The following is a 144,179-nucleotide window of genomic DNA, read 5'->3' on the forward strand; positions in this document are numbered from 1 at the left end:
TAGCAATTTCACGCACCTCAGTGGGCAGTTTATACGTGGCAGCACGCGGTGTCTTTACAGCACTGAGGACGCACTCCTTGGTTTTTACCTGGTGTAGAAACCCATTTTTATTTCAAGAGCGCAGTTATATTCTAAACCAACGACACAAACAGGTCCAGGCATTTCTTTAAGCTGGCAGAGCTGTTTCTATGTTACAATACCGCTTAATGATTCTCACTGTCCCTACAACTCGCAGTGATTGCCACAGAACCCCGAATTATCATCGCCATTACTAAAATCAGGAGCTTGAGGTTGCAAACAACAAATTTCATCTTTTTAAATACAACACACAATACATTTTGAAATGCAAAAACAAAAGAGGGGCTCCAGGGGACCTCCCTGTGGAGATGTTTGAACATCCATAGGCACCCGCACGTAGTTGTTACTGCAATTTTATTCGACAACCATTGTTCGCTGTTCGCACTCCTCTTCTTCCCATGACGTAACTCCGATATTACAGGGCATCAGTAATATTGCAGCAGGTGCAGAGGCAGCGTAGGAACACTTCGGTTGCTTATCGCTTCAGGCCACTAGAACCAAATAATTTATGAGTGGAGGTTGAGAACAATGACTGTAAATAAGTAGCAAGAGTTATAGAAAACTTTTAGAGAAATTGCGTAAACACGGCACAACACTGTGCAAAAACGTACCGGAGCGCTTGCCTTCAGAGGACAACCGTAAGTGACTGTTGCATATCCAGAGTAGCTTCAAAGGAAGCAGCAATAAGATAACAGACGAGAGAACATAAAAACACAGACACAGTCGGACACATATATTGAGCGGGACCGTCAAGATAGGCAATATTTTACTACAATACAAAAGGTTAGTGACAAATCGACAAGATTGTATGACAATACAAAAAGGTTGCAGTATGCTTTTTATGAGACAGGGGTGGTTTTTATAAAAACAAGCTCCTTTGTAGGTCAACATAAAGCACAGAGAGGGCACAGTGCAGGGTGCATCACAAAACGAGAATCTCTAAAGAATATTCTGGACGAACGCATAGCATGTACACACGAACTTGAGTAATGCGAGCGTGTAAACTTGAATCGCGGCTTTAGGTTCTTACGGTCACGAAACGCCACGAGTTGAAACTCAATGTGGAGACCTAAAGTAGGCTGAAACGGTCGTGCAGAAAGCTGGAAGAAAGCCATCAGTATACGTATTATGAATAAAAATAAATCTCAAATTACTGCAGAAATGTTTCCATAAAACCTACTCTGCAAAAATGTTTGGAACCTGCAGTTAGAAGAGGCAGAGTGGGAATTAACCTCCGTTCCAATACTAAAGATTCATCTCCATCTGAATACCATATTCATCATTATCATGACCATCCTTATCACTTTCGTGATATTCACGCGCCGCGTCGTTGACCGTGTTCGTGACATTCTTACGTCCGCTAACCGCAATCGTCAACGTGGCAGTACCACCGCTTCCGGGTCCGCATTCACCCGATTAGTTGTGCGGACCGTTCTCTTTGCTGATGAACTAGGAGAACCCCCCGGCTCTTCGGTACAACGTCCCCTTACGCGCATGGAAATGCAAAACGCCGTCATTGAGGCACAGTGCTTATGTAGTAAAATAACAACGTGCTAGAATCGCGACAAAAACTACAGCTGCAGCTGCTCTATTAAACAGAACGATTGCGCAAGGATGGAATCAACTGAAAATCTGAAAAGGCCGCGAAATCCTAAGTATAAAATTGTCTGTACTTAAGGCTCCTGGCTACTCTATCTCTATCTCTCTCTCGCGCGCTCACTACAAGCACCGCCGACTAGTGCACTTTAAAAGTGAATTTACGTGTTTGGTATATTCACACCGCGCATAAAGAAGCGTAACTTAGTTTCTTCCGCCATGCAAGGGTCAGCACGCCTGAAACGTCTCTTCATATATTCGGCAAACACAACAACGCTTTCGTTGGGGCGTTGTGTCCGCGTTTTCAGCAAGACTTCGGCCGGCTCTTTTCACACAACCGTGGTGAAAGTCGTTAAAAATTCCGTTCTGAAGTCGCTCGAAGTCTCTAGGAAGCTCTCATGGTTTTCGAACCAGTTACGTGCTGAGTTCTCAGGGTAGAAGAACACATGTCTCAGTGTCTCCGTGTCGTCCCATCTGTTAAACAGCCTGACCCGTTCGACTTGTTTCAACCAGTCTTCGGGATCTTCCGAAGGAGACCCATGGAAGGATATTGGCTCTCTTGGTTGCTGAAGAACGATGGCAAGATTGAAAGCGCTGGTCGTTGTGCCTGCGTTGATCATGGTGGTTTTCACGGCGTCTTTGTTCTGTACGTTATTACTAAGCAGTCCAAACTCTGGCTGTATACCTTTCTGTCATCGACTGACACGAGTTGTTCTCGCTTGTCTGCTTGGCGATTTCTTACGGTGCATGTACCCAGCACCATACCAGATGTCACAAAGCCAAATACGACGGGTGTGCCACTTCAGGCCGGCTAGCATAGTGTCCATGACTCTTTGAAACGTTGCTGGTGCCGTGCATATCCCGAAAGGCTTTAGCTTTAACTCGTAAAAACCGTCCGGGATTATGAATTCCATCTTCTCTCTGTCTCTCTCGTCCACTTCTATTTGCCAGTAGCAGGTATTTAGATCCATCGATGAGAAGTACTTCGCTTGGCAGAGGTGGTTGAGGGCGTCGTCGATTCGTGGCAGGGGGGTAGACATCCTTTTTGATGATTTTCTTCAGTCGCCGGTAGTCAACGCAAAACTATAATGTGCCGTATTTGTTCTTCACCACTACGACCGGCGCAGCCCGGGCCTTTTTGATGGCTGTATAATGTTGTCGCTGAGCATGTCTTTCACTTGTGGCCGGATGCCTTCCCTCTCGTTTCAAGACACGCGGTACGGTGACTGTCGGGTAGGTCGGGCTCCATCTTCGGTTATTATTCGGTGCTTCGCTAAAAGTATCTGACGTAATTTTGAGTTCGAGGAAAAACACTCGCTGTAGCGACGCAGGAAAGCCAATAATTTGTTCCGTTTTGACTGCGGTAGCGCTGGATTCACGTCGAAGGGGTGCGGAAGCTCGACGGTATCCTTGGATGCGCGTTGAAAGTCAGCGACCGCGAACACTTTACTTCCTTCTTGCGTTTATTCTAGGAACGCAATTGCAGCGCCCTTGTTTAAATGCTGGTACTCCTCAGTTAAATTCGTGACCAAAACGTGGGATTGGCTTTGCTAAAGCGCGGATTGCCTCTTGCGATGGAGACACTGCGGTCGAGAAGCAACCTTTGGTCACTCTCTACGATATCGTCGACGTCAGGAGCAGCATCTTTACAGTAGACCGTCATTATCAAGCTTACGCGGGGTGGCCGGGTGTCATGATCATCAGCGATCCTTAAAGCAGCACAGTATTCGGGGTTCGGTTCCAGCGTCATGGAGTGATCGTGAAAAATTTATTGACTTGGTCTGCAGATGTATTATTCCACCGTTATCCGTCAAAATGTCATTTACCAAGAATTACGTCGCGGGAGCAGTTAGGAAAAATAACAAACGCAGCAGGGTACGTCATGCCATCTATGGTGACGCGTGATGTGCACGTTCCAGTTAGCGTTACGAGATGGCCTCCTGCTGTGCGTAAGTGCGGACCGCCCCATCTGGTCGTAACTTTCTTCAGCTTAGATGCAAATGATTCGCTCATCTCCGAGTAGTCCGCTCCCGTGTCGATGACGGCGACTACTTCATACCCCTCGATGGACAAGTGGACGTCGGACGCCGCCTTCCTCGAGTTCTGGTTGCGTACAGGCGTCGCATCTCGGCTTGTGAATCTTGACCGTTGAGCACTATGCGTCGTCGTTGTCGTCGTCTTCTCTGCGGCCGGCGTGGTCATATCGGGTATGCGTCGTGCCGTGTCGTTGTCATCGTGCGCGGGAGTCCCGTTCGGGTCAGATCAGGTTGTCGCTGTTAGGGTATGTCGTGACTCATGGTCTTCGGCGACTCACTGGAGGATTTTTATTTTTCCGCCGTTGTGCAACTTCACCTCCAGAAGGTGCTGTTTTTAGTTTCTCCCGCGTGGGCTTTAGGACCTTCCACGTGCAAACTCAGCATTGCTACGGTGGTTTGGCGTCCGGTAGGGGTAGGACGGCGGCGAACGGTTGAAACTGGCTGGTCCACGGCTGGTGTTGCAAACGTAATCTTCGATTTCAGTAGGGCACTGGCCGGGTCGGGGGCGGGGTTAGTAGACGGAGAACTCCCGCAAAGCGAGCCTCTTGTAAGGGCAGCGACGGGAGAAGTGGTCGGCCTCTCCGCATGGTAGCACAGCAGACGATTTTCGGGCGTTCGCCATACTTCGGTCTTCCTTGGAACGGGGGTTGTACCGCAGGTCGTCGAACCGGCGACAGGGGTCGACTGTACGGAGCGTCGTGACGATAGGGCGTAGGTGGGCGAGGCCGACATACAGCAGCCGCGTTGGCCATGGCTTGCGGCTCGCGGGGTGCTTCTGGCGTCGTTGAAGTTCCCAGCGCTTGCTGCACTTCATCTCTAATGACGTCGGCAAGGGAAGCGACCTGTGGTTGCGGCGACATTGGAAGACGTTTCCGCAGCTTCTTCCTCACTATTTGGCGGATAGTCTCGCGTAGGCTGTCTGCGGGAATACGCATGCTGTCGACGCAGTTCAATTTGGCCGTGCCAACAAAGTTGCGGTCATACTGCTTAGCACGCATCTCGAGGGCTTTCTGAATGGTGCTGGCTTCGGTTACGAATTCGGCGATGGTTTTGGGCAGATTGCGCACAAGTCCAGCAAACAGTACCTCCTTCACACCGCGCATAAAGAAGCGTAACTTATGTTTTCCCCTATGCAAGGGTCAGCACGCCTGAAAAGCCTCTTCATATTTTCGGCAAACAGAACGACGCTTTCGTTACGGTGTTGTGTCCGCATTTTCAGCCACACCTCGGCCGGTCTTTTGGCACAACCGTGGTGAGTTAAAGTCGTTAAAAATTGCGTTCTGAAGTCGTTCCAAGTCTCTAGGCAGCTCTCATGGGTTTTGAACCAGTGACGTGCTGAGTCCTCAAGGTAGAAGAACACATGCCTCAGTGTCTCCGCGACGTCCCATCGGTTAAATGAATTAAAACAATTACCAATTGTTGACCCCATAGCCTTCGACAATTTAGTAATGAATCACGACTGGCATAACTTTATAATGACTGTTCCTCCAGGTGACGCTTATGACATCTTTGTAACGCTGTTCAATAATTCCCGACTTGGGGCTACGCGGGTGTATAAAATAAAACAACGTAATTTGGACCGAAAATGGATGTCGACAGAAATACTTGCGGCAATAAAAGCGAAAGACTTGTTATGGAGGCAATCAAAGCGAAGTCCTAATTGTACTGCTTTGCGGCTTCGGTTCAAAGAGGCTCGAAATAAGGTCAATGCTATGATTCGTCTTGCAAAACGTAATAACATACGAGCAAAATTCACGAATGCTCGTTTCGACATCAGAAAAACATGGTCCCTAATTAACAATATCAGAGGTGCTGATGTAAACGTTAATCGCCCTGATAAATTGTTGTCTCGTTTTTCTTCAAATGGTCATACCACCGCTAATGACTTTAACTCGTTTTTTTCAAAAGTGTCTGGTATAGCGAGACCTCATCTGAATATTTGCACCTTGTACACAAGCATCCCAGAATCCGCCTTTCTCCCTCTGCTTTCGGAACACGACCTTAAATTGCTCCTTTTCAGTCTCAAACCTAATGAGTCCCCAGGAATTGACGGTATTTCAATATTAGAGCTGTGGCGAACTTTCGAAGCAATAAAAGATGTGCTACTACTCATTATAAACAATATTATTACCACTGGAATCATTCCGGATAATCTGAAAAATGCACTGGTAATTCCCCTTTTTAAAAGTGGCGCGCGCAACAAAATAGAAAATTACCGGCCTATTTCAATCCTGTCATGCATTGGGCAGATACTTGAAAAACATCTGCACTTGACAATAAGCAGCTTTTTAAACAAGCACAACGTGCTATCTCCTAGCCAGTATGGGTTTGTGCCGAATCGGGGCACACAGATGCTGCTTGAAGATTTTTCCGATAACCTGAACTCTGCATTCGAACACAATCAGATTGCGTGTGCACTGTTCCTCGATGTCCGCAAAGCATTTGACAGCGTCAGTCATAGTATTATACTAACGAAACTTGCAATGCTAGGCTTTCGTGGTGCGTTTTTGCGGCTTTTGAAAAATTTCTTGCGTCATAGGCACCAACTTGTGTCTATTGGAAAGTTTCGTAGCAACTTAACTGAAATTAAAGCTGGCGTCCCTCAAGGTTCAATTTTAAGTCTGTTACTATTTAATTTATACTTCAACGATTTATCTAATGTTGTGAATGTTGTGAACGTCACATTATATCAATGGCTTAACCGATGCGCAAACAAACGAGGACGAAGAAAGAACCAACACGGACAAGCGCACTCCGTGTTGGTTTGCGCATCGTTTATTTGCGCATCGGTTAAGCCATGGATAGATTCCAACTAGGCCGACTCACGGTGTTACTACAATATATCAGTATGCTGATGACACGGTCCTTGTTTCATACGCTCGAAGTTATACCGACGTCATCTCTCTTTTACAAACAGCAGCAATAAAAGTGATGGACTGGTTTCAGAATAACGTAGTCGATATCAATGCTTCCAAAACCCAACTTATCTGTTTCCATAACCCTTTGAAGCAAGTAACTTTATCGTCCCCTTTATATTTGCACGCATCATGCTGCAATCCCGGTTCGTGTAACCCTGTGCAGTACACTCGTTCAATTAAATACCTTGGTGTCTTTTTCGACTGCGATTTATCTTGGAATTCTCATTTTGCACATATTTGTCAAAAACTTCGAGCAGTGTCTTGTGTTTTATATAATATTAAATTTTACATGCCATTGTCTGTCCGAAAGCTCGTAGTACATGCCCTGTGTTACAGTGTAATCCGGTATGGAATATCTATTTATGGTCATGGCGCTCAACATTTGGTAAACCGGGTCAATTCTATTCTTCGAGGTATTCTGAAGAATGTTGCATATGATCTTACCCCTCACTCTGATGTTTTCAAATCCTTGTCATTACCTGATTTCAATTCTCTGCTGTTGGAAACGGTTGTCTTGAAACATTTTTGGACAAGCCAGTATAAAATTCCGTATGTGCCTGCTCGTTGTCTGAGACCAAAGAATCCCTATGTTACACCCCGTTGTAATACAAGATACGGTCGAAGACTCCGTAAATATTATGTCCCTGAAATATTCAATTCACTTCCGCGGTGCTTAAATGATGTTAAAACGAAAGGTAGCCTGAAAAAAGGTCTTAGACGCATTAGTCTGTGACCGGAACCCTGTCATGTGTTTTGTGTTTTTCGTGGTGCGTTCTCACTCGCTTTTCTTCTCACTACTGTTTTCAAGTGAATTATCTGTTATTGATGGCTCTGTCGCTGTCTGCCAGGCACTGCCGTTCAAGCCCACTGCGGCTTTGGCAGGCCCGTTCCTTGTTTTGTATTTACTCGTGTCATCAATAAAGTATTATTATGATTATTAAACAGCCTGACCCGTTTGACTTGCTCCAACCAGTCTTCGGGATCGTCCGATGGGGAACCATAGGAGGATGGTGGCTCCCTTAGTTGCTGAACAAAGAGGGCAGGATTGGAAGCGCTGGTTATTGTGCCTGCGTTGATCATGGTGGTTTTCACGACGTCTTCTTTCTTCAGGTTATCCGGAAGCAGTCCAAACTCTGGCTGAAGACCTTGCTGTCGGCGACTGACCCGAGTTGGGCTCGCTTGTCTGCTTGACGATGGCTTAGGGTGCATGTACCCAGCACTTTCACCAGATGTCACGAAGCCAACGACGATGGAGTTGTCTTCAAGGAAAATAAGTTGATTGGAGCGAAATTGCGCTCCCCTAACAACTAAAAGAATATATTGGGGGCGAAGCAGCAATCAACAAAGTGGCGTGCACTTATGAGCGTCGGTCGTTCTGCGCTCCCTTCATTCCGGCAGTTTCCGCGAACATCACACAGCCACATCAACCGTCTGTCAACCGTTTGTGTTGCCACATATTTTTCCCTCCTTTCGAAGCGCTCCTTAAAATTCTTCTGTGCCCCCGCCTGCCATGTCGGTGGTTTTCCCGTATTTGAGAAGAGCCTGCGGGTGAAATATTTCCAACGTCTGGTCAGGTCCGCCAGTCCGCGAGATCGGTTCCGGACTTCTTTTCTCGTTCTGCCCTCAGGTCAGGGTGCAGATACGTTAGCGTAGATAAGCAACGGGGAAAATGGAAAAAAGCACGAGCCCTTTCATCTTTCACCCAGCTAAATGGCGAGAAAGTATGCTAAATCAAAAAGTAGAAATGAATGTGTTTTTTGTGCGCTCTGTTGTCTTCGCCCATCTCTGCAAGTCAACCAGCTTCCAAGAATGAAAGAAGACCAATTTTTTAGTCGGCCTATAGACCGTGCCCGAACAATAAGCACACACGTTCTCAAACCGCATTTTAACAATGAAAATACCTTAACACGGATGCTTTCTTGGTAACAAAGAAAACCGTAGTGTATTCATGGCATGAAGAATGTAAACGCCTTGAAGAAACAATAAAAAAGAAACCACTTATGACTGTTTTTTGGGTGAAGGGGGAAATATGTAGTAGCCCTACTCTTTGTCTTTTAAGAAAGATTCGAATGCTTTGAAACCGCTGAAGATACGTATGTAATACCCTCCCAAGGTTTCGAATGTCGTGAAGTGTTGCGGAAAGGTGTATTAGGCGCTTGCAGTAAAGTATGGGTATGAAGGGTTCAGTGGTATCCTAAGCGTCGCAGCCATGTGCTAGAACCCTACCACTGCATGCTGTGACTAATGCAATTTACACGTACCTGTTTCCCCGATTATTGAAGCCAAAATCCGCAGTTTTCCCGCATTGTAATCTTTCTAATTGAGACGCCAAAGTGCGCACTCTTCACGTTACGATGGAACTATAAAACAATCATTTTTTACATGATTTGTCATGATTTAGTATGCTGCTGTCATGTAAGAAAAGATTGAACACATGAATCCTTACTGACAGAAAGGGGATTATGGCGCAGCTATAGTAAAAAAAGTCACCGCATGAAATAAACGGATCTTTGGCGGTTGCTCTACTGATATATGCGACAAAATGTCTGGGAAAACTGTCTTTTTTTCTCTTCCTTGAAGTGTGAACTTTTAAAAACACAGATATTAACCCAGCTAAGAGTACTCATTCAGAAAAAAAGTTTTCCTAAAAGAAAAAAAAATTGCAGATAACTCTTAGACGCAGAAATAGTGTACTAATGCAAACATTTGAAGCCCGTGCTGTTTCCACTAACAAAATACTTACTCACGCAAAAAGTGCGCAAAGCTTTCAGAAAATAGAGAAACATTTCATTAACTTTAAAACTCTCTCACAATTTTTGACACTCATGTACAAAGTAATATTGCTTTTTTTAAAACGCTGCCGCAACTGTGAACCCCCATTCCGTGTTTAGCGAAGAAAGTTCAGTGAACTGGGCATGTTGTAGCTAGTAATCCATCCCCTGCCATTACTGTGCAGGTGGGAGTATGATCATGTTGCATGATAATTCTGTTGGTAGGGCAGTGTTGTTAACACTAGACGCTGCGCCCTAATATGTGGGTTCTAATAAATTCCCTTTTCACACATTGAAAAAGTTGGTTTCATTGATTGGTTGGTTTCACGCTGGTGCATTTCAGAAAACACTGGAGTTCTCTTCCCGCACACTTCCTTTTTACCGCACCGTTCTGTAATGGGGGTAGGGCTACTAGCAACAGCGTTATTGTCTAGGAGACACACAGAACCGTGATCTGAATGAAATGAAAAATTTAAGTAAGAAACATTGATTTCAAAGTGTGGTACAACATTTTTAAAAATCATTTTTTCGCTACGCGTTCCTATTGGCAATTAAACTGCAGAGTTTGTCCGAATTTGGCTCATTTAAAAGCAGTAATCACGCTTTGCACTGATAATTTTTTATTACTACAACAAGATGTCTTTTGTTGTCGGATCACAAGTGAGTAGAATGTTTTGCTGAGCGCCGTAGAAAAATTATACACTAAGAGCGCATTAATTCCAACTCGGTTATTTCCAACTTATAGAACCGCCGTGGGGACCCTTCAAGACGGTTTCTTTCAGGGTTTAGATTAATAGTTATTACGGCCTCCCGAAATTCTGATCGCGTATATCGAAGTAGCTTTCCCTGGTTTATATCTCTCCCCGTACAGAGGAACAGGCCCATAGTGGAAACGATGTGTTGAAATATCAAATGAAGTTTACTGGAGATGAAAAACACTTAAACAGAGCGAGAAGTGAAATTCACTTCATAACTAGCGCACGCTGCGGCGCGATCATTCAGGTGCATGTCGGAGGAGGTTGCGCGTACACAGAGGGCGCAGCTTCTATCGCAAATGTTGCAGCCGAAGTTGTTCTTTGTTTTTGTAGTGTCTTGTATATATATTAAGCACTAATGAGTAATCCTGGAATTTTAGCACCGATCCGCTAATTCGAAGTGGACTTACTTCGACCTAATTTGTGCTCGTCTTCAATTCGGAATACTGAGGTATTACAATCGTTATTACTCTCGCAAGCTGTTAATGTCTTACAAGTGCTTTGGTAAGATAAGTGGACAAGACAATGCCCTCAACTAACGCAAACGTGGGTGACGGAAGAGTTAATTGGTTGTAAATACAGGCGATAGGCTCCGCCAGCGTCTCTTTGGTTTAAAGAGGAGTGTTTGTGACATTTACCAATTCAATTTTCGGTGCAACTTTTCAGGACTTCATACCCATCCACATAACATAGAAAATGAAGGAAGAAACTTAACATTTAGAACTCATTTGAAGGAATGGCGTAATGGCGTTGGCTCTGCGCTTTGGCTCAATGTTTGCAATTTATACCTTAAAACAGCAGTAGCAATAACTAGGTCTCCCATGCAGTTGCCTCTAAAAAATACCGATAATGCAAATAAAACGCCTAGTCAAATTACTGTGGCGAGTCTCTGCAAAGTATGGTCCCTGTCCAGCGGTCCCCATCTTTTAGCCCAGGGAACCAGCCAGCACTATGTGTTGAATAAAGTATATCAAATTGAATTGAATGTATTGCGGCAGGAACCAACGGTTTTCAGTGTTTAAATTAGGCTGCGTTCGTCTGATATCGAGAGAGCTAGATAGTACACGCTATTTAAAAGAATGTGTGCGGCACAATATGATCAAGATCTTAGAAATACCATGCCTTAGTTGTTGAAAGTGATAAATAAGACTCTGTTTATAGCGAGGACGCAGTAGGAGCTAGCGAATATAACAAAAAAAATGTGGTTGATGCCTCTTCATAGGAATCGGTAAAGCACGAGAGAAAAACTTCACCCGGAATTTTTTGTGCATCTATATCAACTCGCCCAACGCCATATATTACTTCGGCGTTGCCCCGTTAAACACATAAACGTTAGACACTCGATTGCATGCACCGGAACATTGCGAAAATTCGACTGAAACTGCCACCCTTTGAAAACCCTGCGAACGAAACTGAACCAAAACCGAACCCGAAAGCAGTATGTGGCGGAGGGTGCCTCTATTCACCCGCGATCCCGACCACGAAGACGCTGGAATCCAGCCGCCAATTGTCGGCGCTCATTAGTGTCGTGATCAACTACTTCGTTCGCTTCTCATAGACGGCAGCATCTCCTAGACAGCACCTGAATGAAGAAAGTAGTAGGAAGGATATAAGGCGCGTTCGTAGACCCCCTTGCACTTTAATTCGTAGCGCAGTGGGCAGAGCGCTGTGTACAAACCCTTGCGGCGAGAGAGTTCGTGGCGCGAATCCTGGCAGAGCCGCATCAATGAAACGTTTTCTGGCGACGTCATTTCCGTGACGCATATGACGCCGCTCAGATCTTGGTGTACCGGGAATAAAACACTTTCGTGTTAACAAACGCACTTCCCCAACAGACGTGCCGCACAAACATGGGCCATGGACGTGAAGTGAAAAAATGAAGGGATTTGCGGCGACACCCTTGCACTTTTTCGGTTCACCGTCAGCTCTTTTGTCTATATATATCAGGGTTTTGAACCGGAAGTGAACCCGAACCAGAACTGAACCGAAAAATGAAATAACGGTTACCGGTTTCATAGCGAAACGGTTCGGCCCCCTCCATTGTTGATATTCCACAGTCAATGCAATTCAGGATTTCTTTTCTTTAAGTAACATCAACTTCGTACCCGCTCGCGCACTTTCCCCTCCAGACAATTGAACACTATCATGCTCCATATAACACAAGTGGAAATCAACGAGCACCAATGTAGCAATGGTCTGTTGCTGCTGGAAGCGCGATTGTAGTGGAAGCTGACCAAACAAAATTTCATTCTCGGCAGCTTGCAGGAGATATAAAACGACTTTGCCCTTCCCTAGCTGCGACTTTATTGGAGCAATCAGGCTGCAGGCGAGCAACTACGCAACAGCGAAAGCCCACACCCGATGTGTGCGCAAACATTTTGCATTTCACTATTTGTTTAAAAGGTGCGACACTTGCAAATTGTTAATACTTGGCAATTGTGTCCGCAGGAGTTGCTCAGTGGTTAATAAGCTGTTTGCTGCTGACCGCAAGTGGCCTCGATGTCCGTTCTCGACGACCGTTTTTCAGAAGTAGATGGAAATCGTTAACGTCCGTGTATCGAGATTTTGATCCGTAGTTAATATCACCAGCTAGTTGAAATAAGTCTGCCAGCCTGCCACAGCAGCTGCGCCTCGGAGCCAAGAGCACGGGGCTTTCTCGGTCTTCCCAGCTCCCGACTAAAGTGTGGTGCGTCTTCAGCCATAGCGGTGTCAATTAAATGTATGAGCCAACGAGGGACTTACACTGTCCCCCTGCAGAACGTTCTAAACCCCAGCCCTGCACTGCTGTTTCTCTTTCCCGAACGCTCTCCCATTTTCTGTGCGACTATGTGTTTCTCACAAATTTTTTTTAGATTTATCTGTACATTACTAGGTGAACGCACTGAACGAAAGCTTTCGCTTCGAATCAGTTTTGTCACTACAGTGTGTACGGAGTAGAAGTACTGAGGTCTAGCGGCACTACTGGAGTGAGCAGCGCTACAACGGATGCGACGTCACAATTAGAATACCCCATACCACCTCGCTGCGCAACTACCCAGTATCACCGCAGCACTGCCTTGCGAAATTGTGAAAAAATCATAATAACTTAATATACATATAAGATAATAATACTCTTATTACTCATTTATGGTACATGAATGAACCATACCCGAGAAATAATTTAATTAATACGTAATTTTTAGTTATTTAATTGTCAGTTTTTATGCGGCTTTTGCACTTCGTGCGCAAAATGACAGACACGCGGGATGGTGAAAGAGGTCAAATGGCGGTGTTTTTTAACGCGCTTCTGTTAACGCATCCCTAACAGCGGATCCCTAATTCATTGATACTCGCGGCATTTTCGGTAGCCCCTCATGGTAAATTGCAGCGATGGTAAACTCATATTTGGCAGATATACTGTTGAAAAGGAGGCACCGTGGTTGAGTCTGAAAGAAAACAAACTTTTGATTCGACGCAAAAAAATGAGATAAAGCGCGATGGCGCCCATGTTTCTATTGACAGCCTGCCCTTCGTCCTCGTATTTGCGGTAGGAGGATGGAAAGTACATAGTTCTTGGAATTCCACATTATGAATCCTCTCTCGCAATTATCGTCAACAAACTCCACGCCAAAAGCTCCTTGACGTTTAAGAAATTGCACGCAGGTGCGTATGTGTATGGGTATGGGGTGGAATTGGAGCTCTTCCTAAGATAAAAGGAACTGCAGCCCACTCTCCTGCCTCTCGGTGCGGACGCCTATGGTTGTACCCGTGCTTTAGCTTTGTGTTTTGTGGTCATGTTGGTGCTTGAAGGTCGTTCAGACCCCCTTGGCTTTTGTGATGCCATGCATGCTTGATCGCGCTGCATTGGAAAAAAAGCGTCTGGCGAGATACGACAGTTTTACTGTAGGATTGTACAGTGCCGTTATTTGCGTCTGCTAATACAAAACTCCGTCGTGCAAAAAACACCGTGCGCACATTCCTGCTACAGTTTTCTTTCAATTCTGATTGACGAAATTTTCGGAACTGCAGCCAAAATTATCGACCCTCTTTTCACTTGCTCGAAGGGAACAATACAGACAAGAATTCCTCGTAAACAAACACAAGTCCTGTCAGCAGACTTGAATTCATGAATCTTTAGGTAATACATGTGATCTTGCTACATCAAGGCAGCCTCACTGAAACACTGCACATATTATTGTCGGATGTCTTAAGGGTAGAGCCAAAAGAAAAAAATTTGGGAAGCACGTCGGCGGAATTTTTTTTAAAACCGTGAAATCGGCTGTTTCTCGTTACTGCGGTTGTAAAATTTTTATTGTGTGGTGAAGCGCTCTTTGAGCAGAATACGCACACTTGTGATTAAGCACCTGTTAAGACTATGTCTTATAACCATACAGGTTAAAATATACGACAATTGAATACAAAGCCACGCGCATTTATCGGCCGTCAATATACGTTTTTCAACGTCAGAATAAGCTCCTTCAAGAGAACGCCGTATCTAAGCTCTGTATAAATAAACGTGAAAAACAGTAATGTCGTCAATATAAGTTCCAGCAAATTATTTGCAACAAAATTTAATATATTGTTACGCACACCATCAGTGCCGTATATTCGCGGATGCGTTTATGACATTTAAACGGTCAACCATCTGAGCAAGCTGATTGGAAGAAGAGGAGAACGAGGTTGCACTCCGGCTTGGCACCATCATTCACGGACCGCTCTACCATCTGCGCTCGTCCTACACCGTCCGACCTCACTGTAAATAAATCCATCTCACAACAGTTTGGTGGAGGTGCGGTGTACGCCACGTCGGGCCTCCAGGATTTCCGCCGCAGCCGACGTGTCGCGGGTCTGCCACCGCTGTCTCCTACGATGCCTCAAGGTGGGAACACTGCACCGGCCCCCACGCCTGGCTGGCATCCCCCGCGAGAGCCCCGAATGTTTACTGGGAACGCCGATGAGGACGTTGAGGAATGGCTGACGCATTATCGGCGAGTGAGCCGGTATAACCGCTGGGATACCGCTGCACAACTCGCGAACGTCGTGTTCTCGCTAGATGAGACTGCCCTGACCTGGTTTGAGAACAACGAAAGCAAGCTCACAACCTGGGACCGTTTCGTCGAAGAAATTTCAGCCCGCTTTGGCGACTCCGTCGGAAAGAAGAAGCAGGCTGAACAGACGTTGCTGCGTCGCGCCCAAGGCCCAGGTGGGACATGCACCACCTACATTGAAGAGGTGCTAAAGCTCTGCAGACTCGTCGACCCGCAAATGTCTGAGGACGATAAAGTGGGTCACTTATTAAAGGGGATCGCTGAAGACGTCTACAACTTTTTGATAGGGCGTGAAAAGATGGAATCCGCGTCAGACGTTGTCCAGCACTGTCGAATCTTCGAGGCGTTGAAGAAGCGTCGTATTACGCCAAAGTTCGTTCGCTTGGCTAATGTAACTACTGTGGCAAGCGTTGATGTGACCCCACCACCGGACTTCGCTGAAACTATCCGGCGCATCGTCCGCGAGGAGTTGCTGCGACACCAAGAGCCTCGGCGCTATACTGACGGCTTGCACGTTCACGAAAGTTATGTGCTGCAAGATGTACAGGCCAATAGCCTCTCGCCTTCGAGTGCTCAGTTCCGTGATCCGAGCTATACGCCTCGCAATGAAAGCCCGCAGCGCCTCGACAATTGGGATTCACCACGCTACAGCCACGATGTCCAGCAGTTCTCTCGGCGCCCTCAACGTCCAACTTACGACCAGCGTCCTCAGCGCCCGGCTTATGATCGCCGTTTTGATGGCGTCTACGAGAGATTCTTCCCTCCCCGTGAGCGTGACCTTCCCGTCTGCTACAACTGTGGTTTTGAGGGCCACATTTCTCTCTACTGCCGCCGTCGCCGGCAAGCGCCACGGTACCAGCAAACTCCCATGTGTAACCGCCCGAACGCCCGAAATGCCCGCTACGACACTCGCCTGGCAACAGCTTTGTTCTCCGAGGCACCACCGCGCCGCGATTCACCGGCTTCTGACCGGAGCTTGACCCCACCCGCTTCACGACAGCGGCGTTCACCATCACCCCGGCGTCGGTCACCACCGCCGGAAAACTAGCCAGCACGGCCAATGGAGGTGAGGCCGCGGCACAACTGTCACGTGAAATGCCTCTTACCGGACAGCCTAACTGGGAACTACCTTCGCCTGTATCAATGCTAAAAAACACAGTGGAAGTATTAGTCGATGGCACCAGAACGATGGCTTTGATTGATACGGGCGCAACAGTGTCGGTAATGAGTTCTGCGTTTAAATGCCGTCTTGGCCGCAAAGTAATGTTTCACTGGGACAAAATGGTAACATTTCAAGGTGTCGGTGGTGAGTCCCTATGCCCACTTGGAATCTGCTCAGTGACTGTTTCGTTTGGAGGCCACACATTCAGGGCGGAGTTTGCAGTATTGCCGCGGTCAACTCACGATGTGATTTTAGGTCTAGACTTCTTGAAGCAGTGTGGTGCCACAGTTGACTGTCGTAATGGGGAGATATATGTGAAAGGGACCGCCCTATCTGCCCTTGTAGAAGATTCTTCTCCCGATACCACCCGCACAATCTGCGTATTGAGCGACACCATCATGCCGGCGCGGTCAGCCGCATTCGTGTCAGTCCTTTGCACGGGAACTGATCTGGATAAATTTGAAGCTTTGCTGGAGCCGATTCCCCTAAACTGAGCAAAGAAAAATGTATTGGTGCCTCGATCGGTTGTTACGGTAAACAGGGGACAAACCTCTGTGTGGACTATCAACTCTTCGCCCGAACCCCCTCTACTTCCACGCGGGCTGAAACTTGCCGAAGCGATCGAATATGTTTCAACTTCAGTAGGAGTTTTGTCCGAAGCCATAAATCCGTCCACTGATCCTTCCCCGGTGGACCCTGCCAAATTGCAAAGTATGATCGACGAATCCCTTGAACCAGACAAACGCCATGCGTTGGTTGCCGTGCTTGCACAATACTCACGCGTATTTGACTTCGGGCGAACACATCGATGCTCGTCAATACCGCCCACACGGACCCACCATTCAATACATACTGGGGAAGCCCGGCCCATTCGACAAAAGCCGTACCGCGTTTCACCATCCGAGCGCAAGATTATCAATGAACAAGTACGAGACATGTTGCAGACTGGCGTGATTCAAGAGTCTTCATGTCCCTGGGCAGCTCCGGTGATATTGGTCAGAAAGAAAGACGGGTCATGGCGCTTCTGTGTTGACTATCGGCGCCTCAATGAAATTACTAAAAAAGACATCTACCCTCTTCCCCGCATAGATGATGCAATAGATTGTCTTCATTCGGCTTCGTACTTCTCTTCAGTTGACTTGCGATCAGGCTACTGGCAAATTCCCGTGAACCCCGACCATAAAGAAAAAACAGCGTTTATCACACCCGATGGACTATTTGAATTTAATGTTATGCCCTTTGGACTCTGTAACGCCCCTGCTACGTTTGAGCGTTTCATCGATACGGTACTTCGGGGCCTCAAGTGGGAAGTGTGCATGTGCTACCTCGACGATATCGTCATTTTTGGTCGCACATTTCGGGAACACAACACGCGCTTGGCCACTGTTTTGGACTGTTTAGAAAAGGCTGGTCTCATCTTGAAGTCAAAAAAATGTCGATTCGGAGAGCGGCAAACTCTTGTCTTAGGCCGCGTTGTCGACAAACATGGCGTCAGACCCGATCCACACAAGATACGAGCCGTTAGCTGCTTTAAAGAACCCACCTCTGCGAAGGAACTTCGCAGCTTCTTGGGACTTTGCTCCTATTTTCGTCGTTTTATGCCTGGCTTTCCTGACATAGCCCATCCTCTGACATGTCTTCTGCGGAAAAACGTTCCATTCAAATGGAGTACCGACTGTGCCGTCGCTTTTCGTCACTTGAAACATCTTCTGACGTCCGGACCGATTCTCCGCCATTTTGATGCCCAGGCGCCTACTGAAGTTCACACCGATGCCAGTGGGGTTGGAGTTGGGGCCGTGCTTGTTCAGCGCCACAGTGATAATGAGCATGTTATTGCTTACGCCAGCCGCACTCTCAGCAAGTCGGAGCGGAATTATACTGTCACGGAGCAGGAGTGTCTGGCAGTAATTTTTGCCACACAGCAATTTCGCTCCTATCTCTATGGGCATTCTTTTACCATCGTCACAGACCACCACTCACTCTGCTGGCTCGTCAACCTTCGTGATCCTTGTGGGCGGCTGGCACGCTGGGCTCTCCGTCTGCAGGAGTATGATTTTACCGTATCATACAAAAGCGGCCGCAAGCATGCTGACGCTGACTGCCTCTCCCGGCTGCCACTGGAATCAGTGGCCTCTGACGAAGACAACTTTGACCAGTATCTCGCCTCTATTTCGACATCTTTCCCTGAGCCGGCCGTTTTCAAAAGGGAGCAGTGCAACGACAAAACTTTGGACTCGCTTTTCGCTTTAGCTGATGAATCGAAGCCTACTAGCCGTTTCTGCGTGCGAAACGAAATACTTTACAAAAAGAACTATTCGGCTGTCGGACCTCGTCTCCTACTTGTTGTGCCAAAAAGCCTCCGTAGCGCTGTTCTACGTTTTGTGCATGACGACGTCACATCGGGTCACATGGGGCTCGCGCGCACTCTGCACCGCGCTCAACAACGGTTTTACTGGCCGAACATGCGCAAGACTATTGAGCGCTATGTCGCCACTTGTACCCAATGCCAGCGGTACAAAAATTCAACAACTGCTCCAGCAGGGCGACTGCACCCTGTTGACCCGCCAAGTCGTCCTTTCCAACAAGTTGGGATGGACTTGTTAGGGCCTTTCCCCCGCTCATCGCATGGACATCGCTGGATCATTGTATGTGTGGATTACCTCTCCCGCTATGCTGAGACGGCTGCTCTACAGTCTGCCACTGCTACAGAGATCGCCGTCTTTTTGCTTCGCTACATTTTGTTACGCCATGGACCACCCCAAGTCATAATCAGTGACCGTGGACATCAGTTTACTGCAAATGTCGTTGAAGAGTTGCTCCGCCTTTGTTCCGTCCAATTTCGCCATGCTACGCCGTACCACCCTCAAACAAATGGACTGACGGAACGTACCAACCGCACGTTAGCGAGCATGTTATCTATGTATGTCAGCTCGGACCACAAGAACTGGGACGATCTGCTACCATTTATCACATACGCGTACAATACTGGGAAGCACGAAACAACGGGCTACAGCCCCTTCTTCGTCCTTTATGCCCGGCAGCCCGGTAGCTGTCTCGACACGATTTTCCCTTTCTCCAACCATGACGATCCTTCCTTAGCTAGGACGCTCTGCCTTGCCGAAGAAGCACGTCGGCTTGCCCGCCTGCGAATCCTGGCCTCCCAGAAGCGCTCTAAGCAGCGTTACGACAGTCGTCGGCGTGATGTAACATACACACCGGGTGATTTAGTGTGGCTTTGGACACCACTGCGTAAGCGCGGCTTGTGTGAGAAGTTCCTGCCTCATTACGTGGGTCCGTTTGTTGTGCTACAACGTCTCAGCGATGTCACATACGTCGTCTCGCGATTGACTTCGACTGGCAGACAGAGCAAAATAACGCAAGTAGTCCATGTTGCCCGGCTCAAACGCTGTGAAGAACGCTCCACAAGCTGACTCGCCCTGGGGGCTTCGTCTGCGACGGGGGAAATGTTACGCACACCATCAGTGCCGTATATTCGCGGATGCGTTTATGACATTTCAACGGTCAACCATCTGAGCAAGCTGATTGGAAGAAGAGGAGAACGAGGTTGCACTCCGGCTTGGCACCATCATTCACGGACCGCTCTACCATCTGCGTTCGTCCTACACCGTCCGACCTCACTGTAAATAAATCCATCTCATAACAATATATAGGCCCCTGATCATTAGAAAAGTCGTCCCGGAGACATTGTAAAATATCCTGTTATAACATATTGAAGGGACACCAAGAAAACCAATACGCAAGACAGGAAACTGACAGGACGTGTGCTTTATTCTCAAAAACAAATCCGAAGCCCATCTGATCTCCCACCGGCGACGTCGTTATCAAAAGCTCGTACAAATACCACATAATCACTACGAGTTGTAAAAACACATAGTACTAGTTCATGGAGTGATAACGCCGCTCATCCCACCAAAGGAATTACGTATATATTCGATTCCCGGCCGCGGCGGCCGCTTTTCTGATGGAGGCGAAAAGCAATAACGCCCGTGTGTACGAGATTTCGGCGCACGTTAAAGATCCCCAGGTGGTCGAAATTAATCCGGAGCCCTCCACTACGGCGCGCCTCATCGCCTGCGTTGCGTTGGCGCGTTAAACCCTACAATCAATCAATCAATTATGTATATGTTTACTCCAGTTAATTTTACCGCGAAATAACCGTAGGCTCAAATTATATTTCGTCCGTAGCTGGTGGTAGGTTCTCTGTGCTATAATTTCCTGCCCGCTTTACCCTTCACCAACCGTGCAAGTTCGGTTCACTTACCTCTACCTGTTTTTACGTTGCTTTCTCACTGTTGAGTTTACCCCGGCAGTGGCCATGGCGGGAAATACCGCGCGCTCTAACAAGTACACAAGAAGAGGACGACGAAGCGGGCGGGCAGAGGGGTTCAAGCGTGAGCTCGCAATAAAACAAGCAGACGTCGTTGGATCTCGAAGTAAGGGTGTCGGCCTCTTCACGGCCTCTACATTCACCACTGTCTATATATTGCCGCGAACCATACATTGGGTTTGTTTATTTGTGTTTTGCTTTTACCGCCCGGCTGTGCCGGTCTGTGTTATCTCTGCGCCAAGGAAAGCGCGTGTTCAATTCTTTCTTTCTGTGCCGCATGTGTTATCATTTGTGATAGGGAGAGCATTCCGATCTAACGTGAACAGCCCAGAATAATCTTCTTGGGTCTACTATGTTCTCGATGCGAATCGACGTTTCGAGAACCACGCGCGCCAAAAGATAAAAAGCCTGCAGTGCGGACGCCGGGGCATTCGATTCTGCGACGCTCGCTGACGCAAGTCACTTTGTTGACCGCTGCTTCGCCGCCTCTGTATTCTTTTAAGTTGTTAGGGGAGCACAAGTTCGCTCCAATAAACTTGTTTCTCCTGCAAGACAACTGCGTCGTCCTTGGCTTCGTGACATCTGGTGGAGGTGCTGGGTACGCACCCTTCATGCCCACTACAACCTCGAGAAGCCGCCAAGCCAGTCCAACAAGAGCCAGCCCCCGCCTGCAAGATTTACCACCCGAGTTCGGTTTGATGCCAGAAGGGCCCAAGAAAAAGAACGCTGCAACCAACACCATGGTGCAAGAAACAACATCGCCAATCGTCCTGCAGCAGCCCCGGGAACCGCCATCGTTCCGGCGAGCCCCCGCTGAAGACCCCGAAGAATGGCTGGAGAAGCTGGAGCGCGTCCGCATCTTCAACAGGTGGGACGACGAAGAAACTTTCCGGCATGTCTTCTTTTACTTAGAAGATGCTGCTCGAACTTGGTTCGAGAACCATGAGAGTTCTTTGACCGACTGGACTCACTTCAAAAGGGAGTTCCTGAAGACATTCACTACTGTTGTGAGAAAAGAGCGAGCTGCGCTTTTGCTTGAAACTCGGACACAACACCCCAACGAAGGGGTCGTGATCTTCGTTGAGGAGATGAAGCAATTATTTCGCCGCGCGGACCCTGAAATGACGGAAGAAAAGAAGTTACGCTTCTTGATGCGCGGTGTGAAGGAGGAGCTGTTTGCTGGACTTGTCCGCAACCCGCCCAAAACCATCGCTGAATTCGTGACCGAAGCCAGCACGATTGAGAAGGCTCTCGAAATGCGTGCTAAGCAGTATGACCGGAACTTTGTTGGCGCGGCCAGTGCGAACTACATCGACAACATGCGGGTTCCGGCTGATAGCCTACGCGAGGCTATCCGCGAAATAGTGAGGGAGGAGCTGCGGAAACTGCTCCCGACGACGCCGCAACCACAAGTCGCTTCTCTTACCGACGTCATTAGAGAAGAAGTGCAGCAAGCGCTGGGAACTTCAACGACGCCAGTAGCACCTCGCGAGCCGCAAGCCATGACCTACGCGGCTGCTGTACATCGCCCTCGCCCACCTGCACCCTATCGTCACGAGGCTCCGTACCGTCGTCCCCTCTCGCCGGCCCGACCACCTGCGGCGCAACCCCCTGCCCCAAGGAAGACCGACGTGTGGCGAACGTCCGACAATCGTCCGCTGTGCTACCACTGCGGAGAAGCCGACCATGTCTACCGTCGCTGCCCCTACAGGAGGCTCGGTTTGCGAGGGTTCTCCGTCGACGCACCCCGCCCCCGAACTGGTCAGCACCCATCGGAGATCGAAGAGTACCTGTCCAACACCAGCCGTCGACCAGCCCGTTTCAACCGTTCGCCGTCACCCTACCCATACCAGTCACCGAACCGCCGTAGCAATGCTGAGTTCTCACGTGGAAGGTCCCCCAGCCCACGCGGGGGAAACTAAAAGCAGCAACTTCTGGAGGTAAAGTTGCACGATCGCGGAAAAATGAAAACCCTCCAACGACGCAACGACTCGCGGAAGACAGTGACTCACAACATGCCCTCATCCCGACGACCCGACCCAGACCTGACGAGACTCCCGTACACGACGAGACGTCCGCTGAGAAGACGATGACAACGACGACGCACAGTGCCCGACCGTCAACACGCACAAGCCGAGATGCGACGCCCCGACGCACCCGGAACTCGAGGAAGGCGGCATCCGACGTCAAGGTGTCCATCGACGGCTTTGACGTAGTCGCCCTCGTAGACACGGGAGCCGACTATTCGGTAATGAGCGGACCATTTGCGTCTAAACTGAAGAAAGTTATGACCAGATGGGACGGTCCGCACATACGCACAGCAGGAGGCCACCTCGTGACGCCAAGTGGAATGTGCACATCGCGCGTCACCATAGACGGCACAACGTACCCTGCGGCGTTCGTCGTTCTGCCTAACTGCTCCCGCGACGTGATTCTCGGAATTGACTTTTTGACGGACAACGGCGCAATAATTGATCTGCAGACCAAGTCGATAACATTTTCCTCCGATCACTCCACGACGCCGCAACCGAACCCCGATCACCGTGCTGCTGTCAGGATCGCCGACGATCACATCACCCTGCCACCCCGCGCAAGCTTGATGATCGCCGTCTACTGTGAGGATGCTGCTTCTGACATCGACGCTATCGTAGAGAGTGATCGAAGGTTGCTTCTCGACCGCGGCGTCTCCGTCGCAAGAGGCATTGCGCACTTTAAGCAACGCCAATCTCACGTTTTGGTCACTAATTTCACCGAAGAGTACCAGCATTTAAACAAGGGAGCTGCAATTGCGTTCCTCGAAGAAACGCAAGAAGCAAGTGATGTGATCGCAGTCGCCGACTTTGAACGCACACCCGTAGAAACCTTCAAGCTCCCGCAGCCATTCGACGTGAATCCGGCGCTACCGCAAGAACAACGGAAAAAATTATTGGCCTTGCTGCGTCGCTACAGCGAATGTTTTTCGTCGAGCGCAAAACTACGTCAGACCCCTCTAGCAAAGCACCGAATAATAACCGAAGATGGAGCCCGACCTACCCGACAGTCACCGTACCGCGTCTCTTCACACGAACGGGAAGCCATCCGGACTCAAGTCGACGACATGCTCAGCGACGACATTATACAGCCATCGAAAAGCCCCTGGGCTGCGCCCGTCGTACTCGTAAAGAAAAAAGACGGCACATTAAGGTTTTGTGTTGACTACCGGCGACTGAACAAAATCACGAAAAAGGACGTGTACCCCCTCCCCCGAATCGACGACGCCCTCGACCACCTCTGCCACGCGAAGTACTTCTCATCGATGGACCTGAAGACCGGCTACTGGCAAATTGAAGTGGACGAGAGAGACCGAGAGAAGACTGCATTTATAACCCCAGACGGCCTATACGAGTTCAAGGTGATGCCGTTTGGGCTGTGCACAGCACCAGCGACGTTTCAAAGAGTCATGGACACTGTGCTAGCTGGCCTTAAGTGGCACACCTGCCTCGTATACCTCGACGACGTAGTGGTATTCGCCCGGACTTTCGACGAACACCTTGCAAGGTTGGAGTCTGTACTCGAGGCCATTCGTACGTCGGGGTTGACGCTGAAGCCTGAAAAGTGCCGTTTCGCATGCGAGGAACTCAAGTTCTTGGGCCACGTCGTCAACGCCGCGGGAGTCCTACCTGACCCGGCAAAAACTTCAGCTATCGCGAACTTCCCTAGGCCGAAAGACAAGAAGGGCGTGCGAAGATTTCTCGGGCTGTGCGCATACTACCGGCGCTTCGTCGCAAACTTCGCACGCATTGCAGAGCCACTCACGCGCTTGACAAAAGACAGCACCCATTTCAGCTGGGAAAACGACCAAGAAAAAGCATTCTGCGAGCTGCAAAAACGCCTGCAAAGCCCGCCCGTGCTCGCTCGTTTCGACGAAAATGCCGAAACGGAAATGCACACGGACGCCAGTGATATAGGCTTGGGTGCCGTCCTTGTCCAAAAGCAAAGCGGCTGCGAAAGGGTAATCGCCTATGCCAGCCGTGGTCTGTCGAAGGAGGAGAAAAACTATTCTGCCTCTGAGAAAGAGTGCCTGGCTATTATATGGGCGATTTCAAAATTTCGCCCATACGTGTATGGAAGGCCATTCAAGGTTGTAACGGACCACCATGCGCTGTGTTGGCTCGCCAATTTGAAGGACCCCTCTGGCCGTCTTGGGCGGTGGAGCTTGCGTTTGCAGGAGTTCGACGTTACCGTCGTTTATAAATCCGGCAGGAAACACTCCGACGCCGACTGCCTGTCCCGCGCCCCCGTCGACCCACCACAAGACTCTGATGAAGACAGCGCGTTCTTCGGGATCGTGACGGAGAGCGACCTAGCCGCCCAGCAGCGTGCCGACCCCGACTTACGCGTCATAATCGAGTACCTCGAGGGATGCAACGTTGCCGTTCCTAGGACCTTCAAACGCAGCTTACCAGCATTCAGCCTGAGAAACTCCGTCCTTGTGAAGAAGAATTTCTGCCCCGGAACAAGAGCGAATTACCTCCTCGTCATCCCCGCGGACCTTCGTGACGAAATTTTGGAAGCGTGCCACGACGACCCGTCTTCCGGACATCTGGGCACAGCCCGCACTATTGGAAAAATCAAGGCGAGGTACTACTGGCCCGGCCTTACCTCTGACGTCACCCACTACGTCCGGAGCTGCCGTGACTGCCAGCGACGAAAAACGCCGCCGACAAGACCCGCCGGACTTCTGCAACCGATCGCCGTCCCATCGAGACCATTTCAACAGATTGGAATGGACCTTTTAGGCCCGTTCCCTACGTCACGATCACACAACAAGTGGATTGTCGTAGCGACAGACTACATGACGCGCTACGCAGAGACCGCCGCTCTTCCGAGGGGGACTGCACAAGAAGTAGCGAAGTTCTTTATAAGCCAAGTTGTGCTATGACATGGAGCCCCGGAAGTCCTAATCACAGACCGCGGAACGGCATTTACTGCAGAGCTGATGCAAGGAGTATTACGCTACAGCAACACGGATCACCGAAGAACGACCGCGTACCACCCCCAAACGAACGGACTAACAGAACGTCTGAACAAGACAATCGCAGATATGCTGTCAATGTACGTTGACGTTGAACATAAGACTTGGGACGAAGTTCTCCCGTATGTCACGTTTGCGTACAACACGGCTATCCAGGAGACGACGCAGCTGACGCCGTTCGAGCTTGTCTACGGTAGAAGGCCGACTACGATGCTCGACGCCATGCTTCCGCACGTAGAAGACGACGACCTCAACGCCGACGTCCACGGATATCTTCAACGTGCGGAGGAGGCCCGCCAGCTCGCTCGAGTTCGTATAAGGGACCAGCAGCTGGTGGATGCCGGCCGCTACAACCTCCGACGCCGAGACGCCGAGTACCAACCAGGGGATCGTGTGTGGGTTTGGACTCCCGTCCGACGACGCGGACTCAGTGAGAAGCTCCTGCGACGGTATTTCGGACCCTACCAGATTCTACGACGTGTTGGCCAACTTACCTACGAAGTGATCCCCGATGTTGACTCCGGCACATCACGACGACGCACGCGGCCTGAAGTCGTCCACGTGGTTCGCTTAAAACCTTTCTACGAACGATGACGAACTTTTATTTTCATTTGTTCGGACTGTCGCTTATGTTAGCATCGGGTCGATGCACTCTTAGAGGGGGGGTAATGCCGCGAACCATACATTGGGTTTGTTTATTTGTGTTTTGCTTTTACCGCCCGGCTGTGCCGGTCTGTGTTATCTCTGCGCCAAGGAAAGCGCGTGTTCAATTCTTTCTTTCTGTGCCGCATGTGTTATCTGTTGTGATAGGGAGAGCATTCCGATCTAACGTGAACAGCCCAGAATAATCTTCTTGGGTCTACTATGTTCTCGATGCGAATCGACGTTTCGAGAACCACGCGCGCCAAAAGATAAAAAGCCTGCAGTGCGGACGCCGGGGCATTCGATTCTGCGACGCTCGCTGACGCAAGTCACTTTGTTGACCGCTGCTTCGCCGCCTCTGTATTCTTTTAAGTTGTTAGGGGAGCACAAGTTCGCTCCAATAAACTTGTTTCTCCTGCAAGACAACTGCGTCGTCCTTGGCTTCGTGACAATATACTAGTGCTTCTGGGAGGCCAGTATTTCTCTCGTATGCATTTGGACGTACAGACCGTTTAGTGTGCAGCGCCGTGGGCGCTGCACATAACATAATATAACTTTGGCCAACGTTATATTTATTCCGCATGGCTCTGTCCTTTAGAACGCTCTTCTCTCCATGGCCTTCGCTAGTGGAGGGGCGCATCGGCGACTTCCGGCGCGGTTCGACAGGTGATTTTGGCAATTTTTAAAGGTTGCTATGAAAGAAGTCTTATTGTTCAACTAGGTAAGGTGTGCTGAAGCATACCCTTCATTTATGGAAGAGGTTCAGAGATTACGCCGTCACAAAAATTCCCACAGTAAGGTTCTTTGAGCGCTGTTTTCGTTAGCATTCTTCGCCTAGTTTCCGGTTTATTAGTTTTGCCTAAATAAAGCTGTCCTCTGTCTATAGTTTTTTTAATCATTTTTACGCATTTTCTTAGCTTGTTGAAATAAAATCATAAGTGCTGCAACATCGTGTAAGAATTGTTAATTCGGCAAACAATAATAACATTTGAAGTTTGATGAGAATGTTGTGTTTATCGGCTTAACTTAAAATTATTGAGCGTAGACTTTGTTTTAAAAAATACGAAAAACAACAAGAAAGCCACCCAATGACATGTAGAATACGTCGAAATTGAAGTGAATATCAATAAATATCATCCAGCATAAGGGCAAAAATTAGAAATTATTTTTTTACGCTTCATGTTTGGACTTGCGATGAAAAAAATCCTCCGTCGCATGCCCCCGCGCGAGGGACACGAGTAAATGCAGAGTATTGGGGTCGTTTACGTGGCGTAGGGTTGGTGGTGGTGGTGGTGGTAGTTGTTGGTGGTAGTTGTTGGTGGTGTAGTTGGGTTTGAGAGAGAGAGAGAGAGAGAGGAGGGAGACGTAAGTAGGTAACGTCAACTTGTTATTTATTGCCATCACTTGCACCCCCGCCCCCCACCGCCCCCCCCCCTCAATCGGTGGGATCTTTATTGTTTAGCTATCACGCCGCAAACACGCCGCTGAGTCGCCAACGCACGCCGCTGACGACGTAGTTTGAATGAGTCAAGGATATAAGGCGCGTTCGTAGCCTTTGATTCTGTGTCGTTTTGTGGAGCACCATGTACCTTGCGTTCCGCCCGCAGGGTCGTGGGATCGAAACCAGGCGCCGGTAACTGTTAGTTCTTTTTCTTTTTATAGTGTAGGGGGAGGCTGGCTGCTGCGGACGCCGACGCACGGGTGACATCGTGAGTTATACAAATGCTCTGCATTTAAAAGTTGCATCGCTCAGCATTATAATTGTTAGCGTGTGTATAGCTGACCCGGTCTGCACTGTATATCTGTTCCGCATCAGCACTTGTGGTCGTTTCGGTAGGTGCTAACTTGCGGCTATGGAAACAAACAAGCTAAAAATTCCATATGGCACGTACAATGGACGGATAAAATCGTGTATCCGTGACTATTAACGTCCGTCGCGCTCTCGCGCAAATTGGGAACTTATACTTTGCGCTTAAATGAAATCTATAAATGCTCATACCGGGGGCCACGCTTTGTTAACACCTACAAATATTTCCCTAGTTGGCCCACAATGCTGTGGATGTGAGCATTTTTTGTGTTTTGATGTTAAGCATTGCATAATTGGTTGTGCAGTATTTGGCACATGAGAATTTTTCGATATATCCTTAGCTTTAAATTTCCGTGCGTTAGTATTCGTGCTTCTCTCTCTGTCAGATTGACTGCAGGAAGTATCATTTATTGGTAACGTAACAGTGCCCATATATGCAGCCGAATGGAACCCTACATAGGCTTTAATTGCAGAGGGTTGAAGTGGCGCAATATCATTTCGTGCAGCATCAGTTGTGGTTCTGCATCAAAGTACGCTGGAAATGTGTCATTAGAATAGTCTACTTCCACGACTCGTCCAGCGAAATGTATCGTTCCAGGTTTCACAGATACAGGTGTCCTCCAGAGGGCCCTTCGCAAGATAACTTATGCTCTGTCAGGGCGCAGAATTAGCCAAAGTTCCGCTCCACAGCTTTATTCGATAACAATTTTTACTGCTGAGAAGTACATTTCTACCCCCCCCCCCCCCCCCCCCAGGTTCCGTTCCAGTGAAGCCGTTTTACTCAGCTCCGCTCGGGGCCGCCTCCTCGAAACCGCCTACCAGTCGTTCACAACTATATTCCCGTTGCCACCATTGATACATCTTTCACAAGCTCCGCAATCGGCTGGTAAAATGACCGCGAAGAATCTGCACAAGCGCGACTGGGGGTAAAAACTACTGAAGGCCGCCGCTGCAGAACATGTAGCCGCCGCTGTTGCCACCTAAAAGTCCCCTTCACCGATTAGGTGCAGGGTCCCTTTCAGTTCAAGACGAACGTGCCCGCCGGAGTTTGCCCATAATTCTTCTGCAATCTGGCCGGCATTTCCTGCGACATTACTCTTGGTGTATGGCACATTTGATTATGTGCTCATCACCGGTTGCCGGTTTATGCGGACACAGCTTGGGGGTTCAGAGCAGCCCGGTGCATGCACAGCAGGACTTCAAACTGCTACCAATTGTATGCCCGTTGTGCTGGTGGGAGATTTAAAAGTAAAACCCTCATGCTTTAATACACCCTGTCAGCTGTCCTCCGAAATAGAGCGATTTGGGCCTGGGTTGGTATCTTACAGTGTTACGAAAGGAAGGTGACACCGGCCGCTGAATGCGTGTACAGATTCAGGGAAGAGCCGACGAGCGTACCACCATTGGTCCGAGTAATGGCCGGACGAAGCACCCCGCATTCCGGCCGAGATCGAGGCGACCGCACCACGGCCTCCCTCGTGGCCCTCGTATGTAGAACAGTCAGCCCGCAGCAGCACTTTGAGTTCGCCCCCATATCTCTGAAGCCTGCGTTGATATAACGCTCCCCTGAACAGCAGTCCCGACTTTCCCGTGCGAACAGAGCAAACACACCCAGTGCACCCCGGCTCCACAACGACAGGTACCGTCCCCAAGATCCTGCGCTGGCCGCCTTCCGGACCCGCTCCTAAAAGTCACGGCATCTCGCCCGGTGAGCGCGTCGGCTACAACCAAAATTATTTCGACAGCCAAGCCTGTCTTGCTTCTCGTCTCTTCAACTCTGTGTGGATTCATTAAGTTAGTAGCGTGACGCTATTCCCCTTTCGGAGTGTCACACACAAACATTAAGATGCCCACGACGGTGGAGGGAAACCGACAGCCACATGTTTGTCCGCTAGAATAAAGCTTAAGGCCTTCCAGGTTTATACCACCGTAAGGCGGACGCATGTCTTTCGCATGGAGGAATAAACGCGGAAATCGAAGAAGCGTCGGCCCGAAGAGACACGGGAAAACAGTGAAAAGGCGCAGCTATCGCCGTTGCGCCGCAAGTTCAACATGAAAGAGTAGCTGCTATCCTCCCGGATGAACAGGAACGTGCAAGATTGGAACGCTGATGTGTACCAATATTACTTATTAAGCTTCGCGCGCATTCAAAGCGATATTTTCGACGGTGTGTTTCACTTCTAAGCCCACGGACGTAACCGGTTTGCGGTGTTTGTATGGAAGGGTTAGAGCGGAAAGTAGATGGGGCGTGCACGCGCAGCTACAGGGTTCATGACAGGTGTCAGGGGTTGGGAAGTTTGCATGCCTGCAGTACTTAGTTTTAGTTCACGAAGAATATTGCTGCTCGGGTGTTTCGTCCTAAATAGGCTTCAAAAATGTAATTGCAGAACGAGAATGCAAGAAACTGGACTAATAAACAGGCTCCGAAAATAATTGCTCAAGAAAGTGTCTCGAGGATGTGCGTGGTGTATAAAAATATTTCATCCTTCCTTCTGTTTTCTTTCTTGAAGGGTTAACGCTTCGCTTGCTCTATATACGGGCTTTCCTAATAAACAAAACCCTCAAGCCCTCAAGGTTATTTGATGGAAACAGCAGATAATGAGGCACTAGTGATCTCAACTTCCTTAGAAACCACTAAAAGCGTGGCCGCTCCGTCTACGCTTGTATATTCGCTGAAGAGGAAGAATAAACATTGGGACGGCCGCTCGCGTCTCTCCTTGCAGTTTACTTTAAATAAGTCTTGACATTTTCCGTCTCTCCTTGCAGTTTACTTTAAATAAGTCTTGACATTTTCCGATTCGAATTTGGTACGTCCCATCAGCCCAGGTCAGGCTTACCACGAATGGTGGAGTCCCGCCGAGGCTGGCGCCGGCCTCGCCTCCTAGAAAACTGCCGGCTGCACCGTCTGGATGTCACCTGTCTGGCCTCGTCCTGGCGGCTGGAAGCAATCACTTGGCGAGGAACCCTTGTCATCAAACAAACTCGAAAAGAGCGCCTGACCACGCTTCTAATGCCTCTGAAGACGGTCATAACGCCTCCTCTATGTAGTCGGAGCCGATAACAGCTGGTCAGGCAAGTCTACTTACATCCCGTTGTCCTTCTGACCAACCGCTGCCGGACGATGAAGACGACTTCTGAAATGTGTCAGATACAACTTTTGCCACAATTATTTATGTTCAAGCCAACTCGAAGAACACGTACGGACAAATATATGTCCCGACCGCGATGCCTTATAAACGGCTACGTGGTTCTAAGAGACAGTATATGGCTATCAGAAGCCAGCCTATAATGCAATTTCTGAAGCATCGGCGCATCTCAATTCATGAAACCAGCAAAGGTGGAGAGCGTCATAAACCGTTTCAACCCGCTCGGTTTGATACGTGGCCTTGAGTCAGTGGCTCCAGATGGAGTCCTTTAGGTAACGCTAAACTATCTACTGAACCTCCTTCCAGTGGACATGCGCAACACTGACGCAACTGCACGTGTCCTGAAAATAAAAACCCTTGAGCGTAGCACTGTACACACTTAAGAGCATCGCTCGAGCCAGTGCGGAGCGGGAGTGAACACGGACGATCCAGTTGATCTGCCTGACCCTGAAATCCTCGTTGCTCTGCTTTATAATACACCAGTCAAATCTGTTCGTCGGCTTGACAAATTATCCAAGAGCATGCGGATTATATTTGCCTCTGACACAGCACCTGAGCATGTTTTCCTACGATACACGAGTTACCGCGTATATCTTTATGTTCACACACCAACGCAATGCAGCAAGTGCCACTTGCCACGAAGCAGATATGGGTAGACTTGCGAGTTTGGGTGCTGGGTGTGGTGGCTGTCAGGAAAATTCGGTGTGCGACGCTGATAATTGTCGATGCCCGAACCATGGGAACAGTCACGAGACGACGTTTGTGCAATGTCCGGTCCTTCGGAGAGAAAAGTATATGCACTAGCTTAAAGGACGACAGAAAGAGTTGCTACAAGTCAGCGAAGGTTATCCTGCATGAATGACAAGGCAAAGGTGCTGCTTGGAATAGTCGCCTTCTGAACCTGGAAAGGCCACCAAAAAGCAAGCGCCAGCTTAGTACACTTCACATGCAAGCTGCGACGAAGACTTCCCACTTCTAATTGCTCCGGACCCGCGGAATCTGCGGCGCCTAGCACTGCGACACCAACGCCATCATGTCAGTCGACATCCACAACGACGCCTGTGTCGTGGCATGCACCTGCAGCTGAGTCATCATGCATGACAGCGCCTGCAGTATCGTCATCGAGTGGGACAGTGCCTGCGGGTATCCTGGTTAGCAGGAAAAAGAGAACAAGCCGTGCGGCTCAAAGTTAGACTAACCAAAACCATTCACGAGGATTTGGAGCTTAGTACGTATCTTTTAGGCACAGCCTACTGCGCTGCACCCTTTCTACCTCTTTGCTCTGCGAGAGAACCGCTGTGACCAAGACGTTGCCGCCTTCTCGGCTCTGTGTTGCTGTGACCTAAAGTTGCCGCCTTGTCGGCTCCAGTCTTACCTGCCTATCTGATAGCTGCCTCTTTGCCTTCTGGAAATGTGACCATCACAGACAAGCATTTAGAATGGCAGAACTAGTTGCCGCCTTGGCTTCCGTAAACATGGCTTCTGCATCTGGTCCAGATGGCATCAGATATGCTGCTCTGTTGCACCTTGGAAATAAAGTTAAGAGCTTCCTTCGCGGCATAGGCAACCTTCGCCAGGAAACGGGCCGCCTTGCACCGGGATGGAAGCGCGGTTGCCGTGTTCCTGTAGTCGAACACGGCAAAATCGCTACGAGAATTTAGTGTTACCGGCGTATTGCACTCCTGTACTGCGTGGGGACGGTGTTGGAGAACATGGTCCCCTTGCCCGCCTAGACTGGAACATTACAAACCGGAACGTGCATGACCCACAGATCACTGGAATCAGCCTCGCAGCAGCATGGACAGCGTGCTTGCCCTTGTGAACGATATAAAGTACACAAAAGCCCAGTCTCGCATCACTCTAGCAGTGCTTATTGAAACTCAAGCAGCCTTTGACTTCGTGGCACATGAAGCGATAAGATCTGCAACGGAATCGGTTTGCATCGGAAGTCGAACCTGAACATGGATATCCGATTAAATCTCCTACAGATATGCCTTTATGTCTACGAAGGACAGCGAAACAGCCTCTCACAGTTTGACCCTATGTGCGCAATATGGCGTTATTTTAACTTAAGTAACATAGAAAACCGGGCTAGTTGGTACAGATTCATCTTCACAGCCCACAAATAACGGGAGAAAGAGGAGAAAATCAGCGCTTGTCCAGTGTTTTCTTCCGCTTTGTCGCGTTATTTTTGCGCTGTGAAGATGGATCGTTATTTTAAATCCAACGCTGGTTGTTATCACCCTCATCGAAATTCAGAAGTTCATGCCAGGCAACGCTGAAATATTGCTCTATGCTGATAATATCTCCGTCTGACGCTCTGGCCGCAAGAGGCCTGTTTTATGAGCTCCCCTTCAAAAAGCCATCAATGCGATAGCGTACCTTTTATCCAGACGCGGCCTAGAAATCTTGGCTAGGAAATGTGTAGCAACCGTCGTGATGTCTCCCGCTATTATCTTTTAGCGGTAGGGGTCCCCATACCCTTGTGGAATCACACTTATTCCTGGGTGTAAAACTTAACAGGTCGATGACATGGTCTTCACATGTACATCTCCTGAAGGGAGAAGCTGGGCTGCGTTGCTCAGGTGCTACTCCTGCTAACCAGAATCTCAGGAAGCTTTTCTGTTGGGCCCCTCCTTCGTAGCTACACAGCACTCGGCGAAGTACTGCTCCGATACAGCCTCCGAGCAATTTGCTCCTTTTCCAAGACCAACGAAAGGCTGTTAGAAAGTATGTAGGCCCGCGCTCTCCGGTTTTGTCTTCGCCTTCCCAAGACACCTTGTACGCTGGAGGCCATACAAGAATCTAGGCGCGTCTCACCCAGTGTACTAATTAGAGAACCAGCTTCACACACATCTGCGGCTTGCGTCTAGGGCTTCTGGTCAACCGTTGAGTTCTAGATCCGCCTTAGATGTACAAGACAATCTACCCCCCTTGCGTCAGAAGTAGCCTGCGGCACTTCATCACCCACCCCGGATGTACTCCCCTTGCGTATTGTGACCCAATACCAAGCATCTGCACTAAATCCAGTATGTCATATCCAGCCCTAAAGTACTTTTTCTATAGCACATTTGGAATTCGTACCTTACCTTCAAGCATATTTACACCTATGCATCGGTGACGACCACCTCATGTTCGAGCGGAATCTGGGTTCTATCGACGTGGACCAAAACTGCGGCCATTGTAAGCCACAAATAACGACGACGACCTCAGAATTTGTTTCTTTGCGCTCTGCGTTGCTGTACATTCTTGAGAATGAAGCTTCTCTGTGGGTGATTTTCACAGATGTACGGGCTCCGCATGAACAACTATCCTCAATTCCAATTACAACTGGCCCACGAAATGCTCAATCTTCCCACACACGCTGCCAGCTTGCTTCGTGACGTCGTGTTGAAGTGTCTACCTGGGCATTGAAACAGCTTTCGCGGCTCATCAACCATCTAGCGTTATCACTCCGATTCATTTCTCCCGACGTGACGCCACGACACTTGCGTATTCTGTGTCGCGGCGTTCGCAAATCTCTTTATGGAAGGATGGATCGAACAATTATCAGCTATTGCAGAGAATTGATCCCGTCTGCACTTTCCGAATGCCAAGTGGCCAGGGAAAGTGCGATGAATCAGTTATTCGCCGATTTCCTCTCAACGTCGCTTTTAGCGGCCGCTACTTGCGAAAGACGCCCGAGTTGCCTTCTCTCACTGTCAATCCTACAGTGTTCATGAGGTTATTGAACATGTACTGTGGGTGTGTCCCCGCTATGACACCCCACGGATAACCGTCAAAAACACTTTATGGACTGCGTGTTGATGCACCACTAAACCTTTACGACATCATCGGTCCACGGCTCCACACTGCTGCGGCAATTCTTAGTACAAGGGCCTTGGTGTCATTTCTCCGCGACTCCGGTCTGCACGAAACCCCGTGAACGTTTGCTTTAACTTCGCTACTTTGCGTGTGCTCAATGCGTGATCCAGAGATTGTCAGTTCCGTGTGCTTTGTAGTGTTTTTATGAGTATTTGTTTCTTCGCTTCCTTCGCTCAATTTCGCCCCTTTCATAGGTCATAACAGCTAGCCAATCTTGCTGCTAGGCTGACTTCTCTTCATCCTTAATGAAATCCCTCCTCAGCTCCCCGTGATTTAAAATTGGCCTGTGGACAGAGGGAAACCCATTTAAAGTCATCATTTCCACAAGGGGTGATTCATAATGCAATATGTAAGGCCTCTGTGCTGCGTCCACTGCAATATACCGTACGCTGCAATACGTGCTGGTTAGATTACAACGTACGGTGGCCTAAATATCCATAAGCACGGGCTTACCTTTCAACTATAGTCGAGCTACATTGCATACTGAACTTTATAGCAAGGAAGGACAATAAATCATAACCTTCGTAGAGCTCAGTGGGTCTGCAGTTCTTTATGCGAAAATAACTAATGCGGTATTTGCCCGATTAAGCCGGAAAGCGCTGCAGAATTCGGGGCGCAAGGTTGCGTTTTTTTTTTATTCTGCGATACTCTGCAGCGCAAATGTATTTGGCCCCATAATTCCGGAAGATATTTTTTTCTTTTAGGTGCGTTTCAGCAGTACGTTCGCCCAACTACAAAGCGCCGTAATTGCAAAATAGAATTACAGGGCACATTATTCATGTACTACTGCATGAATAAAAGAAAGGAAATGTCAGCAAACATTTTCGCTTTCGATCCGTGGACAAAGCGACAGAAGAACACATAACCATCGAGAGATAGCGAAGAAGAATGACGTCAAACCCAGTCCCGAGCTGACGGCGTCTTTTGATTTTGAGGCGGTGACGCTTCGCGCGCTGCCTGGTACGCCGTTGTCCGACTTCGTGACGTCTCGCGACAGCACTGCTGCGTGTCCTAAAATGGAGTGGCAAGTGAGTGCAGCGCCGTGTAGTAGTCAAATAGGATGCACTAACAATGCGGCAACGAAATGCTGACACTGGTGCGCAACTGAAGAAGTGACTAGCTGCAGTGCCGATGCTAAAGCCGGCAAACGTCACCGCTGAGATGGTTGCAACGTAGGACACGGTTGGCACAGTTTGAGGGAGGCGTGCGAGAAAAACCATGTTGTTAGGCTTTTTCAGACATAGCAATGCGTCCGCATCGGGCTGTCCGCCTCAAGAGCGCGAGGGTGAGAGAAGAGATATCTGCATATATATTTATAGACTTTTGCAATGCAATTAGATATAACCCCGGGTAACTTTGGGCAGCATCTTCGCAGTGTCTGTTGGACAGCAGTCACCGTACTCGTCAAAAAAATACTCCATGGGAGAAATCGAAAACTTGGTCTGACCGCCACCCGCTTGCAATATGGCATAGATCATGCTGCAGGTAGTATAACATTTGCAAACTGTTCCCCTTTTGTACGTAAATCAACTGTTTTTTGTTACATACAGAGTGTCCTATCTATCGTGGACAAAGAATTTAAAAGAGAGAAATGACATTACTCGAAGAAAGCCTAGTGCATAATGTTCCCAGTGTACTGCAGTAGCAGCGAGCAATTTTATCGCTATCGAGTTTAATTGGGTAATTTTAATTATTGGAGAAAACCTGAGTAACCTCAGATTTTATGATGACGTTGCCTTGCTAAGTAACCTGGGGGACGAATTGCAAAGCGTGCTTACCGCACTGGACAAACAGAGTAGAACCGTGAGTAGTTGAGAAGCACTGGCCCAATCAATAAAGTGTCAATGAGAAACTTGTAGGTATACCAAAGGCATCTAATTCTGGTGTTTGTAGCGACGAGCCAGTTCCGTATTCAGTTATTTTTACTCACGGAGAAACCGCGCGAAATATAAAAAAATATCATCTGAAGTCGCTCCCACACGCATCTTAAAGCACCGCCCTCAAATAAGCTGATGGAAAGAAACTGATTTGCCTGTAACCCGCCCTAAGAGAGAGAACGTCACCTTGATAGTGGCATATATGGAAGGAGCAGCAACCACAGGTTTCGCGGGGCACGTGTGGCAGATATTACAAAAAATCGGTCGCGATTTTAATTTTTCTTCTTTTCGTTATTTTATTCCGGCTTACTCAGAAGGAGCCTGTCCGAGTTCGCTGTATGAGGCGAGCGGGACCGCAGTCACGTGGTATTTCTTATATTTCGCGGGGTTTGTTTATCAGTCAGGAGAAATAAGAACGCACTTACTTTGCACTTGAAAATACCAAAGTTAGATGTGCCTCGTGGGTACCTTTAAGTGCCTTATTGACACTTGAGTGATTACGGACAGTACTTCTCTAGTTAAAAAGTAAAAAAAAATTACCCAATTAACTTTAATTACCGAAACAAATTACTACGTTTTCCTTCAGTAACGACATTGCTCTTTAAAATCTTGGTTTATGATAGCTGGGTCACCCTCTATAGAAATAGCATGCTGAAACCGATGGACCTCAAAAATTTCTGTTCTTCAGTGTGTCATCAAAGAAGAGCAATAAGATATTTCGTTGTCAGGACCCAGAATATTGCTTTTTTGGGGAGATGCAAACACTCATTCATGACTGGAAGCAATGACAGTTTCTCCAACGCTTACTTTCCAAAGGCGCAATCCAGGACTCTCATGTTTTTGAAACACACGTGGGAAGTTAGGAAACACTAGACATCGATATTCCGGGTGATAACGCGACACTAACAGGGCTTTCTTGGAGGTTCTGCGGGGTACGGTCGATAGCTCCCAATAGTTGTCCCAGACGGATGCGTCGGGGTAGTTGTTACTGAATTGCCTTTGATTTGTGTAGTCTTGTCGCTGGCATTACAGTGCGGGGACTCCGCATGGTCGGCTCTTAAGTCGCGTAATTTAGGTCTGGAGGCGCGTTTTTTCTGTGCCGTTCAGGTCATCGGGTGTGTGTAGTGCTGCCGATACAGAGACGGTATTAGTTTTTGGTTCTGGTTTGTGTCCTTTGTGTTTTAGAGATTCAGTCCTTCTACAGGCAACTGCATCCAAACGGCTTCTACCGCAGCTCTTCATCTTTTTCTTCCTCCTCTTCTCCGCAGGCCCTGTGTCGGACTTACCACCATCCAACGGCACCGACGGCATGTTCCAACAATAGCCCACTATATGATCGCAAGTACCTCAAGAGTTCACTTAACTAAGATCAATTCTATTCAAGAGAGGGGAAGACCAACCAAATGTGTTTTTTGTGTTTTCTAGCGCAGTCATAAGTAGAATGCACTGATTTTCGATCCTCGAGGAATAGGTTAGTAACCGCCATTTTACACCAAAAGGTAATAAATGACACAAATTTCCCTAAATTCCACAAATTTCCAAACATTTACAACGCACCACACACCGTTACGCATACTGCCTGCATATGCACAAAAATGACAGATATGGTAGACGTCACGAGAACTGAAGACCTTACATATCTCCTTATCTTTATGTTTTATTTGATTCCGACTTATTGTAACAGATGATATGGTAAATTCCTACCGTAAATGATGTCCGCATTTCAGATATTTTGAGTAGGTGTCGTATTTGTCATTTTTGCGGTTGTGCGTAATTCAGTGTAATCACTTTTTCAATGTACACGTTAAGTTTCCAGCCTGTCGTTGCATTTTCGGCGAATGGTGCTCTTTCAAGCTGCATGTCTGCAGCTGCTTTATCCTCCGCTTTCTTCGTAACCTCCGTAGCAAAAGTGCTGGAAATAAAACATCAAGCTTGAAAGTTTTCCTCCTCCCCCTTTTTATATACACTTACGGTAATATCAGGCCGAGAACAATAGCGAAAATAAAGACTGCTATAATTCGTCGTGTGGAAGAGGTGCCTTTTTTAACACCTCACAATACACAATATTCTATGTAGGACTGGGGAAAGGTCCACGCTGGGGCACTGTCTAAGCAAGGAGGGGTGTTCGCTGGTCAAGGGAGTCTTGCCTCCACGGAGAAGACTGGGTTAACAATGAGCTCCGTGCACTGCAGATGTCTGCCGCAGCAGCAGCGCATCATGCTGCAAGAAACCCTGTGCGAAAAGCGCGCCACGCACTTAAAAGATCTCAATTACGTCTTTCTGAATTTCCGATGACCCCACCGTTCCCTTTTTAGCTTCGCAAGGACTCTTCGAAGTCTTTTCGATGTTTTCAAATGTTTTGTAGTCATCGATTTCGAAAGTAACACACCTGCACATCGACGGGATGCGAAGCAAAATAAACTTCTCTAAGAAGAACAAAACGAGTGTCCTTTCCGGGAGGCGATAAAAAAGAAATTAGAGGATTCACGAAAAAGTCGAAGCTGCAAGCGAAAGGGCAACAGAGTAAAGGCAACGAAGAAACTGTAATATACAGTAGACTTCGGTTAGGGCGAACTCGAAGGGACCGTAAACGTTTGTTCATATTATCAGAAATTGGTCGTAAGCGGAGGTTTTTTTCATTGTGCACGTTACAAGATAGCGAAATGCTCTTTGTCTAACCATAGTATTTTTCCAACCCAGTTCGTCTTAACGGGAGCCCAATGATTTAAGTTTCCTTTGTCCGTGGATGCACACCAGACGTGAGTAATGAAAAGTCCCAACGAGAGGAAGTTCAGATGTGGAAATTGAACAGTAACAAAGACAGTGGAAAGGAGCGGAAATCGGGACAGCTCATTTCCCTGTACCTGTCTAAATCGCGCAAACAACAAAATCAAGGCAGAAAGAAACACAAACTATTTCTTTCTCCTGGTTGCTGTTTGTCTGGAAGAAGCAAAGCATGCGATCTTTTCATTTAGATGACACCCACGTTATAGCAGCAGCACCTCTTAAAAAGTGCAGACAAGCTAAGGGTAAATGGTGGCCACACAGTGCTTTGTACCATACTCAAAGCAAGCTGTAAATCTATGCCCTGGGCACATCATGAATGCTCCATTAGGGATAAACTTCTACTGTAAATGTGTGACCGACAAGTTACAAATCCTAGAACTTGTCTCACACAGCTCTCATCCATTTTTTCAATCTCTATAATATCACATGAATTCCGGCGAAGATTATTCAGCAAGTCTTCCAGTTGCCACATTTTATAATCAACGTATCTCACACTCGTACATCCGGAAACGTAAGAAAATCCGGACGTGTTTCCGTTTTGTTCGTTCAAGCTTGTAATAAGTAGCTTATACGTCGCGAGTGTGTGGACATTACGAAAACAACGGGGAATGTTCTACGACAATCGCAAGACAAGGAACTAAATGCAAGGTCTGCTAGAAGTTGCGACTTTTGGTAACACGGGCGCACTCAACTGCGCAGTTTGGACAAATGCGGCGTACCATTTTAGCCGATTTCGAACGCCCAATGTTTTTCTATAAATGTAGAATTAAATTTGCGTGCACGTTACAATGAGGATCACAACCGAAATGGGCTTTTAATGTTAGACGCTTGCGATTTATTACTCGGAGGTGATGGATACGCTAGTTGTGGAAGCGCAAGGAATTTTAATGCCACAGCGGCGTACATCCAATAAAATGACTTCTGAGAAGTACGTGCTGTGGTATTTTTTACATGAGCGCGGTAGCATGAGCGCCAAGTCATATTTTTTTATATTGAACCTACGTTTCGCATTACAATCGGGGGCGCGTTGGAATGGTGCAAATACGGTAGTTTTCGCAATTTGAAACATTTCTGCTACGTGAAAGTAGAAGGCACTATTCTTTTTTCGTGATGCAGAAGCATCATAACTGAATTTACGTTCATAAAGTCATATTCAGAAAGTCATATTTATACGAACCTTAAGTAAACTTAACGGTGGCCACTTCAGCTGTCAGACTATCGCAGATGGGTGACCTCACTTTTAACGTGTCAGCAAAAACGCGGAAGCTCCCCGGACGAAAACGGCAGCTCGGTGGGCTGGGAACGCAATATTTCCCGATGATGGAGATTCGAGGCACTCCCTTTGTATCTGGGCATCAATTGCAAGCAACCTACTTTCTTTTTGTATTCCATTTATTTGCCCTCCCATTAGTAAACCTAATGCACATGCCTTCCTTCTATGTCCCTTTAGCCCCATCCACCCCGTCTTCCAATTCCCATCCATTGCTTTTCCGTTTTCCTGCGCTGGCACAATAGTTTATTTCCACCCCCTGCTGTTATAACTCCTCATCCATTGGATTACTCTTGGAGATGATGGTGGATAAACGAAGACGGGCTGCATGGCCACAGAAGCACGGGGATACCTCGTGCCTGTAGTTTGGGGGCCGTCGGGTGAGCATATCCCAGCGAACGGGGAGCCAGCGATCTGGGTCCCTGTCCTGCGTCGCTTTCCTCGATATTCCTTTGTGGCTAAACATAGAGACTCAGGCCATGAACTGACTTCACCTGATGAAGCGCTGACTTCGAGGATGCTATGCATTGGATTCCTTTGAAGTTACCCGATTCTGCGGGATTCGTCATGAAATGCTGTCCACCGTTCGTGGTCGTGCTGAAGACACCCAGTAACCTGCCTCCGAGCCGTCTGCTATAGAGGAGCTAAGCCGCCACCGTGACATTGGGAGAGAAGCCATTACAAGCGGCGTACCTATTATTCGGTCACTGCTGCAGTGTCCACTCACGTCAACCGGCCAGATCCCCTCGCACCTGCGCACCGTCAACAGCAGGTGTGAGGAGTTGAACATTTTCGATAAGCCCATCTACCAATCCAGTGATTTGGACGAACTAGAGGCCGATAATTTCGAGAGCTATGAGTATGATGAGAAGGTTGTCCAGATCCGAACGCGGATCTGCTTCACCAAGCACTACGCGGTTCCTTCGCCAGTTGCTGCGGGGAGCACCAGAGCGGGAAAACTTTATTCGAGCACGGCAAGACTAAGACTGCGGGGCCCTCCGGTGAGAGCAGAATAGCCATGGAGGCTGACAAGGTGGCGAACACGCCCGCTGCGTGCGAGCCGTGTGTTCTGACCGTCCAAGCGTCCTCACAGCTGCCAACAAGTCTGACCGCCTAGAAAAACCAGCGTAGAGCCAGAATCGAGTAGCCAGCAGCGGGTATAGCGGAAACTGTGCCATCGTCCAGGTCGCCCCGGAATCGACCTCTCCAAGGACCCCGGGAGCACGATCTACAATGATGCTGCCGTTCCGGACCCGTACAGCGTGGTGTTCTGAGACACTTCTAACGTTGCTGCCGCACGTGGGGGTCCTTGCTGAGAAAGCACGTGGTTGTTGTGTGTCGCGAGCGGGCAGCATTCCCACGTGTACGACGGTGGCCGTGTTGCTCCCACCGATGGCGTCTTCGTTCCCATCCTCGCGTAGTCAGCGCTTCATGGTATCACCGACTCTCATCGGCGCACCGGCGTTCCGGGTTGGAACACACGAACTCCCACGTGAACGTGGTTGCGGCGAACTAGTCAACGGCAACCGGAAAGCGCCAACTGCCACGCTTGGCGACCTCCTAGGATAATCCCGAAAGCGGCACATCCGCTTGTACGGTCACCCTACGACCAGCTACGAGCCATGCCGCCCTGCAATAGCTGGCTCCTGGCGGCTTAGGTGGACCGGGATGCGACGAGGACGGCGACAGAGGCACCGGGTACCATCGTCCTACCAGCCATGACCAGAAGTACCTGCTTGCTCACCAGGGCAAATTTGTGATCAGCCGCACACAGATATTCAATTATTACGGCGAGATGGAGTCGGAAGCGGCAAAGGAAGCTTTAAAGAGCAAGCTATAACAAGTGTGCAAGATTCCGCTGGCGGGACTACTTCGGTGTATAGCTGATGTGATTGCATAGACCTCGTCTTCGAGATAAAAAACCGCAAACCTTAGTCGAACGAAATCGGCTGCAAGCTCCCAGGCGAGTGATCTTCATATGCGGCTTCCTGGCCATTTTACACACACTCTGGAATCCGGGTGCGTGAACACCTCAATGAGCAAGTGTCTTTAATCATGGTTTGGATGCAATATTTTCGCGGAGTTGAGAACATCTAATGTGACCGTGGTGAAACAGCAAATCCGAAGACTCTATTACATGGCCTGAAACGGAGGCGAATGGACGAGTATCTTTCTATAAGCATAATGCTATCGATGTCCGCAGTGTCTTAGTTGAACAACAGGCCATCGTCTAGTGTGCGAAACGCCATCATCCTCGATATCTCGCACGTCTTGTCGCTAAGGATACTCTAACCTGGCTTTCATAAGAACATTCTACCTGCTTCTTTCACCTGGGCTTTGTCAACTGTGTTAGTAGACTCAGTGTGTGCGACGATGTAATAACGTTGATGCCTTTTCTTCTTGATTTGGCTGCAACACCTCCGTCGCCGTGCTCTGCTTGAAATTTGAATACGTAGTGCTGCCTTTGACCACCTGTTTGGATCAACGCACTTGGGTGCATTTGTGCTTGCTCGTAGCTTCACATTTGTTGTCCTGGTGGATGGGCCTGCGCACGTTGTGAGCCAGGCGAGTGTGATGAGGATGATAGTGCATAAAAGAAGTAGTGCTGAATGGGCACAGGAGCACGAGCATATCTCGTCATCGCACTCCGGGAAGTTGGGCGAGATAATCCCAGTGAACGGGCCACCTACTGCTTGGCTCCATTCTTGCGTCGCATCTACGACATTCACTCACAAAACATACCCATCTCGTACCTACTATTCCTCCACCACCATTCCAGCCGCTTCTTCTCCACTTCTATGGCACAGAAGTTGAGGCTCTCCCGTATCCCTCATCATCCGTGAACGTCGTTTTCCTATCGCCCGCGGTGTTGGAATCTCTACGCAATCCGTAAGAGTTAGCTCTATGGTTTGCCGTTCCCCGTCGCAGCATACACAGGTTTCATGCTGTTGCCTGTAAATACCGCGCATGGGCCCGTGTTCTCAGATATCCCGCTCATATTTTAAAGAGCAATGCGGCTCACTGCAGTACCAGGTATATCTCGCCGGACCATCTTGCACTCAATATTTGGTCCCAGGTTGTGTATGCAATGTGTATCAGTACTCCCGAATTAGGCAAGATGCGTTATCTTTTTGTTGTGCTTGGTAACAATGTAAAATATTTCAATGAAATCGAAACTAAAAAAAGTATACCGCTTATACTGGGGGATCTCTTTTATTTTGTTTGCGAACTGAGGTTTGCCGCCTTGGCAAGCACAAGAGATGCATATTTTACATTACATTTCCCTGCCTCAGCGCTTTAAGAAAACAAAGCTCAGGCAACCTACACTAAACCCGTTTCAGCATGCATTCGCGATTCATGATGTCCCAAACAGTAGTACGGGAAAATAAATGGAACATCGATATCTGCTTTCACGCTTTCGGCATTTTCTCTGTTTATTAACAGCTGTTGCTACTGCCAATGGTGTGGTTGTATTCACGAGCCTCTAACCTGCTGATATATGCCAGCTAGAGCACAGAGTGTCGGCGTTAACGGACATCCCCTTTTTGTTTCGAAGTACTAGTGCACTAACAAGCGCTAGTACGGATAGTAGAAACTGCGAGAACTCCACCATTTCTACAACTTGTTGCTTTAACCACCCACACCCAAGACTCATTCGAGCCACTTATATAGGCCGACAGCAAACACACTATGTCGTGCACTCACCTGTGAGGGCCGGCCACGCTGTCAGCAATGTGGTAGTCCCAGCAACCTTCGGAATTCGCGTCGGTCGACTCCTTACGCCACACGACACAGCCCCTGCCCAGTCACCTTACCCCATGTCCCCTATCTGTCAAAAAGATTGGCCGACCCTTTCTGCTACCCCAGAAGCGGGGCAACATATACTTTTTGTGTTAACCTGGAGCCTTCATCATCACTCACCAGTGGTGACCATGCATGGCCTATCCCGGAAGAGGGCTGGGCAGAGACACTTAAAAATGTATCCTGGAATACAACTATCGCGATACATGCTTTAGGCGCCTAATATACACATACTAAGAAACACTTGTGTTTGACGTAATGGGATATTTCAGAGATGTTTTTCTATTCACCGAGAAAATAGATTCTGTATTACAGCCAAAGATGTCGATATAGATACGCAAATGCTTTTTGTTTATCTCGAAGACGTCATGTGAAACCGCATTTTTATGAAACGTTAGGTATTTCAAAGTCAATATTGCATGCACAAAATTCAATTCCTAACGCGAATATTGACGAGAATTACATACCTGCAGGTACCACACGAGAAAACTAGGTTAGTTGCAATTCAGCAAAGACACCTTAGCAAACTAGCTCTCTTCCAGACAACATCATATTTGGTTTGCGAACAAGGCTGGCAAATGAGAAACGTTTCTCTACAGCTGCTGGAGACCTCAGTATGTGTTGTAACAAACACCGACTTGATACATGGAACGTCCAGCAGCATGGCAAAATCATTCTTCTGGTCGTCAAGGTATCGAAGGACTTCCGCTCGAGCATGGCTCTGCTCTGACCACTGTGATGTCGAGAAGTGTTTATCTTCAGAGTCGCCGAAGCAGTGGTTCGCCGTAGCTGATGACACCTCGTGACGTGATCCGTTATGGTGCTGCCTATAGTTTCTGTATTCATTCAGAGCAACCTTTCGAAACGACGACCTGCAACTTCGTTCGAGGCCTACCGCATTTTGAAGTATGGGTACGAGAACGATGCCATTACATCCTTTTATTTTCCCTCCTTAAAACCAAGAAAACCTCGTCTGCAAGCCCGAGAGGAGTAGGAGGAACAGGTTTACAGACACGATTTACAGGATTTACAGGTTTACAGGCTTAATACAGACACGACCGTGCTGTCTCAGCCCTGAACCCCAGGAATTGCTGGGCATATAAGCCGGCGCAGGTCTTCAGGTTTCCCCAAAGGCCAGGGAGGGGAAGGGAAGTCAGTACTGACTGATACGACTGATCGCTTCAAGTATCTCCTCCACTGGAGTCTCAAGTGGAGGAAGGGTTCAGAGTACCCGGATAAGTCTGTTTGCTGCATGAATCGTGCTGATCTGCCGTGGAACTGATTCGCTCGGCACATTCTCCGCAGGCAGTTGTCCTATTCCCGTACACACTCAAATGGGATTTTTATTCACTTCTACAGTAATGTTCATTATCTGTATCAGAGGACGCCTACTACAGAAACAAGATACATTTTCCCAAAGCGAGCAATCGCGATTTGGCTTTGAAAATTGGAAAGCCCTTTGCTATTTACTCAAAGGTAAAAGCTCGTGAAAACCAGTATCCCCCAAAACCTAATACCGCCAACCATATTAAATTGCCAGGTCACTACCGCACCGAAGAAAATTTAATTTCGCCTCTTTTTATGAAGTCACATTTGAGCTAGTGTTAAGAACGGAATGTTGCCTGGGGTGGGGCCTAACCTGAGACCTCTTGATTGCGAAGAAGATGCCTTAGCGGCTGTTGTAGGCCGAATGGTTGTTCTCCATACGCCACGGAGGAGACGTGACATCGCCACGTAGCTACAGGCGCTGCCGCCGCCTCACCTCGTGCGCAACGATGCCCGCTTTAGTATGGGCAAAATTATCACTATCATCATCATCATTACCATATCTACGCCCACTGCAGGGCAAAGTCCTCTCCCAATAATCTCGAACTACCCCAGTCCCGCGTTAACTGCGACCAATCTATCCCTGCAGACTTCTTGATCTCATCTACCCACCTAACTTTCTGCCGCCCCCTGCTACGCTTGCCTTCTCTTAGGATCTACTCTGTTACCCTTAATGACCAACGGTTATCTTGCCTTCGCATTACATGCCCTGCCCACGTCCATTTCTTCTTCTTAATTTCAATTAATATTCCCTTAACACGCGTTTGTTCCGTACCCAGTCCGCTCTCTTCTTGTCCCTTAATGTTACACCTATCAGCTTCCGTTCCATCGCCCGCCGAGTCATTATCAATTTAAGTTTCACCCTCTCAGTGAGCCCCGAAGTTTCTGCCGCGTAGGTGAGTACCGGTAAGATGCAGCTGTCATACACTTTCTTCTTCAAGGAGAATGGTAGGCTGCCATTCATTGTCAGAGAATATCTGCCGTATGCACTCCACCCCATTCTTATCCTTGTAATTATCTCTGCCTCATTGTTAGGATCACGCGTCACCGCTTGGCCTAAGTAAATATATTCGCTTACCACTTCCACTGCCTCATCACCTATCTCAAACCACTGTGCTGACCCCAGGGTATTGATCATTACTTTGGATTTCTGCATATTAATTTTCAGGCCCACAGTTTTACTCTGCCCAGTGCGGAAAGCATGGTTTGCAATTCGTCCCCCGAGTTACTTAGCAAGGCAACGTCATCAGCAAATGTAAGGTTACTGAGATATTCTCCATTAACCCTTACTCCCAGCTATTACCAATCCTATGTTCTTAATACTTCTTGTAAACATGCTGTGAATAACATTGGACAGATTGTGCCTCCTTGTCTGACGCCTTTCCTTATAGGTATTTTACTGCTCGCCTTATGGAGGATGATGGTAGCTGTGCACACATTGTAAATATCCTCTAGTGTTCTTACATAATGCTCGTATCCACCCGGGTTCCGTAATACCTGAATGACAGCTGAGGTTTCGACCGAGTCAAGTGCTTTCTCATAGTCTATGAAAGCAATATATAGGAGTTCAGTATACTCGGCACACTTCTCTATCACCTGATTGATCGTATAAATTTGGTTCATTGTTGAATAGCCTCTACGGAATCCTTCTTTTTCTTTAGGCTGGCGGAAATTTATGGTTGCAGAAATTCTGTTAGCGATTACCTTGGTAAGTACATTGTAGACAGTTAGCTGATCGGCCTGTTTATTCAAATCCTTCATGTCACCTTTCTTATGGATTAGGATGATGTCCGCGTTCTTCCAAGATTCCGGTACACTTGCAGTCATTAGGCATTGCGTATACAGGTTTGTCAGTTTATAAAGTACAATTTCTCCGGTATCCTTCAAGAGGTCTCCAGGTATCTTATGCTTACCAGGTGCTTTGCCCCCTTTCATTTCCCACAAAGCCTTCCTTAGTTCTTCTGTTGTTACTGGCGGGATGTCTGTCTCCACTGTACAGGTCTGAACAGGTCTTCCACTGTACAGGTCTTTATACCGTGTGGGGCCTGACAAGATGTTCTTTGGCACATCAAACGAATCCCAGCCCCTCATTATGCGAAATCTTCTTTATGTTGCATGTGCGTGTACCAGCAGTAAAAACTAGAATCACTGAGAAAGGTTTATTTGTACCTGCCGACCCTGCCTGCTTTTACTGCGAAAAGCCAGATATCATCGAAAACGGGTTCATCGATTGTTGGTACGGGGTATTCCTATATGACGTGTTACAGCATACTTTAGAGAAAGATTTTCCCGTGGAATGTGATGGAATTAGGTATTTATCCAAAAAAATGAAGTGGTTCTACCGTACGACTTCGTAATGTTACTGGCCCTACACGGTATACGGATGTCTCGCATGGCCTGTCGGTACATTGATGTAGGTGCGAGGCCAGGGAGACTTGTTTTGTGAGAATGTCTGTGACATAGTAGAGGTGTTGAGACAGATTATAGTCCACCTGAGTGGGTGACTGGGGTCCAGACTGTGGCGAGCCTACCGCCTTTTTAAGCCTGACACACTAGCAAGATAAATGATAGTGCCTTTCCATGTGGTGAAATTTTGTTGATGATTTGTATGTATGTATTTACCCAAACCAGGCAATAAAAATGAGTGGTGCATCGGATAGACGTTGGCTTCATAATGCGAGAGACCCAGGTTCGAAGGCTACCACGTGATGCGTTACTTTTTTGCCGAGGCACTTTACATGTCATCCTCAACGTAGTCGTCATGTGCCCTTTGTGGCAACACACTGTGTAGGGTTCGTTTTTTTCTTGAGTGGGATTGGGTGGTAAGATGTACAGCACAACAGAGCCACAGAAGCTTCGCTTTAAATACTGGAATCCAAAGCAAAAAAAGCGTGTGGCCAAACGTCTCGGCTGCTATTTATCCTGTTTTCCTCTGCCCCGTCTTTCACCACCGAAATTTCGTGCCGCCAGTGCAGGGCCGCAACGCGGCTGTACGCCTAATTGACTACGTAGCCTTTCCATTCGCTTTACCCTCTTCCCGGCGTGGCATACATATTGACTAATTCGTTCTCTCCCAGAACGCAAAGCATTATCATCGACTCCTGACAAGAGCAGCTGTTTTTCTTATGGAGGCGAGAAAGTAAAATTGTATACCGAGATGCTCAAGCTTTCACCGCGTTCCCATCATCCCCAGGTAGAGGTAAATGATACGTAGCCCTCGAATATAGCGTACACCTAAATTTATGCCTAAAATTTGAAAGTTTACAATGCAGTTCGAATGACTGACAAAATGACACACTCATGATTTAATACCCCACTCTTCGTTGAGCCAAAACATCTACAATATTTCTTGGGATTTTTCGAAAATCGCCCTACATTGATGCCTAGGATTTTCTGCGCACCACAGCAATGTGGCCGTCTTTTTTTTTGGTGCAATTACCTGCGAGCTCATCCAACAAACGCTTTTCGAGAAGGCTCAGAGCAGCAGTGAACGATTTCTCTGATTTCATTTTCTTTCATAATCTTTCATTGATGAACCGCAAACAGGGACAGCCTGAGCACTTCCATAAATGATGAACATTTGATGAATACTACCTAAACCTTGACTCGCACTGCATAGATGGAGAATCGGAGGATCGCCATATCAGACCCCTTCTCTACCGACTTGCCCAAAACAAAATTTGTATCAGCATCGGCGACTCCACCATAAATTTCCGTCAAATTCACTGAGCCGCCAGAGAACCTTGTTTATTGTATTGGCAGTCGCCGGTATGGGCCATTACCACGTAGTCAGACTAGTCAATTGTAATGTCTTTTGAGTCACCGCTGCATCATTTGTTTTCTTTGTAACCTTAAACATTTTCTTATTTTGCGAAAAAATAGTATAATAGTATAAAAGTATAATAACCAGGACATTTCAGTCTCTTGAATTAACCGAAGTAGCATTTTGCTTTATAACCGTCCACCTTTGTAAGCTTCGGGGTATTCGTGTTTCCTTATCATTCGCCCGTTCGGGAGGCGATAGAAACTAAAAAAAAGTATATCAGTTCCATTCAACCTGAAAGCTGCCGGATCTGCGGGACAGTTATTTGCGGTAATGGTTGTGCCGCCGTTCTTCGCTTCTTGCTACAACCCCTGATGCACTTCCCCTCTCTGTCTCACTGTTCTCTTGATGCGCTGAATCGAGCTTTCTTCAGTAAAATACGATTTCTGCGCCTTCGCAGTTCCCCGCGCTTAGTTTTGGGACAGCTCGCATCCTTCTCTATATCTTTTGCTTCTGTACTACCTGGAGCAGAAAGAGCGGATTTTTTTCTGCTTTCATCTTGCACGTGCCTTTCGATGGTATGTAGAGCGCATTTTCTTTTCGGCGACCTCTTAATTTCCCTTACTATTGTAAAAACAAACAAGATGAGCATTCCTAACTAAATTTAGACGGGAACTGCCAGCTATTAGGTGGAAAGAACTTTACGGGCCCGACCTGTCGTACAAGGTCGTTCAATGTCACGTTATCTAGCCACCGTAATCATCCGGCGTCACAAACACAAACAGGGTCACACGGCGTTACGCATCTAAACAAAGGCTTTTGAAAGATACCCACTGGTTGCTGAGTTCAGCTGACAGTGAAGAGGATACTCAATAAGCGGTTTGTATCGTAATAACCGTGAGAAGCTCCTGAGCCGCTGCCACGGACCGCACATGTCCCCGTGACTTAGCTCAAAGAAAACTGAAGGTACATTTGAAGCAAAGTATATGTTCCTTAACAGCAGTTCCTGCGTTCATTCAGCTAGGAACGCTCTTTGTTTCGTTGTAACGATAGTAAACGGAAATAGTGGCCGCTTAATGTGGAAGCTGTCGAAAGTGCAGAGCAGTGATTCGCCATAATGGGCTGTACCGCCATTATCCACGTACTCCTACCACCCCATGAAGTTCAAATTATTGGCCTTCGCAATGCTCGCGTGCCCCCTACCTGAAACTGCGCCAGCGGGAGTTGTGTTCTGCTTGTGCTTTCTCCCTGCACGTGCCGGCGTTGCACTGCCACATTTTACGTCCACTATCGTAAAACCCAACCTAACGGGCGTCCTAAACTAAAGGAACGCGGGCGGTGCCGGTTAATTACGTATATTTTTCCTCAAATGTACCAATACTTTTTTTTGCACTAAACAACGCGAAGATGTATGACAAGCGTCATCTTTTCACGAGTTTCGAATGCTTATGACTATATAAACCGTTTGGCTTTCGAAGCTTCTGTCGTACTCCGCGAACAACAGCGTTACCCCGGGACGCCTCCTTGGCGCTCTATATAGTTGGGTCGAGCTAGCGAGCTAGGACGACAAGGCGAACGCCTAAAGTGCTCTACACCTAATATATGGTGCGTTCGAAACTGTGTAGTAAAGCGCCGGAAAGTGCGAGATGAAATCGCACACGAAAACCACAGAACTCCCGCTGGTGCTGTTCCAGGCGGAGGACGCGCTACCACTGCGATGGCGGGAAATTTGAATTGCAATTGACAAAACCTCTATTCACTTCAAGTGAAGAGGAAAACAAGGATGGGGAGAGCATGAGCGGTGGTAAAAATGACAGGATAAGGGCACCACGGCTCCTGCGGAAGATTAATCATTGCTCTGCACTTCCGACCGCTTCAGGTTGTGTGGAACAGGTGCAATTTTTTTGTTTAATTTTGATTGAAATTAACTTGCAGTTTACTTTGCGCTAAATAATGTGGAAATGTATTATCAGTGCCAAAGGATTCAGAAGTTTTGAGTGGCCCTGTCTAAGTAAACGTATTGTTCAAGTATCGTCTTCACTTTTGGCCAGACACCTTTATCGGGAGACAAGCGGGGAACTTTTGAAGCCTCTGTTGGGGTGCCTGAACCCGGGGGTTCTGTTTGTGCGCGTAACACCACCTGCCTCTCGAGGCTAGATTGCGTGACGGCGGACGAGCTATCACAAAAAACCGGGCCCCAATTGTCTTGTGCACTCAAAAATCGTATGCGTGTCAACCGTAATCATTAGGAGACAATGCAAGATGTCTAGTTAAGATGCCCTAAATTGTCTATACAACAGCAACTAGAGCGATCAACAGTCCGGTATTGACAGTGCAGTATCCCATAGGTACTGTCGCGTGGCTGGTGCCACGCGAGCGTGCGGGAGCACGAGCGGCCCCATCCCGAAGAGCCGATGCGTAGGACAGCTGCTACGCTGACAAAAGGAAACCCACACTTTATTGGGAGCAGAATATATACAAGATAACTGGTGCCACAAACTAGTGGAAGCCTCAATAAATGGCTGAAAGGTGGCGACCTCTACATCTCCCCCTTGAAGACCAGACGGAAGATGGAGGACGCCAGACACTTCACATCACAAGTTCAGGTGGTTCGGAGGTTTCGGGTGTGCGCTATGGCTCTTGCTCCTCGGACGGCGGTAGTTCCACCCTTGGCGCAGGAGGTGCAAAAGGCACTACGTGAGGCCGGTTGCGTTGTAGGACACCACCCTGCTCCGTTTCCACGACATAGCTTCGTGGTCGCCGTGCAGGGCTCAGCACTGTAGCCTTGACCTGGTCTGGTCGCACCCAGACACACTCGCCTGTTCGGAGCGATGGCAGATCTCGACCTGTGTGATGCATGCTAATGTAAGCAGCCTGTTTGCGCTTGTAGGCTGCGTCTTTACTCCTCACGTCTTTCTTAAATGGCCACTGAGGACGTAACTGGGAATCCTGTTTCGGAACATTGGTTCGGAAATGTCGTCCAATCCAGAGCTGGGCCGGGCTGAAGCCATCCACTCCTGAGGTGTCCCGGTAGCTGAGCAAGGCCAGATGAGGATCTGTTGCTTTGCGGAACAACTGTTTGATGGTCCTGACCATTCTCTCCGCCTCTCTAATCGATTTTGCATAGTGCGGGCTACTGGTGACGTGGTCAAAGCCATAAGATGCCGCAAACGCTGCAAACTCGTGCGAAGAGAATGGTGGACCGTTGTCCGATCTGACCTTTCGCGGAATCCCATTGCGGGCAAAGATGCTTTGGAGGACGTCAATGACTGCCTGAGCCGTTGTGCTCCTCTAGGTTACAACTTCAGGGTACCTGAAGTGGTAGTCCACCACCAAGATGAATGTCTGGCTGTGGAGGTGGAACAGGTCCATGCCGACAAGTTCCCATGTACGTCGAGGTAGCACCGTGGAGACGAGGGGCTCTGCAAGGTTCACCCGAGTGGAGGCACACTACTTCCAGTTGGTTACCAAATAAGTTATGTCTGCTGAACTTCCAGGCCAACAAATGGACTCTCGAGCAAGAGCTTTTGTCCTCTTGATGCTATGGTGTCCTTCGTGCAACAGCGTCAAGACAGCCGGCCGAAGGGAATGCGGGATGACACTCCGGGCACCTTTCAGTAGAGCACAGTCGCAGACAGAGAGCCCATCTGCTGCTGAGGCATACTGGGGGAGTTGCAGTGGCAGCTTGGACTCCTGCGGCCAACCATTTTCGCAGAAGAAGGTGAGGGCTCTACATTCGCCATCTGATTCTTGTGCCTGTCGCACGTCCTGTGGGCTTATGGCCAAGACTTATGACATGCCGCTGACCACTTAAGCTGCAAACAATTCCACGGTGTCCAGGGTTAGAGACGCCTTTTAGGTGATGTCTGACAAGGTACTTGCAATTGCTAGCAGCTTTCCTGGCACGCGCAGCATCCGGAACTGGTATCGCATGGTCTTTAACCGGAGCCTCGGTATGCGAGGCTCCGAGCTTCATGTGCAGCTTCATGTTGCCGAAGACTGAAACGAGTGCTAGGTCATCTGTCTCGACATGAAAGGTGATGCCGTGGACGAATTCGTCAAACCGTTGGATAGCCCATGTTGTTACCAAAGCTTCTTTTCAGTCTTCCTGTACCGCGGCTCTGTGTCGGTCATTGACCTGGAAGCAAACGCAACTGGGCGGCGCTCTCCAGGGGGCTATGTCTGCACCAAGACCGCACAGAGTCCAAACGAGTTTGCGTCAGCCGAAACTAGTGGTTTATGACGTATGGTAATTGGCCATGCAACGGTCTGATGTAAGGAGTTTCTTGATTTTCTCGAATGCAGCATTGTGTTCATGCTGCCACACCTAACCCGCAGACTTGCTTAGAAGTGCTCTGATGGAATCTGTGACCTCCGAGATGCGAGGCAAAAACCGGGCAAGTTGGTTCACCATACGGAACAGTCGTCGGACACCTGGGATGTCGGTTGGAGCCTCCATGGCTTTGACTCCTTCGACCTTGCTTGGACTTGGCCTTATGTCTTGTGCTGAAACGATGACTCCTAGGAAGGAGACTTCATAGACATCAAAACGACACTTGTCTTGGTTCAGTGTGATGCCTGCTTTTGCAAGGCGAGACAGCACCTGGCTGAGTCTGGCGTCATGCTCCTCGCGGGTGCGCCCAAAGACCAGAATGTGGTCTTTCATACTGGCGACTCTTTCCTGGCCCTCCAGGATCCTGGCCCTCTGTTTTGGGGAGTACTCCGGTGCGGAGGTGATGCCAAAGGGGAACAGGCAGAAGCAGTATCGGCCAAATGGGGTGATGAACGTTGTGAGCTCTTGAGAGTCTGCACAGAATTTTACCTGTTGAAAGCTGGCTGTTGCATCCAGCTTTGAGAAAACTGTTGCGTCGCCAAGGACTTGCTCTACAGTTGGTAGAATGTGGCGTTCACGAAGGGCAACCTTGTTTAGCTGAGTCAAGTCAACGCACAGCCGGTAGGAACCGTCCGCTTTCCGGACTACCACGAGACCAGAGCACCACGGCGTTGGATTGTGGACCCTGCGAATCACAACTCCTTCCTCCAGTTTGTCAAGCTCGTGGCAGACGACCTCGAGCAGCGGGATGGGAATCCTACGAGGTACACTTAGGGAGAAGGGTAAGGCATCTGGTCTGAGGAGGATAGTTTACTCATCCTTGAGGGTGCCTAATCCCTGGAAGAGCTCAGCGCACAGTGTTCCCTTCGAAGTATGGAGGTGATCGAGAAACTCTACAACTTTAAGGGCTTGAAGCGCCGGCAGTCCAAGAAAAGGTACTTTGAGACACTGAATCACGTACAAGCGCTGAGAGGTCATTTTCCCATGCTACCGAAGTCTTGCATTGTACGAACCTAGCACATGCAGTGGCTGACCGCCGGGTCCAGTGAGCAGGGTATTGACGTGGTCGCCCTGGGCCGTCAACGCAGGGAAGTCGCTCGGAACGCCAGAAGCCTCGGCTCCAGAATCGACCTTAAACTCCGCGGGGTAGTTGTTAACGGTGACATCGACGAACTTTGCGGCGGCGGGCGTCCCAACAGCGTGTCTCTGAATAGAACAGAGTTGTGTTTACACTTCCTAGCGTGGCGGAGTTTCGTGCAGGGCAGTTCGAACGTGGATGTGGCCCACGGCCGCAGAATTCACATGGTGACAGCTGGCAGGAGCGCTATGCTTTCCGCGGTGGTGAAGGCGGCTTATCGTAGCTGCGGCGGCGAGAGGCGAACTGGTAATCGCGTACGGAGTCGAGGTGTAGCTTGCGGGAGTGCTCTGAGCGGTTTTGGGGCAACGTTTTTTCTTTGTCGGCGTCTTCTGATTCACGGGCCTGCATCCATGCTTCTTTGAGCGTCAACTTCACGTTCCGGCAGAGCTGGCACGGAAGACGCGATTCGCGGAGGCCGACGGCGAATATATCGCGCACAAGCCTTTTCTCCACTCCATCTGACGGATAGTTGCACTGCTTCACCATTTTACACAGTTCGGCGTAGTACGCGTCGATGCTTTCGTCGGGCAACTGAACACGACGGTGAAAACGTGACTACTCGTTTAGCTCGTTCGGCGGTGCACAAAGTGGTCGGTGAAGCGGGCGACAACCGCTTGAAATCAGGCGAGTGACTCGGCGGCGAGCGAGAACGTCTCGAGCAGTGGGCGGGCCTCCAGCCCCATGCAGTACAACAACGAGCGTACCTGTATGTCGCCGGACGCTTGAGTCATGCCCGAAACGACAGCGTAGTCCTCGTAGCGGCTGAGCCATGCTGTCCAAGTTCCGGGGTTCGTGAAGTCGAACGGTGCGGGTGGCTGGAGGTTGAGGCCAAACATTGTCGGAGGCGCTTCGTCCTTGAGGGCCATCGTCGTGCGGTCGGGGTGAGTGCAGGATGAGCGGGCGTCACGACGCCACTTCTGACACCATGTCGCGTGGCCGGTGCCCCGCGACCATGCGGGAGCACGAGCTGCCTGACCCCGCAGAAAGAGCCGATGTGCACGACAGCTGCTCAGCTGACAAAAGAAGTCCCACACTTTATTGGGGGCCGAATATATACAAGATAAGTGGTACCACACACTAGTAGCAGCCTAACAAAATTGCTGAAAGGTGGCGACCTCTACAGGTACATCGAAGGCAGAGCTTACGCTAAAAACCAGACTCCCTTATAAATAGCCACAACACACCAATGCCCTCGAAGCCTAATTTAACGTTACGACCAGTCTTCTTTTCGCTACAAGGGTAACCTTGGGCCGAATTATTGGACCAGAAAGAGCCGCACATAGTGCGAAAATGCCGCCATACCTGTGCTGAATCTAAACGTGACCAGCAGTTGCATAAACCAAGTGTTGCGTCCGAATTTGGAGATTGTCTTTTTAAAGGAGGCGTCCAGACATCGCCCGGGTTTGATCATTCAAAGGACTGCTTTTTCCCGATAACAGGGACAATATTTTATCGCAGACTTCACACAGGTAATAAAGAGAACACAGGAAGGAGTGGTGACTTCCCACGCATTTTCTGGGGACGTCTCTAGCACGTCACTAAATCTTGAATTCGCGATAAGCGGCAGCCAACGATTATCACCACTCACAAGCATGATTAGGTGATTCTAGTGGGGCCTCTCTTTTTATTTTCAGCACATCAGTCGATTTCTAATGCGCAGTTAACACTATGATAACTGTTTGATTAGTGCTGGCCACTTTATTGTCACTTCTGCTCTGCACAGTAAATTTTGGAAGTGTATAAATATTTCTTCACCTTTTTTTGTCAAAAACCGTATCCGTGGCTGGAATGGCGCTTAGGGAATTACTGAAGACTAGTTCTTTCAAAGTCAACAAAAGTTGGCTTGGTGTCAGTGACCCGTTCGGAAGCAATTGCAACACAAAAAGAAAATTCGCTTGACACACCCGTGAGCCTGCGGTCCTACGAGAGATGAATGGATTACACGAAAAATAAATTGTATACGGACTGTAAGAACATTGTTTAAAATCACATGTAAAGTGCTAACCTACCTTGCAGCAAATAAAAATAATTAATATAATAAATCGAGTAGCGGAAAAATAAATACTAGCAAAATTAAACATGGGCCGAAAACTTCAGGCCTGGAGAGACAAGCGTTATTCGAGACGGTGGATATTCACAAAAAAGTTCGTTTGAAAGACAATGACGGAGGAACAAGGCCTAGCAAAACAGTACTTCCTTTGGAAGCTGCTCACACCCTGAGCCTCCCTTTTGTGGTTACGCTCAGCAAAGATGACAAATAAAGTTATATGTTTCTCTTGCTCGCTCTCCTTGGCAAGGTCCCTACGAAACAAAAAAACACATGAAATGGGAAAGGAAAAAAGAAAAATAAAGGCCCTCTGGATTTTTCAAAGTTTCCAGCGGCCGCCCCAATCAAGCGTACACATACAAAGCCTGTATGGCACACCGTGTCAGTTCTGCGCTTTGAAGGATAAGGGCCGCGCACTCGCTGCGTCACCAAACTTTCTCGATTTCGCTTAAAACTGTGTAGGACACGCTCTCTGTTAAGCTGATTACCCCACCGCATGACCTTCCACATTATTCTTTGTACGTTACGCATTGTTGTAACGTTGTTGTAATGTTGTAACGTTATTCCGGTAAGGTGACTGCGAATCCCACCAAAAAGAATGGTAAGCAAAGTATTTTTTTTTCACTTCATGAAAGCTGGTTCCGAGATCAACCTTGATATTCTAGTACAATTACAAATAATATAGCTGCCACGGTTGCCAGCTACTAAGGAAACTTCGCCAGGAAACTGCCGATATTAGCCGAAAAAGTCACCACCTTAAAGTGAATGTTTCAAGGAGTAGAAAAGTCGTCATTTCACCATGGCGCTGCTAGTAAGTACGTTTCGATTGCCTACGCAGAAAAATATGCATCAATAAACAGAAACCGAAAACCGTGTAAGAACTTTTTTTTGGTGTGGGGAGAGAAAGCGACAGCTGTTGACTGCTGTCTACAAAAGAGTAAGAATATGCAAATTTAATTAAAGCATTCGAAGAATAAGAGTGCGGTATTATGATCAAGCGTGCCCACCAATATTTCTTATTCCCTATGATTTCCACGTTTCACCCCATATCTAACCTCCACCTTGGCAAACAAAACGCGACCACAGGAACCACGCAAAACTGATCGCACACCATTTTACACGGACTGTCCGATTCAATATTGTCACGTGGATATTTGTCAAGCCGCGATGCCCTGCTTGCGATGTGTGCGATCGCCGTGCAAAGTTCAATCCCCAGTTAGTGCTACGTTCCGTGCTTCTTGGCCAACCAGGTTTTAAGTGCGAATGCACTTCTTAAGCGAGCCTGAATCGTCCGCCGCCGTAGTCCGCATAGCAACAGCTGCGGGTGCGCGCGCTCCTCGTCTTCCCTAGCAACGGCGGGAGATGGGCGCGCGCTGCCTGGCCGCTGACATGGCACATACCCACGTGGGGGATTGGCCAGGAATCGGGCGTGAGAAGGGCTAATGCACCCGCTTAAAGGAGTACTGACACGAAATTTCAAAGCTGAGATCCGCTCTAGCAATCAAGTACAACGACAACACAAATAGGTGTCTGTGAATAAATGCATTTTTCTTTCTTTGTAGTTGTGTGTGTGTGTGATCACTCTTTCGCGAACATTACCGAACCGCGGAAATTCAACTCGTGCATTCGCACTTTCACATTCTTCCCCTCGGGGAAATGCGGTGAATTTTTTGAAGACGACGACATAAATGTGTGGGTCTACCGCTCGCGGGCCAGACTGATTCAGCCATCTTCGCTGAGCCTCGCCGTGCTGCCTCTACTCTTCGGTGTAGCGCTACGCCTAATAAATAGGTACATCGCCATCCTGCTATCTACACCTCCGTCTACCAAGACGCAACACTGGTGGAGGAGCCGGGTTTTCTTATGCCTGGATCCCTGTCTGGCGCCAGCTCAGAAAGGCCGTGTCTCATCAACACGCCGGTCCATCGGAGCAGTCGGCGCAAGCTCGGTCTCTCTCCTGAATTACCGGGTCTTTCCAACGTCCGCACCCGTAAGACCCCGCAAGCTCCCATTATGGCCACACCATAGGTGGTAATTCACCAGCCTCGCGAACCCAATAAATTCCACGGGGATGCCCTCGAGGACGTGGAAGACTGGGTTGCTCACTTCGAGCGTGTTGCCACATTTATTCAGTGGGACGATGCGCACAAACTGCGGCAGGTGTACTACTCGTTGGAAGACGGCGCTCGTATTTGGTACGAGTACCATGAGGCTACATTGACGTCTTGGACCGACTTTCGCCAGGAGCTTCAGGAAGCCTTTTCCGACCCGGATCGTCCTGAGAACGCGCTGCGGTGCCTGGAATCGAGAATCCAGAAACCTAACGAAAGTGTCACCATGTTTGCCGAGGACATGGCACGCCTTTTTCGCCGCGCTGATCCTGCCATGTCGGACGCGAAGAAACTTCGCTACCTTATGCACGGCGTCAAGGAGCAGCTTTTTGCCGGCCTTGTCCGAAACCCGCCACGCACTGTGCAAGAGTTCATCAGGGAGGCCACGGCTATCGAGCGGGCTGTGCAGGAGCGCAGTCGTCAGTATTCTCGGAGGTCCGCCAACGCTCGCGGAACCGCTGCCAGCCTGACGAGCGATGACAGCTCTTTGCGGGAACTGATCAGGTCGGTCTTGCGTGAAGAGCTAGGCAACCTTAGAATTGCGACTCCACAGCCGACGCCCTCCGTGGCCAGGATTGTGCACGAAGAGCTCCGCCAAGCATTCTCACCTCCCGACCCGCCCGTGCAAGAGAGCCCCGCAAGCTGCGCAGCAGCAATGCGTCAGCAGCCTCCAAACATGCCAACTGTCCCTTTCCGTCAGCCACCCCCGCCTGTGCAGTCGTGGCCCACTTCGCAGCCGAAATTCCCACCGACCCGGGTTCGCAAAACGGATTTGTGGCGCACAGCTGACTGGCAACCCCTGTGCTATCACTGTGGTGAGCCCGGCCACGTCTACAGACGGTGCCCCTACCGCGAGATCGGACTACGTGGCTTCTCTCCGGCTGCTCCTCCTCCCCGTCTTGGCCAGCGGCTGACCGAAGTCGCCGACTACCTCACTGCACGCAACACCACGTCGCCTATTCGTCGATCCCGCTCACCGTCTCCAGCACCGCACCTCCCGGCGACCCGTCGCGCCCCTCGAGACGGCCCCGACGTCCGGTTTTCCAGCCCCCGGCGGGGAAACTAGACGAAGCGACCTGGGGAGGCAAGGTTGCTGATTGCAGAAGCTCAGAAGACCTTCCATCGCCGCCGACGTCAACCAACGGATGTTCCGCTACCACTCGACGGGAACAAAGCGCCCATACAGTATTGCCGCAGTGTAAACACACAACGACGACGACCCTTAACGCCGACGAAGGAGCTAGTGCTGAACTCAGGGTTTCTATCGACGGGCATGAGGTGAACGCTTTGCTGGACACCGGAGCAGATTACTCCATCGTGAGCCAGCAATTTCCCGAGCGCTTGCGCAAGGTAAAGACTGCGTGGGACGGGCCTCAGTTTCGGTCCTCTGGAGGCCACCTCATGACACCAGTCGGGAAATGCACGGCTAGGATTCGTCTAGGAGGCTCCGACTTTGTCGGCACGTTCGTCATTCTACCTCGGTGCTGCAAAGACGTAATCTTCGGCATGGATTTCTTGCGCGAATACGACGCCGTTATAGACATCGGTGAGGGCAGGGTGAGCCTTTCGACGAACCTGCCTCCAGTACAGCCTACCGAGCACCGACGTCTCCCGCTGCGTATCGCTGCTGACGACGTAAGTGTGCCGCCACGATCATGCGCGTTCGTCGCAGTAGCGTGCGACGATCCTTGCACTGCCGACGGCGTTGCCGAGCTGCACACATCGCTCTTCCTCGACCATGGTTTTGCCATCGCGAGAGGCCTGGTGCACCTGTCCTGTGGCCGCGGAAATCTCCTGCTCACCAATTTCACAAATGAACGCCAGCACATCCTGAAAGGGACTACTGTAGCCTTCTTCGAAGCTGTCGACGACACAGAGGGCTGTTACGTGCTCCAAACTGGTGCCACCACAACAGCGAGCGCCAAACTCGCAATAGACGTCAGCACCAACCTGTCGTCCGAAAAACGCCGAGCGCTCCTCGACCTACTGGAACAATATGCGGACTGTTTTTCGTCCACGGCAGGTGTCCGCCAGACGCATCTGACAAAGCACAGAATAATTACCGAAGAAACAACAAGGCCCATCCGTCAGAACCCATACGTGTGGCCCCCAAGGAGCGCGATGCAATACGGCGGCAAGTACAGCAAATGCTCGAAGACGACGTCATCGCACCGTCGAATAGTCCCTGGGCGTCGCCCGTAGTCTTAGTGAAAAAGAAAGATGGGACATTACGGTTTTGTGTGGACTACCGCAAACTCAACGAGGTCACCAAAAAAGATGTCTACCCGTTGCCTCGCATTGACGACTCCCTCGACAGACTACGACATGCCCGCTATTTTTCGTCTATGGATCTAAAAAGCGGGTATTGGCAGATCGAGGTCGATGAACGAGACCGCGAGAAAACCGCTTTTCTGACGCCTGATGGACTGTACGAATTTAAAGTGTTGCCGTTCGGGTTGTGTTCCGCTCCAGCCACTTTTCAACGACTGATGGACACCGTGCTGTCGGGCCTAAAGTGGCAAACTTGCTTGGTGTATCTGGACGACGTGATCGTGTTTTCCACCACGTTAGAAGAACACCTCGAACGTCTCACGTCCGTCCTCGAGGCAATACGATCCGCCGGACTTACACTAAAGCCTGAAAAGTGTCATTTTGGGTACGAGGAACTCCTGTTCCTCGGCCATGTGGTTAGCAGTGCCGGAGTTCGACCTGATCCTGCTAAGACTGAAGCGGTATCTCAGTTTCCCCTGCCAACCAACAAGAAAGCCGTGAGGCGCTTTTTGGGGCTATGCTCCTATTACCGACGATTTATACAGGACTTCGCCCACATTGCAGCTCCGCTGACCATCCTTACAAGGGATGATGTCGTGTTCCTTTGGAATGACGAGCAACAGAGGGCGTTCGACGAGCTGCGCCAACGGTTGCAAACACCTCCGGTCTTGGCCCATTTCGACGAGAACGTCACCACCATGCTTCACACCGACGCCAGTAGCGTTGGACTCGGAGCGGTTCTTCTGCAATGGCAAGACGGCGCCGAAAGGGTGATAGCGTACGCCAGTCGAACGTTGTCCTCTTCGGAAGCCAACTACTCGGCCACCGAAAAGGAGTGCCTCGCCGTCGTTTGGGCAGTACTTAAATTTCGACCATACCTTATGGCCGTCCATTTACAGTGGTCAGTGATGAACGTTGTGAGCTCTTGATGATGAACGTTGTGGGGTGATGAACGTTGTGAGCTCTTGAGAGTCTGCACAGAATTTTACCTGTTGAAAGCTGGCTGTTGCATCCAGCTTTGAGAAAACTGTTGCGTCGCCAAGGACTTGCTCTACAGTTGGTAGAATGTGGCGTTCACGAAGGGCAACCTTGTTTAGCTGAGTCAAGTCAACGCACAGCCGGTAGGAACCGTCCGCTTTCCGGACTACCACGAGACCAGAGCACCACGGCGTTGGATTGTGGACCCTGCGAATCACAACTTCTTCCTCCAGTTTGTCAAGCTCGTGGCAGACGACCTCGAGCAGCGGGATGGGAATCCTACGAGGTACACTTAGGGAGAAGGGTAAGGCATCTGGTCTGAGGAGGATAGTTTACTCATCCTTGAGGGTGCCTAATCCCTGGAAGAGCTCAGCGCACAGTGTTCCCTTCGAAGTCTGGAGGTGATCGAGAAACTCTACAACTTTAAGGGCTTGAAGCGCCGGCAGTCCAAGAAAAGGTACTTTGAGACACTGAATCACGTACAAGCGCTGAGAGGTCATTTTCCCATGCTACCGAAGTCTTGCATTGTACGAACCTAGCACATGCAGTGGCTGACCGCCGGGTCCAGTGAGCAGGGTATTGACGTGGTCGCCCTGGGCCGTCAACGCAGGGAAGTCGCTCGGAACGCCAGAAGCCTCGGCTCCAGAATCGACCTTAAACTCCGCGGGGTAGTTGTTAACGGTGACATCGACGAACTTTGCGGCGGCGGGCGTCCCAACAGCGTGTCTCTGAATAGAACAGAGTTGTGTTTACACTTCCTAGCGTGGCGGAGTTTCGTGCAGGGCAGTTCGAACGTGGATGTGGCCCACGGCCGTAGAATTCACATGGTGACAGCTGGCAGGAGCGCTATGCTTTCCGCGGTGGTGAAGGCGGCTTATCGTAGCTGCGGCGGCGAGAGGCGAACTGGTAATCGCGTACGGAGTCGAGGTGTAGCTTGCGGGAGTGCTCTGAGCGGTTTTGGGGCAACGTTTTTTCTTTGTCGGCGTCTTCTGATTCACGGGCCTGCATCCATGCTTCTTTTAACGTCAACTTCACGTTCCGGCAGAGCTGGCACGGAAGACGGGATTCGCGGAGGCCGACGGCGAATATATCGCGCACAAGCCTTTTCTCCACTCCATCTGACGGATAGTTGCACTGCTTCACCATTTTACACAGTTCGGCGTAGTACGCGTCGATGCTTTCGTCGGGCAACTGAACACGACGGTGAAAACGTGACTACTCGTTTAGCTCGTTCGGCGGTGCACAAAGTGGTCGGTGAAGCGGGCGACAACCGCTTGAAATCAGGCGAGTGACTCGGCGGCGAGCGAGAACGTCTCGAGCAGTGGGCGGGCCTCCAGCCCCATGCAGTACAACAACGAGCGTACCTGTATGTCGCCGGACGCTTGAGTCATGCCCGAAACGACAGCGTAGTCCTCGTAGCGGCTGAGCCATGCTGTCCAAGTTCCGGGGTTCGTGAAGTCGAACGGTGCGGGTGGCTGGAGGTTGAGGCCAAACATTGTCGGAGGCGCTTCGTCCTTGAGGGCCATCGTCGTGCGGTCGGGGTGAGTGCAGGATGAGCGGGCGTCACGACGCCACTTCTGACACCATGTCGCGTGGCCGGTGCCCCGCGACCATGCGGGAGCACGAGCTGCCTGACCCCGCAGAAAGAGCCGATGTGCACGACAGCTGCTCAGCTGACAAAAGAAGTCCCACACTTTATTGGGGGCCGAATATATACAAGATAAGTGGTACCACACACTAGTAGCAGCCTAACAAAATTGCTGAAAGGTGGCGACCTCTACAGGTACATCGAAGGCAGAGCTTACGATAAAAACCAGACTCCCTTATAAATAGCCACAACACACCAATGCCCTCGAAGCCTAATTTAACGTTACGACCAGTCTTCTTTTCGCTACAAGGGTAACCTTGGGCCGAATTATTGGACCAGAAAGAGCCGCACATAGTGCGAAAATGCCGCCATACCTGTGCTGAATCTAAACGTGACCAGCAGTTGCATAAACCAAGTGTTGCGTCCGAATTTGGAGATTGTCTTTTTAAAGGAGGCGTCCAGACATCGCCCGGGTTTGATCATTCAAAGGACTGCTTTTTCCCGATAACAGGGATAATATTTTATCGCAGACTTCACACAGGTAATAAAGAGAACACAGGAAGGAGTGGTGACTTCCCACGCATTTTCTGGGGACGTCTCTAGCACGTCACTAAATCTTGAATTCGCGATAAGCGGCAGCCAACGATTATCACCACTCACAAGCATGATTAGGTGATTCTAGTGGGGCCTCTCTTTTTATTTTCAGCACATCAGTCGATTTCTAATGCGCAGTTAACACTATGATAACTGTTTGATTAGTGCTGGCCACTTTATTGTCACTTCTGCTCTGCACAGTAAATTTCGGAAGTGTATAAATATTTCTTCACCTTTTTTTGTCAAAAACCGTATCCGTGGCTGGAATGGCGCTTAGGGAATTACTGAAGACTAGTTCTTTCAAAGTCAACAAAAGTTGGCTTGGTGTCAGTGACCCGTTCGGAAGCAATTGCAACACAAAAAGAAAATTCGCTTGACACACCCGTGAGCCTGCGGTCCTACGAGAGATGAATGGATTACACGAAAAATAAATTGTATACGGACTGTAAGAACATTGTTTAAAATCACATGTAAAGTGCTAACCTACCTTGCAGCAAATAAAAATAATTAATATAATAAATCGAGTAGCGGAAAAATAAATACTAGCAAAATTAAACATGGGCCGAAAACTTCAGGCCTGGAGAGACAAGCGTTATTCGAGACGGTGGATATTCACAAAAAAGTTCGTTTGAAAGACTATGACGGAGGAACAAGGCCTAGCAAAACAGTACTTCCTTTGGAAGCTGCTCACACCCTGAGCCTCCCTTTTGTGGTTACGCTCAGCAAAGATGACAAATAAAGTTATATGTTTCTCTTGCTCGCTCTCCTTGGCAAGGTCCCTACGAAACAAAAAAACACATGAAATGGGAAAGGAAAAAGAAAAATAAAGGCCCTCTGGATTTTTCAAAGTTTCCAGCGGCCGCCCCAATCAAGCGTACACATACAAAGCCTGTATGGCACACCGTGTCAGTTCTGCGCTTTGAAGGATAAGGGCCGCGCACTCGCTGCGTCACCAAACTTTCTCGATTTCGCTTAAAACTGTGTAGGACACGCTCTCTGTTAAGCTGATTACCCCACCGCATGACCTTCCACATTATTCTTTGTACGTTACGCCTTGTTTTTGGATCATTCAGTTGCAATGTTGTAACGTTATTCCGGTAAGGTGACTGCGAATCCCACCAAAAAGAATGGTAAGCAAAGTATTTTTTTTTCACTTCATGAAAGCTGGTTCCGAGATCAACCTTGATATTCTAGTACAATTACAAATAATATAGCTGCCACGGTTGCCAGCTACTAAGGAAACTTCGCCAGGAAACTGCCGATATTAGCCGAAAAAGTCACCACCTTAAAGTGAATGTTTCAAGGAGTAGAAAAGTCGTCATTTCACCATGGCGCTGCTAGTAAGTACGTTTCGATTGCCTACGCAGAAAAATATGCATCAATAAACAGAAACCGAAAACCGTGTAAGAACTTTTTTTTGGTGTGGGGAGAGAAAGCGACAGCTGTTGACTGCTGTCTACAAAAGAGTAAGAATATGCAAATTTAATTAAAGCATTCGAAGAATAAGAGTGCGGTATTCTGATCAAGCGTGCCCACCAATATTTCTTATTCCCTATGATTTCCACGTTTCACCCCATATCTAACCTCCACCTTGGCAAACAAAACGCGACCACAGGAACCACGCAAAACTGATCGCACACCATTTTACACGGACTGTCCGATTCAATATTGTCACGTGGATATTTGTCAAGCCGCGATGCCCTGCTTGCGATGTGTGCGATCGCCGTGCAAAGTTCAATCCCCAGTTAGTGCTACGTTCCGTGCTTCTTGGCCAACCAGGTTTTAAGTGCGAATGCACTTCTTAAGCGAGCCTGAATCGTCCGCCGCCGTAGTCCGCATAGCAACAGCTGCGGGTGCGCGCGCTCCTCGTCTTCCCTAGCAACGGCGGGAGATGGGCGCGCGCTGCCTGGCCGCTGACATGGCACATACCCACGTGGGGGATTGGCCAGGAATCGGGCGTGAGAAGGGCTAATGCACCCGCTTAAAGGAGTACTGACACGAAATTTCAAAGCTGAGATCCGCTCTAGCAATCAAGTACAACGACAACACAAATAGGTGTCTGTGAATAAATGCATTTTTCTTTCTTTGTAGTTGTGTGTGTGTGTGATCACTCTTTCGCGAACATTACCGAACCGCGGAAATTCAACTCGTGCATTCGCACTTTCACATTCTTCCCCTCGGGGAAATGCGGTGAATTTTTTGAAGACGACGACATAAATGTGTGGGTCTACCGCTCGCGGGCCAGACTGATTCAGCCATCTTCGCTGAGCCTCGCCGTGCTGCCTCTACTCTTCGGTGTAGCGCTACGCCTAATAAATAGGTACATCGCCATCCTGCTATCTACACCTCCGTCTACCAAGACGCAACACTGGTGGAGGAGCCGGGTTTTCTTATGCCTGGATCCCTGTCTGGCGCCAGCTCAGAAAGGCCGTGTCTCATCAACACGCCGGTCCATCGGAGCAGTCGGCGCAAGCTCGGTCTCTCTCCTGAATTACCGGGTCTTTCCAACGTCCGCACCCGTAAGACCCCGCAAGCTCCCATTATGGCCACACCATAGGTGGTAATTCACCAGCCTCGCGAACCCAATAAATTCCACGGGGATGCCCTCGAGGACGTGGAAGACTGGGTTGCTCACTTCGAGCGTGTTGCCACATTTATTCAGTGGGACGATGCGCACAAACTGCGGCAGGTGTACTACTCGTTGGAAGACGGCGCTCGTATTTGGTACGAGTACCATGAGGCTACATTGACGTCTTGGACCGACTTTCGCCAGGAGCTTCAGGAAGCCTTTTCCGACCCGGATCGTCCTGAGAACGCGCTGCGGTGCCTGGAATCGAGAATCCAGAAACCTAACGAAAGTGTCACCATGTTTGCCGAGGACATGGCACGCCTTTTTCGCCGCGCTGATCCTGCCATGTCGGACGCGAAGAAACTTCGCTACGTTATGCACGGCGTCAAGGAGCAGCTTTTTGCCGGCCTTGTCCGAAACCCGCCACGCACTGTGCAAGAGTTCATCAGGGAGGCCACGGCTATCGAGCGGGCTGTGCAGGAGCGCAGTCGTCAGTATTCTCGGAGGTCCGCCAACGCTCGCGGAACCGCTGCCAGCCTGACGAGCGATGACAGCTCTTTGCGGGAACTGATCAGGTCGGTCTTGCGTGAAGAGCTAGGCAACCTTAGAATTGCGACTCCACAGCCGACGCCCTCCGTGGCCAGGATTGTGCACGAAGAGCTCCGCCAAGCATTCTCACCTCCCGACCCGCCCGTGCAAGAGAGCCCCGCAAGCTGCGCAGCAGCAATGCGTCAGCAGCCTCCAAACATGCCAACTGTCCCTTTCCGTCAGCCACCCCCGCCTGTGCAGTCGTGGCCCACTTCGCAGCCGAAATTCCCACCGACCCGGGTTCGCAAAACGGATTTGTGGCGCACAGCTGACTGGCAACCCCTGTGCTATCACTGTGGTGAGCCCGGCCACGTCTACAGACGGTGCCCCTACCGCGAGATCGGACTACGTGGCTTCTCTCCGGCTGCTCCTCCTCCCCGTCTTGGCCAGCGGCTGACCGAAGTCGCCGACTACCTCACTGCACGCAACACCACGTCGCCTATTCGTCGATCCCGCTCACCGTCTCCAGCACCGCACCTCCCGGCGACCCGTCGCGCCCCTCGAGACGGCCCCGACGTCCGGTTTTCCAGCCCCCGGCGGGGAAACTAGACGAAGCGACCTGGGGAGGCAAGGTTGCTGATTGCAGAAGCTCAGAAGACCTTCCATCGCCGCCGACGTCAACCAACGGATGTTCCGCTACCACTCGACGGGAACAAAGCGCCCATACAGTATTGCCGCAGTGTAAACACACAACGACGACGACCCTTAACGCCGACGAAGGAGCTAGTGCTGAACTCAGGGTTTCTATCGACGGGCATGAGGTGAACGCTTTGCTGGACACCGGAGCAGATTACTCCATCGTGAGCCAGCAATTTCCCGAGCGCTTGCGCAAGGTAAAGACTGCGTGGGACGGGCCTCAGTTTCGGTCCTCTGGAGGCCACCTCATGACACCAGTCGGGAAATGCACGGCTAGGATTCGTCTAGGAGGCTCCGACTTTGTCGGCACGTTCGTCATTCTACCTCGGTGCTGCAAAGACGTAATCTTCGGCATGGATTTCTTGCGCGAATACGACGCCGTTATAGACATCGGTGAGGGCAGGGTGAGCCTTTCGACGAACCTGCCTCCAGTACAGCCTACCGAGCACCGACGTCTCCCGCTGCGTATCGCTGCTGACGACGTAAGTGTGCCGCCACGATCATGCGCGTTCGTCGCAGTAGCGTGCGACGATCCTTGCACTGCCGACGGCGTTGCCGAGCTGCACACATCGCTCTTCCTCGACCATGGTTTTGCCATCGCGAGAGGCCTGGTGCACCTGTCCTGTGGCCGCGGAAATCTCCTGCTCACCAATTTCACAAATGAACGCCAGCACATCCTGAAAGGGACTACTGTAGCCTTCTTCGAAGCTGTCGACGACACAGAGGGCTGTTACGTGCTCCAAACTGGTGCCACCACAACAGCGAGCGCCAAACTCGCAATAGACGTCAGCACCAACCTGTCGTCCGAAAAACGCCGAGCGCTCCTCGACCTACTGGAACAATATGCGGACTGTTTTTCGTCCACGGCAGGTGTCCGCCAGACGCATCTGACAAAGCACAGAATAATTACCGAAGAAACAACAAGGCCCATCCGTCAGAACCCATACGTGTGGCCCCCAAGGAGCGCGATGCAATACGGCGGCAAGTACAGCAAATGCTCGAAGACGACGTCATCGCACCGTCGAATAGTCCCTGGGCGTCGCCCGTAGTCTTAGTGAAAAAGAAAGATGGGACATTACGGTTTTGTGTGGACTACCGCAAACTCAACGAGGTCACCAAAAAAGATGTCTACCCGTTGCCTCGCATTGACGACTCCCTCGACAGACTACGACATGCCCGCTATTTTTCGTCTATGGATCTAAAAAGCGGGTATTGGCAGATCGAGGTCGATGAACGAGACCGCGAGAAAACCGCTTTTCTGACGCCTGATGGACTGTACGAATTTAAAGTGTTGCCGTTCGGGTTGTGTTCCGCTCCAGCCACTTTTCAACGACTGATGGACACCGTGCTGTCGGGCCTAAAGTGGCAAACTTGCTTGGTGTATCTGGACGACGTGATCGTGTTTTCCACCACGTTAGAAGAACACCTCGAACGTCTCACGTCCGTCCTCGAGGCAATACGATCCGCCGGACTTACACTAAAGCCTGAAAAGTGTCATTTTGGGTACGAGGAACTCCTGTTCCTCGGCCATGTGGTTAGCAGTGCCGGAGTTCGACCTGATCCTGCTAAGACTGAAGCGGTATCTCAGTTTCCCCTGCCAACCAACAAGAAAGCCGTGAGGCGCTTTTTGGGGCTATGCTCCTATTACCGACGATTTATACAGGACTTCGCCCACATTGCAGCTCCGCTGACCATCCTTACAAGGGATGATGTCGTGTTCCTTTGGAATGACGAGCAACAGAGGGCGTTCGACGAGCTGCGCCAACGGTTGCAAACACCTCCGGTCTTGGCCCATTTCGACGAGAACGTCACCACCATGCTTCACACCGACGCCAGTAGCGTTGGACTCGGAGCGGTTCTTCTGCAATGGCAAGACGGCGCCGAAAGGGTGATAGCGTACGCCAGTCGAACGTTGTCCTCTTCGGAAGCCAACTACTCGGCCACCGAAAAGGAGTGCCTCGCCGTCGTTTGGGCAGTACTTAAATTTCGACCATACCTTATGGCCGTCCATTTACAGTGGTCAGTGATGAACGTTGTGAGCTCTTGATGATGAACGTTGTGGGGTGATGAACGTTGTGAGCTCTTGAGAGTCTGCACAGAATTTTACCTGTTGAAAGCTGGCTGTTGCATCCAGCTTTGAGAAAACTGTTGCGTCGCCAAGGACTTGCTCTACAGTTGGTAGAATGTGGCGTTCACGAAGGGCAACCTTGTTTAGCTGAGTCAAATCAACGCACAGCCGGTAGGAACCGTCCGCTTTCCGGACTACCACGAGACCAGAGCACCACGGCGTTGGATTGTGGACCCTGCGAATCACAACTCCTTCCTCCAGTTTGTCAAGCTCGTGGCAGACGACCTCGAGCAGCGGGATGGGAATCCTACGAGGTACACTTAGGGAGAAGGGTAAGGCATCTGGTCTGAGGAGGATAGTTTACTCATCCTTGAGGGTGCCTAATCCCTGGAAGAGCTCAGCGCACAGTGTTCCCTTCGAAGTCTGGAGGTGATCGAGAAACTCTACAACTTTAAGGGCTTGAAGCGCCGGCAGTCCAAGAAAAGGTACTTTGAGACACTGAATCACGTACAAGCGCTGAGAGGTCATTTTCCCATGCTACCGAAGTCTTGCATTGTACGAACCTAGCACATGCAGTGGCTGACCGCCGGGTCCAGTGAGCAGGGTATTGACGTGGTCGCCCTGGGCCGTCAACGCAGGGAAGTCGCTCGGAACGCCAGAAGCCTCGGCTCCAGAATCGACCTTAAACTCCGCGGGGTAGTTGTTAACGGTGACATCGACGAACTTTGCGGCGGCGGGCGTCCCAACAGCGTGTCTCTGAATAGAACAGAGTTGTGTTTACACTTCCTAGCGTGGCGGAGTTTCGTGCAGGGCAGTTCGAACGTGGATGTGGCCCACGGCCGTAGAATTCACATGGTGACAGCTGGCAGGAGCGCTATGCTTTCCGCGGTGGTGAAGGCGGCTTATCGTAGCTGCGGCGGCGAGAGGCGAACTGGTAATCGCGTACGGAGTCGAGGTGTAGCTTGCGGGAGTGCTCTGAGCGGTTTTGGGGCAACGTTTTTTCTTTGTCGGCGTCTTCTGATTCACGGGCCTGCATCCATGCTTCTTTGAGCGTCAACTTCACGTTCCGGCAGAGCTGGCACGGAAGACGCGATTCGCGGAGGCCGACGGCGAATATATCGCGCACAAGCCTTTTCTCCACTCCATCTGACGGATAGTTGCACTGCTTCACCATTTTACACAGTTCGGCGTAGTACGCGTCGATGCTTTCGTCGGGCAACTGAACACGACGGTGAAAACGTGACTACTCGTTTAGCTCGTTCGGCGGTGCACAAAGTGGTCGGTGAAGCGGGCGACAACCGCTTGAAATCAGGCGAGTGACTCGGCGGCGAGCGAGAACGTCTCGAGCAGTGGGCGGGCCTCCAGCCCCATGCAGTACAACAACGAGCGTACCTGTATGTCGCCGGACGCTTGAGTCATGCCCGAAACGACAGCGTAGTCCTCGTAGCGGCTGAGCAATGCTGTCCAAGTTCCGGGGTTCGTGAAGTCGAACGGTGCGGGTGGCTGGAGGTTGAGGCCAAACATTGTCTGAGGCGCTTCGTCCTTGAGGGCCATCGTCGTGCGGTCGGGGTGAGTGCAGGATGAGCGGGCGTCACGACGCCACTTCTGACACCATGTCGCGTGGCCGGTGCCCCGCGACCATGCGGGAGCACGAGCTGCCTGACCCCGCAGAAAGAGCCGATGTGCACGACAGCTGCTCAGCTGACAAAAGAAGTCCCACACTTTATTGGGGGCCGAATATATACAAGATAAGTGGTACCACACACTAGTAGCAGCCTAACAAAATTGCTGAAAGGTGGCGACCTCTACAGGTACATCGAAGGCAGAGCTTACGATAAAAACCAGACTCCCTTATAAATAGCCACAACACACCAATGCCCTCGAAGCCTAATTTAACGTTACGACCAGTCTTCTTTTCGCTACAAGGGTAACCTTGGGCCGAATTATTGGACCAGAAAGAGCCGCACATAGTGCGAAAATGCCGCCATACCTGTGCTGAATCTAAACGTGACCAGCAGTTGCATAAACCAAGTGTTGCGTCCGAATTTGGAGATTGTCTTTTTAAAGGAGGCGTCCAGACATCGCCCGGGTTTGATCATTCAAAGGACTGCTTTTTCCCGATAACAGGGATAATATTTTATCGCAGACTTCACACAGGTAATAAAGAGAACACAGGAAGGAGTGGTGACTTCCCACGCATTTTCTGGGGACGTCTCTAGCACGTCACTAAATCTTGAATTCGCGATAAGCGGCAGCCAACGATTATCACCACTCACAAGCATGATTAGGTGATTCTAGTGGGGCCTCTCTTTTTATTTTCAGCACATCAGTCGATTTCTAATGCGCAGTTAACACTATGATAACTGTTTGATTAGTGCTGGCCACTTTATTGTCACTTCTGCTCTGCACAGTAAATTTTGGAAGTGTATAAATATTTCTTCACCTTTTTTTGTCAAAAACCGTATCCGTGGCTGGAATGGCGCTTAGGGAATTACTGAAGACTAGTTCTTTCAAAGTCAACAAAAGTTGGCTTGGTGTCAGTGACCCGTTCGGAAGCAATTGCAACACAAAAAGAAAATTCGCTTGACACACCCGTGAGCCTGCGGTCCTACGAGAGATGAATGGATTACACGAAAAATAAATTGTATACGGACTGTAAGAACATTGTTTAAATTCACATGTAAAGTACTAACCTACCTTGCAGCAAATAAAAATAATTAATATAATAAATCGAGTAGCGGAAAAATAAATACTAGCAAAATTAAACATGGGCCGAAAACTTCAGGCCTGGAGAGACAAGCGTTATTCGAGACGGTGGATATTCACAAAAAAGTTCGTTTGAAAGACTATGACGGAGGAACAAGGCCTAGCAAAACAGTACTTCCTTTGGAAGCTGCTCACACCCTGAGCCTCCCTTTTGTGGTTACGCTCAGCAAAGATGACAAATAAAGTTATATGTTTCTCTTGCTCGCTCTCCTTGGCAAGGTCCCTACGAAACAAAAAAACACATGAAATGGGAAAGGAAAAAGAAAAATAAAGGCCCTCTGGATTTTTCAAAGTTTCCAGCGGCCGCCCCAATCAAGCGTACACATACAAAGCCTGTATGGCACACCGTGTCAGTTCTGCGCTTTGAAGGATAAGGGCCGCGCACTCGCTGCGTCACCAAACTTTCTCGATTTCGCTTAAAACTGTGTAGGACACGCTCTCTGTTAAGCTGATTACCCCACCGCATGACCTTCCACATTATTCTTTGTACGTTACGCATTGTTTTTGGATCATTCAGTTGCAATGTTGTAACGTTATTCCGGTAAGGTGACTGCGAATCCCACCAAAAAGAATGGTAAGCAAAGTATTTTTTTTTCACTTCATGAAAGCTGGTTCCGAGATCAACCTTGATATTCTAGTACAATTACAAATAATATAGCTGCCACGGTTGCCAGCTACTAAGGAAACTTCGCCAGGAAACTGCCGATATTAGCCGAAAAAGTCACCACCTTAAAGTGAATGTTTCAAGGAGTAGAAAAGTCGTCATTTCACCATGGCGCTGCTAGTAAGTACGTTTCGATTGCCTACGCAGAAAAATATGCATCAATAAACAGAAACCGAAAACCGTGTAAGAACTTTTTTTTGGTGTGGGGAGAGAAAGCGACAGCTGTTGACTGCTGTCTACAAAAGAGTAAGAATATGCAAATTTAATTAAAGCATTCGAAGAATAAGAGTGCGGTATTATGATCAAGCGTGCCCACCAATATTTCTTATTCCCTATGATTTCCACGTTTCACCCCATATCTAACCTCCACCTTGGCAAACAAAACGCGACCACAGGAACCACGCAAAACTGATCGCACACCATTTTACACGGACTGTCCGATTCAATATTGTCACGTGGATATTTGTCAAGCCGCGATGCCCTGCTTGCGATGTGTGCGATCGCCGTGCAAAGTTCAATCCCCAGTTAGTGCTACGTTCCGTGCTTCTTGGCCAACCAGGTTTTAAGTGCGAATGCACTTCTTAAGCGAGCCTGAATCGTCCGCCGCCGTAGTCCGCATAACAACAGCTGCGGGTGCGCGCGCTCCTCGTCTTCCCTAGCAACGGCGGGAGATGGGCGCGCGCTGCCTGGCCGCTGACATGGCACATACCCACGTGGGGGATTGGCCAGGAAATAGGCGTGAGAAGGGCTAATGCACCCGCTTAAAGGAGTACTGACACGAAATTTCAAAGCTGAGATGCGCTCTAGCAATCAAGTACAACGACAACACAAATAGGTGTCTGTGAATAAATGCATTTTTCTTTCTTTGTAGTTGTGTGTGTGTGTGATCACTCTTTCGCGAACATTACCGAACCGCGGAAATTCAACTCGTGCATTCGCACTTTCACATTCTTCCCCTCGGGGAAATGCGGTGAATTTTTTGAAGACGACGACATAAATGTGTGGGTCTACCACTCGCGGGCCAGACTGATTCAGCCATCTTCGCTGAGCCTCGCCGTGCTGCCTCTACTCTTCGGTGTAGCGCTACGCCTAATAAATAGGTACATCGCCATCCTGCTATCTACACCTCCGTCTACCAAGACGCAACACTGGTGGAGGAGCCGGGTTTTCTTATGCCTGGATCCCTGTCTGGCGCCAGCTCAGAAAGGCCGTGTCTCATCAACACGCCGGTCCATCGGAGCAGTCGGCGCAAGCTCGGTCTCTCTCCTGAATTACCGGGTCTTTCCAACGTCCGCACCCGTAAGACCCCGCAAGCTCCCATTATGGCCACACCATAGGTGGTAATTCACCAGCCTCGCGAACCCAATAAATTCCACGGGGATGCCCTCGAGGACGCGGAAGACTGGGTTGCTCACTTCGAGCGTGTTGCCACATTTATTCAGTGGGACGATGCGCACAAACTGCGGCAGGTGTACTACTCGTTGGAAGACGGCGCTCGTATTTGGTACGAGTACCATGAGGCTACATTCACGTCTTGGACCGACTTCCGCCAGGAGCTTCAGGAAGCCTTTTCCGACCCGGATCGTCCTGAGAACGCGCTGCGGTGCCTGGAATCGAGAATCCAGAAACCTAACGAAAGTGTCACCATGTTTGCCGAGGACATGGCACGCCTTTTTCGCCGCGCTGATCCTGCCATGTCGGACGCGAAGAAACTTCGCTACGTTATGCACGGCGTCAAGGAGCAGCTTTTTGCCGGCCTTGTCCGAAACCCGCCACGCACTGTGCAAGAGTTCATCAGGGAGGCCACGGCTATCGAGCGGGCTGTGCAGGAGCGCAGTCGTCAGTATTCTCGGAGGTCCGCCAACGCTCGCGGAACCGCTGCCAGCCTGACGAGCGATGACAGCTCTTTGCGGGAACTGATCAGGTCGGTCTTGCGTGAAGAGCTAGGCAACCTTAGAATTGCGACTCCACAGCCGACGCCCTCCGTGGCCAGGATTGTGCACGAAGAGCTCCGCCAAGCATTCTCACCTCCCGACCCGCCCGTGCAAGAGAGCCCCGCAAGCTGCGCAGCAGCAATGCGTCAGCAGCCTCCAAACATGCCAACTGTCCCTTTCCGTCAGCCACCCCCGCCTGTGCAGTCGTGGCCCACTTCGCAGCCGAAATTCCCACCGACCCGGGTTCGCAAAACGGATTTGTGGCGCACAGCTGACTGGCAACCCCTGTGCTATCACTGTGGTGAGCCCGGCCACGTCTACAGACGGTGCCCCTACCGCGAGATCGGACTACGTGGCTTCTCTCCGGCTGCTCCTCCTCCCCGTCTTGGCCAGCGGCTGACCGAAGTCGCCGACTACCTCACTGCACGCAACACCACGTCGCCTATTCGTCGATCCCGCTCACCGTCTCCAGCACCGCACCTCCCGGCGACCCGTCGCGCCCCTCGAGACGGCCCCGACGTCCGGTTTTCCAGCCCCCGGCGGGGAAACTAGACGAAGCGACCTGGGGAGGCAAGGTTGCTGATTGCAGAAGCTCAGAAGACCTTCCATCGCCGCCGACGTCAACCAACGGATGTTCCGCTACCACTCGACGGGAACAAAGCGCCCATACAGTATTGCCGCAGTGTAAACACACAACGACGACGACCCTTAACGCCGACGAAGGAGCTAGTGCTGAACTCAGGGTTTCTATCGACGGGCATGAGGTGAACGCTTTGCTGGACACCGGAGCAGATTACTCCATCGTGAGCCAGCAATTTCCCGAGCGCTTGCGCAAGGTAAAGACTGCGTGGGACGGGCCTCAGTTTCGGTCCTCTGGAGGCCACCTCATGACACCAGTCGGGAAATGCACGGCTAGGATTCGTCTAGGAGGCTCCAACTTTGTCGGCACGTTCGTCATTCTACCTCGGTGCTGCAAAGACGTAATCTTCGGCATGGATTTCTTGCGCGAATACGACGCCGTTATAGACATCGGTGAGGGCAGGGTGAGCCTTTCGACGAACCTGCCTCCAGTACAGCCTACCGAGCACCGACGTCTCCCGCTGCGTATCGCTGCTGACGACGTAAGTGTGCCGCCACGATCATGCGCGTTCGTCGCAGTAGCGTGCGACGATCCTTGCACTGCCGACGGCGTTGCCGAGCTGCACACATCGCTCTTCCTCGACCATGGTTTTGCCATCGCGAGAGGTCTGGTGCACCTGTCCTGTGGCCGCGGAAATCTCCTGCTCACCAATTTCACAAATGAACGCCAGCACATCCTGAAAGGGACTACTGTAGCCTTCTTCGAAGCTGTCGACGACACAGAGGGCTGTTACGTGCTCCAAACTGGTGCCACCACAACAGCGAGCGCCAAACTCGCAATAGACGTCAGCACCAACCTGTCGTCCGAAAAACGCCGAGCGCTCCTCGACCTACTGGAACAATATGCAGACTGTTTTTCGTCCACGGCAGGTGTCCGCCAGACGCATCTGACAAAGCACAGAATAATTACCGAAGAAACAACAAGGCCCATCCGTCAGAACCCATACGTGTGGCCCCGAAGGAGCGCGATGCAATACGGCGGCAAGTACAGCAAATGCTCGAAGACGACGTCATCGCACCGTCGAATAGTCCCTGGGCGTCGCCCGTAGTCTTAGTGAAAAAGAAAGATGGGACATTACGGTTTTGTGTGGACTACCGCAAACTCAACGAGGTCACCAAAAAAGATGTCTACCCGTTGCCTCGCATTGACGACTCCCTCGACAGACTACGACATGCCCGCTATTTTTCGTCTATGGATCTAAAAAGCGGGTATTGGCAGATCGAGGTCGATGAACGAGACCGCGAGAAAACCGCTTTTCTGACGCCTGATGGACTGTACGAATTTAAAGTGTTGCCGTTCGGGTTGTGTTCCGCTCCAGCCACTTTTCAACGACTGATGGACACCGTGCTGTCGGGCCTAAAGTGGCAAACTTGCTTGGTGTATCTGGACGACGTGATCGTGTTTTCCACCACGTTAGAAGAACACCTCGAACGTCTCACGTCCGTCCTCGAGGCAATACGATCCGCCGGACTTACACTAAAGCCTGAAAAGTGTCATTTTGGGTACGAGGAACTCCTGTTCCTCGGCCATGTGGTTAGCAGTGCCGGAGTTCGACCTGATCCTGCTAAGACTGAAGCGGTATCTCAGTTTCCCGTGCCAACCAACAAGAAAGCCGTGAGGCGCTTTTTGGGGCTATGCTCCTATTACCGACGATTTATACAGGACTTCGCCCACATTGCAGCTCCGCTGACCATCCTTACAAGGGATGATGTCGTGTTCCTTTGGAATGACGAGCAACAGAGGGCGTTCGACGAGCTGCGCCAACGGTTGCAAACACCTCCGGTCTTGGCCCATTTCGACGAGAACGTCACCACCATGCTTCACACCGACGCCAGTAGCGTTGGACTCGGAGCGGTTCTTCTGCAATGGCAAGACGGCGCCGAAAGGGTGATAGCGTACGCCAGTCGAACGTTGTCCTCTTCGGAAGCCAACTACTCGGCCACCGAAAAGGAGTGCCTCGCCGTCGTTTGGGCAGTACTTAAATTTCGACCATACCTTATGGCCGTCCATTTACAGTGGTCAGTGACCATCACTCGCTCTGCTGGTTGATGAGCCTAAAAGACCCGTCTGGACGATTAGCTCGGTGGAGCCTTCGGCTTCAAGAATTTGACGTCAAAGTCGTTTACAACTCCGGCCAAGAGCATGCCGACGCCGATTGTCTCTCCCGAGCACCAGCTGCCCCTGCGTCGGCGAATGACTGCACCGATGACGACGCTTTTCTTGGCGTGCTGGACACATCCTCCGTGTCGGGACAGCAACGGGGGGACTCCGAGTTACGGCCGCTGATTGACTTCTTGGAGGGACGTTCGCCCACTGTGCCGCGGGTGTTTTCAAGAGCGCTGTCATCCTTCAGTCTCCGCGGTGGTGTCCTGTATAAAGCGAACTTTTCTCCGCGTGGCCGAAGCTACCTGCTTGTTCTTCCCGCAATACTTCGTAACGAGGTTCTGCGGGCTTGCCACGATGAGCCGACGGCGGGTCACCTCGGCTTCACCCGTACCCTGACTAGGATCCAGCAGTCATACTACTGGCCAAAGCTTTCTGCAGCCGTGCGGCATTACGTGCGCACGTGGCGCGAATGTCAACGACGGAAAGCTCCACCACTCCGGCCAGCGGGCCTCCTGCACCCCGTCCAAATCCCCGAGAAGCCGTTTGAACTGGTCGGGATGGACCTGTTGGGACCATTTCCGACGTCGTCCGCGGGGAACAAGTGGATTGTAGTCGCCACCGACTACCTCACTCGGTATGCAGAAACAAAAGCCCTCCAAAGAGGAACTGCATTCGAGGTTGCCAAGTTTTTTATTGACAACATTGTTCTCCGGCACGGTGCCCCGGCCATTGTAATTACGGAAAGAGGCAAAGCGTTTACTGCTGGGCTTGTCGACGCAGTGATGCAACTCAGCGGTACAGCACATCGGACCTCAACAGCGTACCACCCGCAGACAAACGGGTTGACTGAGCGGCTCAACAAAACAATAGCGGATATCCTGAGTATGTACACCGACGCCGAGGACAAGACTTGGGACGCCGTATTGCCATACGTGACATTCGCTTACAATACGGCTCAACAAGACACGACCCGGATGACGCCGTTCTTCCTGCTTTACGGCCGTCCCGTGACCACTATGTTGGACGCAATGCTGCCTCACGACACCAGCAACGACAACATGCAGCTACATGAGTTTACGGAACGAGCGGAAGAGGCGCGTCAACTGGCGCGCTTACGAACAAGGCAGCAACAGCGCTATGACACGCACCGTTACAACCTCCGTCACAGGACTGCCGTTTTCAAACCCGGCGAACGAGTCTGGATATGGGCTCCTGTTCGACGTCGAGGACTCTCTGAAAAGCTCCTAAAACGCTACTTTGGTCCTTATAGAGTTTTGCGCCAACTTAGCGACGTAACCTACGAGGTTGTGGACGACGGAATTGTTTCTCAACGCCGGCGTAACCGCCGCCCTGACGTCGTTCATGTCATGCGTATGACGCCCTATCTCACACGTTGAGGGACAAGGCCGCAAGCGCATCCATTTCTTTTTTTCCAGGAGCTTTGCACGCATCGGGACGATGCTGTCTCGACGAGGGGGCAAATGTCACGTGGATATTTGTCAAGCCGCGATGCCCTGCTTGCGATGTGTGCGATCGCCGTGCAAAGTTCAATCCCCAGTTAGTGCTACGTTCCGTGCTTCTTGGCCAACCAGGTTTTTGAAGACGACGACATAAATGTGTGGGTCCACCGCTCGCGGCCAGACTGATTCAGCCATCTTCGCTGAGCCTCGCCTTGCTGCCTCTACTCATCGGTGTAGCGCTACGCCTAATAAATAGGTACATCGCCATCCTGCTATCTACACCTCCGTCTACCAAGACGCAACAATAATATTTCATTTTATTAGAGTGACCTTGAAGAAGTACAACTATGCTCATAAATGACCGTGTATCTCCCGTTACTAACCAACATGCTGCTTTTATTAATTCCACAGGGTGTCTGGCCTTCCTTCAACAAGGTGTGACAACCACAACAAAATTTCTTTCCATTAACTTCAGCATCACAGGATTTGCTGAAGGAGGACAGCGGGGACCTTCTACACCACAAAAATATCGACCAGCCACGCGGGCAATCGATTCGTCACCGCCAAAGTCTTCCGTTTTCGGAACCAATGAGGAGCTCCATGCAAAGAATGCGATGCTACTTCTGCCTACAACAACCACCGCGCTACAACTACACTCTCGGAAACAGGAGAGAGAGATCGTGTTTTGGTCGCTGTCGTAACGCTGGGTCGAGAGTATAATGCCGAGCGAAGTTCAGCGCCATTTCTGACAGCGCTTCACGTCTCGTCACGTTCCTCCGCTTCGCAACGACGGAGCATTTGGCCAATGGCCAGCCGCCAACTTTAGAGCGCAATTTCGACGAATTCTTAGCGCAAAGAACGAAGACAACAAAGAGGACACACAAAACTGCGAAACAGAACACACCGCTGTGTTGTGTGTCCTCTTTCTTGTCCTGGTTCTTTGCGCTATGAATTCACCAAAATCGTCTCACCAAGTTGCCCAAGAATCCGTACTCGTGAACTTTATTTGGACTGAAAGTCCGAGATGGTATCTCGTCAAGGTTCTCCGAAAATAGACTTTCCGCGATACGACCTTGTACACGACGCCAAACATGCGTGCGTGCGGCTGACTTTGTGTGTACAGAAAGTCGAAAAGAGCCCGTAAGGGGATACCGCACGTTCCCCGTTTCCACCAACTCCTCCTTTCCAGGTTGCTTTCAACCCTTTTCCCCGTACGCCACGCAACAAAACTCCTCTTCCGCGCTTGTCAAACACGCCTGGGAAGAAAAAAGCTTTCAGCGCGATTACGCTCAGGCGTTACTCGTGTGCCATTGGGTGTGAAGAACTGTCAATGAGATCAAAGAGAGAGTAAACAAAAAAGATGCAACCGGCAAAAGGAAATGGCGAGCATTAGCGTTGACGTGATCAATTTCTCCGCATCGCTCGATTGCGAGTGCTCCGGCGTCGGGAGGGATGCCATGGAAATGCCATGTTTATTGAGCTTACACATCCACTGTGTACAACATGTGAAGGAAGTACAACACCAAATAAAGTTCTGCTTGTATGATGACGCGGCTTTTAAAGATTCTTCGTTCAGATACCTAAATGTGAAAAAAAAAATCCCCCCGGCACCGATGAGTGTGTTGCGAGTAATGGCGTAATTAATGACGAGAGTGTGAACGTAATCATTTATTCATCAGCACCTGTTCGTGTTATCGTTGTACCTGACGGCCACAATCACTGCTTGCGTCGGTGTAAATATCAATTTCGTGGGTGCGTTTACAGTTATGGAGGGCATTCAGCGTGGGCACGAACGGGGTGGCCGTAACGCGGTAAGGGATGGGTGGTCGTAGAGTCTGTGACAGAAGGGCAGTTCCAGGGGCAAAAGGAAAACAATATTATTTTAAAAGTTTACAGAAGTGAAGCCTCATAATATTTGTTTTTTGCGAATATTTTAGAAGCTTCATCTTATAGGGAAAAAATGTTACTCTTTGGTTTTGAATTTGCTTTCAAGAGCGAAAACAAGCCCTGCGGCAACCCAGGCCAAGAGGTGAAGGACGGGTTCTGGGTACTATTGGTGCGCCCATGACTGCACGCGATTTTAGCAGCATATTTTTCTATTGTATACTTATTAGTATGAAAAGAACGCATACGCTTCGAGCCATGGTTCCCTGCATAAACGCAGGCGGCTTGGAGAATAAAGGACAGATGGCAAGAAAGCTACACCCAGGAAATGTCACGCAGGATTTGCGCCGCACCTCCCCCTATCGAAGCAATCCGTGCCCGTTCGAGCATGAACTCGGTGTCTGTTTCCCGAGCATGTTTCTGTCCGACAGTGAACGGTTCCCTTTTTGACGCGTTCATCCTTGGCTTCGAGCAAGCGCCGTCGTTTCCACGTGTCGCCACTTTGCCATCCAACGAATCGAAAAAAAAACAAGCGACCAAACAACGAAGATTACATGACGAGGCTTAGTGTGCCGGTCTGAATGGAAGAAAAACAAGACAAGATTGGACAACCTCTCAAAATCGCTTTATTATTATACACGAGTGCCGTCCCGCTGAGTGCCTGAATTTGTTGCCGAGCTTTCTGTCTGCGAGGCGGACGGCCGCGACGGTAGCCGTCGTCCTCATGAGCAAAACAGCCGTGAGGCGCACTGAAGGGAATTAACGGAGTGTCGCGTAGGGGGCGGCGGGTCACGATGGCCTGCGTGGCGTCAGCCCATAGAGGAATTCTTCCTCCAAGCTCAAGCCGAAATGTGCACGAGCGCTCGCAAAGAGGGAACTTACCTTGTGTATATATAACAACGTCATACCCAGCGTCGTGACTTGACGACGGATTCGAAAGCGTTGCTGACAAATTTCGCCAAGGTGTGGTCACACATCACTTCGCATGCTTGTTTACCCCGTGATCACACTGCACGCACACACAGGGCGGAACAAAGAATGTAAACGGGCGGCAGAAGAGCGCATGTGATGGCTTCTCCTTAATAAATTCGATATATCGCCTGCTGCGCTGCAATGTCTGACCTTCCATGCTCATCTTAAAGCATCGCAGAAGGCGCATAAATCGCGAGCAACACAAATCTGTAAATTGGCACAGAAAACTGAGAACACCCGCACCATGCCGGCCCCAGCACATCCGAGATTGTTAAGAACAAGCGACGTTCGCTTCGTCTCGAGTGTGTTTGCGATGGCTATGCTACGGCTGTGCATATTTGGGTGAAATTGAGCCCGAAAACATTGACACGAGATCAACAAAACTACCGAGGGGTGTTTGTGAATCCTGCATTAATATTTACTATCTTTTTGATGGAATTATTACCTACTCCCCCAGCAGCCAAAATATTATAGTTCAAGTAGACAAACATCCGGCCTGGTCGCGAGGTTGGCTGTTAGCGCCGCTTGCGGCAGTGGCGATACAACGTACTAGAGAGTGGCATCTCCTCATCTGCAGGTGTACAGGTGGATGGCAGATGTCTTTTTTAACCACGCGCCCGCGCCCCTTCACCGTTTGGCGAACGGCCGCAGAAGATATTGAAGAATTCCGAAAAGTGCAATCCTTTTCAACAGTTTTGAAGTTGCGGAGGTGCTTGGGGGCGAGATATTTGCGAATAGTTTGCGTTTAGGAACCATGGTCCGCCAACACGTCAACCTCTTCAAAGAAATAGTTTTGTTTGCAAGAGAATGGTTCGGAGTGTGCAAGCGGCAGGCCAGCTAACTTACGTTTATCGACTTTGTTTTGTTCCGTTTCTCTTTTTTCTAGTCAAATGAAGCAGTGTCAGGCTCGCTTTTTTTGCTTTTTGTGTCCCTGGACAATAAAGATTAGTTGTTATTCAGTGCTTCAGTTGGTCTTTCTTAATATTTTTTCGGCGTTGGTTGGTTTAGTTAGTGCGAGCGGCGGCTTCAGGAGCCTTGGAGCCTCTTCAGGAGCCTCTTCTACATACGAGCTCTTTTCACTTGAAAAAAAAAAAACGTTTTTACTTAGCTTAGAACGTTGATCCGCGTTTGCTGCTTGTGTGAGTCTCTGTATTGCACACTGCGGTTCTACATTTGCTATCTTATCCAGTTAACGTTATCCTCAACAAATTGCATAGCTATGTTATCAAGGTATAACTGAAGTTCCGACATTTTAAATGAATGAAGCCCGTGAGCGAACCATGATGAGGCCGAGACTGCGTCCACTTGGCTTGGAGTGTTGTTTTCAAATTTGGCTCTATAGAAAATTCATTAGTGTTAATTTTTTTTTCGACATGTAGGGGTCCACACCAAAGTTCTGCCTTGTTGTTCTTTTTTGCCGAGTATATATAGGAGTACTTTCATGAGTGGAATATTTTGTAGCATTATGGTTTGTGAGATAAGCAGACACGTCTGCAAAACAGCGCTGTTAGTATCATGCCGCCCAAGAGGAACAAAAAATCGCTGCACTAAGGTGGGATGGCACATATTAGTTATGTAAATCTAGCTGCGATATATGGCGAAACAAGAACAACCGACAACAGAAGCACCGGAGAGTGCTTGGTTTCCGTTCCGGAACGGGGTAGATCTGACGTCACCACTACCAGCACAGCAGGGAATATCTTTCGCATTTTTTCGCTAGTGTCGCGGCAATCCGAGCTGACTCGACGGGGCAATTAAAATGGGTTTTATACATGTTTCCAGCCACCGCTAGCTGACAAAATTTCTGGGAGTGATCCCCGCACAATATTGACGACAATTATATCATTTTTTAGGATTCTAAATTTGGTCATAGCGGAATGCATCATTTAACCTGCATACGGACATTTTCGTTGTCCGTGCACCGCCTCCCTCGAACAAATTGGGATACAACCCACGTCTTCGAATGCGCGGGCGATAATAAGCAGACATGTCAAAACTGAATGGAATCAACGGTCGTTATTCATACACGTGTTTATAAATTCTGCGTATAAATTGAGCAAGCAGGTCGTTTAAAACTTGGCCAGACTCGGAGAAATTCGGCTAGCGATGAAGCTTTTGTAGGATCCGTGTTCACCTGGAATATAAAAACAGCTAGTGTCCATCCAGTTGTTCAATTTGAGATTGTATAAAAAACTTCAAAGTGAGCGAACGGAAACTCTCTTGAGTTTTCACATTAAAACTTCTATAGAATTTTCAGTGAGCCCAAATAGAGTTAGTTGCTATGGTTTAGACCCTCAAAAATTAAAAACCGCTTTCATGGAGGAGACTCCATAGAACTTTTATTGAACGAGTTCGCTTAAATGTGTATAGAATGTTTATCTAGTCTGAGTAAAGTGAATTTTTATAGGTAAGTCTGTTTTGAAATTCTATAGAGATGTTGTAGAGATGAGTAAAGTGAGTTTTGTATGGGATTTCTCCTTTAAAATTCTATAGAGATCTTGTAGAGATGAGTAGAGTGAGTTTTTATGGGGAGGTGTTTTTTAGAACTTTTATAGAAATCTCATAGAGATGACTCGTTAGGGCATGAGTCTGCCATGAGTTTCTAATGAGTCGCTTAGACTGCATAAGAACTCTATAAAGGTTTAATAGGATCGCAACCTTCATTTTTGTAAGAGTTAGCTGAGAGGTTCTGTATGATAAGGAAGCGTGCTAAACACGTAAGATGCATAGTAAAGTGCTGTTGAGCGATATATGTATTTGAGTTCAGTTCACGCTGAAACTCTTTCTGTGTTTACTCTCTGAACGGCGTCTGTGCATTAAAAGCTATGTAAGGTAGTCATACATGGCGCTGGCTAACGCACAAAATAGAACAGGAAACCACTTAAAAATCGATCAGTTGCAAAAAGGGAATGCAGGAAATTTGAAGGGAATTCTTGAGGAAACTGTGGGGAATAATGTTAAAAAGGGAATTTCTGAATCTAAGAATGGAAAATTTTCCAGCAGCACGGAACGTAACCAGTGCGAATGCGGACTCTGCAGCGGTAGTATTACCAAGTCGAGTGGTCGTCCCAACGTCACAAAGACTGGCAAGAACAGTGCGCGTGAATAACACAAAAGTTTCTAGGATGATGACGATGATGATTATGGTAGCCAGATGAATCTTCCTAGTATTGGAACGGAGGTTGAAACCCATTCTGCATTTTCTAACTAAACGGTACGAATATTTTTGCCCAGGTAGTTTTCTGCAAGACTTTCCGAAGTAATCTGGGATTTATTTCTATTCATTACGTGTTCTGATCTCTTTGTTTCATAGAACTGTACGCCGATGATGAGACCTTCTCCTTCCGCTGTGGTTGTGATGCCGCGCACAGTTGCCTAGATATTCAAGAGTAAAGAAAAAAACGTGATCTCCCAATACCGGGCCTGCATCAGGTAGCTTTGACGTACCTGTGAGACATTCACAGATCGCACCCATATATACTCCGATGGCTCGGTAACATCGTCGGGTTCTGCCGGTGCTGCTTTTATACCAGGAATGGCACTGTCCAACAAATTCAAGATAGCCAGCCCTAAAAGTGCACGGCCACCGAACGTATGGCCATCCGTAGGCTCTTCACACCAGCGTCAAAGTTCATGCGGGAGATGGTATATCTTTTGTGATTGGAAGCCTGCACTTATATCACCCGAGTCAGCCCTGTGCCGGGGACCTCACGAACAGCTACTGACAGAAATAAGAATGGTGTACCACCGTGATGCCCAAGTGGGTCATGATACCACCCTGCAGTGGCTTCCCAGTCATTGCGGCATTGTCGGCAACGAAAGTACGGACGCTGCCACCCGGTGGGCGCATCGAACAGCGATGACTATACACATTCCATAGTTTAAGACGGACGCAGCTAGGGCCCTCCGCATACTTTCCAGGCAAAAAAACAATCACTCAGTGGTATACAGAATAATTCACATGTGCTCATATTGGCGCCCTCACCCCGCCCCTGCAACGTCCAGTTCCACTAAGCCTCCCACGGTTTGATGCAACCCTTCTTTGTCTTCTCTGGCTGGAAGTGGCATTCACAAATGCTTACTCATGCCTAATAGGAATGGCAACAAGTGAGGAGTGCGACACATGGGTCTCGGTGGAGGCGATACGCACGTTTTACGCGAGTGCCCACGCAACTCGCCTTAAAAAAAGAAGTTTAGTCAGCACTGAAAAACCTGGGCTCTCGCGGCCATTTTCGGAGGAGAAGGTTCTGTCTCAATGGCCTTCTTTTTCATCCGTTCAGAAGCCGATTAGAAACTCTCAAGTTTTCTACGGACGACGAACCTAAACAGCAAACATTAGACTGAAATCCTGCAGTGGCAAAACTGAACTTGAACGTTTATTGCTGCAGCGCTGGACATACCTGTCAGCTCCCACTGTTCTTCATTCCCTCCTTTCTCTTTTACATCGAACCATCTCATCGTCGGGGCTATGTCTCTCCCTTGTCGTTGTCGTTGTTGCGCCATCCACAACCGCACAGCGGATGCTCGGCTTGCTGAACGCCCGGTCACTTCTATGGCCCCTGGAGCGACCGTGTTGCCAGTGTCTTCCTGGGCCAGCACGAGACGAGCACGCCTCACGCGCCTTCGACGTTTCACCGTCGTCGGCAGCGGTGTGCGTCGTGAAGTCTTTGGCGGGCCATGATTACAATCAGCCCCAAACCATCCGGGGAACGTGCATCGACCTCATCTTCCACACCTTTAAGGTTAATCCACTACAACAGCCCTTGAATTGACATTTCACAGCCCATAACGTGGTCATAATCAAAGCGGAACACCAAACACAGCTCGACGTCACCTACGTTGAAGATGATAATGATAATGAATAAATAAGAACAAACTCATACCACGTAGGACGTCTCTTTCTCTCTCTCTCCTTTTAATGCCTCTCCACTCTAGCACCCCCCCTCCTTCCAACAAAATTACACCATCTTCCCTTATAGGAACCCTGAGCAGTATGAGAAAACAGCCATGGGGTCTACGCAATTTCCAATTCCGTAGTTCCGGTAAGTGAAAAGTGTGGTAGTTACCATAGAAACCAAACGGTAAATATAACGGTAGCTATGTACCTCAACCTCGCGGAAACGACGAACTGAAAACTAATGGGTCCTTGAATAGTCCCCATGCCTGCTTCGCATACTACTCAGGGTTCCCCCACGGGAAGATGGTGTAATTTCTATTTTGCCTATTTTTTCTTTTCCACGTGTAGGATAGCAAACTAAGCTCAAGCCAGGTTAACTTTCCTGCCTTCCATCTACATCCTTCCTTTCTTGTTCCAGTTTTCTCTACGACCATTGCAGCCTTCTTTTAGTCAGATGGCAGGGACAGCGATACAATTTGCACCGACTGTTAATACTTCCGCCAATCACTGGAACGACTTAAGGCGAACCGTTGTCGAACATTTTAAGTCCTTGGGAAATCCTATCATCAGCCTTGCGTCCCAAAAGGGACTTACAAGATCGAAGGCAACATTGCTGTACCGCATTCGAACGGGCTCAGCGAAGACCGCAGCATGGCTATTCAAGTTGGACCTCGTGCAATCGCCTCTGTGTTCGTCATGTGCACTGACAGGGGAAGAAAACCACTATGTAATGTGTTGCCCAGAGCTCATTGCCGAACGGATCGCAATGCTCTCAGCCGTTCGAAAGTTCGCAGCCACTCACAGCACTCTGGACCACATCGTATTTCCAAGGGGACATTGGATCATGCGCAGAGACGTGTCGCACCTTCTTTTAGGCTTCCTTCAGGAGACGGAACTCGCAAACTCGTGGTGGAAGGATCCTAACATTGACTGATTCGGAGGAGCAATTGCCTACAAATTCGGCCAAGCTAACCCCGCTTGATCCCACACAACAACCACCGCCACCACCATCCAGAATGAGTTTCAACTAGCGTTGTTTCGTGAGCGTAAAAACCTACAGCTTTCGTTCATGTTCGAATGCTCACATTACTCAAGTTTGTGCGCACCTATCTTACATATACAATATATCTTATAAATTTTACTTTTCGTAATGCCCCGTACACTGTGCCCTTCTTGTGCTTTTGCGTTGACCGTCACAGGGGCTTGTTTTTAGAACAACCGCATTTGTACCTATCAAACAGCAAAGCACGTCGTACTTGTATTCTTGTTTCTATTTGTTCTCCTCCGTTAGGTTATTGCTGCTTCCTATGAAGGTAATTTGAATATACAACTTTCACTTGCAATCGCACTCTGTTGGAAAGCCCTCCAATCCTTTTTTGTTTCCTTTTGTGCCATGTGTACGCCATTTGTATAAACGTTTCTGAAAACTCTTGCTGCCCATTACTAGTGATTGTTCTGAGCCACCGCTCATAATTTATTTGGTTCTCCTGGCGTGAAGCGATAAGCAACTGATGTCTTCCTTTACTACCTCGGCAGCTGCTCGAATATTGCTTGTGCCCTGTGATACCTGAGTTGGGTCATTAACAAGAGGATGGGTGCTAATGGCGTACAGTGGTTGTCAAATAACACTTGCAGTAACTAGAACGTAGGGGTGTGTATTGGTGTTCCGACATACCTGCAGGGATGCCCATTGGCGCCTCTCTTTTCTTTGCACATATCGGATGATTTTTTCAGTATTGTTCGGAACTGTGAAATTTGTGGTTTCCAGCTTCAAGCACCTGAGGTGGCTAATTCCAATGGTAATTCGGTGTTCTCTGTCAATCACTGCGAGTTGTAGAAACCATGAGAATTGTTAAGCGTTTTGTCAACTTAGCAGATGCTCTGCCTGCTGACAGAAATGCCTGGGCTTGTTTCTCTCTTTGGCTTAGAATACAACTGCGCTTTCAAAATAAAAATGACTTACTACGACAGTGAAATAACAAGGAGTGCTTTGTCGGTGAAATAAAGACACATGGGGCTGCCACGTTGCTGGTGAGAGACCACTTATTTGCGTGAATGGTCGAAGCAGTGTAAAAACTTTTTGCACGCACGCAGCATGGTTTGTAATATCTTTTTCCGATAGTAAGCTGCGGCATGCGCTACAGGTTTTGCCCTGTGGGCAAAGGTCTAACTATTGTCGCATAAAGACCGCGTTGGGAGCAGTCGTAAGTCATTTTACCCAACCAGCAGACCCGCTTCCGCTCACAGACTAGCCAGAGTCACTGTAATTATTAATAATGACGCTGGGTAGTCAGTGAGCGGAAGCGGTTTGTCCGTTTGGGTAAAATCAAGACGGACTGATACGTTTGCAGTTGCGAAACGACACCAGCGAGGATTGCCGGATTCGATAGGAGCAGTCTGTCTTCATTTTTACCCAACCGGCCAAACCGTTTCTAGTCAGAGTTAATAATAATTACTGTGACTCTGGCTAGTCAGTGAGCGGAAGCGGTCCGACCTGATGAGTAAAATAACAATGACTGCTTCCAACGCCGCCTTTATGCAACACTAATTTCACGGTGGCAAGGCTGGGCGCGTAAAATGTGCACCGCAAAGGGCGCATCACACTTACTTATTTCGGTGTGTCAGAAATATAGACTTGATTTTCCATGATTGTTAGTGCGGCCGGTTTTAACTGGGCCATGCAGAGAAACTACAAATGTGTTTAATTTCGAAAGATGCAGTATTTCACAGGTTCTTAATCGATTGTTCGGCAGCAAATGATGCTATATTTATTGAAAATTTTAATTGTCTCGCTAAATAGTGCGTTTTCGGACGGTGACAATTAGGCACTAAGGGAACGTACATAAAACTATATATAGCCTGCTGACCCGGGCTGCTCCCATCAGACAGGTGTCCATTTGATTATTTTTTTTATCGCCCTCTTTGAGATGGCGCTGCAATACTGCTGAAGTGCCAGTGTTTGGTTATCTTGTTTATCATCCACTTTGCCTTACTTCCGAATTGCCAGTGTTGGCACTTAGCTTCTGGCCGGACTACTACAGCTGCCATTTTTTATTTCCCTTCATAATAATAGTTTTCTAAAAATTAAGCTGGGACTTGACAAACATGGTCACGTAAGCTGATGATGATTGTGTTTATTGGCTCAAGGGCTTCTAGGTGAAAGAGCGCCAAAACAAGGGTGTGGTAATGTCGCAGGTGAATTATACGCTGCATGCTTTCCTTAAAAGACGCTTAGGTAAATTGGTGTATAGGTTCAATGATTGTCAGTGAAAATGATTGTCAGTAAAACGTTTATAAAATAGTTAAGAGAGTATAAAAAGATTTGCGCTAAACATCAGGGTGGCTCGGGGAGAGTTTTCGCCTAGGGCAAAAAGGATGAGGCCCCTGAGTGTCACTGAAACGTACTTCAGCGGTGTCCTTATTGCTGACGGACAAGCTGGGGTCGCGTGCGATAAGACACGTTCCTTCAAAAATATACCTCGCCCAAGTAGTCGAAAACTTTTTTCGTAACTGATCATTCCTTCATCCGAGAGAAAGTTCGCCTGGTGTAGTTGTATGTGTTGTGTATATATACTAGGGAAGTGTCTTGGTCTGATTGTTTCGAGTGACTTACATTAGATTAGTATATGAATTACAGAAATACCTCCGCCACACTTGTCGCATGTCGTTCGTGGTGTTCCATTTAAGAGGTAGCCATGTGTTCCATGTGTGTGCCCTATCCTTAAGCGGCCGAGAGCAACTTCTACAGAGCTGTGTAGTTTTTCGGTTATGTGTCTATTTGTAGTTTGGGGTTTGTTTTCTGTTTGCATGTCATAGTGTTTCTGCCAGCGTGTCCGGAGTTTTTATTTAATGGACAATTTCAGGCCACGGTAAGGCACTGACATTACGTCCACATTTCCGCGAAGAGCAGCAACAGCAGCCTCCCTATCTGCAGCCTCATTTCCTGCTATTCTACAATGACCAGGCAACCAGCAAACAGTAATTTTGAGCCCCATCTAATATGTTGCTATGATAGCGTAGATGAAATAATTGAGGACTGCGTTCTTATGCGGCTTCGCTAATGACAGGGCTCTGAGCACGCTGAGAGAATCATTGCAAATGACCGAGCAAACTATTTGTTCTGTATTATGTGTTCTATTGCGAGGGCAATGGCTTGGGCTTCACCTGTGAAAATGCTGCTGCGATGATTTAGAATTTTTGAAACGCAGAGGTTCGGTCAATGTACGGCACATGACACTGCAGAATTTGTTTTCGACGCGTCTGTGTAGAACTCTGCACATTGATACATATGCTGAAGAGTTAAGAAGTGCTGCAGAAATAAGGCACTAGATGCTTTGTTTTTGTTTATGCTCGAAAAAGACATGTCGCATACTTCATGGGATAGCTTACATGGAGATATTACATCAGCTAAACAGGTTTTGTACGTGTCTTTGATGGAAATGTCAAAGCTGGATGCTACAGCATTTACTGGTATTGCATAAAGCTGCGGAAGTGACGGCCGCTTAACGAACAAGATACCGTTGATGTATCATGAACTAAGATCTTTGATGGATGCTTTATGACTGAGGTTGTTTTTACAGCATATACCAAGGATGCGAAAGCACGCTGGTTTTGCAATGACCACATGTCAGATTCTACATACAAACATTCTATCGAGCTCGTACGAAAAGCGCCCGTCACCAACCGCAGCTTTAAATGATAGACAGGATCCAGCAGTTCCAAAGCATCTTTTAAGAGCTGACTGATTCACTAGGTTACCATAATTAAGCCTCAATCGTACGATGCTGTAGAAACTTTTCAATAAGCATGCTCTCTCCGTGACTACTGACTGACGTGACAGAATCTTTAGAATATTTAGTGCTTTAGTGCATTTATTCGTAATTGTTTTAAGTGAGGAATAAAGGATAAATTTTCACCCAGCAGCACTCCCAAAAATTTGGGCTCCTTTGCTATCGGGATGAGCTTCCGTTCAAGATTGACACATAAGTCTGCGCGCATGCCTCGTAGCTTAGTAAAAAGTACGCATATGCTTTTGTCACGGTTAAATTAAAAACCGTTCGCATTTGCCGAACCTGAGAGACTTTTCACTCCAAGTCGAAGTTGTCTGTCACAAATGGCCGTATTGTAAGATTTAAAACTACTCTGAACATCATCCACACATACAGAGTAAAAGATAGAGCGGAGTAAAATGTTCTTTAGAGAATTCATCTGGACGAAGAAAAGGGAACACCTCAAGACACCTCCCTGAGGTACACCATTTTCTTGGATAAAAGCGCGTGATAATATGTGGCCAATTCTCACTCGGAATATCCTGTGGGTCGATAGTCTTCTATGAAATTTAGCATATTGCTACAAGTTCCGAATGAACAAAGGTCAAGTAGAATGCCATAACGCCACGTAGTATCATAGACCTTTTCTAGGTCAAAGAATATAGTCATAAAGTGTTGTTTATGGACGAAGGCGTCACGCGCGTGTTCCTCAAAGGCTATAAGGGCATGCGTAGTACACCTTCCCGAACGAAATAGTCACGCGCGTAGGCCTCACAGGCTACAAGGACATCTGCTGTACACCTTCCCGAACGAACACTCGCTTGACGCTTGTCTAAAAGCCCGTTATGCTATAAAAAATAAACAAGGCGTCTGTTGGTCTTTTTCTCCAGAAGCTTGCATAAACAGCTTGATAATTCAATCGGCCTGTAGCTGGCAGGTAAACAGGTATCCTTCCCTTCTTTTAGTATTGGAACTCAAATGAATTCTTTTCAGGATTAAGGGAGGTGTCCTGCTGGCCGTATTTTATTGTATAAGAAAAGACTTGCTTCTTCAGTGCCTTGATGATCATGTTTTAACATTTTATAAGTGATTTTGTGGCCCCTGGAGCAGTTTTTCTACAGGTCGAAAGCGCAACAGCAAAGTCAGGTTTGCTGAACCGGTAGTTGTAGACCGTGCGATCTTTCTTATTCCGCAAAGGCTGCTGTTCCCTTACGTTTTTGTGTTCCAATTGTGCAGTGTGGTTAGCAGAGCTGGAGACACTCTCAGTGTGATGCCCGAAGACGTTAGCTTCATCTTCAAGCGGTGTCCTGTCGTGTTGACAAGTGTTTGGGTGTTTTTGATTCTTCCTTTGAGTGCAATAATTCTTTTACAAATTTTGTGGGTATCAGTGTAAGAGTTGATGGAAGAAAGAAATGTTTTTTGTCAGCCAGTTTTCGCCTCTCGTCTTATTCGGTGGCCCTTTGGCTATGGGCGCTTGAAGGCAACGACATTTTTAGTAGTTACATACCTTCTGAGGGGTGCCCAGTCTTCATTTTGTTTGCGAGCTATCTTGCACGTCTTGTTTCAACAAGGCCTCTGTTTGTTGTTGCATCTAAAAGAGGTTTGGGGAATTGATGAATGTGGTGCCTCTAATATGTGTGCAGTAATTATATCTGTCGCTTGATCAATATGTAACTTTTTTATTGACGCATACGACCTTTGGGACATCACCCTGAATTTTTTCCAGTCGGATTCCTCTTCACGAAATTGCTGTATGTGTGTTGTTGTTGTTGTTTGTTCGTTTATTTAATAGCCTCAAAGCTTAGTAGACTTGTATGTGTGTTGGAATTGTGAGGCTATCTACTGCGGTTAATGCGACAGGAAAATGGTCACTACCGTAGGGATTCGGTGTTACACTCCACCCTTCTGATGGAAAGAGAGTTGGGTAGCCTATTGCAAAATCTATCGAGGAGTAATTGTTGTGGGATGTGTTGTAATAAGTCGGGTCTCTTTTGTTAAATAAGCAGTTGCCAGAAGAGAGCCTGAATGTTTGTATAAGTCGTCCTCGTGTATCGACACGTGCAGAACCCCAGAGGTGATGATGAGTATTAAAATCACCCATCACTATGGAAGACTGCGGGAGTTGGTAAACTAAAGTTCCAAATTCGTTAGCCTGCAGATAGTAATCTGGGGGCACATATAAACAACAAACAGTTATTAGCTTATTAAACACAATCGCCCTGATGGCAACTGGTTCAAGGTTAGTTTGCAGGGTTACTTGATGACACGCAATCAATTTTTGAATGACTACCGCAACACCTCCAGAGGAGTGCTGCAGCCATCTCTATTCTTTCTAAAAACCGTGTACTGTGTGAGAAAGTGTGAGTGTTTTGCGTTCAGATGTGTTTCCTGGAGGCCAATTACCTCTGGCTGTGTTATCACGATATTTCGGAAATGTAGTCAAGAGTTTTCAACAGGCCCCTACTATTTCACTGTATAATGTTTTTGCAGCATAGATTTATTCTTCGGGACGATTCTGCTTGTTTGTTTACTTCAGTTTGGTAATTCGTTGCGTGGTGGACCTGTTACTCTTGTTATTTGTTTCCTCCGCTCAACTCAGGGGCGCCGCTACCTCGACAGCTCTGGTGCCACCGGGAACAGTGTTACGTCCATTTCTTTAACGGGCGCCCTATGAGCAGCTGATGGGTCAGGCTCATTCGAGCGTGCTCCAAGAAGATTGGCATCTTTGTTGGTCACTCGCGCTGGAGGCGCAGAACGTGGCATCGCAGGCAGACGTGGAGGGTGGAGCCAACCCCCCCCCCCCTGAATCTTTGTTCCCGAACTTCTAAGGAGCATTAGGGTGGGTGCAACAGACACCGGATTGGCCGCACCATCTCCAGAAGTCTTTATCGCAGTGTTGCTGCAGTCAGAAGCAGTGTGACGATGTATTGGGCTACCGAGGGCGGCACAGCGGGGGGTGAGGATGGGACCAAGTCAGTACTACTGTACTGCGTCGCCACGAACACAAAACTCGGCTTTGCCCCCCCGGCGAGCCGCGTTGGCATACCTAGGAGAAAACATGGCATAATTTCTCCCCGCATCCTGGTCTCTAATGTTTTGCGTTACTTTGAGGTTGATTATTAGTTTTTCTGCTTTGAACTCTTCACATGTTCGGGAATACGCTGCTTGCAATTGTTCACAGTTGGCACATTTCAGCTGATCAGATTTACAATTTTCGGATGGGTGATCGTGCGCTGCACACGTGGCACACGTCAGGCGTCCACGGCAGGAGATTGTACTGTGCCCATACCGTTGGAACTTGAAGCATCGGCGTGGGTTGGGGATGTATCGTCGTACTTTGCAATGCAAGAATCGTGCAGTGACCCACTGGAGAAGAGTGTTCCTTTTAAAAGTTAGAATCACATGCTTCGTGGGTGTTTCATTTTCATCACGCCTAATCATTATTTCCGTGACTGCAGTAACCCCTCGTTCACGCATGCCTTCTATGACGTCAGAAACGATTTCTTTCAAGAGGTCATGTTCAGAAATTACACATTGCGAGCTGTTTAAGCATCGGTGTGAAGTGGCATATATTTTGACATTAGGCCTGTCAGTCTGGCTCAATAGTTTAGTGGATTGTTCTTTAGCTTGTACTTCAGCGGGAATGTAACCTGATGTTAGCTTCTTCACCTTGTAGTTTACACCAACTACACTCTCTATGAACTTAGCTACCAAGAAGACTGATTTACTGGTGATTGGTGCATATTTCGCAGCGGACTGTATCAGGAGAAAATGAGGGAAGTTGACAGGTTTAGTACACAATTGTGCATAAAGTGGTGGGAAAGCAATTACTTCGGTGCCAGCCCTCTTCAGGGCTGGATCGTTTGGTTGGGGGGGTGGGGTTAGAATATATCATATGCAGGAGTATAAAGCAGGGAACGGGGGTACTTCTCGAGCCTTACTTACCCTGTTAGCTAGAGATGTCTCGGAGCTCCCTGCCTAGTTAAGAGACAGGGAGCCCATCGGCCGGAGCTTACCTGGGCTCCGACGACCACCGTTTGTGGTTTCTACCCTTCACAATAAAACTCATTACCACGGTCGGTTACAGCGTAAGTATGGTGGCTCGAGGTCCGCGGTATCGCCAATACCGTCTCCAAGATTACTCAAGCTGCCTCCTGTGGGGGTCACGTAAGCTGCCGTGCTGCTTGTGGCAGTTGGTCCCCGTTGTTTCAGACAAGTTCAGCTCGTCCGACGGCTGTGTTAGTGGTGTCATTTGGCAAAGTGCCACACTAACTGCTTCACTGTTTACGTGTTCGTCCCTACTCTTGTGGTTCGCCACCAAGTTTGTACTGGTATTAAATGACTGTGTCATACATTTAAGTGCAAATGTCTCGTACGGCAAGCTCATAAGCCCTGTGTAATTCGAGTTTGCTTTTGGTGGCCTCACCCAATCGCACAGCAGGGCTTATGACATAATAGGTTCTGTAGCGTGAAGTGAACTAGTGGGTCGCATGAACATCCGCTTTTTTCTTAATTATGTAGCCTATTTATTGAAGTTTAGGTAAAGGGGTGTCAGTATGATTCTAACGAGGCAGTCATTCGAATGAACAAATGTGTTTTGCGTGCATGGCCCCATTAACCGTTTCGTTTTTATTCCTAAGGTGGACGACCCCTTTTTTGTGCGTGCCGTTGTAAAATTAAGACTTGCAGAAAAATTACCTCCTTGTATTTTCTGGTCTGACAGATTCACTGGCAAAGTACAGTCCTAGACTACTCGAAACAAAGCTTCATGTCCTTCATTCCTTCGTGTCCTTCGAAAAAAGCTTCATCCTTCAACCCCATCTCTTGTAGTGTCCCGTGAGTCCAATTAGTTTTTACAGCTTCCGGAATATGGATCAACTTGTTTTCTTGCGCTAATTGCAGTTTAAGTGGCACTTCGTCCTACGTTTTTTGCCACCTATACCTCTCTTTCTACCCTTCTTGTTGCATGGCATTTCTTAACTTGTCAGCAGGCAAGAAATATTCTGCACAAAAAATGCAAAGATCCAAATTCTTCAAATTGTAATTTCACTTGCGCCTAAATTTCGCTTCAGTGTTGTAGTTGTGCGTTTATATACGTATGAATTTCTTCCGCAAGGGAACTGGCTAGGACCCTTGGCTAAAAGCGAACCCAGTTCATCTCCCTATTCAGTTAGCTTTCTTCCTAGCAGCAAGCGCAGTACGTATTCGTACCCGTGGTGTGGTTTCTCGTCAACTTGTACAACGCGTTCTTTCACTCTAGTAGAAATTAGGTTAACTTCTTCAATACAGCGAGCACAGCGGAAGGCACTGTGGTTTGACGAAGCGTTACTGGAAACGTACCAGAAGCAAGCATGGCCGCGGCAGTGGTCGAATTAGTGTCGCAATATGGCGGCCTCGGGAACAGTAATAGTTGATTTCACGCAATCGGTCGAACCGCTTCCGCTCACTGACTAGCCAGTGTCATTGTTAATTATTCATAGCCACGCTGGCCCGTCAGTGAGTGGAACCGGTTTGGCCAGTTGGATAAAAATCAAGAGAAACCACTCCAATCCAGTACAGCAATCCTCGCTGGAGTCGTTCCGCGACGGCAACTGAGTCGTTATTGATTTTACTCAACCTGACAAACTGCTTCCAATCACTGACTAGCGAGCGTCACTATCAATAATTAACAGTGGCTCTGTAGTCAGTCAGCGGCAGCGGTTGGTTCGTTTGGGTGAAACCAAGAATGTTACTATGGCGGCCAGGATGCAACGCTAATTACACCATTGCTCACGACAGCTTGGTTGTGTAGTCCAGTTTGCCAGTAGAGCGCACATTTCCGTGTTTTGAAGCGGAATGTCCGTAGTGCATAAAGAAAAAGGGCAGAAGAATTATAAATGAAATATTCCGCCGTTTGCTTAACCCGAGTTTCTTTCTTCGGGCAAAAAATGTTTGAAGGAATCTCCCTATCACCACTTACTTCTCCCCGCACACGAAAATAAATAATCCTTCATCATATACCACTCTAGCAGTGATGTAGTTCGGGTAGCAAACGGGAGGGGACGGTGATCGTGAACTCTTGAAACGCCGTCTGAACTCGTTAAGTTGTTCGTCCAAGCGATGCGCGCCGAATTCGGGTGCTCTGTTGGCTGTTCCGGTTCCGAGGCTGCGCCCACGTGCCGCGTTTCTGGGAATTGCGATGCTGAAGAATGCTACGAAGAGAAGCTATTGGACTTTGTTCGTTTTTTTTTTTTTTTGTTTTTCGCAGCCATTCTTGCATGTCATTTCAGTGGTTCTATTAAAAAACCACTATTTCACATCGTTGGAAACTTGTGCTGCCTGTCGAAGCTTGACAATAAAATTGCATTGACGGGGCCGAGCAACTTACACCGGTGCCCGCAAAAAAGCGACGTGTAGACGTGGGTAACAAAAACGACAGCGACGATAAACAGAGCAAGACTCTCGAACAATTCCCGCGACGTGCTCCCCATAACTTGGTCTATTTCAGGCGAGGAACAGTTCACAGGAAATCACTATTTCCCTGCGACAAAGATGGGACACAAACACCTGCAACTCCAATTGTTTCACCTGTTCTTGCTGAGTCGTTATAAAAGGGCCAATTTTCGCATCAGCGAACTGGTTTTGCGTGCTAATACACCGGCTACCGTCGTTCATGTGTAACACATGCGTTATCAACCGTGGTATCTTTCTGGCCATATAGCAGCCGACCATTGGAGAATGGTGCAGCCACCGGCCATGGTGTGGTAAGCGGACGCCGGAATAGAACGGGTTCTCGCAGCCTAAATTGAACTTGAACAACACTGTTCTCGAGCCGCAAAAAAGGAAAATAAAACCAAAACAGTCTTTCCTCCGTCTCAGCGGGTTACGGCTAATTCTCCCATTTTTCTCTTAATATAAGAGACTTATCTTCCGTGAACCCCTAAAAAACACGTTGAAATGCCATTTCTTTTCAAAAATGTGACCGCGTGTATGCTCATTATGCCGCACATGTCGTCTAAAGATAATAATATTCTGCCGCCCGTGCATTGCAAATGCGTCTTTCCGGTTTCCCGCCCCCCTCACGCTATTTCTCTCCAGTGTCGCTCCTACCCTGATAAAGGCAGCAGACATGAAAATTCCACCTCGAGCTCTTTTTTTATCTAAATTAACCAAATTTTGATGTATTTTTAATATTTTTGGACAAGTATTTTTTGCATTTTGAACGTAGAAACAAAGAAGCCATACATTTCTAAATGAAAAGACACTGGAAACCCAATTTGAATATTGACAGTGTGCTTTTAGTACACCTATTGTGTTTTTTTCTGAGAACTTTTGACAAAAACTTGTGCATTATCTTATTTTATGATTTTAAAAAGTTATATATATGCAAACCTCTCGACTGGATACTTCACCCGAACGTCAGTTTGCAGATAATGACACTGAAAACAAAACACGTAATGTGATGGAGATAAGTTGTGAGTGTTGTTTGCACCAGAAAAAAATAAAGTTTCGAACAATGGACTGCTTGGGGTGCTGATTAGGAATTTCTCATTTCTGAGCCAGCCGATCCCCCTCATAAAGGAGTCTTTTTAATGTGAAGATTGCAATTATGAAAACTAAAGCGTGGTTGGATAATTCTTGGATTTTTCTTGCTGTTTCTTCCTGCATCTTATCCACGTCCGTTGTTTTAGGTAACATCGGTAATAGCTGTGGAAATATATTTTCCTATTACTATGGAAGGTCGATAATACGACCATCAAGGAACCGGGAGAAAGCGTCGTATCACTGGGGTGTCGTACGACCGGGGTGCATGTTAATGGCGGCCTAGTAGATGGTCTCACGTGCCAGGTGGGATAAGAACTTATTTATACTACTATATTTAGTGCGTTCTCGCGTGATTTACGAACCTTTAGCTGAAATGCCAAGTTTAAAAAAAGGCAACACCCATGTTATGCCCCCCTATCCTCCATGCCATCCAGCTAACCCGCCAGCCAAGCGCCGCGCGCTACCCGACACCTGTGCCCTTCAGCGCTATTTATCCCCCCGCTGCCCTGCGCCCTTCGGGCTCGAGATAAAGATTACGTGGACCATCAAACAGAGAGGAAAGGATAGTGTGAAACAGCCGAGGCCAAGCGAAACAAACGAGAGTAAAGGCGGAGACGAAAAAAAAACACCGCCGTACATGGTGGAGAAAACCTTTGAATAGTGCCGTGCTGCCGCTATTGGGTCAAAGTGGTCAACACACGGCTGTTTTCGCTTCCCCTCTAGACCCAGCAACGCGAAACAGATAACACGATCTAAACTTCTCCAGTAAATGGTGTTGAGGCGAAAATTATAGCGCGGTCATGCTATATGGACTTGCTGCGGCGTCCATCGAGTGAACCGAATGGCGGTGCCAATGAGTGCCTTTGCGGCGGACGAGTGTGAATTGAGTCTTCCTAGCAAATATAGTAGGGGAGTAACAGCGCGGCGTTGAAAGACACTGATAAGAAGAGAGCAGAGATATGGGGAGAAAGCGTCGTTAAAGGAAGGAACTTGGACTATGCGGGTTGGGAAAGGGGCTGTTCGGTCATCGCTGTGGGGTTGCTTTGTATGGGTTTCACGTACGTGAACCGCCGAACAGGAGCTTCAAATTTGCGGTCAGCCTTTCACCTCAACATTGACTTCTTGTGGTTGGTTTGTTGACGTACTCCGGGCGAGTATGGCCGTCGCAGGTTAACTCCCGCTCACCCGCCTGCTTGCTTGCACCTGTTTAGCAGGTGGTCTGGCTTGCCTGCGCACCTTAGCAAATCAAGCAGCGTCAAACGGGGGTTCAAAATAAGGAAGGTCGGGACGAGGCGACAAAGCAATGCAAGTATGGAAAAAACCACTTTATCCGTGCCAAGGTCCGTCGTATGAAGCGGAATGCATGCAGCCGCCCGTCATATCATCGGGGTTTTTAATGCATTGTTTCTAAGAGGAGTTTGCTGGGACCGCCGTAATCCATCGTAAGAAGCGGCTCGTCACATGTCCGGGGGATCTATCAGCGGGATTCTACTGTACTATATAATTCACTTGCTCGGAAGAACGACTATGGAGGCTCATGGAGGTGCATTCTCTTCCCTATAGCACATACATCCCTCAGTTTATCCCCCTACGTTTTGCCTACTCTGCGGAGACAAGGCCACGGTCCAGCATCCCATCTGGGCCTTTCCATATCATCCCCTCTCTCAGATCAGTTGCTTGGAGCTCTGTGGGACAGCGTTGAGCTGCTCTGACATGGAGAGAGAGAGGCCCATCATGCCCGGGCTACGAAGATCGCTGCACAGCTCCGGCTGCCATCCACCTCTTTGGCTTAGAGGTCTCCTTTAATAAAGCCTCTCTCTCTCTCTCTCGCTCGCTCTCCCTCTCTCACACACACACTTTCTCTCTAGGCTTTTGGCTCACTACTGTAACCTTGCAACAGCCCCACCACCACGTTGCAGGGTTTCACTATATAAAACGTCAAACATAATCATTTTAAACCCAGAGTATCGTATTTTCACTACTGCCTGAAGTTTTTCAGAATAGTTAATTCAGAAGCCCCTTAATGCTAAAGACATTCATTCTGTTATACCTGTAGCCTATGCACCAAACTTTAATGTGCCCCAGCTGTAGCAGCATGGTGCGGAAGTCCAAGTTTCCGCAATAACACCTTCAACGTGTTGCTGGTACGCGTGAGACCGCATAACGAGCGAACATAGAAAGGGTCCCACAACGAGCACGGTTTCTGCGCAACGATCAGCCACAGGCGAAGCAGTAAAAGTGTTGTCCGCACCACCTATATCCAGCACTATCCATCGTACGCTTACAGACTCGGTATTCAGACACAATGAACATCAATTCATGAGGCTGGCAGTATTTGTGTTACCTTTGAACAAAACTACAGGTCGTACCATGCAAACATCGCTGCCAACGTACTTAACCATTTCATATTTTGAATTTAAAATCACGGCACTTATACGATGTGCATTACCCTCAGGAATGTTGAAGAAACTCCTCGTAGCATGCACGTTCCACACCTGAAAAATAAGCATTAAAATAAATATTGTTTCAGCAATATGAATTATAAACTCTGGAATGATAATTTTGCACAATATACGTGGCTTTCTCCTTAGCTAAGACCCCAGGCTAATGCCAATGTAATTTTGTACCTTCAGCGTATTTCTTAAACCGGAGTATGCGAAAATATAACAAAAAAATCGAATTCCGGGTTTTAGGCACTGAAGCTACATTTGTACCATGCGTTTTCGGGTAGTTCGGGGCTCCGCATTCATTTCAACTACTAAATTTGTGAAAATTGCAATAATTCACAACTTCAGATTTTTTGAACACCATTAAAAGTCGAATGCTTTGGTATTCTAAGCGCCAAGACGATGTTTTCCGCCATAATAGGGAAGTGCGGGATATTTTAAACTACCTGGGAATCTTTTTACACGATAAAGAGTCGACAGTTGGTCGTTTCCGTTCTTCCCCTCAATCAGAAAAACTGGCATGGCTGGAATAGAACCTGTGCTCCGCAGCAGAACACCACAGCCGCTGAATTACACCGACGGATCTAGTATAACTGCCACAAACTTTGTTCCCAGCCAAGCATTACGAGTTCATTTTTAGAATAATTCGGCATGTAATTCTTGGAAGCCAACCAGAATTCCACAATGAGTAGGACTCATTAGAAACCTGAGAAACGTCGTCATCATAAAACAGCTTTTCCTTGGGGCTCTTTGCCCTTAGTCGGCATTGCGCCATAAAAACCCAATCACCATCATCAGAAACCTGAGGCATAGCGTCTGAATCGGGACAATGCGCCAAGTTCCGCTTTAAAAATTATAATTAGGTGGAGTTTTACTGTATACAACAAAAACCTTTTTGAACATTCTCCCGCAGATAACCACAGCCAATATTCTATAGCATTTTTGTTCATATTGAGGGAAAGATAAGGGAATACTAAATGCCTTTAGCACACACCTCATGATAAGAAATTTTATTTCAACCTATTCCACATAAGTGCCATTTTCTTGCTTCGGGAATAAACACTAAACGGGCCTTTGCGGCAATGAATACAAAGCGTAAGCTGAAGAACTTGAATATGGCCTACAGATCCTAGAACTCCTTAGTCATGCCTTTAAAATTACCCACCACCTTTTTTGCGATATGTGCACAATGGTGAGAGTAGAGACTGGACTGGCAGAGTGAAATTGCTTCATGGATGGTCAGCAACTTGGGTATTATGTCAACGGTCAGCCCGTTCTGTTGCTCTTCCGATGGGTTGATTTTGCGCATGTGCCAGGCGAAATGAGAATGACAGAATAAATTGATAAGCCATGAACTGCGGGCCCTGGTTTTATATGAGCAATGCCAAAAATTAGAGCACAGCTCTTGCTTTTGGAGAAGCACTATGCTCAACTGCCTAATGCGGATATTGAATGATAAATTTTGCTTAACTCTTTACATTGATAAAAAACCTGTCTGAGAACCTTTGGTGATATACTAGCGAAATTGTACCGTGCTAGTGACTACCGTTAGGGAAACTTCTACTACTGTGCAAGCATGTCAGTTCGACTGTCCCGTGTGTATTTCCTTTTGTAATTTAGAAGTCGGTTAATATCGGTCACGCAGGAACGGGTTCAGGGAGGCAAAACGAGAATATCGGAGTTATTAATAGCTTTGGAACGATACTGAATCTTTTCAAGAATAATGTGCAGAACGAAAATAAGAAAGTTTGGATATACAGAGTATGTATATCCAAACCAATGCGTTAAATCAGAAAAATAAAACTACAGCTCAGTATGTCGCGTTGGTCTCTAACAACCAAGCTACATGAGCTGCATCGAGGAAACGACCGTATTCTCTTTTTAGTACGTAGCCATTGCGATGAAATTGTTAATAAGATTTCAACCGTTTTGAAAGGGTACATATGGCACTGTCATTTACCTTTTCAAGCTCCATAGGGAGAGTCGGAAGCCGGGTCGGTAACCATTTTGAACATGAATAATTCACGATAAGGAGTAACACTGCCTCCTTCACAGTAGCTGTGCTGATGCAGTTGGGTCCGTCGACTGCTATGCAGGCCCGCTGGATGGCACCCATCTTTGAGTCTGCGTGGTGACAGAAATCCTGCACTTGCGCACCAGTTGAAGGTGCGATGAACGATTTCGAGTATTCACTTTACGCACCTAACACAATCCCCGTCACACGCGAGAAAAAATGCGCAAAAAAGATAGAAACATTAGGAGCAGTTTGGGCGCCACCTTTTTTTGCTTTTTGACAAAGCAGGACCTGATGAAAGCGTCTAAAATAACCCCACCGAACTCCAACAAAAACGTTCCACTCCGCGTACATGTCGACGACAGCACGCATGCGCCAGGGGTAGACGAAACGCCTTGACGTCACACTTCAGGCGGCTAATGTAAGTATCGAATTACGGGCCTACTATTGTTTTTTGTTTCGCTCTACGCTTCAGTACTGCTATCTCACAAAGTTGTTCCTCGAACATAAATCGGAAAGGAGTCGCACGAACCACGACTCGGCTCTGTGACTCTCTACTAAATAGACCAAGCGTAAAAAAGAGTATTTTTTCCGGGACTCATTGCTGGCCCCCTTTCTCCATCTAGTGTAGGTTAAGGTAGCCTCATCCGAATCAAGAGAAGAAACTGGGCGGCCGCCACGATCGGGATTTCAGTGCGCAACATTGGAATGAATTGTAGCTACTGTGAGGTTTTGTTTGTAAGATGCGCCCCGCCCCTCCTTCGCCGTCACAGCTGCGAAGTTCTGTATGCGTTCGTATTCCTCTGGACATTATCTGGTCGCACGTCAGGGCTCGTTGGAAGGGCCAGTTTCGCCACCTATATATATTCTTCGTCCGTGTCCTGGCATGAAGCACGACATACGCAGAACGACGACGAGGCTCGACGTGCACTAGGTCCGCTGAAAAACTACAAGAAATGCGTGTTTGATTTTTCCTGTGCTTTCGCACGTCTGCTTCGAATCGCTTCAGCAAACCTCTGAGAGATCTCACTATTCTTCGTTGGCATCCGGAATGGAGTTCATAAAAGGCTTGTCAAAATGATATAATGAAATCAAAATCGTTTTCGATGAAGCTATTCACTCCACCGCACTGAAACTCCGGTCGTAGTATTGTGAACTGCTGAAAAGACCAACTCAAAATTATTCCAAATAAGTGTTCGTATTGCCAGAACTCCGTTCTACCATGATAGTTTCGTTCACAGAAGTTTGAAGTATGCCGTGACGACAACTGGGAAATTTCGAGGGTAAGAACATATTTTCACATCGCCAAGCTGTTTCTGCAGCATTATTTGTTATGTAGCTATTATCCAGCGACACCGCCGCGCCAGTTGGTTGAGAGGGTGCGCTCTGGTTCAGGGTGGTAACCCTATCCTGCCAGGGCAGCACAGTTTGTTTACATTCGAAATTTCATTAAAATGTACGAGATGAAAGGTGATAGTAGATAATCGCGTTTTACGGCAGATTGATGATTGATTGTAGGAGAGATAGATGATGCCGCTGCCGTTATACGTATGACGGCCGCGTCGCGTTATAAAGAGCGGCGGAATTTCTAGTTTTAGTGGTCGCTTAGGTTCTCCGCCTGAGAATATATGGCGTACGGAGACCACTATCTCGGATGAGGTTTCCCGGGCGAGTAATATGCGGCGAGCGTAGAGGAAGCTGTTCGTCCAGCAGATCCAAACCACCCACTTCTTGATGCATGGCGGCTAGCAGAGTGGGCATGGCGACACCTGTCAAATGCCTAGATATCATCGTGTTCCCTATGCGCTTGGACGTTGGCCAACCTTCCGAAAGAACTGTATGATCAGCTATTTCAGTGCCGGCCGTTTTTTTCTTGGAGCTACGCGGTGGTGTTGCCGCGGTCGTCACTTTGCAAGTCTGTCGACGACCTACTTCGACGGACGGGAGACGGCGTGGTTTCGCACTTCCTGGTGCCTCCCGCGTAAGGTAGCGCCTCTTCCTCAGCTGGTTGCTTTCGGATGCAGGTAAGGGAAGGCGAGCGTCGCAGCACATGCGACTTCAGTGACTGGTGTGTATACACGCCACCAGCCAGGGAGGATTTTAGAGAAGCAAAAGCCTAGCTTTGCCTTCTGTACCGGAATATCCTACCGGCAGGTTACCGAACTACCAAGGAATATGTTACAGGCACTGCAAAAAGTCTTTGTAAAGATGGCGAAGGCTTTTCTTTAGTGCACATTTTAGCTATTTTTAATATAGCGGAACTTGCACGCTGGCTGGGTTGGCTAATTACGCGCTCGTTCCGCTGATCGCTTTACGGTAGGCGTGCAAGTGTGGCTTTATAGCTAGTCCGTTCAAAGCATACAGTACCAGGAGCCATCAACGTCTCAACTGGCATGAAATAAAATGCCAAACAAGTGAGCGGGAAAGTTTATTGCACATACACAAACACTCGTACACGTAATGCTTGGAGCGCAATACATTAGCGAGTATGTTTACATTTGGTAGTGCACCTACATTGCATAACCTTCACATTGCAGTGATAGGTGAATGTCACCCCCGACGACATTTGTAGACGCCTTTTTTATGCAATATGGCCTGAACATGAGCCGCATGTGGGTGCATGATGTTAACCCTGTACAGTATTGTACGTGTACAGTAACGGCAATTTACCCTGTACAGGTGAGTAATGCCTCAGTTAATTCATTTATGTACCGCAATATTCTTGTTACAACTATCTCCAAACGGGAAGGCGAAAATGGGTGATCATATACAAGTCTCCATTCTTGTCAAACGCAATATGCTTTCATGCAATCTATTGTAAACAATCATCATTCTGAGCATATTCGAAGTGTTCTTGCTGTCGCATAATCGCTGCCTCCCCGATACCACATCAGTGCCTTTTGAAAGAAATAACAATTATTTAGGTCCCTGAACACCCTTTAAAGAAGGGTCAAATGAGGCCCAGAGTGAGCGCTTCCCTTTTTGGTCATGAAAGCAACCGTCTGAGTCCATCTCCTTGCAATGCCCGAACTGTTTCTTACATTCCTCATCTTGCCACGCCAAGTTTCAGCCCAACCATGGGCAACATTTTGGTTGTAATGCTAGCGCTAATTTGATTTGAGGGGAATTTAATTTCAGGCTGTGTCGATTATTTCCAAATTCTTTGTTCTTTTCGGTTATCCATTCAAGAACTTCTGCAAGAACACCACATGTTATGATGATGCTTGACACCCAGGCTCACAGCGATGTAACTGATAAAAGTCTTGACACCTTAAATATGCAGAGCCCTCGGACTTAAATTTCAGGTTGAAGGCAAACTAGCCAAATCGGGGAGGCTAGCACTTTCTGTACTTATTTAATGGTTGGAGATAATCTAGACACACAGACTCTCCAAGACCTGTTTGTTGGGTTGCGAGGCTGACAGGAAAATGATCTGTGCCGAAGAAAAATCCGGCTGTGCAAGCTGCATTTGTGAAAGGTTGTGACCGAGGCGCGTGTTCTCGATCCGGTAGTAGTGAATCTTCCTTTCGGCTTGGACGTTGTCTGTAGTCGTGACCTGCCTTTGGTCATTCTTAGTTGTGTATTGGATATATATATATATATATATATATATATATATATATATATATATATATATATATATATATATATATATATATATATATATATATATATATATATATATATATAGACAGAAAATAGGGGTTGGCAGTCAAGAAAACCTCGGAAAGCAAAGGGGGGTTGTGGTGGGTCATAGAAAGAGATGAAGAATTTTTTTAGTCGAAAAGAAACGGGTGAAAAAACTCCGAGGTTTTCTTGACTGCCAACCTTTATGTTCTGTCTTATTTCACGGAGCCCCTCATTTCCCATTATCTGATTAGCTACATGCTTGGCGAGGGCCTCTGTTCTTGCAGTCTTGGTGCCAAAGGGAGCTTAAGAGGGTTCAACGCTGGTCGACCACTCTCGACATGTCGTAGACACTCGAGTCACGGCCCGGGGGTTAAAAAGAAGGTCCCCTTCACCACGAGTAGTCCGAGTGGCGCTGGCTACCACCCCCAAGTGCAGGAAACAAAAATACCTTAACATAAATACCCGAGAAAGTGCTGGGGAAACAGCCCCGCCGGTAGCGTAGTGCTTATCGCACCAGACTGGCATTCTGGAGGTCGTGGGTTCGGATCCCGCCCGGCGGGCATTTTTTCACCACTTTCTTTTCGACTCAAAAAATTCTTCATCTCTTTCTATGACCCACCACAACCTCCCCTTTGCTTTCCGAGGTTTCCTTGACTGCCAAGCCTTATTTTCTGTCTTATTTCACGGAGCCCCTCATTTCCCATTTTCTGATTCGCTATATATAAATATATATATATATATATATATATATATATATATATATATATATATATATATATATATATATATATATATAAACAAGTTTGTCATAGCCGTTATACAATACTCAGCGGCTGGTGAAATGGTGAAAGATAAAAAGGATATGTTATATGAGCGAACATCGGTATGCGGGTTCTGAGCATAAAAAGTACCGTGCCTAGCGAGATGCGACTGTCGGTCCCGTGCAGGCACGGGTGTGCATTTCAATCGGTGCGAAGGGTACAGTGAAGCTGCGGCAGTTTTGGTGTAGGGCCGGCCGGGTACTCGACTGTGCTGCCCTCTGCTGAAAACGTCGAGAGCATCCAGCGATGATAAATGCTAGAAGCTTACCATCATTCTCTTCAACAGCAACAGCCTACATGACAGCACAGGCCTTTCCCATTGACCTTCAGCCACTCCTTTTGTGCGGCGCTCAAGTCCAAAGTTGCCCAAGGAATTTCCCGATTTGATCCCTCCATAGTGTTATTGGCTTTCTCCTTAAAGACCAGTCTCTTGTTATGCACTCTGTTACCCTAATTTTCCAGAGGTTGTCGATTTGGCTCACAAAATGAATAGACATCATTTCTTCTCTCTTTTTTCCTGTACTATGACATCTTCTACTCAGCTTTGTTCCCTGATGACAAAAGCTTGCATCCTGCTTAAGTGTTAAGCCTATCATTATTCGTTTCAAATCCCGTTGAGCCAATGTAAGTTTGCATTCCAATTGTCTAGTAGTGCGCCAAGGTTGAACTCCGTCATCACCCATACAACGCATTTGTTGAATACCTTTCTTTTTAAAGATAGACGTAGCTTACTCTTCATTATTCGCAAGTGCTTGCCGAGTGCGCCACAACCCATCCCTTTTCTGCGCCGGGTTTCTTTCTCGTGGCTGGGGTCAGCACTAACCATCGATGATAATTATTCATACTAATGTTTTGCTACCTATGCCGAAGAGGGTGCTTCCAGCATGCTTATTTATTGTTACATCAGATGTAGTCATAATTTTTAAACCCACTATAAGGCTTTCTTATTGTAGACATTGAATCATTTTTTGCAGTTGCTCTGCCGATACGGTCACCAAGACTATGTGACCTGCAAACCTCAAATGCCTGTAGTATTCCCGCTTATCCGTACTCCGGGGTTTTCCAAGTCAAGCTTCTTCAATACCCCCTCCAGACATTGTGTGACCAATGTCGGTGAGATGGTATCCGCTATCGCACTCCTGTTTGGATTGGAAACATTTAGCTTTGCTTGTGGTGAGTGATCCTGCCCGTAAATTAGTTATTCATATCATACAGAAGTCTTCAATCCAAGTATCTCCTATTCCTTGGTCATTTACCGCTCCCAGCACTGCTTCGGTGACTACTGTATCATTCGCCTGTTCATAGGCCATAAGTGTCAAGTGTGCAGGTGAACTATACTTTGCAAACTTTACTATAACACTTGCCTCGTCCCTCGAATACACGTGGCAAGAAATCTGGTGCATGTATTGCATGTTTTTGCGTTAAATCCTGAAACACCCACTCACAATACGATGTCGCTTTTCAAGCTGCCACAGATTCGACATTGTCAACTGCTCTTAACACGACTCGGGAACTGGCTAAGAAGGAACATGCTGGACTGCGTAAAATGACCTTTTATATTCCCACACAGAAAGACTTGGCATCTTGGCTATTCATATTTCTAAAGTTGTCAAAGGCACGTCCATATACGCCAGGGTACATTGGTTATCTTCCGCGTAACGTATAAGCAACGCTTACATTCGGGAATATTTTTAAAATTTTAATTGCTAACTCTTTTGAGTAGCGCAATGTTCAGGGTCATGGAACAGGTAGGGCGCAAGACGCACAGTTTCAACCCATGCAAGAAAGCGGCAAACCTCTCCACAACGGCCAAAATTTCACAGGCTTTGTATTAAACAAAAGAGCCTTTGCCTTGCTACCATGAAATATGATTTAAAAAATTCGGCCGCCTTCTGGGTGACCGTATCACGCAGAATGTCTTTCTCCGTGCAGTCCAGGAAATTGCTTATGCAGCATTTCTTAAACACTCGTAAGACAATGTCATCATGAAGTGAGCGCCAAGGACCGTTGCGGTCGGGACCGTCACGAGAGGCTGTCGGGCAGGCATCCACCAGTCATCTTGACGTAGTCGCTTGCCATTCATTCGTACAGACATCATACGGTACTTGAGGACAAATATCGCCACCATGTCCTTCAGTTTCATGATTACAGCGCGGCGCCCACCAAACGAAGTTTCCGAGGTTTGCATACGTACAGCTGCCCCTTCAGAATAGGCCAAAACCATACACTTTTTACGGTAAAGCCGTATTGCCCTATGCGGACATGCAGACTTAGCATACCATGTAAGTTTTCATTAAATTCTGGGGGGAACCGGCGCTGAGTGCCATCACTCATCTTTACCAAGAAGGAAATGACATGGATTCATTCTCTGCAGAAACAAAAACAAAGGAAGAGGATTGGCGGTGGCTACTGGAGGAACAGAGAAAACGTCACCAAACCTAACACACACACACACATATATATCTATATGTATAAATATATGTATATATATATATATATCTATATATATTATATATTATATATATATATATATATATATATATATATATATATATATATATATATATATATATATATATATATATATATGTGTGTGTGTGTGTGTGTGTGTGTGTGTGTGTGGGTGTGTGTGTGTAGGAGCGGCTACTTCTTCAAGGCGGCAGTTTTACATGACCCATAATCAGAGCCGGTAGCGTAAATACGTACCGCGAAATCGCGGCACAACGAGACCCACAGACACCCATCATTTTGTTGTGCACGCCAGGGAAGGAGCCTATACGAGCAGCTGGACATATCTGGCGCTCTCCGCAGAAGCGCGTGCCTGTCTTTCCCGGCCGCATTCGTTCCTAGTATGGGGGCTTCCGAGTTTCCCTACACATTTGCTCCAAAAAGAAATATGCCACCCGCACGACCCCGCTCTTGAAATCCGGGCCCGCGACGCCAGCGCCTCGCTATCTTTGGCGCCGCCTGACGGCTGAGCTCCGCAGCTCGTCCCGGGCCCGTAGCACCCTGGGTCGCTGGCCCCGCTTCGCCGCCCTGTATCGACTGCTCGCAGTCAGAGCCCGCATACGGCGAGCGCGGGACGGCACAGGCAAGAAGGCCATCGTCATCCGCGCCGCCAAACTTGCGATGGCCAAAGAAAGACAGCCGCGTCGTCGCTTTGAGGACAAGCGTGCTTTCCACTACGACAGATCTCCGCTCCCCATAGGCAGCACGCTGCGCGACTTTTGTGGTTCTTAAGTCTACAATCTTTTCTGCGCGATCGCGTCGAACATCAAGCAGTTAACAGGCCGCTAATCCGCGGCGTACTGGTGATTTCTTTCTTTCTGTGCTGCTGGATCTCCTCCGCTGTGTCCTGTGCGCCGTGACCAATGAGTTCTGAACTGCCCGTGAGAGAGTTTCTGCCGTCATTGATGGTACGCAGCATCGGCCACCTCCCCGCTACAGGGACGGTCGCCGGCCGCCTGTTCGTCGTCCAGGTGTTGCTTTTGCCGCTGCTGCTAGTGTGCTTGCCATCGAAGTGACGACGGCGGCACACATTCCTGAGCATGAACACCGTTTCTATGTTTACCTTCCCTGTTTCCCTATTTACTCTCGAATCGGTCATTGTCATTAGAGGGAACAGAAAAGGAATGTCCCGCAAAAAATATTTCGAAAGAATGAATAATTCGTTGTGCAAGGTATACTAGGTAAACAAGCTTGAAGGAAGCAACTGTTTTGGGGGCGCAATAATTCAAAACGTTTGGTTATTCATTTAACAAGTGTCTTACTCTTATACCAACTGTCCGGGTGTTTGACATCAAACACTTCGAGAATTTAGAACGAAAATGGTTGTATCCGGCTTGCCAACACCAAATCCAGCCAGGGGGAGGGAAAAGATTCCACAGGAACCACTAATCACAACCCTGGCATACTGGTGTGCGTACTATCGAGCGGTGACTAAGCCCCATTTTCCAGAACACGGCGTATTAGGCAAAACTGACGGTTCGTGGGGATTTGCCAGTAGGATGATGCGTGCTGCGAACCAACCGGCGAGGGACCACAGAAAAATAACAGACCACGTAAAATGTATGGGGTGCTTAGAAGAGAACTGTCAAGCTTGGCGGCAACGGTTCAAACCAGTAAGTGGTAATTGTGCCCATCGTTTGAACGAAATTGCAAAATAATGCGTGTTCGCGCCTTGTATTAGGTAACGTTCGCCTTCATCAGCACCTATTGTAGCGACATGCCTCCTCTCTGCCGAATGCTGATCGTTCTCAAGTGCAAACAACTTTCGCTGTAGCGTTTGACTGAAAAACGCGCAATTGCTAGCAATTATCGACGTACTTATTTTTGAGACACTTCAACTTCGCTTTGTTCAGATGTTTATAGGCAGGCCTCCAGTTAAAGGCGTCTAAATATGAAGTAAAATTTCCCAGCCTAACAGACGTTTCCAGCGGTATGACAGTCATAAAACGCCTATGATATCCATGGTTTGTTAGCGGACGCACTGTCGTTTCATGCTTTCCTGCACATCTTATTGGGTCACTCTGACCGGGATAAAGCCTAGTGTGATCCTTCATTATATAGAATTGTGGCAGCTTACGTGTGCTGCGACATATCTTCAGCCCGAACAGAATATCGAAGTTTCAAGCAGTTCGACGCCCACCTCATAAAAGCATGTGATTCGGTAATAATGGGTATATCGTTGTACAATGAAACAGCTTTCAACCCTTGACTTGTTCTTAAAACGCAGGAGTATGCTTTCTTTCCGTCTAGAGAAGTCCCCAACTTAGTAAAGGCAGCACTAGAGTGCACTTCACAAGCTGGGTGCAGGAGTGCCCTAGCTAAGGACGGAAACTCCCTTGCGAAGAACTCACCCGCATTGTAGCGTTTCGTGAGCCGGTCTCCGTAAAACGTAACATTAGGCGGCTTTCTTCAGAGCCGTGAAAGATCTACAGTGCTGCGTGCGGCTCTTGAAGTTACCTATTGGCAGGTACACTATTCTGGCACATCGCAGGTTTTTCAAAAGTGATTACCTTGAAGTTATTCAGCGGAGAAGCGGAGGATTTTGACACAGGTGCTGTTGAAGGCGGAACCTGATCTTTGCGGAGATTTCCATTCTTTCCCTTGAACTACTGGATTGAGGAGCAACAAAAAAGTGTATTTAAATGTATGGGCAGCACTTTTGACAACGTATGACCAAAAAATTCTGTAAATTTTGCGAGCTATTTATACAATGCTGATATGCAAATTTACTACCTGCTTTCTGCGGAATGTCACTTTTCTTAAATATCTTTCCTAGATTCCTAGACTGTCGACCTTTTAGGAAAAATATGGGTTATTAAAATGCTAACTACCTATGTGTTCGTATATTCTTAATTCACGTTCATTGTAAATTGTAACCATTGTATGAAATGAGAGCGACGGAGTGCGAGCCATTCGCTTTTGTCGTTTTCCAAGCGCTTTCAAAGCAAAGGGCACGGCCCACTGCCTTGAAGTCGCGTTGACGCGTATAATGTGGACAATTCGCGGCTTACAGATGGTGGAAGAACCCGATCACAAACTGTGCTAAACGTGTTCGTTGAACTGTGCCTAGACTCGCAGCTAGAGGTTCGCCGCCGAAATTCAATTTTGCTACGGTCATAGGGATTAGCGCGAACGTTTCCTTCACTGCTAAACGTATGGTTCAGCATAGCAAGTGTTGCTCTTGGAAGCGTTTTTACGTCTCAATATGTAGTTGTAGCGCGAAGTAGAACCACAGTGGTCTTTTTTGTCTTCGTTCCCTACCGCGCGGTAGCTACTTCGAATACATGATACACAGACGGTGCTGGCATTCAGCGATCACACTAAATTTGCTTACAAACTTTTTCGCCGAAGAGGGTATAAGATTCTTGCCCCGTAGCGAACACATTTCAAAGGTGTTTCGGCGACAAAAAATGTACGTATGAAAAAAGGTGTTCGTGTGAACACCCTAAAAACAGGGTGGAAGGTTGCTCTACCCCCTAAAATAAGGGTGTGGCCGGGGCAGTAGCTGCGCGTGGCAATGTGAATCGGCGGAGCGCAGCATTCAACACAAAAAGTCAATACACACAAGTTACACTTGGAACACAAAAGAATTTATCACGAAAGCGATACCGGATGCAAGCAGTACAGGGAGTGCATTCTTACTTAGTAATACCTGTGCTTTTCTTGCGTTTATATCCAGAAGAGGAAAGCCCCCCGATCGAGTCGGTGGGCTTGTCGAAAAAAAGATATTTTCGCGCTCATTTTAGAACTATGCATTTCACTATGAGAATGTACAAATTAACACGCGGATTCGCGAAAAACTTTTATTCACGACGTAGTTTTTAGGTTTCATAACATATAGAATTTAATAAATACCATACAAATCATCCCGCCCCCTCAACATTCGTCAAAAGGTGTGCTAATTATATCAACACCCATTTTCCCAGAAGGGTATAAAGCTACAAATTGGGGTGTTCAAAACTCCGAAAACGGGCGTAAAGAAAAAGGGGTAAGAAAAAGGGTGTAAGAAATTGACCGCTAACTAAGAAAAAGGTGAAGAGACCTTCAACTTTGGAGGCATTTTGTACCTGTTTACACGGGTGGACTGAACATTTTCTACATGCAGGAATGTTTTGTACCTCACGATATTTAAAGCTATTTAATTGGCATAATTTATTAACAATGAAGCTGTTTAAGCTTGAGCTAGTTTCGGTGGTGTTAGAAAAAAATACGAAGACAAAGAACTGCGGCACCAGTAAAGCGTGCACCGTAGCGATAGGGTATTATAAGAGTGAAGTCGTCTTTCGAGCTTGTTAGAGTGTGATCACAAGGAGCGTATGGGTATTCCAACCTCTTACTATACTATTTCAAAGGAACTAGTCTTTTTTAAATTCTAAAAGGCAAAAAAATTGGCGCGGCGTGCAATAGTGGTACACGACTGGAGAAACAGCATAGCTGGGGAGCGACCTAGCTTGTCTCCCCCTTGAATTCCCTGCCAGTAGGTGGGGGGGGGGGGGCGCATTGGAACAGCCTTGTAAAATCTTGTTAAACTTGGCCTCACCCCTCAGCTGTCATCCTAGCTTAGCAAGAACATTTAAAAGCTAAGAAACATAACACAACTTAGCACAACCGGAAGAAACTAGGTTGACCCTAGCTCCGCTGTTATTTTTTTGAAACTGAACACCTATTCTACGCCGTTTCAACACCCCACAGAAAGCCAATCGTGTTGCAGTAGGTAAACACTCTTGTAGCCACACGACTATAGACTTTTTGATTTTGAATGTTCAAATTGGTGTTTCATGCACCAAAGCTAAACTTGCGGCATGAGGAATACCGCATATGGAAAACAGCGATCATTGCATAGGAGCAATTATTTTTGTTTTTGCATTTGAAAACTTCTTGCGAGTACAGACGTATAAGAGGGGATGTCTTGTTCTTTACAGTGCTATTATGCATCCAAGGATGGCCTTATTCAATGAACAGCTGAACACATTTTCCACAACCTTTCAACACTTCAAGAAAAACCTAGTGTGTTGAAGTTGATCAACACTCTTTTTTTCACTCACATAGGGTGTAGAGCTGTGAAAAGGGCTTTAAGATTCAAGAAAAATGGTGTAATGGCCTCCCAGCACCCTTCTGCCACCTATGCTACAGCTTTTTTGGCTAAAAGGGTATAAAAAAAGTATAGTGTGATCACCTGTCACGGACAGGCTGCACTCCAGGCACCGTTTAACTTCATCTTTGTTTAAATGGGTGCTTGTAGACCTTTCTCAGTGACATTTATCGATGTGGAATGAGCGTAGAAGCGTTCTTACTATTTACTGACGAACCAGTATAACCGTCATTTCGCCGTAGTGTAACCATAACGCAGGATAGTTTCCAAAAAATAGAAACGTAATGCTCGGATAAAGACGCGATATCACCCACCACGTCGTCACAAGTCTCATATTTAACGCCAGCTAGGGATGGTACGTGGAAGAAAACATTGCTGGGATGACTATTGCGGACTCAGTTATACGCACAGACGACAACCCGCAGAAAGCCTGCTACTCCCGGAAGACATTGCTTCAAAACGGTTTGCTAAACATCGAAGGCGACATCCAGGAGAATGCCTATGTGTACTGCAATGAAGCTTGAGGGCTGGAGTTAATTTTTAGAAGGAATTACATTTCCTCCAGGCTGATTACGCTGCGTTGGAGCGAAAGCCCTGCATTTGTAGCTGCACCGGGAGGCGTTTGTCTACCTTGACGATTCTCGACGATAGCTACGACATGATGTTTCTGCGTCTCATGCAGTCGTATAAAGTGAAAACTGTGATGATATATACACGCTTATTCATGTTCTATATGCGATGAAATGATCCAGGAATTACGAAGAAAAGAAGCGTTGTTTTATTGGTCATTTATTTCGTTGAGAAGTGAAATAGTACGTTTTGCGATGACTGCGCAAGAAGGACGCTTGATAGGCGAGCATCTTTCAACGCCAAAGTCCATACACGTGCAAGGTACTCTCTACCGTGGATATACCTCTGCATTCCGTCGATCGCGCAAAGACCTATATGCTTCTGCACGATCCCAATCACAGTCCTGATCTTAAGACGCAAAATGCATCACCCTTGACGGGGCTTTCAACTGAATATGTTGATAAACAGTACAAAGGTGGGCGTTGTCGCACCTGCTGAGAGCGTCTACTGATAATTTCAGGAGCCACTTTCTTCGCGTGCTTTGTGTGCGGGGAATATATGAATACCATATCAACCTCACCGTTCGACAGCTCGTTTGAATGCCCTCGACAAGTATTTGAACTGAATTTAATCAGATTTAATCAGATTTAATCAGATTCAGGTCATGCTGATATTGTAGCTTTTCCACTAGTACCGCACCCATTTATTAAAAATAGTACACTGAATGCAGCCAGTAATATAGAAAAAATAGAGCTGTTTGTTGGATTCGTTGCGGCTGTTGAAACCCCACTTATATTAGCCGCTGTGGCTGTGCGTGCTTTCTTTTGATGTGCTTTATTGTGGCTGACAACGGTTATTCCAACGTTAGTTTTAATACCAAGGCATCGCCACGTAAAGCGATCGTGGTAAAAGACGTGTCCATCCGCGCAACTGACCGGTAATCTTTTTACGTGTTAAGAGACACCCGGCTGAACAGCTTTCTCAAGCATCGGTGCCTGCATACTGCAAAGATTTCGGCACTTTATTTTCTGCGAGCATCTCATGTGATTGGGATGCAGCTTTTAACGAAACTCAAGGACACTCTCCATCTCAAGCGAATTCTCCCTGCATATAGCATAATGTAGAATTATTTCCGCCGTCCTGGGTTTCACGAAGATCCTAACATCGCATTGAATTAGATTTAAAATGGTATCGCTTCCGTATTCGTGAGCCAGAATGGTTAACGAAGACCACTCATAACTTCTAGATGCAGGTTTCCGAAAAGGACGAAACAGCAACATTGCATCCTTTTGAACAGTACGGCTGCGGCCCGACAAAGGAATTACACGGCGTTTTGTCGCATAAGAGACGGCGTTGTTATTCTAGAACTGTCTGATTAACCACTTTTATAACTAAAACAGGCAGCGGTAGCATTACCAATAAGATCACGATCTCACGGTTTACCCCAGTTTTATGAGGTCATTAGCCTAACGACTTCGAAGGCCCATTTATGGTTTCCCAACTTTTCTCCCCTTCTCAACTTGACAGTCTTTAGAATCTTTACAATCTTTAGCCTGTGGTTTGGTAAGTGAGGCATCATGCGGTCCTCCAAGCTACCTAGTCAGTGACGCCTTGAGGCCGTAGACGAAGAACGACAGCTCTCGCTTTGCGAGATATACTGAAAGCAGCGCTGGCGATGTTCTGCATTCATTCAATGTGTTTTTTTCTCTTTCTGTCTCTCTCTCTAAGCAAAGACACCAATGTTTTTCAAGGTACAACGTGTCCCTAGGCAATTTCGTACGTCGACTTTCAGTGAAAGCGCTCCGTTTAGTGGTGCGCAGAATCTACAAGGGAATAACGGAGCCTCTTTTGCTGCGAGTAAACGCCACAAAGGATGTTGAGCTTGTTTTCCGGAATATTTTTTCGTCGTATAGCTGCTCGAAGCATATTTATCCAAATCTTTCGGGATACCACCGTTGTAGTTGTGATAGCTGCGATTGGAAAAGACAAAACCTGCTTACCAAGCCTGAAATAATCTCTCTACGAAATAGGGGCACAATCATGATCGTTGTAATACTCTAATTACGTTCACAGAATCATGGATGCCAGCGTGACCAATTATCACCTGATTAGTAAAACTTTTGATATTCCAGTGATTAGGAACCAGGCCTCTTCCCCACCCAACACATATTAGGTTTAAAATATACTGAAGATATCGCAAGCTCATGAACCAAAAATAAACGCACAGACAAAAAGCATGAATTCCACCACCGATATAATGGTTACTAGGAGAGTTCTAGCTATCATACAGCGATACACTAGACGGAAACATACTGTGCTCTTATATTATAGGAAGAAGCAACCTTCCAGGTAAATGTAACAAGTAAAGAGAAGAGCGTGGGAAGAAATAGCCTCGTGAAAGTGTTGCTGCTTTGGAAAAATCTGGAAGGCTGGTATATACATAGTTCGACGTTGTGGGGTTATGCGTTTTATTTACGGTGCATCTGAAGCCCAACACTTTCGTTAAAAGCCGATCGAAGGTTTTCTATTTTCTTAGGCGTCATTTCGTTCTGTATTCTCCGGGCACTGCATGTGCGAACATTATTACCAAAAAGGGCAAAAAGAACTTTCCACACTACTTTTTCTAGTGTTGAAAGCTCTTGGCTATGTCTATACTTCCTGTTCATGTTGCTTCTTATTTCAAAAATGTTTTCGGCAAAGGTGTGTGGATGCCTAGATGTGAAACCTGCTTCAAAGCTGGCATAAAAAACTAGCATCGTTTTGCATTGGTTTCGTTTGTAAATAAAATACATCAGCACGAAAAAGACTGACCTCGTTACTCTTTCCTCCCTTGTCCATTCATCAAATCGCTTGCGCACCATGTAAAATTATCTTCGACTCGGACTGATATCTACTGACGTATTCGTGGCGGCCCAGTAATGTACTCGACGCATACAGCGTATTCTCGCCGACCATACTGAATACAAAGGAAAATGCATTTAACGATTTATTCAAAGACAGTACAAGTAAAGCGCCTCCATAATATTCGCCCTGTAGAATACTACAAGAGACTGTGGGCCCTCATTACTGACAATTTGCACAATGATTGAACGAACAATCAATACTGTCTCTTCGGGCCCTCATAGAGGACGCGGTTAATTAGTTCAGAGGGTCGATTTCTCGTTGGCCCTGATTGAAAGTCATTTGTATCAGCTTTTCTTCTAGGCCTTTCAATAACGTTTTTACGAATACATCAGAAAGTTTAAACCCCGTGTTCCCAAATTTCAACCACAAGTTTCAGGAATATCGATTTTTGTTTCTCGCGCATCACAACATTTGTCAAAACTTGAGTGATGTTACGCAATCACGGTGACTGAGGAAGAAAAAGTTTGTTTTCTACTTTGCTGGGAACTACGTTCTTGTCAGAATAAGCAGCCTAAATTGTGCCTCCTGAACAGGCGTTGTGGCCGTCAATGTTCCTCGGGTCATGACTGATACCGAACATGCACAGTAAAATCTGCGGCAAGCGAAGAAGACCGTAAGTTATACACAGGGGTACGATTCCTAATGCATGCCGTTCAAGTGATAAGGAGCACAAAAAACTCGACACACTTGGTGCCTCATCAAACGTAGGAATAAACTGGATACCACCGGAAGCGTCCATGCCAATACTGCATAACTTTTAAGCTGGCTCTTCAAATATTCGGATAAATGCTTTCGCTTGTTGTTTCACGTCTGGAAGCATCGTGAAAGCTACAGTTATCGCCAGCACGGAGCGGCACTGGATGATTTGGTCGTTCCAGAAGACCCACCTTCCATTTCTGCTTTGCTTCAGTGGTTTTTTTTTCTTAAGTGGCTATGGGACTCGTTTGTTGCTACAACAGAAACAAACATGCCAATAGCCGCTGCATCGCTGTAATGACGTAACTCGAGCGCTCAACGCACGGCAGGACTTGTGGAAGAGAGAAAATATTTTTCAGAAGGTTTTCAAGTCACCTGATTGGAATAGATCAGCAGTTTTTGTTCTAGGTGCTTTGTGACCCCCTCTTCTCAGTACGGCACGTTCTTGACAACGTTGTGAAAGCAATTAAGACTTTGAAAGAATGATGAAAATGTATTGGAGGATCTCCCTAATCTTTTCCGACAATACCAACACACTGCCCTGCAAATACGTACCCATGTCGGCGCACAGATGAGAACGACACATGAATTCACAACCATGGTATTCGCGCCGAATTTAGTATTCGCGCCGAATCCTTTGTAAAGTCATGAGTATGGGCGTAAATGCCGCTACAACAGTGGTATTTGTTTTGTCTGTGGATACGCTGACTCTGGTTCCACCGGACTAACGACAAGCGGATATGCTATTTGCTGCTCTGTAATAGGAACGAAAAGATGCGTGGGCGTTCCGCCGAACCATAGAGAGTCCTACTAATATATACTAAAAGGGAATTGTGGCGCCACTGTCTAGGCGAGCCGCGCTTCAGCGAGCTTGCCGTCAGGTACCGCGTAGGGACGTTCCACTTGTCATTGACATGGCTCATGAACGGATTGTAATGTTGCCTGTGTCTGAGAAAAAGTAACAATCTTACCGCGGAAGATTAATCAAATTAGGATTATTACTCTAAAATTGAACATGCGAAAAAGCGTATTTGTGTATTCAGAGGTTTCACGCAAGGTGAACAACAGAAAGATTTGCCAAGGCAATTAGCCAAAGAGGGCCGCTAGCTGCAATGGCCGCTCCCATGTGCACGAGGCCCCACGATTGCAGCACAGATTCCGCTCTTGTATATGCGACTAAAAACCTGTATGCGCCGAACACATATCCCACAACTTCACTTCATTCACCGTCGAAGGAAAGCGCCGAGAATAACAATAACCGCGGCCATGATGCATCGATGTAGGGCTGCGATCATGAGCTAACGTTTCGCGAAGACTTCCTCATGCTCTTGATACGTATTTACCCGTTCCTTGCCTTGTCACGCCGCTGAGCCTATCATTATTTCTCAGCCTTCAATGGATACATTCATGTATTTGATCGTTATGCTGCAATTTGATCGGCGTGTAATTGTTTGAATAAGCGATTATTCAGAGATCAGTTTCTCGACTCCGCATGCGAAAGAAACTAGGGTACAGTGAAGGCATACGGAGGAACGCACACGTCCAATGAGTAAGATACATGTACTGTCGTTTTGGACTGCGTGCTTCTTCGGACAAGAATTCTAAATGCTTCATACGCTGCTTTGCGAATTTTTCGAACGGACGCGTGTAACTGTTCTTTTTTTACAATCAAACAATTAAAATAACAAACAAATTTGTAGTCTGTATTCATTTTTGGTTCATTGTCTTGTTCCCATTAAATGCCGGTTGATGTCCCATAAATCCATTCAGTATTTCCCTCTACGAATCTACCACCAGGATCTTGAGGCGCGACTTATATTTACTGGTGTACGTGCCATCTCGGGCAACCTGGGTTCTTTAGCATGTCCCGATAGACCGCATGTACGGGCGTCTCTGTACTAACACGAGATCGTTTTTTGGCCATGTTAGCAAAATCGTAACACCGCACAACTGGCTTCCCAAGAGTCATCCACTTAATACTTTTCCTGGATGTACGTGTCCTCTTCCACCTGACCTAACTCACCCGACAACACATTCCCTATTAACATCCGGCACGCGCTGTGTGTCCGCTCGCTGCGGCGCGTTTTATAGGGCTGGCATCAGACATAAAACACAACACGTGGCCACCGATATAGAATGTATTGATGGAACGCGTATTTGATCGCAGTCTTAGTTGGTCATCAGCGAGGTAGTGTTAGAGCAACATAGACAGGGATTCTGCGACAGGTAGCTGCCTTGAGTCCGATGTCCAAGTTTTCGACTATAGTCGACATGGGCAAAACGCTCGGCGGCAAGTTTACCTAAAGGAAACAAGTTCTTTTTCAGATTTCCTAAGAATACGTTGAGGAATCCCGTGCAACTTTTCTCACTTACAGTGATAAAAACTTCGCGGTGAGCAAGCTTCCAATGTTGGATTTGGTGCTCAGCCAAATGGCATATTGAGTGGTAAAATTGGTGCACACAATCTTACCCACTCAGTCGCCGCGGCAGGGCTTCGGGTAATTCCTCACGTTTTGTTTTCTGGTGGCTCGTTGCGTAGAGTCATTTATCCCGTTCACCTCTCTCTTCGCGTCATTTTTTTTTGCTTCGGCACGCTGCAAAATACACATGAAAATCGGGGGGGGGGATTCGCTCCTGTTACAGACAAATGAAAGCGTGCTATTGACGTTTCGATCGGTTAACCACCACGAAGGCGTTTTTTGCTGGTGATGTTGTTCTTGTTTGTATACACGCTTCTCTCACCACAAGCTTTTTTCTCTTTCTCTGGCCCCTTCACGCTCTCCTCTTCGACGGTAGACTCTTCTGGCATAGGCAGGGGGGAAATATAACAAATGAAAACTATCAGCATATCTAGCTGGTCATTTTACGTGATGAAATAAAATGCGCGAAGGACGGAACGAATGGAAGAAGGATTCTACACAGCGCAACGAGGGCTCACGCGAAAATATTTTGACATGGAGTGGAGGAGGGAAATTGACGACACCACTAACTCAACGTACCACCAAATAACAAGTATCGCGGATTGGTTGCATGCCCAAAACTACGCACAAAGACTATGCGGCTTCGATGACCCTACACCAAGACGCTCGGTCGTTTTACAGGTTTCGTTTGAAAAAAAAAGTGAAGAGCACAATGGCAAGGACAGATATAAATTGACGACACCACTAACTTTACGTAAAACCAAATAACAAGTATCGATGATTTATTGCATGTCCAAAGCTACGCACAAAGACGATCAGCACAAGGAAACTCCGGCGCCCAAGAAGAGGGCAGCGCCTAACCTTCATTCAAGAAGCCGACCCTCGGAGCGATCAGAGAGCTGCGAGCAGAAAACAAAGAGCTCAAACCAGAGATTCAGGAGATCAAGGAGACTCTCACCAGCATGAAATGAGCGATTGAGGCCATCATGAACAACTCGATATTCACCCAATACGCCCAAGTACACGGCAACCAAGGCAATCACGCGCAATCCAATTTCCAGCTAACATGGCCTCCAACGCACAACAGTCTGGCAATGGAATAGTCGCAGATTCAAGGGCAAGATAGCGGATATACAGCAGCACATCATACGCCAAGAATGCACCGGATGTCATACTACTCCAAGAAACACTCGAGGACGCCCGGACCCTTCCCGGATACAGAGCTCACTCTAGTCCAAGGAGGGCCGAGGTGCCTGCACCTTTGTCAAGAAAGGGCTGCCCTTCGTAGAGCACGACTACAAGAATACCAAGATAGAGCAAACCATCATCGAACTAATACCGACAAGGAAAATGAAATGCAGCATCTTCATCATCAATATATATAGCATTCCCACACAAAGACTTCAGCGCTTCAGGTCACTCCTGCATAGACTTCTGATAGGGGGAGTCTTCAACGCCGCTGACCCGGCGTGACAGCTACAGCCTCGCCAAACGAAGACACCTATCCTAAGATGCACACAAGCTCGACCTCGTCAGCTTTACGGAGCCGGCTCACCCGATAAGGATAGGATACTCGGTGACTAGAGATACCACACCGAACCTTACCTTCATCGAGAACTTTGGTTCGCAACCGGCAACGTGGCACAACACATCAACGGACCTGAACAGCGACCACCTGATCATAGAATTAAAGATTCCTCTTCCCGAGGCACACCAGACCGGCATATGTAAATTCAAATGGATTGACTGGAACGACTTTAGGAAACGAAGTGAATAGCAACACGACGAAACCTCAAGCCAGATCATGGACATCCATGCATGGCGACACCTCACAGGAGGCGTCGAGGCATCAACTAAGGAGATCAAGACTGAACTTTAAGTGGGAAAGATGGACAGCCAATTAGCACTTATGATCGAGGCCAAGAACTCTCTGCTCGGGCGTTGGGAGAAACAACGCCTCAACCACAACCTTCGCAAAAAGATCGCGGAGCCGTAATCGCAACATGGAGGAGCACTGCCGGGAGCTTTGCAAGTTTCCGAGCTCCAGCGGCGATGGCGCTGGGGCTGAGTAACAACCAATGAGTGCGGACCACGCCGCCCGGTGCGCAAGCAGCCACAAAGGCCACGAGCGTGGAATAAAACGGGGCCCCAGTTTCTGAGCGTACGGCATAGCGTTCAGACGTGTCTTGGCTCGTCCCTTTGTCGCGTTCGCTACATTGGTGACCCGGACGCTGCAGCATAGTCAAAGAGCCAGAATGGACCCTCCTCGCGACACCAGCGGTATTTCTGCGTCCTCCGCTGCCTCTTCACATGGCATCTCCGCCCTCACCTGCCGTTTGCCCACCTTCAGCGCTCATCACCCCGACGTGTGGCTCCTTCAAGCCGAGGCAAGTTTCCGAGTGAGCCACATCACGCCGCAAGAGACCGCTTCAACCACCTCCAACAGTCGCTACCTATTGAGATCGCGGTCGAGGTTTGCGACATGATCTCAACCCCTCCTATCATGAATCCTTACGACACATTAAAGGCGGCCGTCTTGAGCCGCATGAGGCCTTCGGAACGGCAGCGTTTCCAGCGGCTGTTTTCTGTGGAGGAGTTGAGCGATCGTCGACCTTCGCAGCTGCTTCGTGAACTGCAAATCCTGCTCGGCAACACAAATTCTGCAACGGACTCCCGCTTGCTGAAGGAACTTTTCCTGCAACGGCTCCCCTTGTCTGTCCATATGATCCTCGCGACGGCTCCTGAACTCCACTTCCCACAATTGGTCGCGCATGCCGACAAGGTAATGGAAGTCGCCACATTCCATTTGTCTCCATCCACGCTGGCATCCACTCGATCTTCCGAACATACCACCGTGGTGACAGCTACCACCTTGCCCTCACCGGTATCCGACTACGTCGCCGCTCTTCAAGAGGGCATGCGAAACCCGGAGCAGCTTCTCGCGTCTGCTGGCTAAAGCTCATCGCAAGGGTGCAACACTTGTCGGTTTCGTCGTTCTCCCCGTCCCTCGACGCCGCACGTTTACAGTCAGGAATACACAACGCACCAGCAGCCTCACCACACTGTTTCCTTGTGCTGGTACCATAGCCGCTTCGTTTCAGCGGCGCAACGTTGCACCTGTCCTTGCGGCTGGTTGGGAAACGTGACTAGGGATCGTTAGCGGCGGCGACCGATTGCCGAGCCAACGACAGTGCCTCTTCTACATCACGGATGCAACGAGTGGTCAACGTTTCCTAGTTGTCACTGGTGCTTAAAAGATTGTGCTCACCACTAATTCTTTTGACCACACTCAACCGCCACTGTGCCATCTCCAAGCTATTAACAAGTCTAGCATCCCCGTGTACAGAAAAAAAAATCCCGGATGGTAAACATTGGCCTACGCCGCCCATTCCGCTGGATTTTCCTCGTGGCCAACGTGAGTCACGCCATTCTAGGAGCCGATTTCCCTTTGAACTTCGGCCTCCTTCTTGACGAGAAAAAATCCTGGACGCCGCAACCAGCCTTTCTGTCACAGGCCAATCGTCTACCATGTACGCTTCTGCGTTTACGCTTCTTAGCCACCTACCTTCTCCGTATAGGGAGTTGCTGAACGAGTTTCCTTCCTTGACTGCACCTCCTGACTGGACAAAGCCAGTGAAGCATGACGTCGTTCTTTAGATCATTACAACCGGTCCCCCTACGCATGCCATGGCCCGTCACCTGGCTCTGGAGGACCATAAAATCATGGAGAAGGAGTGCCATCACATGGTCGAGGTAGGCATTGCTCGCCAGTCCTCGAGCGACTGGGCCTCGTCATTACACATGGTTCTAAACAAATCAGGTGACTGGAGACCCTGCGGTGACTACCGCTCCTTGAACGTGGCCACTGTACCCGACAGGTACCCCCTACCTAATAAACAGGACTTCACCAATAACCTCAGCAGATGTACCATATTTTCCAAGCTTGATCTCCAAAAAGCCTACCGCCAAATCCTTGTAGCACGGATGACGTCAAGAAAACTGCCATAATTACACCGTTTGGCCTTTTAGAATTTACCTGGATGCCTTTCTTTTAGCACCACATAGCTCAGACTTTTCAACGCTTCATACATGTCGTCCTCCGTGGCTTACCTTTCGTTTTCGCCTACATATATGACGTTCTGGTCGCCAGTTCATCGTCATCTGAGCATCTGCCCCATCAACGGATAGTTTTCGAACACCTAGTAGAACATGGCCTCATCCTAAACAGTGAAAACTGCGGATTCGGGTTGCCGTCGCTGAAGTTTGTCGGTCACCTCGTCGACCGCAATGAAATTTGCCCTCTACCAGACAAAGTGAAGGCCATAATCGACTTCCACAAATCGACAGCCACAAACGCCACGAGAGTGGAATAAAACGGTGCGCGAGTTTCTGCGTGCACGGCATAGCGTTCAGACGCGTCTCGACTCGTCTCTTGGTCGCGTTCGCGACACAAGCAATAATTACACGAGTACTGCAACGCGATCAACGGCCAAACGCACAACGACAAAGCGTTAAACATCCTAAGACAGCCGCTACACGAGACGAAGACGAAATCGCATGAGCATGAGTGACTGAATAATCTACTACACAAGAAGGTGATGGCCAAGGGTGAGACTGTGTCAAAATGCATCTACTGAACAAGTACGTGCCACAGTCAACCTCGAAACAACACGGCCCATATACTGGCGAGACTAAGGAAGCCCTCGGTCGCGACATTAGCGTTATGAAAGTAAGAACCGCACTCCACAACCTCAACAGCAGATTGGCGCCCGTCCCTCACCTGGTAATGAACAGAACACTTAGGAACCTCGATGACCTGTCAATAGAAGCACTAACAGATTACTACAACGAATTCTGGAGGACAGGCAAGCTCCCCTGACCATGGAAAGAGGCCAAAATGATTGTAATGCGTGTAAGATTGTCGCTGGCTTTCTGTGTCGTAAACTCTGCTTTCTTAGTAAGAGCTGAATATTGGTTCTGCAGCGTGATCCTGAATTCTTCAAATTTACGTCGTACTGTTAGCTACTTAATCGGCTTCTTTCGTACTAGCTTGTTACAGTCCCTCCTCACATTTAGCCTAATTCCCTTACCATATGGTGGTCGCTACACCTTACCCTTCCAAGCACTTCCACATCCACCACAACGCCAGGGTTATCGCATAATATGAAGTCTATTTCAATTTTATGCTCCTCATTTGGACTCCTCCACGTCCACATCCGGCTCTCCCGTTGGCAGAAGGTATTCATGATGCGTTGACTATTCCGTTCTGCGAATTCGACTAGTCGGTTCCCCTACTCTTTCTACAGCCCAGACCATAGTTCCAAACGGCCTTGTCTCCAGCCTGATTCTTGCCTAATTCAGCATTGAAGTCTTCCATAACTACAATACACTGTGTTTTTACTTTAGCCATTGGCGATTACACATCTTCATAGGAGCGTTAAACTAGTTGGTCGTCGTGGCTGGATATGGGCGCGCAGCCCTGTACCACCTGGAGTTTGTACATCCTATTGATCCTAATTACAAGACCTGCTACGCTTTCGTTAATGTAATGTATTCTTCTATGTTGCCAGTGATGCTTTTATTGACTAGAAATTCCACTCCCAGTCCTTTTTTGTCCACTAGACCACGGTAACTTCGGACGTGTCTATTTTTCAGCACTGTAAGTGCTTCACCTGTTCTCCTACCCTCACTAAGCTCTATACAATCCCATTTGATGCCCTTTAATTACTCGAACAACACATCTAGACGCGCTACGCTAGGTAGGATCTTCGTGTTAAACGTTGCCAGGTTCACATTCCAATGGCCACATGTTCAGATCCAGGGATTCTTAGCACCCTCTGCTGCGTCACAGGTCTCATTTGTCTATTCTGCACGAAACGTCGTCTGTACCTGTGAGAAAAAATGGTTCACCTCCAGCAGAAATGAGCTATCCGTGACAAGAATCTGATCCCGCCACCTAGTTTCGAAGAGACGCCTGAACCACTGAGCCACTACGGCACTTTTGCAACGCACTGCGAAATACACTAGGCGTGGCGTGCTTTTGGAGCACTGGCGTTGAGATGAATGCTACGAGTTACGAACGAAAATGTCACGAATGTGACGTCGTCCGGAAATCAGTGATTAGGAAATTTTTCTTTTAATTTGGCGCTGGTAACCCTGCTTTCAGGCTGATTTGGCAACGAAAGTTGAAGCAGTTTAGCTGTGTCGTTCAACCAAAGCTTATGGTGCTGCAGCGCCGGAGGTGTACGTGCAACTGGTACCCGCGTATGTCGCCCGTGCTTCAAGTTGAACCGATCTCGTCCTGAAGTAAGTGCTTTTCAATGTACTTTTGTCAAGCCATAAACTACGCACCCGTTTCCTTTGGCGTCTCACATTCGCATTGTATCAACTTCGCTGAACCTTGTTTTAGGAAGTTGAATGCATTCGCTTTTAAAGCCATTGTTCGAGGTTTATCGACGACATTCCGCTTCCTATGCACGAATCGGCAACATTTGAGCTCCACTTCAGCATTTATGAAAGACATTCTTTCTACTGTAGATGCATATTCGAAATCGCGGTAAACTTAGTGCAGGCATTGGTCCCATTTTGTTTTATGTGGCAAAGCTACGGTCTCTGCTCGGTTTGGAACAGCTATACGCCCTGCGTCAAGACGAAAGACACCAGCATTACCACCCGAGAGTTCAGCTGACTGCTCCAAGGCCACCCCATCCGGAGGGCTCATCAGGAACTCGTCGTTAATCTGGCCGGCTTCGAGGGCACTCACCTCGATTGGCCAGGTGGCCGCGTCAGTGTACGGGCCTGCCACCGCGGATCACCACGATATTCCAAGGTAGATGTGTATCGCGCAAAACTGGCCGGCGCATATGCAATTGTTGCGACGTCCCTTCATCTCGGGAAACGGTTTTAGCTGTTGTGCTAGACGTCGTGGCAGACGTCGTCACTTGACATGTTCGCAGATATATGTCGTGTTAGATGTCGGCAGTTGACATGTTCGCTGTTAGGTATCGCGCTAGATGTCGTGCTAGCTGTCTGATGTTATATTTCATGCGACCCCTTGGCAGAGCCGGGATGTGGCACCGCATTGCCTCCATGGCTGGCAGCAGATCAGCCGGCTGTCGGTGAGCATGGCCAGGTAGTTCACGGTCAAGTTTTCCCGTAGGGGTCGACCATCAACGGTGGTGGGCGGCGTGGCATGGCCGGCTGGGTGGCCCTTCTGGAGAATCAGAGCTCTCGCTTTCGTTTCGAACAGGTGGATACCACGGGGGCTGAGGAAGGCAGCCAACTATCGTAGTGCCCCCTGGGTTCGGAGCAGTGTTCTGTCGGCCCAGATACCACGTTGTCGGCATACACCGCAGTCCTTACCTCGTAAGTGTGCCGAGTAGGAATGCAGTCCCCGAGAGCAGCTAGAAGCACTTTGATGAGACGTGGGCTCGATACGATCGCCTGGGACCCTCCAAATGAGGCTCCTCCAGAACAAACACCAATAAGTGAGTAAAACAGTCTGGATCGTGCTAGAGGTTCCACTCGGTGTGCCTTACCCACATCGTCCATCTCCAATAACTAGGTGCATATTGTGTAATTGGAGAGGACCCACTTGATTCTGGATTGCCTACGTTTACTAGAAAAAAAACGAAGCTGCCGAGTGCTCCCTATACTCCCACGAGCCGTGTTACTCACGTGTACCACGCTGTTATTGGCACTATCGCCTGATGTGGATCATACTGGCGGAGCTGGAGCTAGCGCACATGCTCCTCGCTCGGATTTTTTGATAGCCGCAGGCACTGCCCCCTTTTGCTCTCTTTTACTTGCTCATAAATCCCCATTCCCCCGGCCCTAGGACTTCTTCGGCCTGAGTCGAAGCTATACGTTTATACGGGTGACATTACACAGACCTATTTTATCAAGCAAAACTGCACTACCACTAGCGTTACCTTTCTACCCGTGATTGATTAACGCCATGTTTCTCATCCCCAGAGTACCCCTCCAGAGATCTCTAGTAATTATCTTTTCTCCTTCCTAAGGAGTTCTATCGAATCTGCGAAGACGTCTCCAACTGTAAGGAGTTTGAGAACGCTTTTGCTTTGTTTTGCACTAAAGCTCATTACAATATGTAAGGCATGGATTTTGGAAATGGTTAAAGTGATATTTCATTCACTCATTGTATAGTTGTACAGAAATTAGAACAGAGTTTGGAGTTTTTTTATTGTGATGTCACACGAGGGACTTGAAAATTCCGAGGTGTTAAATTACGATCTGAGAGGATGTTTTTAGTATCAATGGAGGGAAAACAATTTTTATAATAATACTTTTGCTGAAGTAGACATCCTGTGCTGCTCTAGGTTTTCATTATAATGAGTTGATCATTAAGCGCTGCGTAAATTCTGCCAAGCACTTTTATGGGGTTCCTCCCTTTAGTAATTCTTTTAACATCGTCACTTATTCTGCTTCTTTTTGGAAGACGGCGGTGTAGTACAAGGAAGTGATTTATTTTTGTATTTCGGAAAAGAGACAAGACTTCTCTTATTCAGAGGAAGAAACATCGGCGCCGATTAATTATGCGCCCACCTAGCCACGTCTCCCCCCGAGGGAGCAAAAGATAATCATGGTCGTCTGCCCAAAGCAGCCTTCTAGAAATGTGGAGAGCCGTCTGCAGAATCAGTTTCGTTCACCCTGCATGCACACCAGAAATATCGCTTCTGGGCTGCGAATATTATTCGAAGCATGGCCTGAGCATCAGTGTCGCCTTTTGAGGTTTTTTGCGTTGTCACCAATGGTCTTACCCCACATGTCACATACCATGCGGAGCATGCCTCAGAAGGACAAGGACGCTTCTGAAACTGGAGGAGAGTGGCTGGGGCGGCGAAGAGGTCAATTGTGCGCGAGCAGTGATTCCGCCACATTAACATGCATCAATTATGCCAGTTTGTGGAAGCTCTGCAGGGGCATTCACCGGGTGAGAGAAATATTTAGGTATATAACATACAACACCCAATTCAGCGTCACAGAAAAATATTCGCAGCAGTAAAAATGTGAGGGGTGGAAGTAAAACTAGTACTGGAAAGCACCATCTGCTCGATTGAAAATAATAAAAGTGGGTTACAAGGGCACAAAGATGGCCTTTAGGAACTACACTCTGCATAAATGTTTGGCTAGGCTGACGAAGAAAGCTTCACAAAACAGAAAACTTTATCCTCCCAAAATGCAAGCATGTCCAGCAAAATGTGCCTTCGGTCGTCGACAATGTCGGCACGATGCTATGCATCCTCTTAACGAGTTACATTCATGTTGTGAAGGGTAGCGAATTTGTGATTTAAAAAGATTCTCGATGTTTTCTCAGATATAAATCATTTCGCGCTTCTTAGCAGACCTCGTCCGGTGCTTATATTTCGAAATGTGGCGTTTTTTGAGGTCCTGAAACCGGTCATTGCAAAACAATAAGCGATGCATCGAATGTAAAAGTGAAAGCGTAGTTGCACCTTCTGTTTTCCGGCTGTTGAAGTTTTTAACAACCAAAAGTTCTGTCAGCAGCCTTAAGATAATGAATTTATGGCTAGTAAATGTAATCTCGCTAGGGCAGGAGAGCCTCCCGAAAACACTGCACACATTAAGGTTGCAAGTCTCCAAGGGTGCACCCAGAAGCAAGGAATATTTGGGAAGCGCTCCGGCTGGACTTATTATTTTTTTTCGAAATCGTGAAATTGGCTGCTTTTTGTTACGGCGTTTCTGTGATTTCGTATTATGTGAGGAAGTGCTCTCTCAGCACAATACGCTCACTTGTGACTCAGCGCCTTTATAACTGTCCCTTGTTACCGTACACGTTGAAAGACATGAGTTGAATGCAGGGCCAGGACGTTTGTGGGCCGTAAATACTTGCTTCTATATCATAATGAGTTTCCTTAAGATACCGGCATATGTAGGCTCTGTGTGAACAAACAAACCTAAAAAAATTCGGTTTGAACATAACTTCGATAAAAATCTAATAAATATGCCTTTGGTCATGGCAAAAGTCGTCCCGAAGGATTGTGAACTAACATTATTCAAACGTAATGAAGGGAAGCCAAGGAGGCACCCAAAACAGGAAACGGACAACACAGCGCTAAACTTGTGCATTCTTCTCAAAAACAAATTCGTAGACCACGTGATCTCACACTGACGCCGTCATTATAAAAAGCTTATAAAAATAACCCATGCCTACAAGTCGTAAAGCCTAATAAACGTCATCATTTGTAAATTTCACATAATTTCATCAAATTCATTAAATTATTACTTTATAAACGGGTAAAAACTTCATCAATTGACAACACGCCTAATCCCAACAAAGGAATTATTGACCAGATTTAGGGAAAACCCACAAGACGGAGTAAGTTTCTGCGAAGGAAAGTTTGACATCCACCTGAATGCAGCGATACGGGTTCAAAGGAAATTTATACAGCTGTCCGAGAAACTTCGCAGTTGAATAAAAATTCATCCTGTTCCAGGATTCGAACCCGGGACCACCGCTTAACCGGAGCAGCCGCTCTACCAACTGAGCTAACCAGGTGGCTAGTCGTTTTTAGCGTGAGAATTAATTTATCAACAACTTGAAGTAATGAACAGGCGTTAATTGACGAGATTTAGGGGAAATCCCCAAGCTGGAGTAAGTTTCTGCGATGGAAAGTTTGACATCAAACTACATCAAGTTTGCCGCGATACGGCGCTCTCGAAGAGATCATGAGGAAGCAACAAGCCCTAGCGGCCAGACCGACATTGTGAATCTGCTTCTTCCAATGCTCCTCGCAGCCATCAAGGCACTGCTACGGGGTAACTCGTCCTCTCGGCGCTTCTCTGAAATCGAGGCTGCTCTGGCTCTAGAGCCCCTAATAGCCTCTACCTTCACGATGCAACAGAGAGATGGCATATCCAAACAATGACGACTCAGCCACCGTCCCCATTTACGAAAGTGTCAATCAGCACACATGTGAAGGACTGCATAATTTTTCAGTGGAACGCCCGTGGCTTGCGTTCGAAACTTGCCTACTTTGGGGAACTTTTACGTTTATGCCAATTTCAATCTATCGTGATATCCCAATCTCGCGCTGGAGATCCATTTCGTTTAAAGAATTGTTGCAATCTTTATTCCCAACGTTTAAACGTTGTCAGCAGGTTTTTCATAGGTTTTCGCAGTGATATACCTGTTGCAGCATTGGCCGTCCCACCTCATCAAACCGAAGAGTACTTGTGTACGAGGAGTATAATTGGCACTTAACCATTCAAATTAATAGCTGCACGTAGAGCCAGGGACCACCTTTGAAGATTTCAGGCTTGAAAGTATCATCACCAGCACTCCTCGGGTACAACTAATCTGCGGCAATTTCAATGCACACAACGAAATTTGGGGGAGCGCACAATCAAATTCCCGCAGAGCAAGGCTCACCGAGCTGATGATGAACTACAGAGCCACTGAATGACGGCAGTGCTACGTGCCTTAAAAACGCAGCAGTCAGCAGCTGCATTGATATTTCTTTCGCATCAAGCCGTTTCTTATAAAAATGTGCGTGGAGAACAGATTTAGAAACGATAGGGAGCTATCACTATCTCGTTCTCATATGCTCTCCCAATGCGGCTGTTCGTCGATGTGGAAAGAGGATAAAACTCACGGACTGGGAAGCCTACACAGCCCGCATAAATATCAGAATTACTGAGGCAAATCAAGACGACCACCTCAATCCAACCATGACCAACTGCCTTCAGGAGTGCTCCCAGTCAAAGATCGAGCGTCTTAGCGCGAATACAGACTAAGACTATGAAAGGTTACTAGCGCTATGCAGGCGTGCGGAACGTAAGGCATGATGCACAAAGAAATTAGAAGACGTTCGAGAGGCTCCCAGAATGCAGAGGCAGGTAAGACGCCACTTGTAAAAGCTTAGCAGACAGCGATGGCGCGACTTCTGCTCAAAACTGGACGTTCGCTAACCTGTATAGGGAATTTGGCGCGTCGTTAAGGAAATGCGCAGCGGTGTTGAGGAGCTGCACCCATTCCGAGCGTTATCGTTGAACGACGACATTTCGCTGAAACAGGCGGCTGAAGAGTATTGTAGGTTACTGTCTACAAGATTAGTACCGCCGACACGCCCCAGAAGTGCCCCCTCCGAAGTCCCGCCATCGTGCTTTCTTTTTCAATATACGAACTCTACGCAGCCATTTCTCGTGCAAACAAATGTTCTTCACAGGGTCAAGACAAAATAACTTACGAGGCCATTTCTCACATCACTCTCGAGAGGTGAGAGTGAGCCGCAATCGAGGCCATCACCCTCGATTGCGGCTCTAAGAATATTGTAATTCAGTCTGGCTCTATGTCACAGTGCCTTCCCCATGGAAACTAGGTAAGCTAGTGGCGATCCGAAAACCTAGTAAACCACCAACGACTTATCGCTCTTTCCGACCAATAGCTTTGCTTAGCTGTGCCGGCAAAATTATAGAGAAAATGATATTGAGTAGAATGGCCTGGTACCTTGAGAGCAAAAAACTCTATCCGCCTCGTATGAACGGCTTTCGCGAGAAAAGGGCAGCGATTGACAACGTGATTGCTCTAGTTTCATCTGCGGAAGAATTACATAATGAATATGTTCCTATTGCCGTATTTGTAGACATTAAATCGGCATTTGATGCACTTTTCATGATGCCATTCTGACACCCCTGGCTGCTCTTGAGTTTGGTGGCAAACTTTACGTTTGGATTTCAAATTACCTGCAAGTGCGACAACTGTTCATGTCTAGGCCGGACGGCCGAAATTCCTACTATGCTATAAAAAACGGATTACCTCCAGGAGCTGTCTTGAGCCCACCCCCTGCTATTTAACCTTACTCGTATCTACCTAAAGCGACTATTCCCACCTGGCGTTCCCGTCACACTTTATGTGGATGATACCTCTATCTGAAGTGCGTCCGGATGGTGTCGTACCACGCAGCAAAGGCTACAGAAAGCTCTCGCGAAAATATCGGCGTACTTTTAACCTAGAACACTCCGCCTATCTTCCGAGAAAAGTGTCGCCACTGCGTTTACTCGCAAGCACATGAAGCTATATCCACTGGTTATCGGAGGCCGCACCCTACAATATGAACCAACCAAAAGATTCCTCGGAATCTTGATAGACTGGAATCTTTCCTGGCCTCCTGTAGTGCAGAAACTCCCTACAAAAATAACCGCAATCTCAAAAATCCTCGGGTATCTCCCCAGCAGTGGCTGGGGCAGCGACTGTCACTTTATGGTACTGCTCTGCAAAGCCTAGGTCGACGGTCTACGGCTTTACAGCCACCCTGTCCTCCAGAAGCTCCTACCCACAAGCAGAAAGCAGCTAGACGTGGCCTGCCTCCGCATCTGCCTCAGCCTCCCGAAAGGGTCGTCGTGGTGAGGTACGATCGCTGAAGCTGGTTGTCTACATTTGAACATGATTCGACTCCAGGATACTGTGTGAATACATTTGCGACATTGGCTGAACGCCGAAAGCCATATACCATCACGCATGGTTAAAAATGGTAATTTGAGTTCTGGGAAAACACTTGGGACAATAAATCTTTCCGTTCCCTCCAGGCGCCTAATGCAATGCCATCTAAGTTTCCACCCTGAACCCTATCGCCCGTACATATAAGATGCAGGAACCCCGGAATTGCCTCGAAGACGATAATTCCTCAAAATGAACTCCTACAATTAACACTTCGCCATATCAGCCGGCTCTACTCTGACGCAAACTACATCTTCACAGATGGTTCCTGCACACCTGAGCGCGGTTCCTTGAGGAATATTTATTCCCTCTACTGGCCAGGCGCTCTCCTATCGCCTCGAGCGTGCGACATCATCTATGATCACCGAGCTTCACGTCATCACGAAAGCTATACGCTATATTTTACGCCAGCCGCCAAAGCAACGGACTGTTTTCACAGGCTCGAAGGCGGCTCTACGAAGCCTGCAACGCCGCGACTGTTTCGCCATTCATGAACCTGCCCCTAGTGACATCAAATACCTGCCCCCCTTGCTAACGACGCAGGACACCGTATAACCTTTCAGTGGCTTCCCCGTCACTGTGGTGTTTTAGGAATTTAGAAGGCGGTTGAATCGGCTTGCAGGGGCCTGCAAATGCGCAATGTGAGGGCGACTTTTTTTCACTAAGCGTGCTGCCACAGCTATGGCGAAGGCGCTCGTTTTAATGGAATGGAACCGTCTCTGGTCTATTTCAGATCACCACAATGCCTTCGTACGCTAAATAGACCCATACCTCAGGGTGAGGCAGCCATGTGTACTTCTGCGCCGATTAGAGATGTTATACCACCGAATTCGTCTCAACGCAGAGCTTATGAAGTCATACCTTTTTGAATTGGTGCCACCACAATCCCTTACTGCGACAACTGCGGGTTGCCGGAAATCGTGAAGCATTTGCTGATGGAATGCTCCGCATACATAAAAGCAAGGTGCAGCCTTGTGCACACACTTGAGCGCCAGAGCCTAGGACTGATAAGCTTGAAAGTACTTCTTGGTCCATGGCCTTCTCCACAAGCTCAACGCATAGTACTGGAGGCGTTGTTCGAATATCTGGACGACATTGGTGTCATTGGAGTGATTTAGAGTTTAGAAGACAGACTTTTTAATCACACTAGTAACAAATTCAGCGTCAATATTTTTAGTTTTCTGTCTTCTTTTATTTCTATTCTTTCTTTCTCTTCCTTTTGCCCTGTAATCTATTTGGCATTTTCATTCCCCCTTCCCCGACGAGTAACATGTCATTGTAGAAATTCCGGCAGACGTGTCGGCTTTCTCATCAAATAAAGAGCCTTCGCTCTCTCACAGACCGGCTAGATGACAACGCAGGGTGGCTGAAATATAGATAAACCAAGGCTTGCCCTTTAAACACTACTTTAGCCACATTGCGTTCTGGACTTCACCGGAAGAAGGGACAATGAATCATGAGCTTCGCGGAGACCAGTGAGTCGGGAGTCATTTTTGCTAAAGGAATTAAGGCTTATAGAAGAGAATAAGTTGAAAAGTACTCCCGCTTTCAGACCGCATCGTAACCGCCGTGTTCATTCCCAAAGCCATGCAGCTGGGAAATACTTGGCCACACAACTGTGAAAGGTAGTTTTGTCGTCAGAGTGAATTTCATAACATTTCAACCCAGTTTCAAAGCGCCGTCATTTTCAAATAATACTACAGGGAACACGTATTTTTTAACATTACCTAAGTAAAATACGGGAACTGTCAGCAAAACTTTGCGTCGTCGAGCAATGTACAGAGCGAGAGAAGAATAGACGACGACCGAGCGCTTCCGAAGAGGATGGACGTCAAACCTAGGATCGAGCCGGCGCCGGAATCTGATGCGCAGGCACTGCGTTCGCTGCAATGCGCGCTCGTCTCCCGGCATCCTGACCCTCCCGACACCCCTCTGCGGATTCCAAAATGTAGTGTCAGGCAAGCGAATCTAACAGCCGACAGAAAAGAGGATGAAATCAGAATTTCAGTGACGAAATTCCGACACTGGTCCACTGCCTCTCCAGAAAAGACCGCTGTCTCACTCTCCGCCTCAGGACAGGCTACTCCTGAACCGCCGAACCCAGACATCGACTACAAAAGACAGGTTCCCCCTTGTGCCCCATATGCCAAGGCGCAAATGAGACAATCCAACACCTCCTCTGCGAATGCCCTAACCTTGACGCCCCTCGCACCTCTTTCGTCAGCGCACTGAGAAGACTCAGACTACCACACTCCAAACTTCAAGATGTGCTCTTCCCAAATGAACCGTACTCCACCCGCCTCAAAGTTGCATCCCTCATCGTCAAATTCGTCGGAGCCTCCGGCCTCTCTGAACTGTTCTAAGCTGAACCCTACCTACACTCCCTCTACCTCCTACCACCTTCCACCCCTACACTCCTTCCGCTCCTCCCACCTAACCAAAACTCAGATAAGGTGTCCTCTCTGAGAGACAGTTACCGGGGTTTTTTCCTCACTCTCTTTCCTCTCCACATAACCACAACAACAACAACACTGGTGAACAAATAAAGGAGTGACTGGGAGTTAGGGCGGCTAAAGTGAGCAGACGTGACCGCTGGGATGGTAAGAACATAATATATGGTTGGTACAGGGTGCGAGAGGCTTGCGAGAAAAGCTATGCTGTTCGGCTTCTCAAGACATAGCAAGGCGTCTACGTCGGGCTGTCAGCCTCAAGTGCACAAGGGAGAGGGCTGAGATCTCTGCTTCTAGATCAGGGCGGAAAAACATAGACTTTCGCAATGCGATTAGATCCCACTCACTGCACTTTCGGTTGACACCTTCGCAGTCTCTGTTTTGACAGAAGTCGGCGAACTGTTGAGGAAAGAAGCCACGAATGGGTGTGACAGGCACGCTCACGTTATACTGTGCACATGATGCTCCAGCCAAATGAAATTTTCAAGGAGCTGCTTCCCTTTTGTACGTAAATAAAACGTGTTTTTTATAATATATAGAAACCGTGCCACCACCACAATCATCATTATCATCCTACGTAGGTACACTGCAGGAAGAAGTCCCCTTCCATGGTCCTATAGCCGCTGCTGTTCTGCACTGCTCGAGTCCATTCCCTGCATTTGAATTTTCTTATTTCGTCCCTTCACCCAGTAACAGGCCTTCTAGTTCTTCTAGACCTGTTGCCCTGGTGGTACACCGACTGTCATTTTGCCTTATTACGTGGCCAGCCGAACTTCATTTCTTTTTAGATGCGACGCATCTCTTGCTCTGAGGCATGTTTCTCCTGCGTCAGCGTCGGCGTCGTCCGCACGCCACCTGCGCATGCCCGACTCTCCTCCGCTCTTCTCTCCGACAGCTGTGCGCAACACTCTCACTCCGTCTCATTATCATGAACAACAGCTGCGTGCGCGCGCTTCACTCGCTTCGCTCCGCTCCCGTCGCGCAAGGGCGCGCATGCGCGACTCTCCTCCGCTGTCTGCTCTCCTTCAGGCGCTGTGAATATAAAGCGGGTAGCGCGCTGCGGCGGTTCAGTCAGCGCTCGCTCTTGTTCGACTCCGCGTGACTTGGGTGTACAGTCATACCGACCCAATACAAACGCCAATTGAACCCCCCGATGCATCGCATCACATCAGGGTTCCCTCGCGGGAAGATGGGCGTAATTTGTTCGTTAATGGAACTATAAGGCTGATTAAACCGATGCAGCACGACAAGCACCCTTCCTTCATCTTCTCATCAAATTACAAAGAATGAACACTTCCTTGGTAGGACGACGAGATTCTTGGGAGATAGAAACGCGCATCCTTGACTGGAACTGAAAAGAAACATTGCTCTGTTCCTTACTCTCAAAAGCGCCGGCTGACAGCCCTCTAATCTTTGTAAACACGATTGGCGGTTGCGACATGCTAGACACCTATGCGTACGGATGCTAACGCGACACAAACAAGGCTTTCTTGGAGGCTTGGGGACAAGGTTCTATCATCATCATCATAGTGCTCACCAGCCTATCTAAGCCCTCTGAAGTGCAAAGGCCTCTTCCATTATTCTCCAATTCCCCCGGTCCTGTGCTAACTGCGACCAATTTATCCCTGTAAACTTCTTCATCTCATCTGCCCATCTAACATTCTGCCGCCCCCTGCTACGCTTGCGTACTCTGGGGAAGGTTCGATAGCTTCCTATAATTGTTCGATCTCACGAAAGCGTCGGGGAGGTGGTTGCTGAATTGCCTTTAGTTCGAACAGTCTTGTCGCAGGCATGCGAGAGCGGCGACTCCGCCCTGTCGGCTTTGGGTTCGGGTTCGTTATGTTGGGAGGCGCGTTTTATCTGTGCGGTTGTGGTGGTCGGGCGGTTGTGGTGGTGGCAATTCCGTGGTGGTGTTTGTTTTTGGAGAGGGGTGCTTTATTTGATGCGTTATGGATCAAATTCCTCCTACGGGCAACTACACGCAAACAACTTCTACCCCAGCTCTTCGTTTTTTCTGGCTCCTTTTCACCGCAGAAGCGCTCTTGCCGCCCAGCAAGATCCGCCTGCACGGACGGCATGTTACGAACAATAGTCCGATATATGGACGCAGATAACTCTTCTCTACCGCCTACATTAGTAGAACGAGCAGTTTTCCATTCCACTGTGATTAAGTTAGTATATAACAGTTGACACCTAAAATTTATTACATTGCCCTAATTTCTCGATGCAATCTCTTCAAGTAGTGAGTGAGTTTATTTTCCACGAGTGGACGGTTCTTCGGGTACAAGCTTCCCCTGCAACGTGACGAAGCCCGAGGAACCACTGCACCATACAACGGTACTCACTCGGCCTTTATATGTAGGTGAAAAATGACACCTTCTACAATTCATGACGAGCACCGATCAGCATATCTTGGCCACGGTTGGATTTAAAAATATATGATCATATCTTTTCCCTCATTGTTATTTTTTATTTAATTCTAACTTACTGCAAATGATCATCTGCTAAATTGGGGTTCTAAATGATGACCGCATATTGCATATGTTTATGTAGGTGTCTTATTTGTCACTTTCGCTGTCGTACTCAATTACGCATGATTTTTTTCAACGTACATCCTAAGTTTTCGGCCTGTCATTGTGGCGTCAGCGCTCGTTGCTGTGTTATTCTGCATGGCTGCAGGTTTTCCTACGTCGTCTTTATTCCTCTCTGAAACAACACTTGTGGAAATAAAAATTCAGTCTTGAAACTTGACTGAAAGTCCCTCTTTTATATAACACTAGATTATTATAAGAGCGTGAACGGCAGTTAATATAAACTCTGCTGTTCTTTGTGATGCGGGAAGAGGCATTTTTAATTCTTTTTAAACACCTCATAGTAATCGATGACGAGGTTACAAGGGGTCCACGCTGGGGCACCATCTAAACTAATCCATGATGAGGGCTGTTCACAGGACCAGAGAGCCTTACCTGCACTGAGAATGCTGGGTAAAGATGGCCCAATAAGCACTGCAGATGGCTGTCGCAACTGAAATGCATAGTGCAGCAAGAAATCCTGTGCGAAAAGCGCGCCTCTCCCTTCGAAGAGCTGCAATTATGCTTGCCTGAACTTCCGGTGACCCCGCCGTTTTTTTCGCATTCGCGAAGTGTACTCGATCCCGTCAGTGAGTCAGCGACATTTTATCCCGACGGGTTTCCAACATTTCCAAAGATCTTTTCAGCTTCTATATGTTTTGTAGCCATTGTTTACGAAAGTAAGCCTCCTGAATATAACAGGATGCGAAGAAAGATTAACATTGCTAAGCAGAACGAATGTAGGGTCCTTTCCGCGAGGCCAACAAAAATAAAAAATAACAAAGAAGGCAAGAAAAGTTGAAGCTGGAAGAGAAAAGGAAGGAGAAAGAAGGCAATCAAGAAAATCTAACATAATTAGGTTTTGTGTGTTCCTCTATACATGCGAGCGGGGATTAGGGACTACAACGAAGGAAATGAAGTTTGCCCAGAGAAATAGAAAAGTAAGAATAAAGTGGCCGGGAACGGAAATTAAGCCAGTCATTTCCCGGTCTCCGTATAAAGCGCGCAAACGAGCAAACCAAACAAGTAAGGGGCACAAACAACCAGCAGCCACTTGTGACTGAAGCTTAACGGGAAGAAACATCAAGCAAACTTTTATTTTCGATTACGCCCACGTTACAGCAACAGCACGAATTCAAGTCGGGGAGACAAGCTAAGGGCAAATCATGGCCCTGCAGAAGATTGTGGCACGCGTATTGCAAGCAAAAAACACGATGCTCTGAGCAAATCATACGTGCTCTATCAGGAAGCAAGTTCTACTGTAACACTGCAAAAAAAAGATGACAAATCATTCTACTCAAAGGTTGTTGAACTAAATACTCAACAACCTGCACAACCTTGCCCAGCCGAATTTTAAAGTTTAAAAGCGCTTTGGGGCCTTACAAATTTATCTGAACTATTTCAGGTTGGGAACTATTAGCACGAGTAAGGACGTCCATTTTGCTTGCCCATCCAAGAAACCATTCTCGTTTGTCGTACTTCTGTGCATCAGTTAAGACGAAAAACGTGCTAAACAACATCAACTAAGACTAGTACTTTCATCGGCTGTACGAAGCATCAATCACTGAGCGCACTGCGTCTGCGGTCATCAAGACGCCAGGAAACACTTCGTCTGCTGTGGAAGTGCGTTAACGACTGTAAAGGCTGTGCCGCAAAGTTCCCGTTCACGGGAACATCCGAGCATGCGCAGTCGAATGCCGCATTCACACGAGTCGGAAACGTAAATGCGGTAACGTTACACTAAAAGTCTCTTGTATTATAGTATGCGTTACATTAAAAACCTTAACGCCGGTTTCACATTTGTACAACAGCCAGAAACGCCATATAATCGTTCGTACGAATTTTGTATATACGAATGTGTGTGGAAAAGATACGTAAAATATGCTGGAGCACATCGCGCTTTATTTAACGGGGACCGACGAAAATTCTGTCAGACTTTTCTATTCGTACTAGTCACTTGATTCTTCTGTTTTTCAAAGGGGATTTGCGTTAGTTACGTCTGGGTGACGTCGCAGTAGTTATGTAATCATCCATATAAATTCTGTATTTCAA

General features: G+C 48.1%; 1 protein-coding gene, 1 non-coding gene and 3 pseudogenes across 2 annotated transcripts; 2 read left to right on the top strand and 3 right to left on the bottom strand.

Annotated features, from left to right (window-relative positions):
• The first annotated feature begins 15,002 nt into the window (after positions 1 to 15,002).
• LOC144148397 (uncharacterized) lies at positions 15,003 to 38,365 on the top strand. The gene is made up of 4 exons (XM_077679938.1): positions 15,003 to 15,948; positions 16,182 to 16,247; positions 29,755 to 29,862; positions 38,310 to 38,365. The coding sequence occupies exons 1-4, from the start codon at positions 15,003 to 15,005 to the stop codon at positions 38,363 to 38,365; spliced, it is 1,176 nt and encodes a 391-aa protein (XP_077536064.1).
• A 14,212-nt stretch (positions 38,366 to 52,577) lies between these two features.
• Positions 52,578 to 53,084, bottom strand: LOC144148398 (uncharacterized; annotated as a pseudogene).
• Positions 53,085 to 63,740: 10,656 nt separating this feature from the next.
• Positions 63,741 to 64,392, bottom strand: LOC144148399 (uncharacterized; annotated as a pseudogene).
• Positions 64,393 to 64,429: 37 nt separating this feature from the next.
• On the bottom strand, positions 64,430 to 72,463 carry LOC144148400 (uncharacterized; annotated as a pseudogene).
• Positions 72,464 to 109,103: 36,640 nt separating this feature from the next.
• On the top strand, positions 109,104 to 109,176 carry Trnaa-ggc (transfer RNA alanine (anticodon GGC)). The gene has a single exon. It is a non-coding gene; the product is annotated as a tRNA-Ala (tRNA).
• Positions 109,177 to 144,179: the final 35,003 nt, after the last annotated feature.

Source organism: Haemaphysalis longicornis, unplaced genomic scaffold (genome assembly GCF_048455015.1).
Source record: "Haemaphysalis longicornis isolate Haplotype H1 unplaced genomic scaffold, Haemaphysalis longicornis Haplotype H1 scaffold_8, whole genome shotgun sequence".
Classification (NCBI taxonomy): Eukaryota; Metazoa; Arthropoda; class Arachnida; order Ixodida; family Ixodidae; genus Haemaphysalis; species Haemaphysalis longicornis.

Excerpts from the sequence above, each read along its gene's own strand:
- LOC144148397 (XM_077679938.1), top strand. The coding sequence starts at position 15,003 with ATGCCTCAAGGTGGGAACACTGCACCGGCCCCCACGCCTGGCTGGCAT. Across the intron at positions 15,949-16,181 it reads CGAGAGATTCTTCCCTCCCC|CGGCGTTCACCATCACCCCG; the intron begins GTGAGCGTGACC and ends GCTTCACGACAG. Across the intron at positions 16,248-29,754 it reads AGCCAGCACGGCCAATGGAG|AGCAAACACACCCAGTGCAC; the intron begins GTGAGGCCGCGG and ends CCGTGCGAACAG.